Genomic DNA, 129,340 nt, shown 5'->3' on the forward strand with positions numbered 1-129,340 from the left:
AACAGTAGTTACAAAGGCTGTTTTAAACAACACTATTTTGATTTCTTTCTGTTTCTCTTCTCCGTGTATCTTCTGTAGCATCCACACATGACTGTTGAATCTCAAAAATTCTTTAGAAACCAATTCTTCCGATGCCAAATCTCCAGAGCCAGCTTTGACAGTCTTACACGGTCACTAAAATGTTGATGGGAAAAGGTAGGAAATAATTCAAGGACCCTAGAGGGGTAAGATAATATAGGATTTCATCATTTTTGTTTCTGATAAAAAGAGAGAGGTTGGGAATAAAAAAGAAGGAAAAAAAATCAAGGGTGGAGATTAGGAAAACAATAGTAAAGTAAGAAATAAGATTGCATCAAAGTGGTATCGCTGGACATGAAATCCAATAGGGAAGAATTATTCCTTGGCCTGAAAGAATAAAAAGCTGATGGAGGATGGAACAAATTGTACTGAAGGAAGAACTGGATTTCTTTCAAAACTGCACAGCAGCAAAAGAACAAAGACAAAGGAGTGGGCACTAAGAACTGAGCCAAGGCTCAGGATTAATGGGATGGTATCCTACACTGAGAGGAAAGCATGGAAATAAGAGAGAAAGGAGAAGGTGAAAGGATTGAAAAATTGCTCTGCAAAAAGAGAGGATGTAAAAGTTAACATGAGGATACTAAGGATGAGAGTAGTTCTCCACATCCCAAGCTGAAGATTCTGAAAAGTTTGAAAGAAAAACAATATATAACATAAAAGAACACAAAGCTTTGACACGTTGGACAGATGTACAGACATAGGGATTATCTGGAATAAGAGTAGGAGCTGCAGGAGAGATTTAAGTTTTCAGAATGTTTCTCAACATTAAATAAAACCTGTATATTTTGAAATAAGAATGTTAGTGACACAATAAGATCAACTCCCCCCATCACCAAAAATAAGGCAAGGTCTGTGAAATAAGAGTCCATGTTAAGAGAACTGCAGAACAGTTGAAAGTGGATTTTTTTAATTTTCTTACTTGATGTGTGAGTGTATGTGGCAGTTGAGAGATAAATGTCATAGAAGATGGGCATTGTCACTCAAGAAAGAGAAGGAAACAAGTTGTGGATATATGTAAAGCAATTATTACAAAAAAGATTGGAGAAGTATATAGAAGCTGGGGAGCTAGATGAATGTCTAGGAAAGTGAATGGTGATGATGGAGATAACTAAAAGTGGGGAATGAGCTGAGAGTGATATGCTCCAATCCATGAGGTAGAAGTAAAAGTGAGATTGAGTATAATATGAAGGAGTAAAGGAATGGAGAAAAGAAAGGTCAGAAGAAACAAAAGAAAGGTCAGAAGAAACAAAATGATGTTAGGATAAGAGGATGCTGGGAAAAGAGCAGAGATTTGTGTAATGAGAGAGTCAGAAGTAATTGGTTCTAGAATTTAGTCTTTGTCTTTGTACAGCACTAGTAGGAATACATCACTCCCGCACACTGCACAGTGCAGAATCCCCACAGATTGGGGGCAGAGTGAGTACATCGGCAGACACACATTTAGGATGATAAAGTCCTGATGGACTTTACAAATGGGCTGAGGTCAGAGATATTCTGAAATGCAGAAATTCACTCACAAACACTCTTTTAGAATTACCCTTGTTCACTGGGAATCCCCATTCAATGTACAAAATCATCTGAGAATTGCCAGGATGAATCACAGCAATGGTCCAACCTGCCCTAGCCAATACCAGACATGTTAGGTTCCAGACATCTGGGGTGTAAGATCACTAAAAAATATGTTGCTCTTTAAGTCATAGACCTCATTTGCACTTATTTCTGTATGTGTTCAAGCTGAAAGTCCCCTCTGTGTAAGCCATTTTCCTTCATTCTAACTCTAAGATTGAAGTAAAAGCAAATATATATCAAAGAAATAATGCATTTGTAATTGTTGCCTCTAGTCTGGTGGCAATCTTGTTTTAGTTTTTCTTTTTCTTTTTAGTGGCAAAAGCATAAAGGTCACAAAAATTAAAGTAAGCAAATGTCAAGAGATGAAAGGGCAAAAAAATTACAAGGAACTAGTATGACCACTGAACTGTATTCTTATGCATCAAACAGTAAGACATCTCCACCCTGGGACACAAGAAACAGGTGGAATTATCAGGAAACTTAGTGGCATGTAGGTATCCAGAGAAAATAACAATTGCCTTATAAGTATCATCTTTTCTATCCACCCGTGATTTATTGGTCTTGAAATACCAAAAAGCAATTCGTTATGAATGTAGATCCAAAGAAGGAAATATTACCAAACCAAAACTGAGTCGCAAATGTCCTTTAGGCAATGGTATTTGTTGTGTATGCATTTCAAAGGATCTAAAAAATTGTTTCACTGCCTTCACAAGTGCACCACAGCGATCTTCTGAATCCTACAGAAATTCAGGCTCTGCTTCTGTAAGCAGGGATAGCTCGCTGTACACCACATTAATTTCCCGAGTAATCCTGTTAGCTTTGTTGGAATTACTCTTTCGTTTGAAGTCAAGCAGTGTTATCAGCATTTCTATGATTAGCAAAAACAGTCTCCAAAACTCATAGAAGTACTTGTCAAAGAAAGAGGTCATTTAACAGGATTCTGCTAGGGAATGAAAGTGAGATGTAGGACTTAGACAACCTAACGTCACATTGAGGAGCGCTCCACAAACATAGAATGTTGGTGACATACCTGATATTCTACCTGGACATGCTCCTGGAATAAGATAATTTGAAGTATACTTGAGGAGTTAAAAATGAACTAATCAAAAATAGATAAATAAATAAAATTGTGAGAACCCACACAAGCAAATATTATTCTCACCATGCACAATGCTCCATAAAAAGTGATTAGATATACTCTTCTCTGACACATTAAACAGACTGGTTCCCACTTCCTCTGTGCACGGAACCATTCACACTTCTGTTCTGCCAAGAAATACTGAAGGTTTAGGTCCTTCATCATGTCTTACAATTTGACTGCATACAAAACTGCCCAGTGGGTAGTAAGACATATACTTTAAACAATGCTTTAGTTAAACCACTGTCAACACCCATGTGAACGCAACAGGGGGTAGATAGGGATTTACACATGAAACCTGAAGACTGCTTTAAGTAAAATACAAGTGTGACCTGACCATTTTATTATCCAAAAGACAATTTCTTAAATTAGACATTGCTCATGCCACAACACTGCAGTATGTATTTAGATCAGTACTGATTTGGAGGCCGTAAGTCAACATAATGAAATATGGTGGGCCTATGGCCCCAGCTAAAACAAAGGGAAGGCATCACTTTGGGAGAGTGGAAGACGTGTTTAGGAGCTTGCTTCTCCCTTGTGGTTGGTAAGAACCCTGAGTAATTTCATTTGATTAAACGAAGTTTCAGGATGAAAGGTGTAAAAGTGAGAGTTTTAGATTTTCCTTGTAATGTTCCCAAGAGATATATCAGACTCCACACCAATTACTTTAATAAGACTTTTGGCTTCAAATGACTGCAGGTCACTGCAAAAATCAGATTCATTTCTTGAGAATAAACAAGGAGAGGGGACATTTGTGTAAAACTCCACATGCCCGCAACTCAAAATAGCTCATCATTCTGAGACCTGTTTTTAAATTTTGAATAAAATATATTACCTGAGTGTCAAGCTTATGTGTGGGGTTTTTTTTTTTGTTTGTTTGTTTGTTTGTTTGTTTGTTTTGTTTTTTTGTTTTTTTTTTGTTTTTTTTTTGTTTTTGTTTTTGTTTTTTTTTTAAAAAAAAAGACAGATGCTATTGTCTACCTCAGACAGAGAAATCTGTTTCCAAATCACTCATCTATTTGTTGAGTCATTGGATAATAGTGAATAAGTTGCCAGCAAGAAAAAATTAGGTTACTCCAGACCTTCAATTAAATTTAACAGTATATTTTCACAGTGCATCTGAGTAAGTGCATACAAATTGCAAAGGTTCATATATGATATATATATTGCTTTCTTATTAGAAGTAGTTGGGATTTTCTGTCTTCATACATTGGATCCAGCTTCCAGTGAAGTAAATTCACACTAAAACAAGTGGGTGTCTCCCATATATACAACATTATCTACAACATATGTTAGACCAGCATTAACGAATTCAATAATTCTCTCCAGTGAAACCTTATTAATATTACATAATATTCAAATAAAATAAATAGTTCTTATTTCTATGGTATATGCTGTATGGATGGACTTTAGTATTTAAAAAAAAAAAAAAAAAAGACATTAGTTAAGAATCATAGAATCATTAAGAATCATCTTGGAAAAGACCTCTCATATCACTTGGTCCAATCATCCCCCTACCACCAATAATACGTACTAAACCACATCCCTAAGTACCACAAGATACCACAAGATATATTTGAATAAACTTCATTTAAGAATCCATTTAACTAGCAAGTTAACAATTATTTATTGTTAATACCATATTACATCCTGCAAGAACCTGTCTTCATACTCCAGCAGTGTAACATGTAGTTACATATTCCAGATGATATTACAGAATTTGCTTTTATTTATTTATACATTTTTATTTTTTTCTCAGCAACTCTGTTCCACCTGAAAACTCTGGAACACATATCCTGTTTTAAAAAATAATCAGTGGAAGCATGCTCATCACTCAGAAAGCTTTATCTCTGTATTTTTTTAATTAAATATTACACTTGTGTTTGACATTCAGCTGAGAAATTAATTTACCTAGTACTCCCAGGAAGAACTGACCTTAACAAATTTCCAGTAAAGTCATGATATAATTGACTGGAATGAAACATCTTTCATTTTCAATGAGCTCAGATACCAAATCCTCTCACTGCACCTAGCCCTGATTGGTCACCCCACTTCCCAGGGGTGAAATCCAAGTAAGGTAATTTTCTTTTTAATTAGTATTCTTCTTTTCCCTGTGCATGTCTCAGAAGATAGTCAGGATATAGTAGCCTTGCTTCATATTGCAAATGTCATGGTAACAACACTGTCGTGTTTCGAAAAATCTGACAAATCTAAGTGGCATTTCCTGTTTGAAAGAGAGGAGCAACAGAATTTTTTAGGAGCATGCAATGCTTGTGACATTCAAGTGAGGCAAATCCTTTCATGGCACAGCACATAGTGCCTGCATATTGGGTAACTCTAGTCTATACTTCAGAACATTAAAAAAAATATTCCCTTTAAAATAAAACAAATGTGTTCATGGGGACATTCAAATAAAATATCATTTGATTCATGAATTAATTCAGTTCTCCTACAAGATCCTCACTGTTGCCATAACAGAAACACCTGGACAACCAAATTTTTCTTTTTTTGGTCAAGAAACTTGGGGTGTTGCCGAAGCTGATGGCTCTAGAGCATTCTTCAGGTGCCATCTTCCTTTGTTCGAATCCTAAACTGAAAAGTTTTGTCTTACCTATTTACCAGGAGGCAGGAATGCAACATTAGAATAGGTTCTTAGATGCACATCTAAAAAAAAAAATATATATATATATATATAAAATTGCATTTCTGCAAGGGTGTGACTTGATTCCTTCCCTATAATCCCATTTACTCTGTGGCTTTGCTAGACTGGGGAGAGTAGACTAGCGAGGAGTAAATCCAGACTAACTTTAAACAGAGCTGATCATATGAATATGACATGTCTTTAAGAAGTCAAATACAGTCATCAAAGTTTGGAATGCTCCGTATAAATATCCACAGAAAGTTTTGATGTTTAGATCAAGATAAATTTCCTTGCATTGCACTTCATAAATAAGAAACTCACCGGTTAGCTATAGTCACTGCCTGCCAAGAGTTCTCTCTCGGCACCAGAAGATGCCCAGCCCCATATTTAAAGTCTTTGGCAAATACAGATCATTACAGGTACATTTAGTTTCAACCAATCATAAATAAAAGCACAAATTGATAAATGTTGTTTAATAGATTTAATGAACGGATTTCAGATGTTTTCTCCTGAGACTTTTTTTTAATTGTGAAATCTTACAGTTATATTCAGATCATGTCACAGTAAATTTGCATACCTGTCTGCAACATCATATGTTAAAAATAAAGCCAAATAAAAAATGAAATTGCAATTTTATAAAATAAAATAAATACACAACCTAAATCTTTTTAGGATAACTCCACAAAACTTTCTAAATGTGTTTATGTTATTAATATTGCTAATCAGTACTGGGTCTCAATCACTACAGCTGTAACACCTCCTGCTTGAGGCAGATACCAGGTTTAGTGCACTTCATTGTCCTTTTCCATTTAATCTTTGTCTTGTCCTGGGCCTATGAGTAGGATTCACCCAAAAAAAAAAAAAAAAAAAAAAAGTGTCTAGACTAAGTAGGCTTCAGATAAAAATATAGATAAGTGAGTAGACCTCAGCATCTGAGATAAAAGTATAGATTTTCTGTACAGTCATGGAGATAGATATGTTTTCTAGGGTACCCATCATCTCCATCTAAAGTAGAAATCTAAAATAGGCCAGATGAATTGTCTGAGTTGTCTCCAAAAATGTCTGTTACTTTCCACTGACCTTACAGAGAATCCAAGGTAATGAACACAGACACAGATGTGAAAGTCCATTTTACACAAGACGAATCCTCTGCCAAAGGTCCAAATCTGCTTGCATTCAAGCCCAAAGGGACTTCAGTATTATCCTCCTCCCCATAGAAAAACCCAAGCCCATTAAAGCAAATGCCCCGGCAACAAATGGGCACTAGCAAATGTGTTCACTTGGATGTGCAGCAAGTCTCAAGCAAGGACTGACCTTTCGCATTTATCCAAACTTCCTCAATTTTAGTTTTCTTATGTCATGTCCATACCTAGCACCTATTACCAGGATTTTCAAAAAAAAAAACAGTAGCCTATGCTGCATATTCATTATTAGAAGTAGTTTTCTGGAAATCTTGTAGATAACCACCCACAGCTGCCAGGCAAAAAGTTACTATAAAAATGACTATCAATCACATAAAGCAGTAAAATTACTTCAGCAGTACACATAAGATAAAACCATCTACCTGTAGTATGAAATACAGAAGATAAAGGTACGTGTATCTTGACATTGTGTTTTAGAACTCTTTTTTGAAAGTCTGTTTTTATCTAAGGTAAAGCATCAAAGTGCCCAGCTGACAAATGTTATGCATAAAATGTGATGCAATGTGATAAATGGTCTTCCTCTGAGAAAACGAGCATGCATCCTGATCCAGGAATTCAAATCTAAAACAAGAATGAGTGTGTAAGTTTATGAATAAGTGAAAGTACACAAAGCAAGGCATATGTAAACTTATCTTGTGTTATATGAATCATTCTTGACATACAACTATAACGGCAGCCTTCATTAGAAAGGGGAACAGCAAAAGCTTCTAAGAAATGAAGTAGGAATGCTTCCTAACGTTCAGTGGTTTGGCATTCTTTGCTAACAAGGTGAAGAAAGCATAAACAGAGCCCTCATTCATTTCGTGAGTCACTTTAAAAATTCAAAGTTTTGCATATGAAGCCATGGCACTTAGAAAAGACACAAACATGTCTGGTGGGCATGAAAATAGTACATTTCTTGTTTTTAGTTGTGGGCTCTGCTATATAAATGTTCGTCTTTCACAGGATGAAATTTCAGAGAAGCAGGTAATATTTGTACATGAAGGTTTTCATTTTCTGTCAAGGTGTAGATATTTCCTATAGAAAGGAAGTCCTCATTGGAGTTGTAGGGACTCTGGAAGTGCATATGTTTGTGTGTGTACATAACCATGCATATCTTCTTGAATCAGAAAGTAATTTACAAATCTACTGGTCCTCCATCTGACATTGTCTTTCCTGAAAATCATTAGTATATATGTTTAGTATCGTGGGAATTGCCTATACAGCACATAGTTGTCTGATGGCCTACTGCAAACACTGCATTGGGCTGGGAGGGAAAGGAGGAATGTATATCTACACATGTACACACTCGTAACAATCTCCTTCAAAACCTCCAACAACAAACTAAGTTACATCTTGATAGTGAAACGTCCTAGAGGAAATGGACTCCTATTTTCAACCAGCTTCCTCTTCCCAAGCTTCCTTCAGATTGATGTGTTTTACCAGTACCAGTTTGTCTCACCACCTGCAACTGTATCCCTTTTCATCTCATCAGTACTGCTATGGAAGCAAAATTTTTAGAAAGATGGGTGTTTTGGTGTATGCTGACAAAAAAGTGGAAAAATATGAATTGGTCTTTCAGCCTCCCAGATAAATTTAGTAGCTCAAGAATGCATAAGACATTAAAGTGTCATTCCAAAATGGCTGCTTCCATAGAGGAACTTTGCTATTATTATTTTCAGTTGTGGAACATTGACTGATTATTCATAGCCATTTGTCTCTTTGTGAGCATCTAATACACAGCAACATAGTCATTTGGTATTTTAAAGTAGTAGAATGGACTATTTCCTTCTTAAGTCTCACTTTGTGCTGAGCAGTCAACTACTATATGGCACTAAAGTGACAGGGAAATATTTTGGCTCATACTAAATCTTTCTTGCTCTACATTGACATCTCTTCTTATCACGGGACTGGAGAATACAGGGAAAGGAAGGACAAAAACAAGTTCAATTAAGTTGTGCTGTAGCCGCATTTCGCTGGGCAGATCATAGCACTGGTGTGTTGGGAAGTTAGGTGTTTTTCTTAACAAACTCAGACTCAGCAATCCTGCAATAGCATCAGACTTTCAGCTTTCACTTAGGGTAGCTTGCAAGCCCTCAGCACGGCACCCAAGCACACAAAAAACACGATCCTAAAATGCAGAACACATGAAGGAACAGGAAAACCTGCCTTGCCACTTCTAAATCAGTATTCTGATATTTTGCTTCTGACTCCAGCTCTTTGCACATGAAGACATTACCTCAAGCTGGTAAAGAATTCTGCACCATAGTGAGATTTTATGATGACCATAAACCTTATGGAAACATTTCTGTTTCACAAGACTTTCACCAAATAGCAAGCATCATTCTCCCTGGTTTCCTGCCACCTCATTTCTCTTCTGGGAGCTGCATGCACTGAGGCCTGTGGGACCAGAGCACATCTCTCCCACTAGGACTACCTGAGAACTAAACTGCCCCAGATTAAAATCAGGCTTTAAAGATGCCTGAGCACAAACTCTGGCAGCTCTGGAGAGCAGAAGAACCTTGGTCACTGAGTTTTCATGTTCCCTGCTACTCAGAGACATACAGGGCTTTTCTGGCTCCTGGGCTTTGAACTTGATCACAGGGAAGTGCCCTGAGGGACTTTCCAGCCACCCCTGTTTACATGAGACACTCTGGAAACCCAAATCTCTGCCCAGAGCCTGCTGGCTGCTGGGAGAAGGGACCATCCCCAGCTACCAACTGGAGGATTAGACCAGACTGCCAACTGCATTGCACAGGCTGCTCTGTGAATCTCACCTTCAGCTTTGCTCTGCAGAGGGATGATTATGTGTTAGACACACTTAGGCCCCTGATGAGTTAGCTTGAAAGCTCAATGGATCATTCACAGAATTGAGATCTGCATGGATACAGATATACTCTGCTGCACTGTCACACTACTAGCCAGCTTATTAGGTATAATGCTACTTCCCTGTTCATGTGTTTGCTGTTGAGGCAGGTTCTGTTTTGGGGTATTTTTCTTTGTCTTTCTCCAGTTCCAGAAATGTACAGGGAAGAGGTGGTCCAGATCCTACAGCTGACAGACACAAACATAATCTTATTATGTTATATCTACAGGACTGGTTAAATGTGATGGTGTACTCCTTACCTGAGCAAAACCACAGGGTATCTGGTCTTCTGTGCTACCGTGTCCTTCTTTAAAAATACTGCATTTTGTTTCAAATGCAGCTATAACTTTTTTCTTGGTGCAGGATCATACTGCTTACTGTTGAAAAAGACAGAAATTCCTTCTTCATTCCTCCTCCAACTGAGAAGAAATCAGTTGGGGCTGTGACTCAGAGTAAAACTGTTGGCCTCATTTAAGACCACAGCCTCTCCTTTGAAAGCTATGTTGGATGTGACTTGATAATGTGATTTTTAGGCACATAATTACTAGTTGGTTTCTCAAGGCAACCTGATGCTGGTAACACATGCTGCCACACCCTCAAGTCTTGCTTACTCTAACGCTCCTGTTGCCCTCTCCTGTCGCCACTTACAGAAAGTTGAGGGTAGGAACTAGGAGCCCTACATCTCCTCATGGCACTGAAGCATCCTTCCTTGCCTGCCTTCCTTGCAGCCATGAGGTCAGAAATCTGAAAAATGGTAGAATCCTTTTATTTTTCCCCTCTAAAAAGTGAAATGGGAGTATACTTGTAGTTACAAGGGTATTGGTTAGTGAGATCTCAACCTGATGAGTTTCTGCTCCCAGCAACACCTGTAAGAGTGACGTTCTTCAGCCTCAAGTCCTTTCTCAGCGATCTGAAACATCACTGAAACCATCCCTCTCCACTTCATTTGTCTTATTTATGTGTTGCTTTTGTTTTACATAACTATTCATACTTTTATTGAGTGGAGAGTACTTTTAATTAATAAGAATTTTTATTTACTGTTGTTCAGTATATGCATTATGCATTAAATTATTAGTTACTGCTACTATTGTTATTTCTGCTGTTGTTATTAATAAACCTTATTGACATTTAAAGAGAAAAATTGTATAGCCATGTTTACAATATGTTTAACAGGTTTATATTTATAAAATGATTTGTTTTCCATAGGAACCGACCCAAATAAGAGTATAGAAGACATCTAAATATATACTTTTTAATTCAATCTCTCTCTCTGTGACGTAAAGAGACTTGTTATCATACAGCCCAGCAATCTTTCTTTTTCTTTTTCTTTTTCTTTTTCTTTTTCTTTTTCTTTTTCTTTTTCTTTTTCTTTTTCTTTTTCTTTTTCTTTTTCTTTTTCTTTTTCTTTTTCTTTTTCTTTTCTTTTTCTTTTTCTTTTTCTTTTTCTTTTTCTTTTCCTTCTTCTTCTTCTTTTTTTTCTTTTTTTTTTTTTTTAATCCCATACTTCTGTAGTAACAACCAACGCTGTCATTAAGTGGATTCTGGGAAGGAAATATTCATCACTGAAAAAAGCACAAAATCCCATGTACTTTACAGAAACAAAGATCATTGATTGGACACTAACTTCTTCAGAAATTTCTGAACTTGTGTGCAGCTTGTAAAAATTCCCCACCCACATTACTCTCTTTGAAGTACAGTCTCAGAGATCTGCTCCTTCCATTTCTTGCCATAAAACTGTCAGCTGAGTGTTTCATGTTGTGATACAGCTCTCTATGTTACAGGAAATCGACCTAACTAGTTTTCCTGTGAGTACAAGTGAAGCAGATAAAATCCATTAACCCTTTTAATACATGACATATCGCAGCCTTAGAACAAAGAACAACAGTCTCAATGGGAAACAGCAATGGTTAGGGGAAGGTGTTTTTTTTTTTAGGAACCTCATTTATACTCATTGGGTGTTTGGTTTTGTTTTTGTTTCTTATTTATCCACAGAAAATACTTGTGGATGTTTTCATGAGTTGTCCTGCTTTACCATATTGCTGTTTGTAACATCTGCAAAATAAAAATTTTCATACTAAACATTAACATACTTTCTTAGCCTAGGGAATAAACATCTGTTTTTCTTCTTGATTTGACAGCCCAGTGTGTTCCTGAAACAGAGCTGTGCCATAAGTTCAGATTGAGCTCTAAATTTTCAACAGTTGGGAGATATTTCTGATTTAGTTCTTGCTGAAACCTCTTGCTAGATTGTTAGAGTGATATACAGACTGCAGCAAGTTAGGAGCATTGAATAAGGCTAGATAAATTCATAATTCTTGTCTAAATTTCCCTAGACATTCAGACAAAGAGAAAGCATGGAACTGTAATAAAGATGTCTTGCACTGCGGAATTCTTAATAATTCTTTCTGTCCTGCAGATGATGGTTTATCAAAACACCTACTCACTTCAAAGATCCTAATATTTTACATGAATAAAGTGTACTTTGCAGTCCAAAACTGAGAAAACAGCATAGAGGTCCACTGCTGAAACCAAAAGAGGTAAGCAGGAATCTGAGACTTGAGATCCCAAGCCTAAATGCATACAATTAACTCCATTTATCAGAAATTTTTGTCTACTATGACTTTTGTGTTCTTCACTAATAAATCTTGTAACTGTGCAATATTGTACAATGAGCAGAACTCCAAAGTCAGAACCACTGAATGATAACATGTAGGAAGGAATCCCGTGCTCTGTGCCTTATCTCACCGTGTCTGACTACACTGCAAAATGACTGAACAAAATCATTTAACAGGTACACAAAAGCAAATCAGAGAGAAACAGCATGAGAACTGCCTTCAAAAGAAAAATAGGTCATATGTTGGGGAAAGGATTTTTACTTTCAAGTGGCACTCACAAATAGCTGCAGATAGCATCTAATTTAGATAAAACATTGCCAACTCTTCTGTTGTGAGGGAACATCAGGTTAGGTTAGCCTTTCTTTTGCTTTGTACTCAGTCTTCTGTTTTCCTAAATTCTGAATTGCAGCTACTCTGCTACTTCCCCCATTCTTGCTGAGGATGTGCCCCCGTATATCTCTGGTATATTTTAATTTTTCAAGAAGTTCACATAGATAGTGGTTGTTGTCAAAGTCAACTGTCCCTTAGCCCAGTTTCACAGCTAAAACTATTTACCCTGGTAAAAGCAAAAATAAATAAATAAATAAATAAATAAATAAATAATAATAATAATAATAATAATAATAATAACAACACTCTCAGAAATACAATAATACTCCTGAAAAAAATAAATTCCACAAACTGCCAATTTTCTTGTTGATCAATAAACAATGCAAATATTCTTCTGATTCCTAAAAACACAATTCTGATTTCTTAGGAGGAAATAAGGATTGAAGAATTTGATATCTGATCTTTGCTTGTGAGCACTTATATATGCATTTTTCTGTGTAACTCATAAAAATCATACTTGCCCTAGTAATTCAGGGTGCTTATTATAAGGAATATAAAGTTCTCAAATGCTGTGTAAGCCAAGCCTACCTTTCTACATATACAGACAGAGCATATAACCTGCAGATAGAAGGAGGTTCCACAACATTGAAAGTAATCACAGAGTCTTCTTCACTGCTCTGATTTCTTTTCCCTTTCTCTTCACTGCTCTGATTTCTTTTCCCTTGCTCTGCGAAACTGCAAGTACAACAGTCAGGTTAGGATGGGAGAAAATGTTCTCTTCTAGTTTTAGATCTAGACTCTGACCAGCTTATCTCTGGCTCCCAACTAAGACACCTGCAGAATCTTTTGCTTCAAATTTGTGAAGATCACTTCTCCAAGACAGAGACACATGAGTCCCTTCAGCCCATGCCTACCAAGACTGAAGGGGAAAGAATTAAAAAAGAAAATTAAAAAAAATAATAAAAAAGTATAAATATAAAACTTTCCCTGCATTAAGTTACATACATCTTTCTGTAGTCCTAGTTTCAACACAGGCTAAGCACACTTCTGTGTTGATTAACCTCCTCAGTCATATTTTTAATGGCTATCCTTTGCTAATGTAATTAGGGACGTAGCTGAAGATGAAAGATCTTAGAAAGCAAAGAACTTCTGTAGTTAAACAGCACTCACCTGATAAGGAATAAACAAAATATGGATTTACCAAACTTCTGTCATAAACAAAAAGGATAGAGGAAGGGGTAAAGGGCCAGCTTTTATTTAAATGAAATGGCTTGGAAGGTTTACTATTTTCTACAAGTGGTAAAAAATGAGGGTGCAGGAAGATAAAGGAAATTACACACAGTCAGTAACTGACCACATACAACATCAAGGAGAGTTAAGGTTGGTATGATTCAGTAACAGGATCCAATGGCTTACTAAAAATAACACTTTAGCTACTAAATATTTACACATATTCATTTAACCTATTTCAATTTCATTTTAGTTTAATTAAAAAAAAAAAAAACTTGTAATTAAAATCTAAATAATAAACTTTAAAGATTTTATTAATGTTTCATTTTATCTAAACAAAATATTTTTGTAAATATTTATTTACAAACATTTATTTTGGTGCTGCAAATTAAAAATAAGAATTTGTGGTGTAGGAATCCGTATCAAAAATCAGCCAAAATCATTTGATAAGGCCAAATTCAATTTTTGTGAGCCTAAAAAAAATGTTTTTCCTAAAACATATTTTTAAGTTCTTTAGAAGCCATAAGGAAATACATGCCAATTCAATTTCTCTGAACTCTGATATGAAATTATCCTGTAGTAGTTCATTATTTAGCACATTCTCCACTCCCCCAGTTACACTTGTTTCCTACCAAACCCAGCAGAGATTCCTCTTCTCCCTGTCATATGTTGCCCCTCAGCTGGTGCCTCCTGAGAAAGGAGTGGTTTATTGGTGCCATGCTGGAAGGGAGCACTACCTGCCACCAGCCCATGCCCCAGTGTTTCTCACTAGCTGTCCCCCAGTGCGCAGACCCAGGGAGCTGCCTCTGGCCCATGCTCATGCCCCTAGCATGGTGCTGAGGGGACCACAGGGGCCACACAACAACACTGCTGGGTGGCACAGCAGGATGCCCTCATGTCACCTCGGCTACCCCACTCAGGAGGGCAGGGTGGCAGAATTGGATGTTGGTGACTGAAATACCCTCTAAGAGCCTTCTCTTCTCCACACTGAACAGCCCCAACCCTCTCAGCATTTCCTCTGACAGTCAGTCGAGGAGCTAACCAGCTGCTCTCCTCTTTTGCAGCATTTTTTCCTGGCATCATTACATCTTTACTCCTTCTTTTCCTTGTAAGATTCAGGCAGTGGATCCCTGTGCCATGTTCAGGGCTGTTCCCCATCAAGTCATGGCTCTGAGTGCCTGGCATATGGCCTGGCACTGCCTGTGGTACAGGGAGCTAGTCTGCTGGATGAAAGAGAAGATTCCCATAGAACCCACAGAACAGAGGACAGAACCCACCTGAGCAAATGAACAGCAGAAATCCAGCCAGCTCCAGAAATCCAGCACACACAAAAATCACAATATACATTTTATTGGAGTAAAATGTTGCATTCCCCCACGATGAGATTTGAGGATTACAGAAGTGTGCTGGATAGAGGAATATGAGTATCTAACTGCCTTGTCCTCTGGCTCTATGGTTTGTAGCAATATCCATATTCCCTCTCTTTTTCCATATTTGAAAGGAAACAACATATTTTTTTACAACCAATGAAATAATGGAAAGGGACTTCCAGTATGTAAAAATGACTTTCCAGTTTATACATATTTTATTGACTTTCTTTGTAGCATCAAAATGGACAAAGCATGGATGCTAAGGATAGTAAAAAATAAAGAACTGCTAGAAATTAAAGTTACTTAAAGTCTGGGAATATAAAGTTGTCAATTCTCTCCCAACAAAAAAAGGCTATAATAAGGAAAATATCCAAAAACTATGGGAGCTGTGACTGTAAGCTGAAAACAATGTTAGGAGAAATGCCATTAGGATACAAATCCAAACTATTCTTTGATGTGTGGATATAACTCAGAGCCCTTAGAAATTACACTCAGTAATTTGGTATTATTTATATATTTTTAATTATACGTGAGTTTAAAAATTCAGTCACACCTGGACTTATCCAGGATGCATTAAAATGTGTATTTTAGAAACATAGTCCATTCCAACACTTAATGTCAAAGGCAGTTCACAATAACATTCATTCTCTTTTTGATCTGGAGTCCTCCTTACTGTTTCCAGTTCTCATTGCTTTCCAGGAACAAGTCTTTTAATTTTCTGAAAGACAAAAGGAACCTGTTTTACCTAGGATGTAGCTTTTTAAGCAGCCTTCTCGATCACTGTTGTCTTCTTCTGGAGCCTCAAGCAAAGGTGTTCATGTTTGAAGCCAGACCTTCAGCTTTTTCACTGGTGCTTCCTCCAAGCTGCACTCCAAGATCTATGCAGCCTACTGCTCTGGTATGTCCTCCTGAATTTCTCACTGTCAGTTTTCACACAAGTGGGAGAGGACCATAAGCAGCTCAGCTATTTTTCCTGAGCCCCTCCAGCTCTGGAGGTACTGGCTGTATCTCTGGCTCCTCAGATATGGCCACAAGTCCCTCTGGAAAGTAAGTCACCCAGAACACCTTGCTTGTGTGCAACACAACAGAATCACCATTGCAGGGACAAGAGACATTGTAAAAAAAGGGAGGGCACTGCTTAGCAGTGTTTGAAGCTCTTTCTAGGACTTTATGACCTTTGAGTCAGAAAAGGCAGACCTGAGCAATCGTGTTCTGGTTCCTCTGTAGCTCACCAATACAATTTCAGTATCACAACTGAAAGACATAATGATAGACACTTGAAGATCAATTTGAGCAAGATTTTGGTGCTCACAACAAAAAACTGTTCTCATGTAAATGCAAATCAATTGCTATTACGACCCAGGACTGCATATGTTGCCGTTGTGAAGGGTTGGAGGAGAACAGAAACAGAGAGTTTGAAAAAGCTTCAAACATCCATCTTAGATGATGTTTTAGGCATTTCTATGTTAGTGTGACAAGAACTGATAAAGCCATAGAATAAATTTTGGTAATAGAAATGTTACATTTTAAAGAACTTTTGTTCAAAACTGTCTTGACAAATCAACGTCACAATTTTCATAAAAGTATTAAAAGTGTGATCACAAATCAAGTTTACAGTTGGCTTTTATTGAAAAGCCTAATTTAACCAATTTTGGAATTTTCAGCTCAGAAAAGTCATTTGATAAAATAAACAGTTTATTTCAAAGAGTAAAAGAAAATGAGCCTGGAAAATCTGAAGAAAACTGCAATTAATTAAAATTTGCTGCCTCTAGATTGTTATTTCCTTTTCCAGTAATCCAAATGTCAAATATCTGTAGTTATTCATGAAAAGGCTTTCTTTGAAGATAACATTTCTGTCATTAAACAGTCATAACTAAATCTGGTATTTCTACCTTTCTCATTGTCTGTTAATTTTCTAATAGAGACCAAATTGTCATCCGCTGCTGTCTCTGACAGATGTCATTAAGAGTTTTAATGATTTTCTCAGGTGAAATTAGGAGAGCTATGGGTCTGATCAGTGTCACACTAAGCTCAAACTCTCCTTGATTTCCATAAGTTTTGGACCAGAGCCTATTGCTTGTATGGACATATTGCCCTCTGTTGGTCAGGCATATCTCATAGAGCACCACAGTAGTCAGGAATCCTGACCATCTTTACCAGCATTGCTTATGTTCCTGAGTACTCTGGACAACAACAACTCCAGGTACTTAAAAATATGTGGTATACTTTAAAGACTGAATATTTCTAATGACTTTGAAGGTCCTCTTTGATGTTCTTGCAAGGAGTCTCACGGTGTGCCTACCAAGAGGCAATTGTCTCTCCCAGGAAACCATGCAATGTTTCTGCGCTGTACTTGAGCGCAGAACCATGGCAACAATTGCTGTAAGAAGCAAAAAAGAGTTGAGGGAATTAAGCTTATAGGAGCAGGAAGAGAGCAAGGGAGAGCCTTGGTGGGTCCTGGAGTATGGCAACGGCACCAGACTGCCTCACAGCACTTGTCAGTCTGGGCATTTGAAGCTGATTATTTGCCTGCCTTCAAACACAGATGTGCATACACAGCCCTAATTACACTACCCATGATTAGGAATCAATGCCTAATTGACAGCTTTCCTGATAAATTACGCATGCATATTGTTCTTAGTGGCTGTAGAATTGTATTTGCTCTTCAACCCACAATCATCTAATGACTGGTATTTTCAGGCACTTAATGCAATCCCTTACAAATCAGGTCATCTTGTGATTGGTAAAATAAACAAAATCTGGTTGCCTATGGATTTGTAATTGAGTTCCCATTTGGTCTCTGTAATATTTAATGACAATTGAAATCCAACTACCATCCTTTCCACAAATGGGAATTTGAATAAGGCCTTTCCTAATCTGCTCACTTATTTTCACAAAAGTTGTAGGAACTTCATATCCCTGAGATATCCCTCCATCAGAGTGGATTCAAATTGTTCCATGATTTCAAGTCATCAGAGAGGAGAACGACACACACAGACATTCACATGCCCAGTGTGATTGCATATGCCTCATCTCCTTAGGAATATAAGTTTCCAATTTATATGGAAATCAAGTAAAAATGCATGTTAAAGAGAATGAGGTGAAAATTAAAGATTTTTGTACTGTAGTATAATCAAGCTGGAGATAATCCCAGGGTCTAATCTTACTGATGTGTAGCCTCTCTCCTCTTCCTCATGAAAGCTGGCCCCAAAATCTGCCCTTACAGCAACAAGTAACAAGTAAGAGGAGACACAGAGGGGAGAGGACCACGAGTAGCTCAGTACTTTTTCTCTTTCCTGGGTAAGGGCCCAAGAGAAGTTCAGTCTCCTTCTAACCAACAGGCATAGAAACGAAACAGCAAAGGTGACTGCTGTACTCTCCCCACCCACAGCCCTCTTCTCCAGCAGCATGCATGGCTTATCTGGGGTAATGGCAACATCCCCAGGGCAAGGGACCTTGGAAATAAAAATAACTGAGGGTCCCAGAGAGGTTTGTGTTTCTCAGAGCTGCTTCCGTTGGGGTGTGTCAGAGAAACATCCCTGTTGCAACTACATACAGCATCTATCTTCTATGTACAACCACAGGAGCCAAAATCCATCAGGCTGTTAATGAGGCATGAGTGCCTGATGCAACCATGTGAGTACAGGATTTGCGGACAAGCACCCAAAACTTCTGTGGGCTCAACAGGGAAAATGAAGACATTTCTAATTATACACCTAAAACAAAGAGAAGACCAGTGTGTGTAAGATGGGATTTGTCTTTTTTTTTTTTTTTCCTTATTTTTCAATGGTTGGCACACAGAACTATTGTCTTTCAGCTGTCTTAATGAGTTCTGAAAAGAAAATATTTCTGGAAAAAAATCGCTGAACTTTCAAAAGGAAATGCAAAAGGAATTCTGTTATTTATAGCGAAAATGTAGCATTTTGAGAGCACACAACCCTCCATTACTGAGGAAAATCAGGAGGTAACAGCCACACCTTTCCTTGCAGGAAATTCACATAAACTGGATTTTTCTAGGAGTATGTTCAGAACCTGAAAATTGTATATATTTGTATCTTCTGTACATTTAGACCAACAAATCTTTCAAATCATCTGCAGGAGACTGTAAAGAATGTTAAAAATCACATATAATTTTAATAGCACTGTTTCACAATCCACAGTCTTCCATATGAACCCTAATTTGGTTAGAACTTGTCCCTATTTTTATAGGTTTGCAACTGTTCAGCTACAACTGTCAGGTGTCTTGGCACATTTGTTGAGGACAAGGAGAATTTAATCTGCCTCTGATTTTTTTATTCCTGTCTGGATCTGCCAGGGTTAATTATGATATGCAGACTCCATGCAGAATAGCTGTGGATGAAAAAGAAGCACAAGTAAGAGTAAGAAACAGCTCTCCACAGTGAGTTCCCTCTCCAGCTTAGGTCTCTGACGATACTGGCAGGAACTCTCGCTCGCACAACATACCCTTAACTTGCTTAAGTGTACCGTCCGTCACTACTAAACAATCATTTGCATTTATTATTATTACTCAATTCAAAGCTTGATGCCAAGCTGTCTGAGGGAAGGAAAGTACATGGTGTTTTTTTAAAAAATCCTCAGTTTGATTGGAGTTTTCTGTTTTCCTTGGGTTTTCTCTGTCTGTCTGTCTGTCTGTCTCTCTCTCTCTCTTTTTTTTTTTTTTTTTTTTAACTCTGTTCTAAGAAAAGGAAGGCAGGGGATTTACTAAAGGCAAGGCAAGTCGGTTAGTTATGAGTCACCTTCATGACTTATAAAGGGTCTCAAGTTGTTTGGAGCGGGCTTTCTTCACCTAACATGCTGCAGGGATATCAGGCAACAAGCCAGACCAGCAGACCTGTGGGGCAACTGTTGCTGCCTCAATTCCTTTTTTTTTTTTTTTTCAATTCTGTTTGCCTTATTTCTCTCTCTCTCTCTCTCTCTTCCCTCCCCCCCCTTCTTTCCCTCTCGCTCTCTCTAGAAGAAAAAAAAAAAGAAAGAAAAAAAAAAAAAAAAAAACAGCCCAAGCTCAGTGATCATGGTTAACATGTGAGATGGAACAAAGGAAGTCTGTGGCCTCCTTGCTGCATTGGTTTTGCTTGCATCTCTGTGTAAAGAAACTGCCTCATAGCAGGTAGGTTTTTCAGTTTGGTTCTTTGGCTTTTTTTTTGTTTGTTTTTGTGTGTGCTCTTTTTTTAAGTGAGAAGGTCATATGTTAGAGGAGATGGGAGTAGGCCAAGGGAAGGGGCCCAAGGACAGGGTTGAGAAGCCTGAAGAGTCAGACAGGCTAAACTTCAAACATTTAAACACAGAAATACAGAAATACTCAGACAGGCATCCTGACAGAAATATGCCTTCAGCCATCCTGAATCACACATGGACCACCAGTCTAAAGCGAATACAAACCTAGTCCCCTTGGTGTCCTTGCGTGCACTTCTGCGGGCAGTTACACCTCATGCAGCTCAGAGCACAGTGAGCATGAGAAAGGTGTCTGCGGACAGCTAGGAGGACATGGGGGGTGGATGCATGCTGCTTTTTAAATCCTGCACTCCTCCTTTATTTGCTTTGAGATGGATAGTTTAGAAGATCACACTATATGGAATATAATTTCTACAATGTTTTGGTTATCTGTTTGAAAGAGGTTTATGACTAAACTGCAGTTTTCCTCTTGCTTACAGCTTGCCATAGAGATTTTGGAGTGGGGAAAAGTAACTGTGCAGACTAGTTTGACTTGCTTAAATTTGGCCATGCAACTAATTTTGGACCAGTTCTTGTCCTTATTTCATAAATAAGCAACAGAGAAATGCCTTCTTTAAAGGCATTAGACCCATTAGACTCGTGTCATTAAGATATGGTTTGTTTTCATTCTTTTTTAAGTGAAAATGTTTTAAAAAACCCATATAGGAACTTACTTTCTTGAAATACATATCCATACTGACAAAACAGTGGCTCCCTGCTCAGCATAAATACCTGCCTGGTAAAAACTTTGAGGTTTAATTTTGTCATAAAAATTTGCTCTGAACTCAAATTTGGCAGCAAGTATCTAACATTAATCATTTATTTTATTACTTTTCAATATAGCAATCTTTAATTTATAGAACCAAGAAAATACCTGAAATGTATTCCAGAATTTTCCAGCTTCTTGGTCCACAATGTGAAATAGAGATAATGAGGATGTTTTAATTTAGAAGTAAATTTTCAGCAGAGAAAAGCCTCTTCTACCCACATAGACATCCTTGTAGCTTTTCTAGTACCTTAAGTAACAGACTTGAATTCTGTATTTTTCTGTTTAAAAAAAAAAAAAAATGTTTTACTTTCTGATAAATTGGATGCAAATAGTTGACTTAAAGTACTTCTGAAAATGCATGCAGAATACCTGTGGTGTATTGTTTATGTGAAATGCACATTTGTAGGTAATCAAAAGAATTACAGAATGTGCTAATTGCATTAATTGTCGACCCTGATTCTTTTTTAGTCAAATTAGATTTCTGCTATTCAAGGGTAAAAACATGTCTGGAACTGGAACGTTTCTTTTTGGTTGTATTCTATACAAAATGTTTTTTTTCATGACTGCAAAGGAAGACATTCAAGAGCCACTCCACCAAATACTACACCAAATTTTAGTTTTGCAAAATTAAAGGAAATGCGCACCTCCAGAAGGCAATTTGTCATACTCTAAGAAAGAGGTGAAGCACGCTAACTTCTGGCCAGTGCTCACTTCTCTCTCCATCTCTCTATCTCTTTGCTGAGTGTTAAGGACAATACATAGATAGCACAGGCCAAAGACCTTATTTTTATATAGTTCCAGTTAGGTGGTGTGAGTCTTCCCCATGTGTCCTACAAAGTTATTCACATAGTCTGCTCACTGGCACATCTCTTTCAAGACCTCGAAGCTCATTCAAGTTTCTTCTCCCAGAATCAGGCCTTTAGTTAATTTTGAGCAGGTAATCTGGCATTGTGCTTCTCTGCTATGTCTGGTTTTTACACAAGTGAATGCAGCTAACAAACCAGGGCTCACCAGGTCTGCTTTAAAGCCTATTGTGGTCAGTGTGGGTCTCTATTCTTTAACTTCAAAGATTTAGGCTCTAGGGTCTATCACAGTCTGGTTCCACCAACATAACTGTGAACAGATATCATTGCAGATAATGCCTTTGGTGAATTGTCTTTTCTCTCTAACACTTAAAATGTGCTTCAGAATGGAAGTGATTGCACAACTGCAATGATGAGGCTCCCCAAAAGGAAGACCTAAATTCCTTCTGCTGTTCAGAGATACCTTTTATTCTTTCTGAACTGGCTACCAAATACTGAAGAGTTTGAATTAGTTTCCTAACCTGCATGTGTTTTTTAATTGATAGTTCATATTGGAAAGTATTATAAAAGCTGGCATGTCCTCTTCCTACCAATCGACCAGAGACAAAAGGTTGAGTTTTACTACATCTTCATGCCAAAGGATCCCGTCTAGCTGACCAATGGATAATCACATAACTAGACTAACAAGCTGGATGCTTGTAGTCCACCAGTGTTCCAGTGTAAGAGTCCACTTAGACCCCTGAGGGTAAGAGTGATGTTCAAATGGACAGGTGTGGAAATGAGCACATGCAGAACTTAAATTAAGTAGTTTGAACTGTACTGGCATTACTCCTTCTGAAAGGAATCTGAATATAGGCTGAATATGTGGACGAACTGGTTATCCATGTCTACTTTACTGACCAAAGAAATGCCTACATTACCGAACAATGAGCTACCTGCACTTGAGTGGACTAAGTGCCTCAAAGATTTTTTTGAAAAATACATGAAATAAAAAGAAAGCTATGTATGTGATGTCCGTTCTCACATATTCTGGAAGATGTTGAGAAAGGCTATTTTATGAATTATTGCCTGTAAAAATTGTTAGTTTTCCCGGTAATGCCACAAATCTCTGTAAAGTCTTAATCAGATGCATTAATATTGTAACGGAAATAGAGATAAACATTGTCACATACTAAGGATACTGCAAAAATAGACAGGAAATTACATACATGTATGTGTATACAAAAGCAGAGAAATATTGTAAATTTTTACTATTTTAATGTTTGTTTTTCACTGTTTATAGTTCAAAATAAGTCATCGAACCATTGAGTTTATCCCAACTGCCCCACAGGCTTTTCAGAAAGCACTAGGAGATTTCCTGAAGCTGTCCTAGGAGAAGCTGACCTTTAGGAGGTGTTTGAAAGAGCAAAAAGGAACTGTGGAGAAACAGTGTTGTCTGAAGTAGGGTGGCCTAGAAAAAAAGGGTGAAGAGAAGTAAATGAAAGATAATAAGGAACATCTCTGGTGGAATAGATCACTTCTGTATGTTATCAGCAGAAGAGGTGGTGGTAAGAATTGAATGTCAATGGAGAACAACTGAGGCAGAGATGACTCTGGAGGAAAAATTAAGTGTTGCAGTTTATATGTCTTTAGTCAAATGTTGCTACTAATAAATCCTGAGGAACATCTCAGAGAAACAGGCAAAGTCAAAGGCTCTGGAATACAGAGACAACTCTGTGGCCACCCACAGAGGCGGAAGGAGAACCAAGAAAGGACAAGCACAAAAAGGCAAGGTGGAACATTTGCACATGTAGGTCAGGCAAGGGGTAGAATGTCAAGCCTAAGAGATCAATTTTACTATGGGCAGCTTCTGTGGAGTCAATAACAATGAAAAAAAATTTGAAGTTTGAAAATGAAATTAAAACACATTAATCTTTCTGAGGTCACTAGAGCAGATGAAGGAACAGAAGAGTAAATGAGTAGACAGGATCTGATGACCAAAGAGATCAGCTGATATGACAGGGAGAATAAACATGTTATGTCAATGCCAGTAACTGAAGGAAGAGTGAGTGCTGGAAAGAGGAAGAGAGAAATCACACCAGACTTTATGAGCTTTTTCTTTATTAATGTTGTGAGGATAGCAATGGGGGATTTTATTTCATTGTGTTGAAGCATGAGTAGATGATCATCATTTCCATTGATGGCAAGGCGACATTTTTAGAGCTGATTGAGAAGACAGGCAGCAATGCATGTATTTGTTCATGTAATGGAAATCTGACAGCTGTACAAAAGGCTGTTACAAAGGTTCAGCAAGAGGAAACACATGCCATTTCTCACCACTTCCGGATAAAGCAAGATTTTTTTTTTCTTTTAGCACATAGAAGCAGAACGGTTTGCAACTTTAGAGATGCAATGCAGCTCTTAAACCCAAAATTAAAATGCTAGGGTGCCAGTTTAGGCAAAACTATTCCATTATTTAAATCCAAGACCATGGGATTAGAAAAGCACCAAAGACGAAGGCTTGTCAGTGGCTGTTACAAACTGCTTACCCACTTCTGCCTAGAAGAGCTGATGCTCAGAAGTAAAGCTGCAGAAAGCTATTGCTCCCTGAAGCCTTTCGCTTCCCTTACTGCTCAACAGTAATGTTGGAAGTAGACAAGTACAAATAAATCAGTCCTTCAGCTTCTTTAGAGAAACAATTATCAGATCCATTGAAGCCATCCATTTCAAAAATATTCATTCTCCAAAACTGAATGCAGTAAAAAGCAGAAAGAAGAGGAAAGTGCTATCAACCACAAATAGCTGCTGCAAACCACAGATAAAATATCCTCTTTTTTAGCAAAACTTATAGGAGTTTCTAGCAAACACAAAAAAAAAAAAAAAAAAAAAAAACACATAAGAATTAGTTTTTAGTTTTTAGGAAGCATGTTGTAAAAATTAGTAATGTGTAATAGATTTAAGATCTGCAAATTTACGAATGCAGTAGTCTTGGGGCAACAGACTGAAGTCATGGAAACTTCTTGTAATGAAGCTCTTGTCCAACTCAGTGAAAACAAGATAGGGCTCCCACTAGAGGAACAGGTGTTTTGTGTCAAGCCTTTCCTAAAGATATATACCCACTGAGTGACAGTAAGTGAATAAGGAGTCAGGGACTTAGAGACATTAAAAGTGTATTAATTGAATCACAGAATAACTTAGGTTAGAAAGGATCTCTGAAGGTCATCACATTCCAATCCCTGCTTACAGCAGATTCAATCCATAATATCCACTCAGATAATACAATGACTTTTATTGACAGAATTAATCTGGTTGCTTGCTTTGAAAGGGGGGAGAGAGAGAGAGAGAGAAACTGAGAAAGAGAGAATGAGAGAGAAAGACCCACAATGGATACCCTATCTTGCATCCCCCATCCTCCTCCCTGACCTGCACCCCTGACCCCCCCACACACCATTTAGGAGTATTGATGTGCAGGTTTAGAAACTGTTCACTTCGTTGCCCACAAATGCAAATGTAATCCCACGGGTCTCAGTGTCTGACTTCAGTAGGAGTTTAGCCTGAACACTCAACAGAGCTCTGAATCATCATTTTAAATTTGAGGTTTGGAAATTTCTAAACCACTTTTTTATGCCTACCAAAATTTTATATTCATTTTGGAATTTCTGCTTGCTACTTACTTATCACAACCATATACTTGGTCGGTTTCATTTAGAGTGGCACAAAGTGAAAGGTAATTTCCCTAAAATCTCTAAATTAGATCACGGTCTTACTATGACATTTTAACTTCCTCTTAAAACATGTGTTAGTAAGAGTAGGGAAGTTATAAATGTACATAAGTTTCTTTAAATTTACATACAAAAAAAAAGATCTCCAAAATTGTGTCATATATAATGTCTCATTTCCCATACAGTTTTTCAAGTTAGTTGTTTCTTAAATTACTGTAAATATTTATTTTGAAAAAATTGTTACTGGGAGAACAAGCAGAAAGCAAACAAGATTCAACAAAGCCTGAACTCTGCCCAGGAGCTGATACTTTATTTTAGAAGGATGGAAAAAGGAAAATATATTTCAATCAAGACACATTTAGCAGAGAAGTAACTGGTCATTACTTAGGCCTTTTTACACGTGTTTGGAATGACTGTCTCAACTATTCCATCCTTAACACTGATGTAAGTAAAAATTGTAAAGAAAAAAAAATAATATAGTCAGGATTCTCTAATCTTTCTTCTGTTGAGTGCGTTTCTACTTCATTATTTGATTTCTTTGCAGATTTTTAAAATATTTTACAGTATTATTGATTCACAAAACTATGTTTTCCTTTTTGTTTTTAGGCTGAAAGAAGAAAAAAAAAGTTAAATTCTGGTCAAAGAAATCATCGCTCATTAATTTTATGGTTAAAGCATCAGAGATTGTTTAATATTAAAGAAGAGATTAGCAAACAATACATTTACTCAACAGAAACAATTATTAATCTCATTCTAGTCTACTGTAACAAGGATGTAGGAGGCTTGTATATGGATCCTAAATCAGTAACTAAATCTATCCAGCAGGTTTTCTCTCCATAGACTACTCACTTTTTCAGGAAACAAAGGAACTTTGGTTGCTTAATCACAGACATGGCATACTGATGAAACTATGATTAATTCTTAGCTCTCTGTCTTTTATCAAGTTAAACAGTCAGCTCTCCTGATAGGCACTTTGTCTATTTATGTAAAAATAAATTTCTGTTTGATCACGTTTATTTTGGGTTCTTAATATTTTGAGAAGCTTGGGTGGTATTGGAAGTCTTTATTAACTGCTACCAAAAGGGGCACAAAATTGGGAAAGACAATAGTCTATATTCCTTCTGTTCAATGCAAATAAAGCAGCACAAATATGTAGTTAACAGAAGGATGGAAATAAAAGTCCCTCAGAGAAGAATAGTGAATATATTCTACTTCTCTCTTAAAAGTAACTTCAAAACAATTGTAGAGTTGACTTTTTCTAGATATATAGTAGATGATTCTTTTATATTTAAAATTTTTGTATTTATTTTGTCTTTTTATCTTTTTACTCTGATGTCTGTTCTCTTTCTGACGTAATTTCTAGATGCATTTCGCTCTCTCTTTCTTTTTTTTTTTTTTTTTTTTTAGGTATTTCAAAGGGAAAAAACGGTGGTTTCAGTTCTTTAAGTCTCATACTCCAGTCTCTGGAGTTCTTCTGTAGGCTGTATGTTGTTAATGCTAATTGTGATAGGGGTTTTTACCTCTGACTGACTCCTACATGTTAGCATTAACACTGTATCATGCCTCTTACCAGAATTCACATGGAACAAAATGCTGCTGTGGGAGGAGAACAGAAATCATGAATCAGTCACCACTTCGCCAAGAAAACCTCCATTCTACTTGTAAAAAGACAAGTTGTTCTGCATACGGACATGCTTGCTAGACTGTTTGCTAGTTTTAAAGGCACAGGAAAAAATAGGAAAAAAAAGCAGCTTTGTGTATCAATAAATCCTTAGTAGGATGTAGAATGTGTAATATTCTGAGCTCAGCAACCTGATTTTTATTTTATTTTTCTGCTTTTCAGGTTTTCTGTTTTTAATTCCAACACAAATATTTCATTATTTCATTTTATTTAGGAAAGAAATTTGATGAATTAAACTTTTGGCATGCATAAGTGTGTATTTTACTAATTTCTATGGAATTTTATTCTATGCTAGAGAAAGACTAACTAAAAATGCTTTTGTGAGATTTGTCAGTTATTAATGGGTCATTAGGAGAAAATGAAAATATATTTACTCTGCCATTGCCAGTGCATTCCAAGCCTTTAGAAAAATCTCCAGAAATTCCTAAGTGATAGGAAACTATCATTGTATCTGTTTTGTGGAAGGTCAAAATAGGTAGATACTGGCTACTCACAGGCACACAAAAACTGCCAGAGCCAGTCTTTAAAATTTTCTATCTTATTTTCAGCAATTAAATCTGCTTAATGAGTAGTTGTGGGGGAGTGTAAGCAGGGAAAGAAAATCCCAAAGCACTCACTGTTAAGTAAGAAAAGAAATAAGGTTAATGTTTGTGCTGTATCAGTATGTATACACTTTTCTGTTCCCAGTGTTTTAACTGTGAACACCCAGCATGCAGTGTAATTACAGAGCAAATTGAGACCGCAAACACTTATGAATCAATGGCCTCACGTATAAAACGGTCTCACATATGAACAATCTCACTGAACACAGTTTTTCCACTCAGACAGGGCTGCTGCAGGGTGTAACTCTTTTCCAAATCAGGCTGTAAGGTCACTGGCTCCCCTGGGGATGTATGTAACTAGGGCCTGTGCCCACCCAACGCAGAAGCCAGCTCATCCCTTCCAAAGTCAGAGCCATAGCTCTGAGGGGGGATTCTCAATGCTGTGAAGCACAGTTCAGTTTGGGTTTTTCATTTTTGGTTCCTTGGTTTGTATTAAAAAAAAAAAAAAAAAAAAAAAAAAAAAAAAAAAGGCACATTCCAATTCCTTTTGCTGCAATATTAGTTCTGAAAGTGTGGAAGAAATGGTGGAGGAAGAGACGAGTCAATAGAAATTACCATTTTTTGAGTCCAGGGTGAAACAATGCAGCACATCTTGATTTTACCATCCATTTGAGGCAAGTATTGGTTCTCCTCATGAAGTCAAGGTGATCCCCGAGCTCCTAAGTGCATGCAGTCCCCAGGTCACAGATCACCACTGCTTTCCTTCTTGGTAGTACAGTTACCAGAGAACTGGTGGCAAAGCCAAAGCTGCCCTGGCATGGCTGCAGAGCCTGTGGAGAACCATGCCGTGGCAAAGAGGAAAACCTATTCTAATGCAAAGACTGCTGAAGATGGTATTGAGCTTATCTCCAGAAGTTAAATTCCCATCAGATGTACAGATTAAAGCGAACTGTTAATTGAGCCATTACATTTTTTTATGTGCTTGCATAAGGAAAATACTACTACTTGGATCTTTGTTGTATTAAAAGAAGCCTCATTTACTGTGCAGCACCCCAAACGTGCAGCCAGTAGGGGATTTTTTTCTCTTTTTCAGAGCCTTTAGTCAACATCAGAGCTGTGTACCTGGAGTACAGTGCCAACCTCAGTGCTCATGAGTGGCATGGTACTCAAACAATGACCAGATCTGACTTACTCATTTCAACCTACCTCTCCACTACCCAGCCTGGAACCCCCATTTCTGCCCTATATAGGGCAGAAAGCCCATATATATATATTGGCTGTACCCAAGCCCATGGAAAGCATATTTTCGAGGAGGAAAACACGTACTAGAAAAATCATATGAATGTTCTGCTGTTTTTTTCTCTTCAAAAAGTAAATGAAGAGTGATCTGTGAACGTAAGAAATAAATAGCAAATTTAAAGATGGTCAATATACCATTTATATATTTTTTCCTGCATAGCTGATTCCCCAGATAAACAGACACATTAAGTTGTAGATATTATATTAGCAGGTATTAAAAAAAAAAAAAAAAAAAAAAAAAAAAAAAGGCTTTATTTTTACTGTGAAAAAAATGTTAATGCTGTACATGACTGAGGTTATATCTTATGAAAGACCACAGCATGACAGCATTACCATTTTCAGATGTTTGGTGTTCTTTAAGAAATATACACTAGCAATTCTTCCCATCAACTGCCTCTATGATACTGAGTTCCTGTGTTTGGACTCCCTTAGGAAAAAAAAAAATAATAATATAGCTGCGCTAGCAAGTTCACTAACTTCAAGTATAAAAAAGTATTGTGATAAACTGAGTAAATTAGCTAAATTACCAAACAGCAGTTAAGAGATTACTGCTTCCCAGAGGTTATAATAGAAAAGAAAACTCATTCCACTTGCTCATAAAGGACTCAATGTCTACTGATGATTGAGCATTTTTATCACTCAAAAGTGTACAATCTCCCAGGGAAGAATTCCCCTTACTTAGTTTGAAAAAAAAAAAAAAAAAAAAAATCTCTCTTGACATTTAATTCCTTCTGTTATGAAGGAAGCCAGACTAATTGTCTTTTCTGTTTCCAAAATCCACAAAAACATGGATTAGAGTATTTATTTGGAAAAAAAAAAAAAATCATTTCTTATGTTTAGACAATGTGTACACTTCGGTTGAACTTACTCAGCTCAGCCTTCCAACCACCACCTCATACAATCAATACACTATTTAGCGTTAACTATGTTCCAAAGCTTCAGTTTTGGTTAAAACCATTAAATGAAAGGGAAGGCTCAAGAGTCCTAAACTCAGAGCAAATTTTCTGCATTTTGGAAAAGTTTAGGGTCGTCTTCTTTCTTTCTTTCAAACACGATGTAGAGGTGGCACAGAATGTGGAAAGCAATGGAGCTACTATGGAGATATACAACAATGAAGAAGGCTAGAGATCCCCTCCCCATCTTTCCCACGTAATCAGAACATGTCTAGTATCATCTTTTGCTCATGTATGTTGGCCTAAAATCTCCCTGTCCTCCCCTTTCTCCGTCATTTGTATTTTGCAATATGTTTTCTTCCTAGAACTCTCCTTACCTCTAGCTGGATCTGCATTTCTTTTGCACACAATAAAAATTTGCTCTTTAAACCTGAAAATTAATCTAATAAGAGGGAGAAATAGCTAAGGAGATGATTTTGTTCACTCTTGTAGTCTCTTTTGTCTACCTACCCTCCCCTAATCCCTGTAGTCTCTAGATTATAGCATTCAACATAGAAAAACAGCAGGATCTACTTTCTTGTCTCTTTTTGAACAGACCTACTATAACTTCTTTGGGTTATTTCCAATGTAGAAGATGGGCCCAGGCCACATGGCAAACAGATCTAGAATCTAGACCAAGACAGACCTCTGCCATACCCAAGTTCATTGTGGTACTTTTATACTACTCCACAGCTTTAAATTTGGTACATAGGTCATTTAATACTTCCAGGTGTGTGTCTGAGCAAAGATAAACAGCCAACCAAGTGGGTGCCACCCTGCAGTTCAACAAAAGATCAGAAATTTTTAGAGCAAAAAGGCAGATGAGGTATTATCATAGTCTAGCCATTTAACATTCCTCTTGGGTAGACAATTTTGGCATTTTATGTGCCTAAAAGTAACGATAAAATACAGGAGGCTCTGAGCTCAAGGACCATATGTCCCCATCACTCTATGGATGCCCTCATCGCTGAGCAGCGTCTACATTTGTTCTCGTGCTTAATCTAATTCTGGACTTTTTCATAATTGCTTCATACAGACTGGGTAGGGAGTACTCAGAGTAACTTATGGCCTATCCCAAAACAACCCCACAGATGTTTCCTCTTGTAACTATGGCTCTGAACCTCTCTCTGGCTAGATGTGAAATTGAGTCTACATCTACGTTGAAAAATGCTGTCAACCACTATGCTGGTGGTAAGAGAGAAGCAGACACTACCTTCTGTTACCTGGTTCTCTTTTAACTACTGTCTTCTACTTCTTTCCAAACACACCTTCCAGCTCAACCTCTCCCAGACGAGCACCTGCCTTCTGGATTCCACTACCTAAGCCAGAATGCAAGTTAGCACCAAGTTCTGGAGCAGCTCACCTTCCCACCTTCTTACAAACAAAACTCCTAAGATTGGGGGAAAAATAAAGGTATCCCTCAACAGCCTTAACAGTTCTCAGTAACATAGCTCCACACTTGCAAAGTCCCCTTTCCAAAGCTTCACCCACAGGGAGGCAGCACCTCACATCCCAGAGCTCTGAGGCCTGCCGACACCACAGCAGTGCTGCCAACTAAGCAGCCATCAAACAGAAAAAGCTAGAATAGAGAAATTCACTCCCTACACCTTTTAGCCTAGAAATTTACCTTCGTTTTTTTTTTGTTTGTTTGTTTTTGTTTTTTTTTAATACTACATAAATTGGGTTTTATTTCCCCCCCCCCCCCCCCCAATTTTAAGCTGGGTATATAACCAGCTTGAAATACAGAATAGGAGGCCTAGATCAGTTCCCACTTCACTGTGGGTTCATCAGAGACAGTAGGTACCTCAAAAAAAAAAAAAAAAAAAAAAAAAAAGCACACATTTTCTCACCAATGTCTGCTTTTTCAGTAGCACCAGAGCAACAGATCCAAAGCCAAAGTATACTGCAGGTTACATTTAAAAGAAACACGAGTATTCAGAACAGAGATCACTTCTAGTCTTAAGAAAATAAATAGAATGTGAGAGTGTATTCATAACGTAAACCTTGTATCCAGAATCCTTTTTTTTTTTTTTTTTTTTTTAAGTAAGTCCAACACTATTAAAGAATCATCTGCAATACTAATTGAGAGGAAAAAGAGTTCTTCAAATGATCTGCGAGGGTGTGGGTTATATTTCAAGGATGTGTTGCACTTAACATGAAACTATACTACAAGGCATAGCCTGTTACTATACTGACAGGCTTCATTGTAAGACAGCAAATTTGAATAGCTAGATCGTGTCACACACAGAAATGCCTAAGAGCAAACATATTTTAACACATAAGTAGACTTTGTGCAATTTCACCAGCTTTTATCATTTGTATTTCTTCTTCTGTGCTCTGACACATTTAGCATTTATTTCCTTATTAGTTACTGTAGATTCATTAAGCTAGGTAAGATTTCCTTACTTAAATGTTTTACTTCTCTTGCAAAACTGTAGTATCAATCGATTAGAAAGCAAGTGATGCAATTAATGGTAAAAGCAGTAAGTGGTATAAAATTCAGAGAAAATATTTGCATTTCACATAGTAATAGAATAGTTTCTGGTATGAGAGAAGCTCTGAGCTAGTAATGAAAATACAAAATGTCAGAAAGCATTATCCAGCAAAATCCCCTTGTGAAATTTAACTGAAGCCACTGTAGTTAAATATCAAGGAATGAAAATGCATAATAAATCTTACTACGGTGGGGATGTGCATAAGACTACATTCCTGGTATTGTTCTGGAAAAAGATCTTTAGAAGTGATACTCTTTAACTGCTCTTGTACAGCGGACAATTAATAAGCTCAAAGAACTTCTCAGTTTCTACATTCAGCTATTTTTGTACTCATAAAGCAATGGTAATTATGCACTAAGCTACTGAATGGAGTCTTTTGAATAGCAAATACAAAAGAATCTAATTTAAGTTGACAAAATTAAAATTGGGAAGTAACCGTTTTGTAACCCTTTATGGGCTTCTGGAAGTTTTTGTTTAAGACATTGCCTTATAATGCATTATCTAATACAGTAGGCAAAGAAGTCACTGGAATTTCATTGGGAAACTCCAGCAAGAAAAACAGCATGTAAAGAGATAGCCTAAAAATGTGGTCTTGAAATTGTTATCAACTTTAAAAAGGATGCCTAAAGCACACTAATCAGAAAGGACAATATCTGGACACATACTGTTCTTGAGAACTCATTTAGAAAATGAGTTAACACAAATGAGATTTTTAGAAAAAAAATCCATGCCTTTCTAACAGGGACAGAAAATTGAAATTAAAGTAGACTGAAATGTATGATACCAGCTTTGTACCTATTCACAATTCAGGTCCACAGAACTGAAATGAATTAATGAAGACAGTTTCACACGTAGCACAAATAAGCCATGTAAAAAAAAAAACAACATTTTATTATGTACATTTAGAGGTTAATTTAGATTGATAAAGTTTTTTCTTCTTCCATTCCACCTTTTTCCTCATGACTTTCTGCTGCTGCTTCCACAATTTTCTCTTCAGTGACCTGCAGAAAAATAACAAAATTGTTATTTTTATTAAACATGACTTAATTCTAGATCCTGGAAATCCTCCCCTCACACTGTCAGTGTAGCAAGAAAGACAACTGTTGTCTTCAGAAGTAAACAATCTGGACAAGAAGCATCTGCAAACTAATTTCATTTAAAAAAAAAAAAAAAAATCATGGACTAGACTCTGAGAACATCCTTGGCTAACACATTTCAGTAGGCATACTGTATTTTTTCTCTCTTTTGCTCCAAATCCAAATAAAATATTTGTTCTGAACATTCAAAACCATCTGCTATTTAATTCTCACAACAATTTCCTAGGTTTAATCATGCTTTGAAAGTCGGTCTCTGGTTATATGCAGCTTATGATATTTTATTGTTCCATTTATTGAAAAAATTTGCCTTTTTGCTTTTATTCGGTCAGTGAAAAACTTCTCTTGGATAAGCCCATTTCAACTTGGGAACACTGTTTGGCAGAAGAGTATTTGCAAGAAACTTTTATTTTCCATTCAGGTTTTTAATGGAGAAAAATAAACCAGTGCATTTATGCAGTTTACTGAGATAGTATTTCCTTTCGTCTCCAGTAGTTTCCACCTAGGTTCACCCAATGGTAGATTTTATCCCTGCATTTAGTTATTAAAATTATGTTTGCTTGTGTTCTCTCAAGCCTGTGACAGAAAACTTACTATTACCTAAAATCTAGGTAAGTATAAATACATTACTCCAATTTTAGTTTTCTTATTTCATGTTCATGATTAAAACAGGAAAAAGAATATTTTAAGTTCTACACACGTGGTATCAACATAAATTCTAGAGATTAATTTGAAAAATACTGATGTAGTTTAAAGTGATACTTTAAAACAGATTAGGGATTATTAAAAAGCAGACAGCTTCAGTCATAGATGATAAGCCTGACAGAATTTGCTCCCGTCATTTAGAATATTACAAAATATCGGTTGAACACTGCATGTTTTTTCTAAATGGTACAATACACTTCAGCAGTCAGACATCAAAAACAATACCAGATAATCTTCTACTACAAAGCAGTTAAATTTCATGTGCATCCAATTTTCTTCATCTGTTTCTTCACCTGTTCCATTCTTAAAGATATGTTACTGAGGATATTACCCATCTCTAATCATTCAAATGCTACTCTATCAGAGCACCTTTTTTTTTTTATATATATATATTTAAATCATATTTCACCACTGAGACTTACCAGCCACTTTGATCTTTCCAGCAGTTTGTGCCACACAGTGTGGTGAGCCTGTAATGAATGTCATTAAATGATATTACTAGAGGAAAAAAAAAATATCTTACTATAGATTAGATTCTGACAGGTTTATAGAAAAGATGTAACAAATACTAACGATCTCTATCCATACGTTACAGCTTATTACCTCAGTGTCCAGTTTGCCCAGTTTGGGAGGATTGAAGAGGGCTTGAAATTATGTTTACTTATGACATTCATCCACTGTGTAAAATCATTGAGGCGGTAACAGGCAAAAATAGTCATTAAAATCTTATGACTGGGAAAGATAAGGAAGGGTACACAGAGGAGGGCAAGAAAGACGATGCCCAACTTGTAAAGTTCCCCAATGGAGACAGTAACACACGTTCTAGACCATAGGCCAAGACAATACAAGTCAAAAGAAATGGGAAGGAAGACTCTTGCCTCCAGTTATATTTTTGCAGAGCCTTTCATTAAAATAGATTAGTGATGAGATTTGCTGTTGTTACAAAGTTTTATTTTGGTATCATGAAAGACTCCTGCATCATGATTGTCAGTTCAAAGTTCTATTCTTTCCTGAATGAATTAACATTGCCAGCAGCCTCGATTTCAGATGATCAGCATGCACTACGATAAACAATTCACTAAGGCAAGGGGAATGAAATAGCCATGCAGCAATTGTGCAACCAAAATCATGCTTTCGGTATTGAAAAAAAATAACGTTGGGGTGCTCTGACACAAGCTTTCAAGCTCTGATTCCATAGCCATTATAGTTCCAAGTCAATTGAACCCCAAATACCCGATGAGGTCATCATCACGGGCCATCACCTTCTGCTACTCATCCTCCTCTCATCTCTGTATTATTCCAATCAAAGCATAGAATAATGATCAGAAAATATGCCAAATGCCCTAACTTTAAAAGAAAAGAAAAATTACAGAAAATGCATTAGTTACCCTCAAATGGACTGGCAGGGACACACCCTGAAACCTCCTTATCAATTCAGATTGGTTAGTCTGAAGATTGTGAGCTGCTGTTATCTCATACTGGAAACAGAAACTTGTCCTTGGAATGTGAGGGCCTTCACTAACATCCACAAAGTCACCAAACCTGATGGAAGTCAAAAAAAGGAAAAAAGAAAAAAAAAGTTATGACAAATATAATCAAAGAGAATTACAATCCTATTTATTTTTGGTTAGCAAAATCCTATCTACAGAACAGTTCAAAAAGGATGAAAGAAAATCCACAAAAAATCCATAAAAGAAAATCCCAAAACAACCCTCAACACATCCCCAGTTCTGGATTTCCTGAAGTAAACATACAGGTTACATAATGTCCTAATATTAATTTATGAAATTTAAATCCCAAATCCAGAAAGATAATCCCTAGTTTCTCAAATTTTTGAAGCCACATTGACTTTAATAGTGGGTTAACTTTGCAATTCACTAGAATAAGGTTTGTCCCCAAGATCACACATTCTGAAGAACAGTTTGCTTACTACCTGCACAGGTTTTTCCCTTTCACATCCTGGAAAGTTGTAAATCGATTAAAAAAAGTGAGACAAGAGGAAGATGTACAGCAAATGAATACTCAGAACAAACATCTCCCAGCAATCAACAGGCAAGCCCATCTACCCTCTTCCTGAACAAGCTGGAGGGTAGGAGGAAGGAGAACAGACACAACACGGTTCTAAAATTTCAAGAACCATCATGGCAAAGGCATCTCTCCTTTAAAAAGATTTGGACTCCAAAATCAAACATGGTTTAGGCATCTAGAAAACTGAGTATCACCAGCCTAAGCGAGTCACAATGTATAAGATTGAGCTATAATAAAAGCTTCCTTCCTCCAGCCTAAGAACTTTACATCTTACACTGCATTCCAAAAATCAGCTCCATTCCTATCTCCAACACTTTGAACACAAACGATTTTATTTTTAAGTTAAAAGCCATCATAAATAACTTACTCTTTTTACTTGCAGATACTACTTGTAATACAACCAAACTTTTCAGCGAAATATTACAGAATGAGTTCAGTTTTGCTCACCTATGTAATGTTATAATTCCTTCCATGTTCTGAGAAGCCTTCTGTTCTATCATCTCCATTTTGTATCTGATCAAGACAAAAAAAAAAAAAAAAAAAAAAAAAGATTAAAATTTCTAACCTTTAACACCAAGTTCTTATAAGAATTCTTAACAGATTGATTCAGGGAACATTTTTTAAAGTTGTATTGGTATTTATGAGAGCTTTGAAAGAAATTAAACTCTTAATTTTATATGCCAGTGTGTGTTGATATGTTTCATAAAGCATGTATGTAAGACCTAAACTGGTCTTATGCAATGCGTGGTTCTCAACAACTGATCACCTGCAAGATGTCAAAAAGTAGTCTCTGCTCTTTCTACAAACTACACGTAAATCAGCTCAGTTCCTATCTGCTGTAAATGCTTTGCCAACCAACATTGTAAAGAGATGCTAGTTGGTATGTCACATAAACATTATTAAGCTAAAAACAGTATTTATTTTGGTCATAACTTTAGCTTCAAGCAAAATTTTATTTTGGTTCACAAAATGACAAATAATTTATCATTTTCCCCCACTTCTCTCCAACTACCAAAAAGCTGTGGACCAGGTCATTTTTCCAAAACATTGCTTAAGTGGTCTGTCAGCTAAAAAAAGTGTTTTGAACAGGCCTTTCTATAACGAAAGGCAGTGTATTTTACCCATTTTCCCTACGTAGAGCTCAAAAACTGCATTTCATCAAATCTGCATTTCAAGATACCAAGATATGAAAAAACTTGAATATGAAAGCCTTTCAGCAAAAGCTTAAGGTAACTAGCATGCAAAAAGTCTAATCACCAGAGCTCCAGTTTAAAAGTAATGAAATCTTGAAGCTCAATATTAAACTTAGAAGCCTACAATCTTTCCATTTCTCACAAAACTACCTCCAGTAAAGGTGTTGGCCTCTGGAGAGAACATTAAAAATGTAATCAGCTAGTGGAACAAAGACAACGGAGATGTGTTTGAGTGCAATCAGAGCAGTGGGAGATGTACCTTCTTACTTCACCTATCACATCTTATGCAGAGATTTAGATGAATTTATAATTGCCTTTCTAAAAGGAAGGCACATTCATACACTTACTTGTTATGCTGAAACATTTCACGTGCTACTTTTGCTTCAACCTGTAGTGTTTCGAACGGCAGGTCTTTATAAATTAGCTTACTAGCATCCTTTGTAAGAGAATTGAAGTTGTCCTAAAAAGTGGTTGAAACATAAAACTGTCACCACTATTCAGCTGTACTGAATAGACATAGGAAACACTAAAGATTAGTCAAAATGACATGGCCCATCTGGTATAAATCCTAAATATAAGAATACTACTATAGGATTGTAATTCTTACTATTTATCAGCAACATATTGCTAAGGAACAAATCAATAGGCATTCTCCCATCAGAAACAATATACATGAATCGGAGTTAAAAATCCTCTGTTTTCTTAGCATAACATATGCACATGCAGTCTTGACACTGATCAATATTCAGTTATATATAAAATATCCTGTTTCCCATAGTCATGATCCCAGTTATAAACAATATCCACTCTGGTGGAATCAAAAGAAAAAAACTATTGAATAACTACGAAATGCACTGCCTCATTCCAGAATCCAAAGCTTTGTACACGCAAATTTGTTGATAAATAATAAACTGTTACTAGGAAAAATTGCATTTACTGTGTCACTTATAAAGTAACTTAGTCTGAAATATTTTAACCAGAAGATTATATTGAAGAAAAAAACACCTGTATTGGACTAACACTGCTTTGTTAGCCACACACACCTCTGCTGATACTTCATCATGAGAACAAGAATAGGCACCATACAAGTGAAACATTTGTGATCACACCAGTTACCAAACTGTTAGGAGTTTGTACATGATTAGATTTTATAGAAGTTTGTAGATGATTAGATTTACCAGAGAGCATGAAATATAAGCAAGCTATTGAGAAGAGTTTCAGCTGAATGTGCTCACAGTTCTTTTACAACAATAAATTGATTGTGCTGTAAACTAACAGGTGAAAATACGTCCTTACTGTCAGAGGGTTTTACTCATACAGTCTATAAGCCTATGGTCACATCTACACTACCAGGCAAGAGTAGTTAAGTAGGAGTGGGTCTGTACAGTAACATGGATGGCACTTAGGTCCCAACAGCCATACCAACTGTTTTTGGAATTATATTTCAGATCAGAGCTACCTATAGACCTAAAACCTGTAAGTACCTGGAATACAGCTCTGGATTTTATTGCATCTGAAAAAATGTAGTTTGTGTGCTGAGAGCACTCTTCAGCGTGAGCCAGTATATGATAAATGAAGAGATTTAGTTTCTGAAGTGTATTCCTGATGTTTAAAAAAAAAAAAAAAAAAAGAACAAAAACCCCGCTACCCCACTAACCTCTCCCACTGCCAAAAAAAAAAAAAAAAAAAAAAAAGCAATGGACGAAAATGTAAGCTACAGAGCTTTTTGAGCATTAAGTTATTGTGCTTACTTTTGTTGGCTGCCAGTCATTCAGTCTATTGTCCAAAATTACATCATAACAGAAAGCTCCAGAGATCACTGAAATTCCAAAAAGAAAAATACTCTTATTTCTAATGAAGTACATATTTCACTGCCATATTATAGTCTTACAGATGTATGAAAATTAGTAAGAAAAACACAATCTTAAGAAATAGATAAAGAATAAATTTTCAGCTGTGATTATACAGTCAAACAGAAGACTAAATCTGTATCATTTTAATTTCACTGAATGAGAAATATTCATTTTAAATGTGCTTTAATTTAATTTTGATATAATACATACCCATTAAAGGAAACAAACAAAAAAAACTATATTGCTTCCCAAAAACACTGAAAAAGACAATAGACTTTGAAAATATTTCACAGTATTTTCACATCATATACTAAATTTGCACCATTCAACTGTAAAGAGAAATTTATTGCACAGATAAATCAGGCAATATTAGAGCTAAACTAAGATGTTCATCCATGACACGTACTTAACACGAATTTCTGTGGTAGTCCTTAAAGTGCTTTTTGTGTATATTCATCAAGCTATTGACATATTAATAATCAAGCTTATGAACCTAGTAAGCTCATGCTATTTCTACACATACACTCTAATGATGCAAATTAGTATATGCAAGATTATTCCAAATCCTGTCAGAATTGAAATATCCACTCTAAACCTACCAATCAAGACAAGTGCTGAAATGACTAAAAAGGGAATCGATCACAGGAAGGCTCCAAACAACAAACCACATTCTTATATATCGAATATATAATTGTGTGGTAGGCTCTCTTATTTATAAGAAAAAATATCTCAAGTTGGAAGGGTCCCACAAAAATCATCAAATCCATGTAGCCTCCTTCCTAGTGCGTTTGCTAATTTTAGTGAATCTTGGGTCACAGGTGTACAAACATCATTAACAACCGACTTCAATGATCTTGCAACTTGAGTTATTAAAAGTCACCATTTATACATCAAATGCTCATAGGGTTACGTAGTTATTTGGACAAATCCCACAGAAACACATCAAGTCTTCTAAATATATTACTCATGTAACTTCATAATCAAAAGGCTATGCCCTTAAGTTACTAACTTAATCTATGTAGTCCAAAGCGGTCTGAAATTCAGTTATTATATAGACCAATCTTCCACACAATGAAGAAGTTGTTTTCAGCCTGATGAATGTAAGCTAAAGAAATGCTGGTACATCACACTCTTCTTCTTATAATTACTCTTCCAGTGGAGCACCAAGAGGATATATTCCCTTGCACCTTCTTCCTTCTCCCCACCAATAATGTCAGGCCAAATAAGCTTCTGGACATTTTAAAAGTGTAATACAAAGCTAAAACTTTAGAAATTTGGAAATACTGCAAAGATTTAATCCTCAGTTTATCAACTGATATTAAAAAAGCAGTTTAGGAAGACAGGCTTCTGTCTTTTCTCCAGTCCATTCAATGGCCTTCAAAGCAATCACACAGCTTAGCAGCTATGTAGAGACCACTGAGTTGTCACAGTTTAAAGCCCATCATAACGTTCAAAGCCTTAACACAACCAAAACAAATTCTGGATTACTTCAACGCACCCATCACATCAAATACAAATAAAGGCTGCAACAACAGCATTTAATACATATAAAAACATTAAGTACCTTCAAAAAATGGAAAAAGAGACTGATTATTTTTTTTTGTAACATAATTACACACTCACTTAAGAAGCAGTGAAAGACAAGATGATCAACAGTAAAACGTTTATATCACCTGGCACTTCTGGAGCTTTAACCAGATTCACAGAGTACTCATCCTTGAATGCCTGCTTTAACACACATGCCATGATCATGGCACAGGAACGCCAGTAGGCCTATAAAGAGAATTACAAAACACAGGATTATTACTTAGAACCTAACAACCTATACCAAATGAACATCAGCTATCCAAAAAAAAACCACCAACATTTCATTGAATGAGGCACAAACCTAGATGTCTACCCTACCATTACTTTCTTTAGAATGTAGACTTCTACTTGGAGATGATTAAAACATCCATTGAGATAATCAAAATTGCACCTGAAAGGCAAGCCAGATGTTTCCCTTGGGATATTTAAATCTCAGATCATTGAATCATGCAAGAATATAGGTTGAAAAGAACGTCCACACATCACCTAGCCCACACTGTGGTCCAGCTAACAGTAACTGTGAGGTGCCAACCAACCGTTAAAAATATTGAAACTTTCACAACAAAGTTCAAGGAGGCAAATGGACATGGCACTAAAAGGGTCATACAGAATCAAGAAGCTGCAATCAGGGTCACCTGCAATGAGGTATGATGGAGGCTTACCTTGTTCACTTCCTCTGGATCTTCATCTTTGAATGTAAGGAACTGAATTTCACATGATTTGGTCAAGGGTCTATACATGTCCCAGACTTCACCATCCACAAGAGCTAGCACAGATTTCTTGCAATGCCATTCACTTAAGTCTGAAGAAAGTGAAAAACACGTTACACAGTTCTTAGTATTGCTCTTCAGAGTCAACAAATTATTCCCCTGCATTTGCAACAACAATCTGCAAGTGTTTTACCACTGTAAATGACTTAGAAGGATAAGCTGCAGATAGAGCCTAGAAAAATTAACCAGTTTATGCTGATGTATTTTGAATCAGTAAAATGTATTTTAGATCATGAAGTTCACAGTACAAATATACTATAAATACAAATACTCTGAATGGACATCCCTTGCCTTGGTCATTACAAGGTCTACAACACTAACATTTCAAATCTGGAAGGCAAATACTTCAACAGGCAGCCTTATTTACACCCTCAGTGGCACATTAGCTTAGGAGCCCGTTCACTTACGCATGGCACAGTTGTATGGAGTAGACAAGGCTTTGTTCATTATAAGCAAACTGCCAGGGTGAGATTTTCCAGTGTACTTTACTTCTATTTTCTCAATTCGTGGATAAAGAGATAGCTGTCTCTCCTTCTCTTTGGTAAAGAGCTCGTTGCGCATCTGAATAATTTCCTCCGATGTCAGCCGAGAAGCTGATGGTGTGGATACAAACCCTGGTAGAAGAAATTACGTAAAGTGAGCAATAAACAGTTTTTGAAACCTCTTTACAAGTCCGTTTCTGCAGAAAGGCGAGCATTCAGCAAAGTCACCAAACAAACAAAGCGATGCAACCCTCTCAAGCAGCAAAAACTTAATTTAGCGTTATAAGTGTAAAGGGGTCACCCGGCCGGGCACGGTCCCTGGAAGCGACGGCCGCGGGACAAGCCCGCAGCCGACACGACACGACACGACACGACACGACACGACACGACACGACACGACACGACACGACACGACACTCACGGCGTGCCTCCCGCCCGGCCCGCAGGCAGCGCGCGGCCCAGCGCGCCGCCATTTTGCGGTCGAGCCCCGCCGCCCCGGTGCCGCTTCCCCCCGGCTCCGCTGGAAACGGCGGCGGCGGCGGCTCGGTTCCGGCCGCCGCTCCGTCCTCGGCCGCCAGGCGGCACCGCGGGGCCGGGAGCGAGGACCAGGCAAAGTTAAAATTGGTGAAATAAGTCACGATTTGTTCCCGTGTCTTACAATTCTAATGGAGATGGTTGTCAGCCAGATCCCCCAGTGGCAAAGACAAAACGGCCACCAGGAATGCTAGCGTCAAAACAGCTACACTGACATGGTGCCATTAAAAAATAAATAAATAAAAAGCTGTAATTAAACTCAGCATCCAAAAAATTAAATGTGCTAATACCGGCCACGGACAGTAATGGGCAGGGAATTTTCCACTGTGACCGCAATGGGCTGCGGCCAGGTGAGCCCCAGGGCTGCTGGCTCCTGCTGCTGCGGCACCTGGCGCTGGCAGCCCTGCTCACCAAGGCTGTCATCCAGAAAACCAGGTGTGAGGGTGGCTGTTCCGGCCCTTCATCACGTTATTTGATAGAGACAGATTTTTGGCAAGTCAAACAATGTGCTTCCTCACTTTTTGAAACAAGTTAAATACAAGTTATTTTTTAGCGCAGCGGGCACATTGTAGTGTATATACACACAACCCACAGTTGTGTGTATATAACAGTTTACAAGTGAAAGGTCCTTAGAAAACACAAAGATGCTGTTAGTACTTACATCATTATCACTCAATTCTGCCAGTTCAATTATCTTTTTATTCTGTGGCTTGAGGATTCATAAGCAGTCACTGATTACATCACATAATCTTTTTTTTAATTGAAAAATGTTTTCAAGATACACTATAATAAGAATACAAAAAGAATATTTTAGTTTCTGAGGATGTCAATTCAAAATGTCTGGAGAATGAAAGAGAAATAAGCTCTATTCTGTCACTCTTGAATGTGCTGTTCACTTGACTCGAATGACTAGAGTCAAATTCCATTTGATACTGCACATTACTTTGACAGTCTCTCTAATTTAAATTCCTATCTCTAAATCTTTTTTATGAATATATGCAACTCTTATTAAGGTTCAGGAAAATGGTGGTGGCATATCTGTTCCCTGCTTCCACTTGCTTGGTGAAGCTCTGGAAGTACAAAGAGGATGAAAAGCCTCCTGGGCCTTGTAGCACGCTGCAGGCTTTGGGAGGAGCATGGCCACGACCCTCTGTGTTCTGGTAATCCCTGGCCACAGAGTGACAGTGCAAAGCTTTACCCCCCAGTGGAAATCAAAAGATATCTGAAGCTGCTGGACATTTCACTCGGGGCTCACCTGCCAAATCTACAGCCCCCGGACAAAAGCAGAAAAGAGGAACAACATTGGCATCAATCTGGGGTTAATTACAAAGTTCAGTCTTCAAGCTCATTTTTGATACATGATGCTACAGCTGGCTCACAACTGTAACATCATTTACTTCTGTGTGTTTACTTGAGGCTTCTGTGATAGAGAAAAAAAAAAAATCACAAACCCACCACAATGCTGGGGCCTGAGCCGAGGCCTGGTTGGGGATTATGCTCAGCTGCCCAGCATGGCCCTGCCAGCAGCCGGCAGGGGGCTTACAGGCCTGCTTTAATCCCCGAGCTATTGATCTGTCTGTCAGTGCCCCAAAACTAAGGCCTTCTGACTGAAAAGTACGCTGGGAGGGGTTTGGCTGAAGGCCAGAGGCTTTTAGCACGTCACAACACTAAGCATGTCTGTGGTATGGAGGAGGGACAGGTAATAGAAGCAGAGAAAAAGTGGTCCAAAATAATTGCAAGGCATGAGTCTTCATAAAGCTGTTTGACTTTCACGGAAACCAGAAATAGTATTTTATAATGTGCAGAAAATGGGAGATTGATCTATGAGGCAATCTCCCCGTCCGTGCTTTTACACCACCATGTGTGACCCATTGGCAATTTGTACCTGACAAACCATGGCTGCTGGTGGCCCTGTGGCTCCCAGCCCGGTCCTGGGCTTGCTGACAGATCACTGCAGGAGCAGCATGGCCCTAACAAAGCCTGTCCCTCCGTGTGCCCATCTCCCTCATTTCTTATCACTCACCCTCTGGGCACACCACTGCAGCAGAGTCTTACAATGTGCTGAACACAAGATCACTCAACAGATACACGTTACAGAATGAGTATTTCTCAGGGATTTGGGTTTTGTTTGTGTTATTTCAGTGACTTGGCTTAAAGTACAGCTTCATATACACATGCCTGTGCACAACAGAGGTGGTAGCAGTAATTCATGGCTGGAGGCAGCAATTTCTTTGTAAGACAGTGTGATGTATAACTACATGTTCTTGAAAAATGTTTTAAATACAATTCTGAATCTACCATCAGCAGCATCCTTGCTATCATGTTCCCCACTGTTGCTTAAACGGAATCACAAAACATCCGACAACGCCACCTACTTTGGTAGATATTTTTTAGAAGTGTACCTTTGATTGCTACTGAACTACTTGCTCAGTGACAGTAATCTTTCAAGTTCAGTTGAAAAAACAGAATGAATACTGTACTCTGCAAGTCAAAGATAAAACTATACAACAGATTGGGGGGATATTCAGGAAAAAAAAAAAAAAAAACTATTGAGAACAAGTAAGATGTATTACTGTTTTCTTCTTTTAGCCTCACATTTTCTCTTTCCTGATTCTAGCTTGGCTGCCACATTAGATATGCAACATTTTGACAGTCTCATAGAGATATTATGTTGTATCACAACGCTCACTTTGATCTCATTCATTATGAGATCATTATTAGGCAAGTAATTTACAGCATAGTCTGTCTCTAAACAGCCATCAGCGACAGCTTCATTGGAAAAAAAAGAAAAAAAAAAAGTATTTGTGCTTTTTTGTTTGTTTTGTGTTTTTTTTTTTCTTTTTTTTTTTTTTTTTTCTCAAAACTATACTTGCAATTTTCAGTTTCAAAGTGGAAAACAAGAAGATAATCTGCCAGCTAAATCAGTTTTTTTTTTTGTTTTTGTTTTTGTTTTTTTTCCAGACAGCAGTTAAAGCAATTAACATGAAGCAGCAAAACAAATTAACAAAATGCCACAGAAGTAGAAAGGAGACAAGGCCTACTGTATCTGGAGGATGGACAGCTGTTAGAGCAATACTCAGAACATTATAAAAAACTAGGTGTGGTGACACTGAAAATTGCACAAGAAAAAACTTCCTCCTTAAAGTGTACCATATCACATACACGGTTGCTAATAATTCTTCATACTAAGCGCAAAGCTTTCAAGCTGGATTCAGTGTAGTTCAGGCTGTTAGTCTGGGCACAACCTAAAATACATAGCACATTGATCAATGAGTTTCAGAAACAAAATTTGTTACATGGAGTGTGGAATAAGTGTTTTGGTGATTAAGTTCATTAATTAAGTGGAATCTGCTTTAGCAGTTTTACAAAATAGAATTCCATCAACTTGTCTCATTGTCGTGCCCCCAATCACACCAGAACAATCACTCTACAGCTGTTTGCTTCAGTCTTCAGCACTTAGGAGAACACACATGACAACAATTTGATGTACACGTAGATTCAACCCATATATATGCTATAGCATCTCTGACCACCTCAAACGTAATGTTTCTAACTATGGAATTATATTCAAATGGTTCTTCTTGATCAAAACTTAAATAATGTAAATTGCAATAACAATCATCCCTGCTACTGTCCATGTAAAGATATGGATATGCTTTTGCATAGGAGCACTTTTTTTTTGCATGTCTTTCCCTCTCGTCCTCAGTGGCTCCATCTCCTAAATCTTTCCCCTTAGTCCTTTCAGTTAACAGCAGTCTCAGTGGCCTACCATAGCTCAGCTTAGAGACACAAAGAAGTTTAAAGAAAATGGGCTTAGGAAAGCACAGGAAGAAAAGGGAAAGGCAGTGCAGACCTATAATCCTCTGTGCTTTCCCTGATGTTTCACTCCACAAACAAGAGATAACCTACTCACAGATACAGCAATACTACCATCACCAGATTAAAAATACGTAGTTGCTTGCATGAAACTATGCTTACAGTAGCTGGTGTACTTAAAGTCAAGAAGTAAACTTGAAATATGTCAGGTTTATGCCTGAATGGGATATAGTGGGGAAGCATGGATTTCCATTAAACTTTTGTTTTACTTTTGATGGCAGTACAAGGATGAATATTCATTAGTTCTTCCATGACTGTCTTCTAGTTTGGCATTTGTAAATGAGTGATTACACAGGAATTAAATCTTACTCTTCTGTTAATTAAACAGCCAGTTCTCGTAGCACAGTACTTTTCCCCCATTACAAGTTGTTCTTGTTTTTTTTTTAAAGATGAGGAATCATAATCATCTTCCTTTCTTACGTATCTGTAATGTGATTATTTGCATTGCAATGCCTTTAAGCCAAATTCAGCATTTCTAAGTTGTTGTATTCATTTTTTCATTATAACTCAAAGTTATTCTAGAAATCAGCACAGCAAAATAAATATAGGGTGGTTTTGTTCCTGCTGGAAAAAAAAAAAAAAAAAGACATTCTGAATGGAGAAATCACCAAAAGGAGTCATTTTTAATATAGATTAATTTCTCTGTATTTGATTTTATCATCATGCAACTATAAAATGTTAAACACTCTTAAGATGATGAGTTTTGACTTATGCTATTTCAGAGAGTTTTTGCAAATTAATTTTTGAAACCTTTTTTTTTTTTTTTTTCCCCACAGAGCTCTTTAACACAGTGGTGATACCCTAACAGAATAGTATTGTAATGAAGAACTTGTAATGTTAGATTATTGTCTGCAGTCAGTTGTACTATAGTTTCATTAAATGATGAAGGAATTCCATTGTAAGGTAAGAATGTGGATTACTCTAACAAGTCATCTAATGAAGTAGGTGTAAAGTTTTGGTTTATGAATAACTAAAATCATTAAGAAGCAGTTAACTTTGAAATCATATTAAACTTCCACACAATTCTTAAAGGCTTTTGTATGCAAAGAACTTGACTAGAATAGTTATTACAAAATAAGATAGCTATCTTTGACCTGCATTCTCTGTGCAGATGCTAATTATAGACTATTTTTATTATTCTAAAAAGGAGTCTGCATGGAAAGCTCTCCCAGAATAACTGTTAAATGGAATATTTTGAACAAATTGTTTCATGTTGGGCTCTCTGTGTTGCTTTAATGAAACTATTTTTACTGTTTTACTGCTTTTAACTTTAAAAGATTAAGCATATTGATAGCAGTCTTGTACTCTTCTAACAAAGTATTTACAGATTTTTTAAGAATACCATTTTCAGCAAATACAGAAAAAGTATATATATTAAGTGAATTATATGCATTGCAAGTGTGTTTTTTCCAGAGCATTCTGTAAATGCATTAAAAATATTCATATTTAATTGTTTGTATTTCCAGCAATTGTATAAAGCAAGCAGAGAAGCCATGATCCAGTTATTGCTGAAATAAAAGAGGGGAATGCAAAGAAACTGTGAAAACAATATGAAACTGTACTAGAATGCCAGAAAAAATGTCTTGTACATTAGACAATCTTGTACACTAGGTATTTCTTTTTCTTCCAAGAGAAACAAAATAGTGAAGGGAAAAAAAAAAAAGGGGGGGGGGAAAAAAAAGGAATTTTACTCTGACCTCATGCTTATATAAACCCAAAGCATTTAAGTGGATTTACTGTGGTATGAGTCATGCTAATGAAATCCAAATTAAATGCTATATATGAGTCCATGTATTTGGGCTATTACAATTATAACTGAATATTTACTGGGGTGGAAACACTACTGTAGCTAAACAGGATACCTTACCTCTTCATTCTCGTTATCAATTCATGGCCGTTATATTGGCTTCAGTAGCTATTCTATAAGCTACCCCTTAACTTAAATCCATACTGCTCTTTCTTAATATTCCCCACCTCTGTAACTTTTCCCCCATGCTCGTCCCATACAGCGGTGATACTTACTTTATATATATATATATGTATATATATATGGTCTTTTATTTTTCAGAAATATTACTCGTATTCTATATACATTTTTGCAAGTGATAAATTAGCCAAGAAGACTTAAAGAGTATCATGGCATCCTACTTGTTTGGTCTCCATTAAAATAGCTGCTAGATGCTTTATTTATAAATATTTTTTCCTCATTTTGCCAGTCTAAAAATACAGCCAGTGTTGCTGCTCTGATTATCAAATACTTGTGATACTTTTCCTGTTAGAGAGCCATATTACATCCACAGTAATATATTTGGAGATGTCATCAGAAACGACTCAGATGCACCACTGACTGTCACGATGAGGCACTTTCCCCGATTCATAAATTTAAAGGGCCATTGCAGCCCGTGTGTATTTGATGAATGATTTGCTAAGCTCATACCAACTCTCAATAAAGAAGGCTTTGCAGGTGACCGCGTGGTCCATCTTCTGTCGGTTTAGGGATGCACCCTACAGCAGGTGGCATTTTGTCCACTCACTGTGAGCCTGGCAAGCTCTACCTCGCCACCACAGTGCCAGCAGCATCCGCGCTGCAGTTTTGTTTCACAATTTCGCCCTGTTGGGGCTGCTTCCATCCAGCTCCTCTCCACACTGGGCGGGTTTCACTGGGGGAAGATACTGCAGGCAGAGGCTGGGAACCTCTCCTGCGAGAAGTATAAGCTTTTAGGAAGTTTGGCTTCGATTGCGAAAAGCTTATCGTTTATTCTGTGGCAAGAAACGTCCTTCAGCTCATGAAGAGCTCACACCTCTGTGTGTGTTTGTACGTGCGTGTGCTGGAGCCACCCGCTCCCACCTGCTGCCCCGCCCGTCCCAGCGGGCCCCGAGCCCCAGGCCGCCTCCGTTTTGGGACCGGGAGGGACCGGCCCGGAGCCGCCCCCCCCGGAGCCTGGCACCGCCTCGCCGGGGCGAGGGCCGAGCCCCCGCTGCGCTCTCGGCCGCCGGGCGCCGGCTGAGGGGCGGCGAGGCGAGGCGAGGCGAGGCCGGTCCGCTCCGCTCCGTGCCGCCCCCTCCGCCCCACGCCCCGCCGCAGCCGGCGTCGCCCCGCGGGCGGCGATCGTCCGCTGCCGCCCGGGGGTGCGGGGGGGAGCGGCCGCTGCCGGGAAGATGGCGAGCCGCAGCCTCCGCCTGCTGCTCCTCGGCTCCTTGGGGGTCCTCTGCTGTAAGTCGCCGCTCCCCCTCTCCTCCGGGGGCACGTACGCGCTCTGTCCTGTCCTGTCCTGTCTGTCTGTCCGTCCGTCGGTCCGTCCGCCTGCCCGCGCTGTTGTCCGCCTCCCCCGGGGCACGGAGCGGGGCAGCGGCCCCGGCCCCAGCCCCAGCCCCGTCCCGGTGCCGGCGGGCAGCAGGGGGCGCCCCGGGCAGGGCGAGGGGGGCGCCGAAGCCGCCGGGTCCGTCGGGGGGAGCTGCCAGGAGCCCCCCGCGTCTGCCAGCACTGGGGCTGCGCCCCCCTCCCGGCCCCTGGGGGACAGGGGGAGCGGTGCCTGCTGCCGGCACGGGCTGGTGCAGCTCCAAAACAGGCGTGCGTTTGCAGTGCGGTGGTGGTCCTGTTGCGTGACTCGTTAAAAACAGCGAGAGGAAGCGTTGAAGTTGGGGAGAGCTGCCCCGCTCAGAAAGCACGTGGGAGCGAGTGAAAAATCGCTGCCCCGAGGCGGTGGGTCGCTCATGCAGCGTTACCAGCGGCAGCCCTGCCTGCCCCGAGACGTGCTTGCAGGTCGCAGTGCACCCTGCGCCTCCTGGATGCTGGTGCCCCGCTGCCGCAGATGGGAAAGAGGCTGTAGGTGGAAATAATGCCCTGAAAAGCACGGCGTGGCACGGGCTTGGTGAGACCTGGGACCCGCACGGGATGGGCGCTCAGTCTGCTGTGGATGTGGGACCGTGCTGATGATGCTGGGCGATTTGGTGTTTAACTCCGCACCTAGCAGAAACCTGTGTGTGTCTGTGGAAAATCCTTTTGTTGCAGAGGAGGAACGAGTCTGTCCTAAGAGGACAGACTTTTAAATGACATACGCATTGCTAGTGCTTGGGGTTGGTGGCAGTTTTCTTTTCCTTTCTCTTCACTTGTACAAGACCTTACGGAAAACTTGGTTTATTTTGATGGGCAGCTAGTGTAGGCTTTCTCTTTCATATAATAAATTTATTTAAAAAATGAAAGTTTTTTGATCTTTTTTTTTCATTTCATGGTGTATATATGACTGGATAAGGCTGCTATGGGTTTTTTGGTGACTGGTTTCAGCGTGTTCAGGCTGCTCAGCTGTTGGATTTATTGTGTCCATTGATGGTGCTGGCTTTGACCACTGTGGAAATGTTACAGGGTGATTTGGAAGGAGTACAGTGGATCTGGCGCCTAAATTGTTGGCAGGCTCACTTTTTTTTTTTTTTTCATGCTTCTTTTCGCTATTCCCAAGAAAATGTCAGATGGGGAGAACTGAGTTCACCAGCAAGGTGCTGATAAGATGTTGCTACGTGAAGAAAGCAACTGTAGGTGGGTGTGCAAATGCTGATTGTTTGTGTGAGTTGGAGAAAATCCAGGCAGAAAAGGCAGCCGGGAGTCTGCTGCTCCTCCTGCGGCTGCAGTGTGTTCACATGAACAATAAGACTGAGTAATACCGGCATCCCAGTCAGATGTTGAGTAGTTTCTCATGTAGGGCAGGGGTTCTGCCCATTCCCCATTAAGGAGGAAAAGAAAGAAGCGGGTTGATACCTTAAGCGTGTGAGCATTGTATTGTGGAGCAGGTGTAGAGAGCTTGCTTGGTAATTTAGCTGTAGAAATTTAAGAGCCATGTAAGTTGATCATAGGAAATCAGCATAGCCAAGAACAATGCTGAGGTAGATGGGGTCTTTTTGGTGAGAACCTACTAGGAAATACCATTGACCTGTAGAAGTAGTGGTTTCTCTTGCGTTAAAGCTTATCCCCTTTAATTTAGGGGAAAGTTAGGGAGTTTGAGATCATCAGTCAGCCTTAGTCTGCGTGAGATCAATAAACTTATGTTATCTGTGAAAGTTTTCAAAGGTGCAACAGGGTAAGACTTGTGAGTTCTGTTGATGAGAGAGCTAGAAAACCTACAGAAATGCTTGCTGTTAATAGCCGTGGCTACCATTGAGGAGATGGTGTATACTGATAAACTAGCCCTTTTGTGAAGCTTCTAGGCCTGCCTTTTTCCTGCCTTACTGTAAGTGAGAAATTAAATTTAAGCTGGTGATGCTGAAAACAAATTCAGTACAATGTGTCTGTGCGAGGACAATGCAGAGGCAATAAACAGTCTTACATAAACATTTGATGGAGCTCACAGGGGTAGTTTGATTCTGCAATAAATAAAAAAAAAATAAAACCTCACCTTATTTTGGCTTTAAAGCAAACATTCTTTAGCGCTCAGGAATCTTTCAGCCAAATACAGAGGTTCTAGGTCAAAAAAGTCACGTCTCCACCCTCAGTCTCCTCCAAGAACTTACAAAGCATGAGTGTATTAGCTGTAGGAAATGACAGTAGGGCTGGAAGTCTTTAAAGTGTGCTTTCCATATTATACATGATAATATTGTCTCAATGTTGAGAACATTATCAGCCCCCTGTCTTCTATCGTACCTTCTGTGTTTGCTGGATTAACTTTTGTAGGGAGTTATAATTTCTGAATTAGAGTCCTTATTTGGGTGAGACAGGATTTCTTAAACTTGCTAGGCTGCATACTTCCCTAATATCTCTACAAAATAAGGCTATGAACCATGTTGCTTACTTTTTTATTGTTATTATTTGGAGAGGGAACAGGGGCAGCCCCAAAAGAGACATTCAAGGACGGTTCCTTCTCTTATTCTTTTAGTTAAGAAGTGACATTTCTTTGCAATAGAAAACAGCTTTGGCTGTTGGCCTACAAACCTGCACAGGCTCTCAGGCACCATAATATAGGGTGTCAGATGGCTTTAAATACCAAGAAGCAAATGAAAATTAACTATAGAAAGTGGCATTTGTTTCAAATGTTCAGCCTAACTTTTTTTTTTCCCACTTTGAACTGTGGTGACACTGCACAAGATACTAGAATGCTTCCAAAAAGGATAAAAAATGAGGACTTGGTTGGAAGACTAAGGCTCACTCTGCCATATCCTTAGTTCAGGTTACTGGCCCCAAAGCCTGCTATTGGACATGCAGAAGAAAAAATGAAGATGAATGCCTTCATTCATTGCATATGCGAAGCAGGAAATGCACCTTTACTATCATGTCAAGACAGTCACAATTCCCCCTATTTTCTTCTGTTTAAGGTGACTGTATGCAGGTGGTGGACTTGCTTTTGCTGTTGCTTAGCCTCCATGGTCCTGTTCTCTTGGCTTTAATGCTGCAACAATTCTTTATTCATGTCATAGGACATGTATTTCTGGTAATTGTGATTACCATAGGGCATCTGGCATCTATAATGAGACTTAAAATTACCAGTATTATTAGCAAATCTAATTGAGCCTGGATGAGGTCTTCTTGTTGGCTATTTAACTGAATTACACCAAGTATTATTATTATTATTATTTGTAATATTTCCTCTATGATATCTGAATTCCCCACTATAGAGTATTTTGGCAGCAGCATGCTGGCTGCCAGGTTCTGCTGCAGGAATTGGCTGATGACATAGCAAAAGAGGAAGAACTCACAAGTACTTGAACTTTGACTTCATCTTTTCTCTTTAGTTAACTGACTTAAAACTTGTAGGCTCATCTTTCATGATTTAGAACTACCAAGCTTGTCTGAGGTCACTGCCTAACCCCAAATGTTATTGGGGATACATGTGTGCAGACCTGTTTTTAAAGAAATACACTGAAATTGTTAGAGCTTTTTTACATACGGCTTCCTCAAAGGGTACCCCAAGTTCTCTTGTTTCTTTTCAGATGCCGGTGGTTGTGAAAGAGGCAACTATTTTTATATACGGGAGAATCTTCTTGTACAACTAATACAAAAGAAAATTCAGCTCTCATACCATTTCATAGGAGTGTAAAATAGTGATGCTTATTCACCGAAGACAGACATTGACATGTATGTAAATCTTCTGCAGTAACAGTAAGCAAGCTTCCCTTGTTAGATGGGGAGGTGTAGGTTTAGGCTGTCAGAGCATTTGGAGGGGCAGAAACAATTATTAGTTTAGTTGTGGAATCAGGATCTAAAAGTATGTTACAATCTACGTAGATTTCACCAACACTCTAAAATGTCATCTTTCCCTCAGAGCCTTTCTGAAGACAGTCTATTTGTAATCAGGTCCTTACAAGAGGCAATCCCATTTACTTCTCTCAGAGTAAGTAAAGTGTGGTGTCATACTTTCTCATAACAATACTAGAGGTCAGTCCAGTGTGAAAACTTAGGTAAAGGAAGATTATTAAGATGTATCCACACAGCAGTATAAATATTTCATTCATCAGAACAATTAAAGTGTGAGGTAGACATTCATATTTGTCATTGCAGGCTATTTGTGAGGACCATATGGAATGGCTAAATTAAGGTTCCCTTGAAGTTATGGAACAATATAAAACAAGGACACTTGCTTAAAATAGATAGTCTATCACATATATCCACAGGGACCCAATATTATTGCTGCTTTTTTTGTTTGGTTGGTTGAGATTTCTTCCTCCACCATGGTAACATTAAAGCACCATTGCATATTTGGGAAGATAGATGGGCTAAGTTCTTACTTTCCCATTTGGTGGCTAATATCCAATGGTGTGAATGCTTTAATGAAAACTGAGGGAAACATTATGTGGAAACTGAAAGACAATTGTTTTACTGGTAATTCTCTCTTACTGTTAGGTCACCTCTTCCTCTCAAGGAAAACTGATTTTGTAAGACTGTTTTTCTTAGTTTTACTTTCTGGCATGTCCTTTTCCATCCTGATTACTTCTCTAAGAACTATCCGTTTCAACAAAACACTTCAGCAGAAAAGCCCGCCACATCTTTCTTGAAGCGTTGGACATTACTGTGCTGTAATTCTACCACAGGAAGCTTAAAGCAAATATTATGGTGTCTTGTAATCAAGACAAATGATACGTTTCCTTCATCTAAATAGTAGTCTTTTGGAAATCCCAAAAATGAAAGTGGAGCAGTATTTGGATGATTGGCAGCACTTGTGCTCACCTGTATTTCCAAAGTCACTTTTTCTGGAAAGCTCAAATGACTTATGTCACCTTTATGCTCACAGCAGCATACAGTAGAGCACTTTAGTGCTTAGATATGATTTTTTAAAAACAGGCAGAAGGTAAGCTTGGCAGCTGAACATCTGGTCCCGTTCACTTGTCACTTTCTAACATACACTAGGAGGTGAAGGAGCTTTTGGAGAGGCAAGAAAGGAAAAATATCCACTTCTGAATAACAGCAAGCAATACAACAGCAGTAGTTGTTGAACTACTGATGAGTGTAGCCCCCTCTTGGTTAACAGGAATTTAAGGAGGCATCCAGTTTCTCTCAAAGGTTATTCACAGGGGAAAACACACTGGGGAAATCTGGTAATAAGCTATTTTTGAATTATTGCTTTCCACGAGTTCTAAACTCAGCAATTTTCAGTAAGAATCTCCAACTTGCATTGTAATAGCAACAACTTGATCCTGACTGTTTAAAAAAATAAGAAATGGTCAGACTTGAGTTGGAAAGAACAGTTCCTACAGGTATGAAGTTTCAAAAGATAGATATTTACTTAGCTTTTGTTAGGATTAACTTTGTAAGGGTTTAACATACGCTCAAGTCAGTCCAAACCACTGGATGAGGCTCAAGGCAAAACAAAACGTGGTCTGGATGGGAAGTGATGGATTATAGGGTTGCTTTGGCACCAGACAATGTTAACAACAGCAGCTACATTTGCTGTTTGCAAACTGCTAACGTAGTACTGGAGGTAGTGATGGAACATGCATTCTTGAGACATGGGTCTTGCTCAAATTAATATATAATTCAGAAACCAAAATGTTTATATGAGGCATACATGAGTGCCCAGTATGAATTGGGAGAAATTCTTGTGGACAGTATGGTAAGGGCTACTGTATGCTGACTGGAGTTGGGTTGGAGTTGGAGAGATGTTCGTGCTTGGCATACTTGTAAACATATGAGGAAATGATGCACAGAAGACGAGAGCTTGGATAATACTACGTGAGTTAGACAGCAACTTACCACTTGAGTGTATGGGCAGTACCTGTCACTGGTTCAGAACTGAAGCTTTCTAGTAGATGTAGTGACAAAAATAAGCCAAAACACATCATCTGCAATGGTATCTATAGTGTGTGTAGCTGTGTTCAGACTCATGTTATGGCTAGCTTTTGTGCTCAAGTACCCATTCTGTTTCTATAAAATGATGTAAAGAAGCAAACACTTGGGTTTTGCCATTTGAGTACTGGGCCATCTAGACTGATTTTTCTGACACTTCTCCCAGTCTTGAAGCTGGTAAACCACAAAGATGAGAGCTTAAATTTATGACTTCTTGTTTGTGGCTTGTTTCACATTCCCTTACTCCAGATTGACTGGGGTTTTGGGTAGCGTGACAAGGCACTGACACAACTTTGGTACTGCTCAAACTGTTGGTGGTGAACACTTCTGAAAATGTGACTCAAGCAGGCTGTCCTGCGTGTTTAATAACCATGGGCTGTATGTCTGTATTTGGGAAGGCTGCTTGCCCAGGTAGTAATGGAGGAGCCTTTCTGAGAGCACTCAGTGCCTGGGGGTGAGGTGCACAGGCCCCACCATGCCAAGGCCTGTGTGCGGCTGGGGTGCCCGGGGCCTCGCACGTGGCACTGCAGGGCTTTGCCAAGCCTGATAGCTGGTCTCACCAGGTTAAGCCCAGTGTCCACATGAAGTCCAATTAAAAGTTTATTAATAGCAGTGCTTAGACATCGGAAAAGTTTGTGCAGAAAAGGTCTGCATTCTATGAGTAGATTTAATAACTTTTCATTTAAATGCCTTTCTTTAAATATTTGTGTGTGAATGAATGAAATGTAAATGTTTTATTTTAAGTCAGTATTTGAGTTTTCTTTGCATCTTGCAGTGAATGCCCCTGCTGCCTTCTGCTGACCAACATAATGGTCCTCCCAGGTGTAATGTGATTTACTGATGCACAAGAGTGTTGTAATCATTTAAGAGGGTCCTGAAAGGAAATCAGTATTGAAGGAAACCAGTAATTCCATATTGAATACAGCAGTTGAAAATGTAAAAGTGGTGAGGGAGGGGTAGGTTGGGACAGATAGGTAATAGTAAGAGCTCTTAAGGTTTTTAAGAAACTGCTTTTGTAGCATTGGAGTGACTAGTAAAGCATACAAATTCAGGGACTCCAGATTTACTCATAATACCAAAGTTGGTGCCCAGGAGAGGAGGTAGAGAGCAGTATGCAGATGTGCACCATAGCGAAAGTGTGCTTAGACATCACAAAGCAATGTGTGTAAGGTAATGTTTTGCTTCTTGCAATACAGTCTGAGACCTTCACGTAATTCCATTTTAAGTCGATTTCTTTTTCTTTCCCTTTTCTATATAAGACCTACATCCTGGACATCACTTGATTCCTTGATTCAAACAGTACTAATTAAAACATTTCGGGAGACTTCTGTATCAAGTATGAGAAGTAAACGTAATTCTCTCTGTGTTGGGTTTAAGTGTTGTTGAAATGACGGGTACTTCCAGAAGATAATGTACTTATAGCACTTGTCTTTGGAGCCTTTCAGTAAATAATGTTCCAGGACGTAAGAGGCATCTGGGAAAGCTGATTATCAACAGGGAATCAGCAGCATATATTGAGACAGGACTAAAAATTGTTTTCAGCTCTGCATTTCCCTTGTTGCTGAATACTTTTTGTTTCAGTTGTGTTCCAGTTGTATCTCTAGCCAAGTCCTCTACTATCATCAGCCCACACAGTTGCTGTTTGCTTTCCAGCTGTGTTCAGATTTTTAGTCTCCTTTTTTGAGGAGGAGGAGGAAGGGAAGAGAAAGCACTGCTACAAAGGTTTTGTCCAGGTTTTGCAATATGCATTAGTTTTCTAACATAAATAGCTGCTGGGAGAACACACTGACTTTTGTGAGAGAATAATTAAGTGATGTCTGTTTATAAGCTTTTCAACAAAGTTTGTGCAAAGTTTTTAAAGCTATGTAAATAGAGAAAGAGGAGTTGGTATGGCCAATTCTTACATATACAGCTGAGAGACTTGCAGGTGCAGAATGTTTTTGAGTTAAAGCAAATTTAATGTCTGCTAGGGAACAACAAAGCAGTGCAGAAGGATTTTTTTAACCTTTTTAAGCTAGTCTTCAGACCCACAAAAAAAAATCCCAGAAAGCTTGTATTCTCTTAGGAAAATATCACAAAAATTTAAGGCAGATACTTTTTTTTTTTTTTTTTTTTTACTGGAAAAACAGTTGAATCTAATAGGTATGTAACAATCTACTAAAACCAAAAGATTGTTTTACACTATGTTGGAAAACTGGGAATGAGGTAGTATTTATGATTAGCCTAGTATTTGACAAACTCAGAACAAAACAGTTTTTAATTTCATCTAGTTATTGGGGGGGGGGAGGGGAGGGGCAGGCAAAATTGAATTTGGGTCTTATTGGCACCTTTAACAATTGATTCTACGTTAATGTATGATTTATTTTATTGTATTTTGCTCACAAAGCAAAAGGTCAACTTGGAAGCAGAGAGGGGTTCTGAAGCAATGCTGTATCTGTGGTTTCCAGCAGAGATTAGTTGTTGCAAGCATTTAAGGAAATACTGGGAGGGGGTAGGGAGGAATTTGCCCTTCTTTTGAAGCTGAATTATCTTCATGTTTCATGGAATACAAAGACAGTGAGATAACACCAATATATAATATCAACAATATCAGTAGAACTAACTGTAGTTTGTGGCCAATATGTACATACAGAAGTTGACTAAGTGTTAGTAACCCTGCTTACAGGCATGCTATTGAAAATATAGACAGGTTAGGAACTAAAACCCTTTCAGTTTTGGGATGGGGTAAAAAATCTGAAAATCAGAAGAAAATACATCATGATTTTGCTGTTAAGGTTCCAATCCTGCGGCTAGATGCTGCATTTGAATCCCTATAAATGTATGGAGTGCTGTCCATATGGCTGAAGACTTATAAACAGAAATGTAATATGAAATCTGATTATTTTTAATTGCTAATTGCAGTGATGGAAAAGTAGATAATCCATGACCTTTAGCTGCCTCTGTTTTGGGATGGGAAACATGCAGGGTGGACAGAGGGTTTCCAAAAATCTCATACAGCTGAATATGTCAAGGGGCTTGGCTATGTAATCAGACTGTTTAAGTGGAAGGTATATGTAGACTTGGCTACAAGGACTCACGTAGGTGTAAGCTCTGAAGTGGGTACTCTTTTTTCTATGAAAGAATAATTCATTTTGTCTTGTAAGAAACCTGGTCCTTAGCTGCTTTAAAACATAATGTGGCATTCACAGCATAGCAACACAAAGCATAAAAACTTACAGGCTTATTTTAACAGAGGTGCTTTGAGCAAAATGGTGGTGAGCAGGTGGTGATGAGTTCCCTTTCTAGGAGAGAAATAGAGGTAACTATCTATTATTCAACAAACCATCTTGTTCCCTTTCTTGGCTTCCTGATCATTCAGAGCTCTCTCTGCTGATGCTAGTTCCGTACTTTGTGGGCTCGATGCAAGATGTGCAGCCTTGCAACAACACTGGAAATAAATAGGTAAAAGGGACAGATCCTCATCTTACTAAAATATTGTTCTGTGACTTTAGACCTGAAATCTGAAGACCTCATTTTGTGTTTGGATTCAATGTGATTGCAGTGCTCATGTGTTTGGATTCAATGTGATTGCAGTGCTCATGTGCCTGCGCATTATGTGCCTGCCTGTATAATGCCAGCATATATCTTTATGCCAGCATAGTCCTTGGTCTGTTCCTCAGATACCTTTCTCAAAAAGAGAGGTCCTTGAACTGAAATCAGTTAACTGGAGTTGAGTACTCCAGAGTCTTTATTTAGTTTTATATTTTAGTCTATATTTAGTCTTATTTCTACTGGAAAGTTAAGTTTAGGAAAAATAGTGTCACATGAGTTTATAAAGTATCAATATCTCAGGAGGAGTTGGTTATAAAGATAATACAGGGCAGAAGTAGGCAAAGCAAATGGCAAAACAATTTAGAGTGGCTTATGTGCCTATCTAGAAGTCATGATTTCATGAAACGTGTTGATCTATTGCCTCTAGCAGGCATTTTAGAAATGTAATATGGGGTTTTGATAGTATATACGTTAAGTGAACTATAGAGCATTCCAGATACAGCTGTTGTAACCATCAGATTTTTAAGCACTTGTTGCACTTGAGAAGATGGGCCAGGGGTCCGAATCATTAATCAGGTATTTTTTATTTTAAAAATATCTAATGGCATAAATAATACAGAATTCCTATCTCTATGTGTTCCTGGTATTATCTTTGTCTTTGAATTATGACAAGATTGTCTGTTTGATTCTGGCAAGATTGTCTTCTATACAATTATTCGGTGCCCTGGAATTATTTATTTATTTATTTTTATTTTATATTACATAATTCCTGACATCTTTTTTTTCATTTCACTTCTGTGACAGTGAAAGAGCTGGTACTTTCTCAGTTTAAGTATTGGCTGACAAGATAATCCAAACATATTACGTGAAGCTTCAAACTAGTGAATTGTGCACGATAGCTTGCTTCCTAAGCTTGTGCTTCTCTGACGCAAAGCTACAGAATTGTTTGTTAGCTAACCTTACCCAAATACTCTCAAGGATGTGCCTCCTGACACATCTCTTCTGTTGAAAAGCTGGGATGATTACTGAGTTAACGTTTATGCTTGGTTTAAAAATAAATAAAGCACAGAGTTACTGTGTTTATTCCTGTTTCCTGTGTAACTTTCCAGTGTTCTTCTAGTGTTTTCTAATCTGAATATCCATGTGTTGTTTTGCTTGAATAGCTTTTAATGTGATGAAGACTTTAAGGTGTTTTTTTGTTTGTTTGTTTTTTACCCTCTTCATCCCCTTTAAGGAAAATTTGGCACCTATTATACTGTGACCTATTGTTCCTAGCTCTGGCTTCCGGAGGATTTCTTCTAATCACCCTTCTCCTTTCAGAGTGCAAAACATCTTCTGTTTGTTCTAGCTCCTCTTGATACGTAACAGCCTTAATTGAGTCAAAAGAGTGGCTTCAGTCCTGTTCAAATAAATATGCCAGAAGGTGCTCCTGTAAAATCAGATATTGAAGAACTAATCTGCCTATTAAAGGCCTGCAGAATTAAGGCTAAAGATGTGTATTTGTACTGTAAACCACAATGTTGGTTGAAAGTAATAGCCATCAAACATGACTGTTAGCTGCTTCTGGCAGGAAGAGACAATTGAGCGAACTTGGCAGCGTAAGGGATCATGTGTGAATGAAAACGGGATGAGCTAATTTGGCAAACTGTATGCAGATAATTAGGAAAGGTTCACCAGATTCTTTTGGCCAAGAGAGAAGAGGTCGTTGTGCTTGCAGCTCATGTTAGCAGAGTCTGGTTTGTAGTCTGAAGGGGAAAAAAGAAGAAAAAAAAAAGAAAAAAGAATACATAGCTCACTGCTGCTGATCAAGGCAAGATGCAGTCCTAATACTCATGGTTCAAATGAAATTCAGTCAAGTGGCACCCCACCCCCACCTACTGGAAATGTCTCAATCCCAAATTCACAAAGCATTACACAGCTTCTCACGGAGTATTTCCATTTTTCCATTTAAAGAGTATTCTACTGTTTTTGGTGAGACCGTTTTTTCTATTTTATTTATTTATTTATTTATTTTTAATGGGCACACTAGCTAGAATGAAGTCATCCCAGTCAGCAAAAATTGAATGGAAGGAAGCCTGTGCAAAGCCCTCTTTAAAAACTCACCCCAATGAGCTGTTCTTGCATCCATTCCCTATTAGCGTAGAAGTATATTCTGGGTGAATGCTTGCTTCAGAGACAAACTTTTTTAAGCCCCCAGATTTCAGATGGATCATCTCTTTCAGTGGGGGACATGTAACAATGCTGACTTGGTTTTGATTATTACTTTCCTGAAAATGAGACGTTTGGGTGTAGTTGGTCTAATGAGCTATCCCACCTGCTACTTGGGATCTCTGCAGTGTGCAGTTCTGGCTCATTATGTGTTCCTTTAGCGTTAAAAGCCAGAATTTAATCTGTACACATCCTCTGCAGTGCAGTTTGTAGAAATGCTTAGGTTAATCACAAAAGGGGTTGAGAAGACCTACTGGGAAAAAAAACTGTTATAAACTTGAGAAGAGACTGAGGTTGCACAGGAAATTTGGTTCCAGCGTATATGGATGAGACTATGTACACAAAGAGACATTCCCTCACTGAAACAATGTGGAGTCTACTTCCATGCGTGGAAATCCCAGAGGCCTGATGGCTTTCCTTGAATCTGGAAACAGGATCTTACCTTCAGGGAGTTAGATGACTCCTCTGGCTCTGAGCAAGCAGGAACTCCAGTTTTACGTGGTGTATACCGGAATCATAACTAACGCTGGCTGTCACAGTTGGAAAGCAAATTAAATTTGTTTTCAGGCTCTTTTAGGTTTGTGTGTATTTGCAGGTATATAAATGCCCAACTTGAAAGTGTTTATCCTTTTGAAATTGCCCAGCAGTTCCAGCAAAAGTCACTTGAGCCTGGTGCAGACCTCTGAAATCTAGCATGAAACTTATGAAACTTGTCGCGAAATGTGACCTGAATGGTTGTGGGTTATTTGTGTTGGTTTTCTGTTTATTTGTTTGTTTGTTTGTTTTTAATTGTTGTGTGGTGGTTTTTTTTTTGGAGGGGATTGTTTGTTTTTTCCACTTCTCCAGCTCTTCTGTATTTCAGGGCTGATTTTACGGTAGATGTAAATCAGTCTGCTACTATTGACTTCAGAGGACCATGCCAGTTTGCACCAGGGACCCAGCCTTGTTTTGTAAACTCGGTCATTGTGCTATGACTATTTCTTGAGGTATTTGCACAGGCCAGTGTTTGGCTGAAGCGTTTCTTCAACTCCACTGCTGCATGTTACATGAGGCGTGTGCGACAGCAGTGGCAAAGAGACATCTCCTTGCGTAGCCCCTTCTAATGGTCTTTTTTAACCCAATGGCACCAAACACAAGTTTTGAGCATCCGGATCCACCTCAAAGCAAGCATTGGGGCCCTGCCTGCGGCCTGCCTGTGCGCCCTGCCCGGTTGCTGTGGAAACCGCTGTGGAGCAGCACCAGTGAGCAGGAAAGCGGCCCTGTTATGGGGCCTGGCCTGGACAAAACCCCATACCCTGGTGTCACAGGCTCCATGGAGACAGGGAGAAGTGGGTTTGAGTCTTGTGAAAGTCAGAGCTATGAATGCTCAGTTAATAACATAAGCTTTCTGGATTGTCTGTCTGCTGGGATGCAGTCTGCACTGCATTGAACCTGTGCAAGCTGTGGAGGAGAAAAGGAGGCAAAAAAACAAACCAAACCAAAACAAAAAAACTTTGAAGGGAATGGAATTTTACATGTTGATTATAAATATTTATTTATTTTTTATAATTTCCTACACCATGTCACACAGTAATTTGTGTTGGGTCTGCTGAAAGCACTTAGGAGGCTGTTTAGTTTCTCTGGAATTCATTTACTTCGGTGTTCAGTTTCCTTGGAAAGGCTGACCTAAATAATCTCCCCCTTTTTTGTCCCATGCCGCTTGTTTGTTATTCCCTGCTTTTTCCTCTACAAGCACTTCCAGTTCAGTCTTGCCAGGCCTGACCGTCCTTGGGGCTGTGCTCAGAAACGATCACTAACATGATCTTAAATCTCGGGACCACTGCTGGTAAATTCAGATAATTCATTCCGAAAATCACAGTTTCTCTTTATTCTCGACCTTCTAGTTAAGTAAAAATATCTTGAAAGAAAAGGCATCATCGGCTGGTGTGCCAATTTCATATTGTACCGAGCAGTTCACATGAAGCTGAGCATTAAATCATCCCTAGGCTGACATCGTGAATGAAAACTTCTTTGATAGTCTGCTCCATAATTGAGGCATTACAACAAAAGAGCTCTTCCCCCTCCTGTGGGACTGAGAGCTCCTCAGATCATCCAATACCAGCTTTCAATACAGGTAGAAATCCCACTCCGATGTACTTTCTGACAACGCTGTTACTGCCCTGTGTAACTCACAGCTGGATGAACCCGAGGTTTTCTGTTCTGTTTCTCTTGTTATTTCCATCACAAAGGCAGAGTTTCACTGACACTGATATTAAAAAATACTTTCTCTAACAGATGAGTGTGAAGAATTGTTTTCGTTTTTATTTTTATGCTATATTAAATAAAACAGCCAATTTCTGTATTAAGTTCTAGACCTCTGGATGTACAATAAGTAAAGAAAAACTACTTGAAGTTGATCAGCTTGGCCATTTAAACTCTTTGTCACTTTAACCTAAGTTTTCTTCTGAAATAACCTAATATTCTGAAATGTTTTGAGAAACCAGCCTAAAGTACACTTTGCTTTGTTATGATATAGGTTTTGCAGGCAAGGTACCTTAAAACTTGACTGCTTTGTCTCGGGTATCTGTAGACAATTTTTTCTTCTGAATCTGACTGCCTTTGCTGTTAATTTGAGAGCTTTTAATGAAAAAGAGTGTAAAGAGTGTCTGATGACTTACCCAGCAAGACACGTAATGTGTCTGTGTGTTAGATTGCTAACTACCCTACCATCTGGATGCTGGCCTTGTTATCAGCTTCGAATGTATGGCTTTGCTCATGGGAGCAGACAGAGGGGAGAGTTACTCCATTACTCAGTGCATGGCTCTGAGCCTGGGCTGGAAGGGGGAAAATTGTCACAGGGTTTGGGGAAATTTTTTGTTGTTGTTTTGGAGGGATTGGGGGAAAGGTCAATTTTTGTGTGTCATATACTACTCAGCTATAGAGTTGGAATTTTAATTTTCTAATAGCTGCTCTTCCAGAAGAGAAGCCAAACCAAATAACTGGATTTAGCAGTTTTTTTGGTTTTAGTTCCAAACTCTCTTCCCATGCTCTGAAAAACTAGTCCATTTTTCCATGAAGAAGAAATTCATCAGGAATTAGAAGAGGGCTTGCAGAAAAGGGGGAGGTGTGGGAAGGAGGAAACGCTATCAGGTATTTATGTGCACAAATCAAAGTACCTTACAAGGCTTTTCATAAGATTATTGATCTAGTTATAGAAAAGCCACTTCCTGTGGCATAAAAGTTAGGCTGTTACTCTGCCTATAAATTTCTTTCCCTATCCCCTTATTCTCTGTCCCTTCCGAATATCTAAAAGCTTACTGCCTCTGTACCTCTGTCATCCCAAGAGTAAAGGCCAACATACGGCATTTCTAGTACTGTTTAAGGAGTGAAAATAACTAGTCATATGTTTTTCCTTCATCTTGAAACACTAGCAGAGCACAGATGCAACTAGAACAACTTCTTTGTAGTGCCAGGAAACCAGCACTGCATCATATTGAGGAGCAGTTTTCCTTATAACTGTAAGGTCTTAGAAACTTAATTAAATTAAAAGCAGTTTCTTCAAGCTAGTAGAAAAACTTCTCATTTGTCACTGATGTGTGGATAACACATGTACATGAAGTAGGATCTCTAGTATGTATTTTTTTGTGGTTAAAAACATCAACAAGGGCTATGTCCTAATCAGCCAATAAGAGTGTTTAAAATCATGCCACATATTTCATAATGTGTTAGATGCTCTCAGGAGCTGTATGTATTACCACCAGCTCCAGTGCCTGAATGACTAAAACTTGCCCTGGTTAAGTCCAGCAGTTTCTAAAACACTACAATAGTGCTGCTGACAGCTACGACACAAGCACAGGGGTGGCTGAGAAACCCCTTAAGTTCTTTTTATGTTTTAGACTCAGTTTGTCAACCCAAAAATGTGCCTTCTTCCCTGGATTACTATGCTTTACCCACTCAAAACACACCTAGTAAAAGATAAACTTGCAATCCACATCTGCATTTTAGTGGACTCTTTCTTACCACTCTACAGCCTCTGCGTAAATTGAGACTAATACCTTATTTGTTTTCTGTGGCTAAAGGTGTGCAGGGTGTTGTTTTTTTTGTGAAACATAAACTCTGCCCAAAGTAAATCCTGTTCTATCGTTATTAAGATTCGAGAATATTTGTAACTCAGGATAAATAAAGAATGGAGGTGGAGCTTTTTTCCCTTTTTTCCCATCATGTTTGGTAATTTCTTCTAGCCCTCGTCTGAAGTTTGAACACTTAATGCCCTATTTATATTTCCTAATGAGGCTACGTCACTCAGTTCAGGCTGCATTTTGGTGCATAAATCACTGATTTCAGAGATTAGTTAAGGACTCTGGTGCACACTCCGGAGACTCTTGCAGTCATGAAGGCTGTTAATACTCCAGAGCTCCCTCCAGCATGATTGCTGGAGGCTAGCATTCACCAAGAAGAATGGATGGAAGACAAAAGCAGCTTAAACACTCAACCGGCAACAGCAACATGGCTGGGTCAGACCTGTGGTGTGAGCCCTGAATGCCTGTTTTCCACCCACCTCCAGGTAACACTGTTCTAACCTGCCAGTGCTACCCTGAGCTGGGTGGCAGCCTTTTGGTTGTGGTGACCATATTTTGGACTCCTAAGAAGAATGGGAGTTAATCTCTTCTGAGGTGATACACAAATTCTGTCCAAAGTTAGGTAGTTTCTCCTCTCCTGTTCCTCATTTATGGACTATGCCATCTATGGGTACTTCTCATAGGGAAAAATTCGGCAACAGAAGAGCCAAGCCCCTTGGGGGTGTTTAAATGACAAGATCATGGCAAGACTCAAGGTATCGTTTGATTATGTAATGGTCAGCTTCCTGTTCTCTGGTGGGGAGTACGGTAAGAGAGCTGTCTGCATTATCGCTTTATTCTTGGGACATCGGACTTCCTATACTTGCAGTATCCTCTGAAATCCTTTGTTCAGCTTTGCCCTCGGCCACCTGCTACTTAGAACTTGGCAAAACAAACACCGAGAGACTGCGTTTTCTCTTGTACTTATAACTGTGTTTTGATTCTGTTCTCATGTAATTTCCTCCAGGCACCACTGTTTCCTTTGATTTGGTTTGACTAATGTGCTTTTCTTTGATTCCTCCAGCGTCAGTTTACGGCTGTGTGAGGGATTATCAAATGGAAAGCGTGCGCTTTGTGGGCCTACTTCTAAACAAATGAAGCTGCTCCCATGTAAGGGGGGGGGGGGGGGGGGGGGATAAGTCTGTGTATAAAAGCATTTGATGAACAAAAAGTTCGGTGGTACAGTAATCTGTCATCTTTTCTCTGTTGCTCTTTATATCGTGAATTAAAATGCAATGCTTAAGTCTTGGATTCTGAATAATTGGCAGACACTTCTGAAAGGGCATTTTAAGGAAGAGGTACTCTAGCTTTGAAGACCTCTTCTGTTTTTCTGCTTGATTGAGCTTTAATTGTCACCTCTCTCTGCACCAGCTTAATTTACAGTTCAGACTCTAGCACTGCTTGAAGAGGAGCATGTTTATGTGTGGTTTGTGTGTGATGAGTAGGGCTGTGTGCATACTGAGTATGATTTTAATTTTTTTCTGGCATATTTTGTACATACTGCATTGCATACTAGGGTCCCTGTACATTCATAATTCCCTTGATGCAAGAGGAATTATACAGACTTGATGCAACTGCAAGCTCACGATACAAACTGCGCAAAGTAATTTAATAATTTCCATGCAAATAAGTGCCATGATCCTGCCCCAGAAGTTATAAAATATTATTTCTTATTGTGCATTCTAACTCGTGAATACTTAAAGAACATTGGTGAGCTTCATGACCTCCATATTACGGAGGAAGAGAGAGAATTTTCAGGTTTATGGAACAGTGGATGCAATAAAGTGTTGAACTGCATGTGTTCAAGCTGTTTTGTGTCCAGAAAGAGATGGCTGATGTGCCAGTAATTTATAAATGGCTTTAATTCTTCCCCCAACATGTCCTAGACATCCTAAGTGTTAATCTGTTATCAGGGCCTCAGAACAAAATTGTCCCCCCCATCACGAGAACATGAAGGAAGATGTGTCAGTAGATAATGTGATCTGTTATCTATTGGTGTATAGGACGTTTTTTTTTTAATTGTTCTAGAAACGGTATAGTTTGGGTAAAAATAAAAAGATTATTTTCTTCCCATAAACCTAAATAAGGCTTAACAAACATAAAGGAAAATTATTTCAGCCCTTATTGTAGACCAAGCTTGCACAAAATCAGAGATGTGCTCTGTGCGTATGTGCAGGAGCAGCTGTTACTCTGGGAGGTGCTGGAGGAGAGGAGGGCTTCCCTCCTCTGGTGTCAGCGGGGTTCCCTCTGTGGTTTGTGTTCTTTTTTTTAGAAGTCCAACAAGAAAGTTTCCTTTCTGGATCGAGTGGAAAGAATTTGCACGCACTATTTGTAATGGAAATATTTTTTGCTATTTCAGTATTATAAGGGAACATAAATGGCATTGCTTGAACTGTCATCTTCACTTTATATTTACCTTCATGTTATACTTTCATATTACAGACTTCTGCCGTAACTATTTTGGGGTGACACAAAGATGACAATACAATTAAAGAGTATTGAGGACAGCACAGTTAACACATAAATTTGGATCCTTTGGTAATCTGCACATGTGAAAATTCACTTTTTGTTGCCAAGTATGAAGCTATATTCTTGTAGAAACGAGAAATGTTGGGGTTTCATTTGGAGGGAGGTGGTGAGATGTGTAGGAAGCAGCATCTCTGAGTAGAAGTACAGGTGTACTGGGTATGGGTGCTGAGGTGCTGGCAGTGGGGTGCTGTGGGGCTGCTGTGTGAGGTGACGCCAGGGCTGCCCCAGCTGGCCCCAACGGCCCCACCACAGGGCACCAAGATGGCGGCGCCTCGCCTCAGGGGCAGCCTGGGGAAGGGAGGGCAAACACCGCAGGGCAGGGGGCGGTGAGGGGAGTGGTGTAATTGGCAAGTGATGTCTGTCTTTGTCTCAACCCATGAACTTTTTCATATTTTTTTCATCCCTCTGTCCAGTTAAGAAGGTGGAGTGAGAGTGGATGGGTGGGTGTCCAGCAGCAAGCTAAGGTCAACCCACCACTACAGGATGCCATGAATGAGCAACTGCTGTAGTAGTGGGGACTCAAATAGCTATTCTAATCACTGCTCCATGACTCAGACACAATCATTGAAGATACTGATAGGCTGCAATCAGTACTTTTTAAATATATGGAGGGGGAGGGGGCAAAATGTAGAATTATGGAGAAAGGGGCCACAGGAACAGTTTAGATGGAGAATTCCATCTGCAGTGCCACACTTGAACAATGGGGGATGATCTCTAATTGAGAAGAAAACCATGAGATAACTCGTTGACTGTATGTTTGTGTGTAGAGAAAATTGCATACTCAGAGGTTTGAGAACCCCTAGCTGAAAGCCAAATGGACTCACACAAGTGAGAAATGAGGAACATACTTTAACAGAAGTAATGAAGGGATTGGATTAGATTAGTGAGGTGGGATTAGATTAAACGGAGTAAGGCTAAACTAGTTTCTGTCAGTCAGAGCACATTACACTCTTATTTTGAACAAGCCATATTTCTAAATGTTGATGTCAAAAGGGGCTCAGTTGTTCATACCTTCTGTAGCAATTGTTCGGTTGGCTGATGCAGACATAGGAAATGGGATGTAAGATGAGTGTTCATACTGTCTTCAAAACTAGTCTAAACCACTGGAATTTGAGATGCTTTTGAAAATAATGTAAACTTGTGTAAGGAACTGTATTTATCTATTAATAAGCAGTTTTAACCGCTTGGTAGGCTTGTTGGCTGCTAACCAGAAAAAATGATGGACTGTTCTGCCCTGTAGGAACACTTTTGAATCATGAGGGAATGCACACTGGTGTTCTTTCTTGAGGAGAGCAGCTCTCAAGAGAAGATGTATAATGAGATGCAGTGAGGGAGAGGGTAGCTTGGTGGGGATCAATGCGGGGCTAATGGTGATTTCATGCATTTTGTCTGGGTCTCTCTTGTATTGAGTATACTGAAATTCCAAGAATGTATGCTTTTGTTTTTGTTTGTTTATTTTTTTATTATTATTTTTTTTTAATCTGTTTCATATAAAACTATAGAAATGTTGACTCATATTTTCTTCTCAGTTCAACAAGAGTTTGAGGTAACTGCTAGTTACTGCTTGCATTTGTTATCCTGGAGAAGTAGTGTGTGGTATTCTTTTTTAAACAAGTCTGCCTTGTAATAGAAATACCATGGAAAATACACTCACAGATTAATAAAGTCTCCAGAATTAAAAACAGACTGAGATGTTGCCACAGTATAAAACAACACCTATTGTTTATGTAGTATTTCTCACATGTAAATATTATCATGCCATTGTAAAAGAGAAATATTACTATTTTCTTTTACAGGTGCCAGGACATAGAGAGAAAGATATGAATTGTTAAGGCCACCCACGTGGCCAGCCCTGTTCTAACTCTTAGTCCCCATGCCCTCTACCAGAGAATATCTAATCTGTTCTGTGTAAGGAAATCTCAAACACATTGATTGTAACTACTGAAGCACCTATGCAAGTACAAGTTTATTGCTGAATTGTCTTCTTTTTTTTTTCTGTCCCCTTGCAGGTCGTAAGGCGACTGGAATTTCTATTGAAACGGATAACAAAAATGTAAAAGCAGAGGAATTTAAAGGTACAGTATGCACATTGCTCTGATTAAAAATATATGGGATAAATACATGCAAACTATGTAGACAGCTGGGCAGTTAAGATTGTGTTCCTTTTACCTGTGGGGTATTGCTCCTACTCTCTATGTTGACTCTTATTGTAACATTAGTTTTGCCCCATTTTAGGTTACTTGTGGACTAGATGCTCTCCAGAGGTCCTTCTCCACCTATTCTGTGACTTGTTTCTCAGTCCTGATATCCCACTCTGTAACATCTGTCTGGTTTCCTTCCATGTAAAGTGCTGAGAAATGATAGAAAAGAGAGGCGTGAGGAGATAGAGGGAGAACAATTGTAAATCAGCTATTCTTGGTATCTGTAATTTAATGACTATTTTTAATTGCCAATGACTATAATCTCTGTTTTAAAATATATGTATATAACTTATTATCTGTAAACGCAATCACTTTAAATAATCACATACAGAAGTTAAGGAGGCAAGGAAGAAAACCTGATGTTTGGATAGGTGAGAAAGAGATGCTAGTAGTGTGTAGGTATATGAGGTTTGTAGGCTATGGGTTTCTTTGTTTTTATTGCATTTGTTTAGAATGCAGAGAGAAGGGAATTTGGGAATTAAAAGAACTGTTTGCTGAGGTTTAGGCTTTATTCATCTGTCTGAGATAATAATGAAATAGTGATCTCTGAAACTGTCAGCTGTGTTAAGTATTTTTGTCACCTTTGAGGAAGAAAAATTTAGAGCTCAGTACAGGACAGAGGAGAGAGGAGCTCTTGAGGTAATGTTAAAGCTTGATGGGCTTCATGCTCTCTTCGTCTTCTCTTTTTTTAAAAAAATGTGTGGCTTGTACTTTGTTCTTATTTCTATAACAGAGTGAGATCAATTTAACATAACTAAAAGCTATGCTCTTTTCTTTATGTGTAGCAGCACCAAGGGAACAGTAGCAGCTGATAGACTTAGCTATTCATCTAAATGCAGCTGATTTGAAATGCGTTTTTCTTTTTTCTTCCAACTCCTGGTACAGTTGAGGAGGGCTAATCAAATGATCGCCCTGGACCAGACATACATCCAAAAGTAAACATTGTCCAGACCTCTCCAAGATCCAAGATGGTTCTTCCCAGACTGGTAGACCGTGTGCTGATGCACAACTTCCTGTGGGTCCACCGTAATGAAAATCAAGTAGACCTGTTCTGGAAAATACTTCTCACTGATACCATTAGTATGAAGGAAAAAAATAATAATAAAAAAAAGGCAGAAGAAGGGAGCTATAACTAAAGGGGGATTTTATTATGATGTCTCCGTTCCGTGTTTATTCCTCATCTTTCTTTCTATACCTTTTGTGTGGATAAGATCAGTGGAAGGGCATTGATACTAGCATTTTCTGAAAGGAAGATAATGTGGCATGCAAAGCAGGAGCAGCTCAGCTCCTTCAGGACAGAGGTGACTTGTTAAGCTGAGAACACTTCAGCTGAGTTGTCTCTGTGTCAGCTAACACAGACTTGCTCATGGGCCCTGCCAGCTGTCACAAGGTCAGTAGCAAAAGCAAGCTGAGCTTGAATGATGGCTTTTCTTTGTTAGAAGGATACAAAAACAAAATGGAAAGGAAACTTTAGCAAATCTTAAGATTCAGGAAGCCTCCACCCATCCACGCAACCTGAAGTCAGGAACCTCAGGCTTCCTGAGTGCACAGCATGTTTTTCATAGCAGCCAGTGCATGTGTAACATGTTTCTGGCAAAGAATGCACTCCTGCCCCAATTCTTCTTTCAAGTCTGGACAGTTTTTCCCCATGAGGGATTCTCAAGGCTACCAGCCCGGCCCCTTTGAAACATTTTGTTTCTCCACAGAACAGACCTGGGAAATGAGACAAAAGGGTGAAGGGGTAGATCTGCTGGTACCTCTTAATCGCACTGCAGCCCTTTTTGCTGAGGTTGGAAAGGAGAGTGACAGTTAATGCCAACAGACTGTGTGTTTGATCAGTGGATGTTTGCTTCCTGAAAACTAGAGAGGCACTGCCAAAACTTTGAAGGCCTTTGATCCATGATGCTCTGCCCTATATTGGACGATGAACAGTTGAGATCAATGCTGTATTTGTTTCTTTTGCAAAAACTCCTGGGAGATGCTAAATTTCACTTTATTAATAGATTCAGAGCCATTCAGATGTGTGGCTGGAAACAGTATCAGAGGAAAGAATCCAGACAATTCTTAATAATACTTTGACTTAAGGTATTTGCTGGAGGAAAGAAAATATATTTTCCAGCATGCTGTTCCACTGACAGTGGAACTACTGAAATGCTGGGCTTTTCCTGATAATTCGCCCATACAGCTCACGTCTTCTCTCCCTCTTCAGTTCCCCCATAACTCTAGCACTGATCATAGGCCACAGTTACTATGATGCAAACTCCATGTTAGAGATGGCATGTGCTTATGCCCTGCTGTGAGGGAGAAAGAACAATTAACCTGTTTGGTCTGGTTTCTACCCAGCTATGGCAACCATAGTAAAAATCAGCAACTCTTGAAATCTCAGCCTCTGTGTACAATGGTGTCTTACTGCCTGGCTGCTGGAGCCCAGTCCAGCGTGCCTGGAGTCCTGGGCGTCTTTGTCCCAAACTAACAGACGCATTTGCTGCATTTCCTTCTGCAGGTTCAGTCAGCAGCAAGGCTCAGTGTGTATACCAGAGATGGATGTGCAGACTGCCACATACAAAGTGCTGCTTTCGGCAGCACCCACATGGAACACTACCTGGGCTCATGTAAAATATTAAATGTAGAAGACCAAGCATCGTTCCTCCACTTTGGAGTTTGGACTTCATTGGTGGGAGTGCTCATACAACAAACACTCTCAGGGTGCAGAAGCACATGCATGTTCTTGGATCCCCTGAGTCCTGGCATGGATAGCCCTGCTACCCCTGCCTGGACCATGGGCTTCCTACTTGCCAGTTCACCCAGCCTGAGGTTTGCTAGTGAGTTATGAGGCACACCAGGTTTGGGGCAAGATGCAAACACGGCACATACACCACACACCTCCACTTCCAGCAGCCAGTGCCATAGGCTCAGGGGTGCCTACACCCCCAGTGTGACCCCAGTTGCTGGCCCCAAGTTATATCAGTCCCCTCCCCTCCATCCCTTCCAGCCTGGCACTCCAGGCACACGTGCTTCAGGACTCGCCAACACACACTGCTGAGATCTGTGGTTTTCCTACTGCTGACACAGAGACTGCACTCGCTGGCACCATAGGCCCATCAGTTTAATTGGAGACTGATGGTCTTTGTCATGGTGCTCTGTCTGTCATACTTGTGTCTCTGGTTTTGTTTGTTGCTGCCCCCTTATTATCAATTTTGCATTGGAAAAGTCCTTGACTGGATAACCTTAATGAAGCAGACTCTCACCATCCACGTACCCTCAAAATAACCAAGGTGAAATTGTAACTAAATAATAGAATATTTAACCATCTTACTGGTGTGTTTTTCATATGCATTAAGTTACATATTTAACCAGATAAACTACTGATAATGAACTCGGAATGGTAATTCATAATATAGATGATAACTGGGTCAGTGTCCTTTTTTTAATAATGGTTTGCTCACTGACAAAAATATCGAAACATAAAATGAGGGTAGTAGTACAGAATCTCTGCTCATCCAACACGTGAATTTCGATCCAAAGGCCACCTAATTAATGCGGAAATTAGTAGTTTCTGTTTCCCTTGTGTAGTTGCATAAGTCTGGAGAAGGTCTGATGACATCGCTGTGAGGAGTAGATCTGGGCCTTGCTGACTGCTCAAGATACATGAAGGGGGAATGTTAATTTTATGGAACCTGATTGTGTACTAATACAATGCTGAAAGCTCTAACTTTCTCTTTTGCTTTTTGTTCCTTTGTTGTTTGTTCGTTTGTTTGTTTCCTCCTTAGAGGCTATTCTTAGTTGCAAGCACAAATTTTCAAAAGGGATGAGCCTAAGAATAGAATGGAAGAAAATCCAGTCTCAAGGAGTTTCATTTGTCTACTACAACGGTGATTTTACAGGTAAGACAATACAAGCTCAGACTGATGATTTAACATGCCCTTCTCTAGCATACATATCATCTGTTTCTTGGGGAATAATAATAGGAAAAGGACTGAAAGAGGATGCTCGTGACTCTTGTGCTGAACTGAACATCAGTCCTTCTGAGGAAAAGAATATTTCCTCAGGGGAAAACAAAGCTTTTCTTAATAAAATCTTCAGTGGTTAGCCACGTTTTGAATGAAGTTAAATAAAATAAAACTGGAGACAAGAAAAATGATCCTGCATGTTTATTGATTTTTTTAAATGAAATTACATTCATTCATAAACTCCTTTAAAACTGTTGAAAGCTCTGCACTCCTATCTTACAAAGAGGTTTCTGAAACCTCCTGTAGATCAGGGGGCTTACATATGAATAATGCAACATTTTTTATATACATTCAAAAATAAACTCAGCAGTACGTTTTAAATTATTCGTATCTACTTTTTGGAAGTAGAATTTCTGCTTACATGTTCTTTAAAAGACATAACACAGCTTTATGTATTAAAGAAAATATGGGTCCCTGATACACGACAAATAAAGAGAAGTAAATAAAGAGATGTTTATATTACTTGAGAAGTAAAATAAAGCAATTAAAGCAATAAAACTCTCACAGCAATGTTCTTGGTTTGTAGAGCTTGCAAGATGTGTAGATCTTGTTGATGAACTTGTTTTTTTCTGCATATATTTCATTTTAAAAGATGCTGGAACTCATGATTCTGTTTGTGCAAGTAAGTTTAGTTTCATAACAAGATGTAAAACGAAGAAAATCTCATTGTAGGAAGTCCGATGGCAATATCCTTTGCTAATTCCTTCAGTTTTTTTCTTGCCAGGTTAAAATGTCAAATACTTTGCTGTGGTCAGAATCATTTCTGTAAGAGAAATAAGTGATTGCCATCCCTCCAAGTGGAAAATTATTATTTTTTTTGTCACATGACTAAATCTATACATGCTTTCTTGAAATCTCCACAGATTACCAAAAACAAACAAACAAAGCGCATTTCATCTTCCAACTAAAAAATGTCATATAGGTTTTTGAACTGAGTTTCTTTTTTTTGGACTAAGTGGACAAGTTTATGGAAGGTTCTTAATGTCATGGGAGGGGGATTACATGCTGCTCCATGGTGATAGATAACTAACACTGAATAAATGAGCAATAGTGCACAAACTGTATGTGATTTCAGAGCAAGCCAGTGAGACAGATGTTTTCTATAAGCGATGATCAGAAACCACTGTTTGTTCTCTTTTAAAGGTGACCTTAAAGACCGAGCAGAGATGCTGAATACAGGAATCCGTATTAGGAATGTGACTAGAAAGGATTCTGGGACCTACCGCTGTGAAATCAGCGCAAAGAGTGAAGAGGGGCAACGCCTGGGAGAGGCTACCATTACTCTCACAGTATTGGGTAGAAAGAAACTTTTTCTACTTGGGCTTCTGTAAAGAAACTGAATGATGGCAAGAGGTGTTGTGTGCAGGGTTGTCCATATAGTGTGTGCCTGTTAGATTTTTTCGTCTTCCTTGTGTTGGGTTATAAACATATGTTCATGCATGGATTCATATTCTGTAACGTAGTTCAAAGAACATAATTAGTTTCTTTATTGATATAAATGTGTATTTTTGTTGTCAGAAGTTAGCAAGTATGCTGATTTATGTGATGGTGAAATGTCTGTTTCTACAAAAACTGAAGTCACTCAGTGGCTTAGAATCTAGATAAGCTGATCATGATGTTTGGCACTGGAAAGTCAGCATCTGTCAACACTTATCAAATATTCCAAAGCAGCAGTTCGTTCCAATGCTCCAGTCTCCTCCTGTTTTTGGAAGGAGAAACTACTGCAGTGTCTGCGTTATGCCAGCTAGCAGTCTGTGGACTTCATTTACAGGACGGAAGTTACTATTTTTTTATTATTGTTTGTGTGTTTTTTTTTCTTGCTTGTTTTTTCCCCCTTTGAGAAAAGGAGGGAAAACTGAATACCGAGCACATCCTTCTTACATTGTCCCTCCTATTTTTTCCCAGTTAATTAATGCTTGGTGGGTAGTTTTCTTTTTTTTTTTTTTTTTTTTTTTTCCTTGTAGGAGGAGGGAAAGTATTTGGTTTTGAGGTTTCTGTATTTTTTATTAGAAAAATAATTGATATTTAAAAATACTCTCAAATTTCTTCATAAAATATAGTAAGTTCATGAGCTTTTGCTTAACTCCAATAATGAGGTAACCACACTTTTTCCTCCCTTCTTCCACTCTCCCAACAGATTTCCTTTTTTAAATGTAGCTTCTTAATTTAAAGTTGAGATCTTGGAGCCTGAAGAGAGTGGTGGGTTTCTGTGTGTCTTGTGCACAAACCTTTTTGAAAGTTTATGGGTGTTTGGTGTGTCTTGTTTTGATTTCAGAGTTTTTGCTTTCTATTTTAAAGTCAACCAAGAAATTGTGAATACTTGTTAAAGTGCTTTTAATGTAACATTCATTCCTCGTCACCATTAGTTTTCTTCTGGATAGTTTCAAGGTACCAAAAGAAAATCAAGTTCCTTTTCTGTTGACATAATAAAAATTGGAAAAAAGACAGAATCACAGAATCACAGAATTTCTAGGTTGGAAGAGACCTCAAGATCATCGAGTCCAACCTCTAACCTAACGCTACCAGTCCCCACTAAACCATATCCCTAAGCTCTACATCTAAACGTCTTTTGAAGACTTCCAGGGCTGGTGACTCCACCACTTCCCTGGGCAGCCTGTTCCAATGTCTAATAACCCTTTCGGTAAAGAAGTTCTTCCTAACATCCAACCTAAAACTCCCCTGGCGCAACTTTAGCCCATTCCCCCTCGTCCTGTCACCAGGCACGTGGGAGAACAGGCCAACCCCCACCTCGCTACAGCCTCCCTTGAGGTACCTGTAGAGAGCGATAAGGTCGCCCCTGAGCCTCCTCTTCTCCAGGCTGAACAAGCCCAGCTCCCTCAGCCGCTCCTCGTAGGACTTGTTCTCCAGGCCCCTCACCAGCTTTGTCGCCCTTCTCTGCACCCGCTCAAGCACCTCCATGTCCTTCTTGTAGCGAGGGGCCCAAAACTGAACACAGTACTCGAGGTGCGGCCTCACCAGAGCTGAGTACAGGGGGATGATCACCTCCCTAGCCCTGCTGGTCACGCTGTTCCTGATACAAGCCAGGATGCCGTTGGCCTTCTTGGCCACCTGAGCACACTGCTGGCTCATATTCAGCCGACTATCCACCATCACTCCCAGGTCCTTCTCTGCCTGGCAGCTTTCCAACCACTCATCTCCCAGCCTGTAGCTCTGCTTGGGGTTATTGCGCCCCAGGTGTAGGACCCGGCACTTGGCCTTGTTGAACTTCATGCAGTTGGCCTCAGCCCATTGGTGCAGCTATGAAAGACCTTCATATTAATGACAGAGCTGAGTTGTCCTGCATCTGCGATGCAGAACCTGACAGAAATCTCTCTGAATACTCCAGCAAAACCTAAGGAAAGTATTTGAACTCTTTCCACACTGATGTTCACTGCTCAGAGAATTATGGAAGAAAATGCTAAACAAGTACTTTTCCAGGGAGGCGTGGGCATAATACTAGTTTTTTTGTTTGTTTGTTTGTTTGTTTTTCATCTTCTATTTGAGATTCACACCATGGCTGTGATGATGACCAGTCTTGTTAATTCTTCCTGACAAGTGCTTTTCAAAACACAGTAGACTTTTTTTTTAATACAGAAATCTTTTTACTCTTCTCCACTTCTGTTTTTAAATATTAATGAGGGGGAAAAAAATAATTGCTGGACTCCAGATTCACTGAGACATCCCTTCTCTGTCTGGAAGCAAGAGGTCCCACAGAGGCCTCTGCAGAGGAGTGGAACAAGCTACCGAGGGTTTGGATGAATATGTATAGATTGGAGACAGGATGACACAGCATGTGGTGGGGGAGGCTGAGAGCAAACCTCTGCCTTCCACTGCTTTTAGCAACTCAGGAATTTTACAGTGCTCTTCAGCAGCAGGACTCTGCCTTCCACCCTGTCGCCAGAGCCTCTGTTCATTGCGGTGGTAGTTGTTAAGCATGTGCACAAGTGGTCACCTCCTCTGCGACTCTCAAACTGTTGTGAGATAGGCAGTACTGGTAAGACTGTGTAACGAGTGCAATTTCATTTTCCAGTTCCTCCAACTACTCCGGTATGTGAGGTACCCAGCTCCGCAATGACGGGAACAGTGGTGGAACTGAGCTGTAAGGAGACTGAGGGGTCCCCTCCATCTGAGTACCAGTGGTACAAGAACGGGGTTCCCTTGCTGCAAAAGACAGGAACAGGCAGTGCAAGAGCAGCAAACGTAACTTACACCATGAATAAAAAGTCCGGCACTCTGGTAAGTGTCGCAACAGCTCTGTAATAACCATCTATGAAGACCAAATTTACAGTGTTGTACAGTGATGCTCCTTGGCTTAATCCAAAGCACAAGGTCTCTGTCAGGGATCAAAGTCACGCTGAAATGTGCTAACGTGTACAAGGTATAGTTTCTGCCTCAGACCAATGACAAGACAGAGAGATTGAGTGTAATAGGCAAGCTGGGTGAATTATAAGGTTGTAGTAGTGATAAATGAGCAGAATCTAGCAAATAAATGACAAATTTCACCTTGTCAGTTAGTCAGTGTGAGGTGAGAATGATCTCTTAGTATGTCAACAGAGTTATATTTGATAGCACCTTAAAATCTAAAATAGCAACTTCATGCACTTCAGTGGGAAGTGCAGAAGCACCAAGGGCAGTCCAGAGTCTCAGCAATCCAGTGGCATTTAAAGGTTCCAGTCTTGTACTTGTGTTGTCAAGGGGAATGAGTAGTGGCTTTAAGTAAGCTTACTGTGTTTTCTGTTATGTTCCCTCTGAGAACTAGCCATCTTTTTCTCATTCCATTCTACCCCTGCGCTGCATTATAGCTGATCCTTCTAAAAATAAAAATTATATACCACTTACCGTGCAATGTAAGCTGATATTTTTCTTTGGAAGGGTCATTCTGTGGACATCCTGCTCTTGTGCATGATCAAATTCAGAAACTGCAGTGTAACTAATCATTCCGAGGTGCTGTGGATCTTTCAGTACACTGTGGAAATTCAGTGGGCTACTCAAAATTACTAATCGCTTCTGAAAAATCTTAGTTTTAATGTATGGAATATATTAAAGGGAGAAGATGTAACAGGGCTAATTATGAAAATAAATACAGAGAAGCACAGGAACTGACATGAGGTCAGCATCCATTATTTGCTTTCTCACTTGAGTTTTTACATCAACAGTATTTCATAAGTAAAGCAGTTCAGCATTTCTCCATTGGAATCACAGAGAAAGTGGCATTTCTAGGGAAAAAAAGCTTGGAAAATATATTTTGTACTATGTTAAGTATTTATTAATATTTATTAATACTTACCATGTTAAGTATTTATTAGGTATTTATTTATTTTGTAGAATGAACACAATGTTTTGATTTCAGGGATTCTGAAATGGGAGCATGTCTAAGAAAATACACATTACTGGAAAGTGCTGATCACTGAAAAAGAATCTCCTTTTACATATTCTCTATCTAGTTAAAATATCCATTTAAAATACCCACTTGGACCAGTAACTGAAGTTAAGTATTAGGGAATGTGTCTAGAGAGCAGGATCAAAATGGACATGAAACTGAAATTCTCTCTTTCTTTCATATTTTTTGAAAAAAATATTAACTGTTGATATGTCAAATTTTTTATGCTGTAGGAAATCCATTTTTTTGTGTGTTTTTCCACATTCTCATAATGGTTTTGGACTCTGTCTTAACAGCTATTTAACACTGTTACAAAGAATGACACTGGAGAGTATTTCTGCGAAGCCTCCAATGGGATTGGATTACCTCAGAAATGCTCAGTGAGGCGAATGCAAGTCGGTATGTGTCAGAGCAAAGAGGGGCAGAAAGCAGTCTTGCAATTGGAATGATTTCATTGCATGATGCAGCTGAGAAGCTAAGACCAGACTGAATTACAGACTACTGTTTGATAATGGCATTTTAGGGGAGGAATAATATTCATACATTAGAGCACCTTATACATAGTTACGGTAGCTACCCAAAGCATTCTTTTTTAGCAGCACAAACATGTCTCACTGAATTTCATTAAAAAAAAAAAAAAAAAAAAAGCACCTAGTTGAGTACTTTAAAATTATTGCAGTATCCAGCATTAAGGTAGTGAAACACTGAATGTCACGGAGCAGCAGTATTCACATGAGGTCCTTAACAATTCAGAATGGTTTTGTGGATGTTGTACAGCATAATGTACCAGTCCACTCAGTGTCTTTTTGTTGTTTTGTTTTTGGGATGTTTTGTTTTGTGTGTGTTTTGTAGGGCTTTTGTTGTTACATGGTGTTTGTTTGTTTTAAATGAATAGCCTCCCTTTTGAGATGCATTTACATGAGATTGTCGTGTAAGGGATCAGAGCTTTAGCTGAAAAAAAGCTCATTTATACCTGCCAGAGGAACATGGAATGTACACTGACTTAAAAAAAAACAGTCCTGCTGCCTGTTTCTTTTCTACTTGCACAGTGTAGGTGAATTGTAATATTGGTTAACTAATACAGTTATTTAGCAAAGTTTGGAAGGCCAGAATCTATAATAATCCAAAATGTGTGAATGCTTTTGCAAAATATAAAATTAGCTCTTACAAATTTGCTATGAAAAAAAAAAAAGATGTTTAAAGTTTCTAAAAGGTCCTAACAAATACCGCACAGAAACTCTACTATTTCCTGTTAGTACTCCATAAAGAAGTTGTCTGGTGCTTTCTTAAACTTTTGTGGTTGATTATAAGAAAGTATTCTACAAGCTACCAAGACAGAATTCCTCTGCTGTGGAAATACTCACCCAAGTCCTGAATTGCTGTTAGCCAGTGCACAACAATTGATAAGTTTGGTGGAAAAATTTCCAACTATGTATTAATGTATGCTTAAAGTCAGGATCCATATAAGTAATTCGTCATATAACAAAAACAGATCAAATAACAACAAACAATTAAAATGATTCTGCTTGGGTTTTTGTTGGTTTGTTTGTTTGTTTGTTTTTTTATTGTTTTTTATTTGTTTGTTTGTTTGTTTTTGCTAAAATGGATGATTGCCTGAAGCATTTAGGGATTATATTGGGAAATTGGCATAGGCTGTCATCTTCAAAATAGAAATGGCTGCACTTTTGAGTAGCCCAGTGTAAAATTTAACTTTAAATATATGTGATAATATTTTTTTCCTTCAGTGTGTTTAATTTAAAAACCTCGCTGTTTAAAAATAATTTTAAAAAACATTAAATTTTAAATAATTCACCTGAAGAGTTCTTCAAGACTGACGCAACACTCACCAGCTGTTTCAGTTATTTTAGGCAAACTGTGTACGAAAACACTTGTTTAAATAGACTAAGGGAAAATATCTTGAAGTCTCTGAGAAATATGATTTGAATACTTACTGTTGGTAGATATAACAAGAAATTTGTATCCCTTGACCTCTGTTACTCTTCTCTTACTTTTGTGTCGGAGTAAGGATTTGAAGTGTATGAAGCACTCCTCTTACTGTGGCTGTGATACAGCAATGCTTTTAGACAGTTTATCCACATCTGCATGTTGGTAACTAATTTATAAACCTTGGGCCGAAGTACACCCATAAATACAAAAGGAACCTGCAGTAATTAGGGAAGAAGAAAAAAAAAGACTTTTGAAAACTTACAGCATTGGATTTCTGTTTTATAATTACAGATGACCTTAATGTAAGTGGCATCATCGCTGCTGTAGTATTCGTGGCACTGGTAATGGCATTATGTGGCCTTGGAGTATTTTATGCCCAAAAAAAGGGTTATTTTACAAGTAAGTACAGTAAAATCACTCCTCCTTTGTTTCAAAAAAATAGGGCTGTCATTCTACATGTCCTCCTTTTCGTGAAGACTGTAGCTCCGTGGTCCTAAGCTAAAGTGCTATTTAGCACAACAGCAACTTTACTGTGCAGTTTTATTCTGCCTACTTCTACCATAAAAGATACAGTAAGAATGAAGATGTTTGTACAGTTGCATAAGGCCACCAGACAGCAATCTAGGAAAAGCAACGAGCAGAACCCTGTTTTCCAGAGCCTTTTTGCTCTAGTTTCAAGAGGGCATGGAAAAGAAAGACACCATGAAAACAAGCTGTACAAGCTTACTTCAAAAGCAGTTTTTCGAGCTCTGATGAAGTAATTTACGGGCTCCCTCTTCTGGTTCATGGTGAAAGTGCACATGGAGACAACTTGCTTTTGAGGATTACTAGCAAAAGCCTGACATCAAGCAACCTCTCCATAGCATTTGTGTTAGTGCCTGTAGAGTTCAGCACAGCAAAAAGGGACCCCAAATGTCAGTGAGAAAGGCCACTGCCTGAAAGTAACAGGGTAACAGAGCTGATGTTAGAATCCACGCTCACTTAAAACGTCTACCTTTGAAAGCAACCTAATCTTTTTCTGTTCAAACTCAGTACATCAAAACGAGAAATTTCATTTAGTAACTGAAACTATGAGTTAATATTTCACACAAGTTTAAGGAAACTACTGTTATGCTAATTTTTCTTTTTTTTTCCCCTCCTGCAGAGGAAAGTTCTTCCCAGTAAGTATCTTAATGTTTTATACAAATCATATGCAAGTCACCATAAATTTCATTTACATTTCTGGTGACTTAGTAACTGTGATGCTTAAGGTCTTTCTGTTCTGATTCTCATACAGTGGCTTTTCTGAACACTGAAATAAACCTGATCTGGCACGCCAACTAGTTTCCTCATTAGAACCAATGAGCTGGTCAGAAAATCAATTATTATTACTGTGATAAATGTGCAGAGACAAGTCTTTTTTGTAGTTATGGTGTACACCCCTAACTCAGCTAGAGGCATAGTTTTTTTTTCTCATCTAAACCTCATAAAAGGTGCTCAGGGCCAAACTGAACCATATCCATAACTACAGATTACTTCAGGAGTTGTTTTGTAAAAATATGACTGGAATAGACATTGTAAGGTCTACTCCTTTGATACGGATTTATTTAATGCACTTGAATTGCCACTAGGTAATTCTTATTAGCAGGTCAGAATTCCTCAATCTATTTTAGTGCTCCCACATGAGACTAAAATCATGTTTTCTTGGAGGTTGGATGGCCTCCACATTTTTTATTTATTGATTTTCAAGTTTATCTTACTACTTTTAGGTAATGGCAGGTTATAGCAATATAGTAAGGAAAAATACTATTTTAAAATACTGTGATGTTTATAGTGGTCATGAATTAGACGAAGCATAACTGGAAGCCTTGAAGGGTCAGCCTAGGGAGAAGGTAATTTGCCAGTGGTTCATGAGATAATGACAGCTGTCTAAAAGCGTTTAGTGGATTTGTTACAGATTTTGTAACTTTATTTTCCTAAGAGAAGAAAAATAAACACTACTGGAAAACAGGACAAATGCATTCATATATAAAGTTGTCAAAGAGCTAAAACAAACACCAAAAAAGTCACTGTTTAATCTAATTTCCTTTCCTGTTCTATTAACAGAAAGAAGTCCAACTCTCAAGCTATGAGTGAAAAGGCAAGTATTTTGCATTTGGTAGTGTGTTTACATTTTCAGGTTCCATCAAAATTCCTTAGATCTGTGATGTTTTTGCATGCACCCAGAACCTTACATGCCACTAACACCTGGGGAAAGGGGAGTAAAAATAGATATTGTCCATTAACCATGCCATTTGTTGTGAGGAAGAGTTCCACTTTGATGTGCTTGTGCATATCAGTCAACCAAAGAAACTGCAAGTCAAACAAGCACCAAGGCAGCAGTGACAGAAATTTGGGCCTTAGTTCCTCTTAAGATTAATGTGGGTTAAAAAGGCTTGATTAAATATGGAAGCTAGAAGTGTAGGTTTTTTTTTCTTTTTTTTCCTGTTTCCTTAGTGACAGGTCTCAAAGGATTTAATTGCATATACATTGCTCCAGCTTTCCAAACTGGTGCAAAAAGAATGGAGCTCCAACTAGAAAATTTCATTATCTGTAGTTTAAGGCTACACTAGTAGGCTTAAAAGCTCTCTGAAAGCTACCCCAATCCTTTAATCAAAACAGAGCACGCTAAAGAATGATGCATGATACTTTCACCTTTTAATAGGGTATTATTCCTGTTCTGTGTAACTACATTTTGTAGACTTTCCTTTATAGAAAGATCATATACTAGTAACTGACAGCATTTCAGGTGTGCTTCTTTTCAGCCTGCATGCCTGACTTTCTTCTGAAATGCACATTAAATGTTAATATGATTAAAATACTTGAACTGTTACTTACGTATGACTTTCCTTCATTTAGGATTTCAAGCATACCAAGTCCTTTGTTATCTAGAAGATTTCAGCCTCTGTGAGGGACATCAAATGACTACTTGTTATACAAAAATATCAAAGGGATTTTTGACCTCTGCTCTGTAAATATTGCTTCCATGTACTACATTCAGAAAGTAGGAATTACTACTGTTTAGATCTAGTCAACCTAATTGTTTTTTTTAATAAAAAATAAAAACAAACAAAAACAGACCGTTTAAGTTAAAGATATAGCTAAGTTGAATATACAAGTCAATTTGTGTGATGGCTTCTCACTTTGTTGATGTACACATGCAGCAATAAAGGATTCACGCTTGGAATAGTCTATCCAAACAACATTGACAGATGACCTTGTTACCAGTGCTTCTCAAATCTCCAGATTGTCAAGGGCTTGAACTGTCCCCCACTTCTGATTCTGTTCTTACACGTACTTTGACAACGTACCAGGTTTGCCAGAGCCATCTAGAAGTAGTTGCTCAAACTTTAACTCACTAGCCTGGGAGACCAAAGCTGCTTTGTAATTGAGGCCCAAACATCATTTTATTGTCGAACATAAAATGCCTACAGCATCTCTTCAAGGAAGCATCTCTTTCTGTGGACTGCATATGTAACTTGCATTATGAGAAGAATCATACCAGTACAACTAAAGCTGTAGTATCTGGACCCTAATTATTGAAGTGTTACAAATAAATAGTTCTTCAGAACCTGAAACATTTGTGTCAGTAGTTTAGTTACTGAAGTTTAAATACCACCACTGCCTTTACACCACCTCATTTACAGGTTTCAGTCCCCTGTATAAGGGTAACCCTTCCTCACTTGCATTCATTGATGCAGTATAAAATGAGCACCTATCTTTTTGGCTGTGCAGGTCCTTCACCTCCCTTGGACTTTGCTACTGATTTAGGGTTCTCTCGTATTTTTTTTTTTCCTTGCAGAAGCTTGACGTATCACAAACTCAAGAGAAAAAAATAGTTTATTCCAGGTGCATCACCATTGGTATTATAATCTTCTCAGCACTAAACCATTATTTGCCAAAGGAGTTTAGCAGTAAGAAATGCTACTTACTGCCTCAATAACTGTAGGAGTTGATAATCAAAGCTAACCAGGATTCCTATGCACATAAGAACTTCACACTTCTGAAATCAAACTTAAACATCACATTTATTAAATTACAACCGATGCCATGTTCAGCAACTCCTTGGATGCAGCCTGCTGTCTTGAGTACCACCTGCAGAGATCACTTCGGAGTCTCCTCAAAGTTGGGCTCTGAAGGAGAAAGAAGAAGGGCAAATAAAGAGAAAAGCCATGTTAATTTCTTTTTATTCCAGCCCAAAATACCACCATTGATCTGCTATTCAAAGAAAACTAAACTTTCAGCTGGCAGGCCAAGACAAGCTCTTATGCATTGCAGTCTACACCTCCACTTGCTTGGAGAGGGATCTCCCTGTCATTGTCTCAACCCACAGGCTTTCTTTCTCGCCTGTCCTTCTGAGGAGAGGGAAGTTAGAGCAGAGTGTTGTGGTACTTACTTAGCTGCCCATCAGCTGTTAAACCACCAGCACAAAAGAACAAAAACTACACTAGAGGCAGGGCTTACCACCTCACAGCTGCATATAGTGTGGTTTAAGACAGACATGCCCCCTCATAACACTCTACTGCAACACCTTTTAGCAACACATGAGGTGGGGGAAAAATGCAGATGGGGAACTGAAGAAATCAACCAGAATGTTATAGGACAGCCTGACTCCACTACTTCCAACATTGCTCTGATACAAGAGGCAGCAACCAAGCTCTTCTGTCCTCTTGGTTCTCATCTCAGAGAGAATTAAGTGAACGGAGTGCACAAAGTCAACACTCAGAAAAAGATAACTTCCACATTATACAGAAACTAGGAGGAACAAATTCTTGATGCCAAAGGTACAAACTCAAAGAGCTAAGGGTTTTGACATAGAGGCTATTAATGCCTCTTCTCTTTGCTACAAGGAGTCTGAAAGGTGAGGCTCAGTTTATAGGAATCTTCGCTAAAGCAAGAAATAATCTAGCCAGTCTTGAGAACTCCTTGAACTTAGATGAAAGGACACAGAACAGTGATAAAGGAATGGGTAACATGGCGTCCCCCTCATGTATTTGATTTGTCCCTACTGCCACACAAATTGTTTCATTACAAAAAAAAAAAAATCCTGAACTTTCATATGTATTGTTTCATATATTACATAGAAATAAAGCTGAATATAAATAAACCACATCCCTAAAACTGGGAACAGAAAAAAAAGAAACACCATAGATCCTACTTGACAGATGCTGTTTTATTTGCACCAGTAAGAGTTTGACACCAAATTCTTCCTCAATCCAACTGAAATACCACCAAAAAAAAAATAAAAAAATTAAGGTGAGTTCCTGGTCTAAACCACAATTTCTGGTTAGTCTGATCAGAATTACAGGTCGCTGACTGTGGTGGGCTAGCTATGGCTGGCTGCCAGGTGCCCCCCAAGCTGCTCACTCTCTTCCTCCTTAACAGGGAGGAGAAAATAAGATGAAAAAGTTCATCGGTAAGTGAACTCAAGATCAAAAGAAGATTGTTTATCAGTTGCCCTCACATGCAAAACAAACTCAACTTGTGCAAGATTAATGGAGCAGGACAGTGAGTAATAAAAAACTAAAAACACCTTCCCTACAGACCCACTGTCTTCCAGGCTCAACTTCACTCCTTTGTTTCTGACTTGTCTGCATCCCCCTCCTTCACTGACCTTGGTGTTTGCAGGAATTTTTTATCTCACATATTTTCCTCACTCCTTTCACAGCTGCTGTGCAGCTTTTTTTTTTTTTTTTTTTTAACCCTTCCTTAAACCACAGAGGTGCCTCCAGTGCCACTGATGGGCTGAGCCTTGCCCTGCTGTGAGCCTGCTGCAACCTGCTGTGCCTGATGTGGGGACAGCCCCTGGTCTCCTCTCACAGAGGCCACCCCAGCAGCCCCCTGCTACCAAAACCTTGCCATGTAAACCCAACGCACTGCCCCCCACAAAATATTGGGGAATCCTAGCTGCCGGCTGCTTACATGAAAGATGTCTTATCCCCCTTCCCAACCTGACTGTAAGTAAGGCTGCTTGACAGCAATGGAGATTTTGAGGTGTTCTTAAAATAAGAGAAACAACAAAGAGTCTGTCATTAAAAAATAATAATAAAATAAAACGTTTGCCCTTACATCCTAAGGTTACAAAGTTTACGAACCACAGTTTGGATGATACAGACTGGTTTTCAAATTACAGTCTGCTGACCTCTTTGGGGAGAAATACGGGTGCCAGCAACAGGCCATCTGGGGCTATTTCTTTAGGGCCTGTGAAAGGTAATTAAGATAGCTCACTCTGCCTGCAAGTCTGGTCAAGCATCAGTGTAAGTTCACATCCTAACTGGAAAAAAAAGGGATATTCACTGAGGGTATCTTATGTGAGATTAATGGTCCAGATAAAAATTAAAAGGGAATTAACTATGTGAAGACCAGTTAGTGAGCGTTACTTTACTTGCAATCAGAAGTTCAGTAAGATTATTAACTCACCTTCAAATTTAAATTCTGGGAACTTGGTTAGATCTCCCTCACCATACATCCTCTGAAGTCTAGCAAGTGATTCGTTCATGTCTTTCTGGAACTCAGGGCCTACATCAACAGGCCCTCCAGCTTGCCTAAAAAAAAGAATGAGAAGTTCTGATTAGCAGTTCAGTTCTGAAATTTTATGTGGAAGTTCTACATTTTCATGGTGATTTATGAATTACCACTTTGACAATCAACTAAATCAAATAATTTAAAGCATTTCCAAAAATTGAGATGTGACACACCTTAGGGCCTACATATCTTACAGATAAAGAACATTCTCAGGGTAAAATGCAGGCTTTTTGCTACTATTAGTGAAAATCCAAGCTACAGAGGCAGCCTTTCAAGACACAAAACTACAACGAATATACAGACTTGCAGGGCTCTGGCATTTCACTTGTTCCAGATGTGACTTCTTGACAAAATTGTGATTTGTACCTCTACTATTTCTGAATTGTGATCTTAGTAAAGCTTAACTTCAGTTTTGCAAAAAGAACATGATTTGAATATTAAACAAGCAAAAAGAACAAGAGACAGGGCACCATGAATTCATACAGATTCAGAGAAGAATTTCTTGGGATACACATATAAAGTAGTTGAAATAGTAACTCTACAGATTACTCATGCTCCACAGTGTGCAAAAAAATATTGAGTGCCGTAACGCCCTAAGAAGTAAGACATCAGTTGTTTTTTTAAGGGTGAGAAAGAAGCGTACATTTCCTGTTAGCTTTCCAACTGCAAGCCTTCTCTCGCTCATGACAATATCAGTAAGTGTTGCAGGAAAGCAAGAATTGTCATTCGGAACAGTCTCAGAGCAGAGTTAAACACACTCAATTTCTTTTTGTGAGCAAACCAAAAACCTGTTTCAATATGGTCAGTGTACTAATACGACAACTTTCTCCTGAACTATAGGAAAGGACTTGAATCTTCTATTTTCAACACTGTCAGCACCACCTTCCAAATGTATTCTTATAGCAGGATATACCACCAACAGAGAAATAATATCACCAAGTATCAGAATACATTTGTACATATGCAGTTCTGATGCATAGATCAGTGGTTTCAGGTGTTCTTTCAAAATGTAAAAGCTAAACTCAAACCCTTGCTCTAAACCTAGCTTTAAACCTGGGAATACATCCTGCTGAAGCTGTCATTCTGTACCAAAAAAGTCTGCTGGCAAGAACTGCACCGGAGTGTTATATTCTACAAAGAAAACAAATCATCATGCCAACCTTCCAATTTTAAAGCTAAGTACATTATGTGAAATGCTTTCATCCAGATTTATGCGGGGTCTCATAGGTTGTTTAAAGAGAAACTCAACAAGAGACTGCTCTTTGCAGTTTCCCTGCATCATGCCTATCATAGTCTTTCATGCCATCAAAGGCCTGTTAATCAGTGGTTGGTTGCATAAGGAAGTGTGCAAGAGGTAGGAGTAGGTGAGAGGGGAGCAGCACAGCTGGAGTTGGGCTGGCTGATTCTTGTGGATCCCTCCCAGCTTGGGGTATCCTGATTCCATTACCAGAGGGAGGCAAATCTTGGGTATGAATTAAAGCGGATGCCTTTTGAATGAACTCAGTCTGGTCCCCGGTGATCTCAGCACCTACCAAGGCGTTGCCTGCTGGCAGAGGAGCACACCTGCAATGCACAGGGCCCAACTACAACGTTAACGCATGCCGTAATTTGTTAAAATCACCTTTTTCCCCCACTTCTGCCCCCTGCCTTCAGCCCCCAGCCCACTCACTTGCTCTTGGTGTTGTACTCCCGGATCTTGTCCAGGAACATCTTCTGCACCGGGTCGAGCTCCTTCGCCCTGTTGAAGGCCACGGCCGAGAGCCCCACGTTCCTCCGCAGCTGCACCGCGACGGCGGCGCGCAGCAGGGCCGGGACGCGCAGCAGCTGGCGCAGGACCATGGCGGCACCGCCAGTAGGGCTGAAAGCGAGGAAAAACGCGCAGTTACCTACACCCGCCGCTGATACAGACACGTAAACAGGACATTTAGCGCGTACGCGGGGTAATGAGCGCGGCAACTAGCCGTTAATTAGCCGTTATTTAGCCGTTAATCAACGCGCCCCCCCCCCCCAGCACAGGCACCCACCGCGGTCACCTTGCCTGGGCCACCCCCACCACTGCAGCGCGGGGGCTGCTGGGAGCGCGCGGCCCGGCCGGGCGGCGCGCGGGGAACGCCGGGAGTCGTAGTCCCCGCCGGGCCTCGGGGGGTGGCGGCGGCGGCGGCGGCGGCGCTCGTGCGGCGGTGCCTCGGCGCGCGCGCGCCCTCCCCGCGCTGCCCAATCGCGAGCGCGCGCCGCGGCCTCCGCAGGGCGGCGGGACCCGGCGGGGGGGGGGAGCCCGCGGCAGGAGGAGGAGGAGGAGGAGGAGGAGGAGGAGGCGGCGGCAACGCGCGGCCGGGCCGGGCCGGGCCCGGGGAGCGGCGGCGGGTAAGGGCGGCCTGCCCCGAGCCGCGGGGCCGCCCCGTGTTTTGTTTCCGTTTCTCCGCGGTGCCGCCGGCCTCATTTCCGTTTCGGGTTCAAACGGCGCCGGGAGGGGGTGGGGGGGGAGAGCACGGGGGGGGGGCGCGATGGGGCTCGGGGGCGGCCGCCGCGGCCGTGCGCGCAGCCAGGGAACCGGGACGGGACGGGACGGGACCGGGCCGGGCCGCGGGGCCGCAGGGGCAGAGCCGCCGCGAGCAGGTGCCCGGCCCTGCCGCGGGCGCTGCGGGCGCCCCCCGGCTGGTAGCGGGCAGGGTGGGGGCAGCCGGCAGAAGGCAGAGGGCTGCGGGTGCCGCCCGCCTCGCGTGTCCGCCCGGCGTGTGAGCGGCGCTGCTGCGGCTCTGAGCCTCCCGGCCAGCCCGGCTGCTGCAGCTCCCCCGGGCTGAACTCGAGAACTCGGCGCGGGTCCTCAGACTGGGCTCGGGGAGCTGAGCAGGGGCCGTCAGTGGGGCTTCTTGTGAGATGTCTGCGTTGTTCTAAACATGCTGCTTGGTAATGTTATCGGGAGTCGATTATTCACTCTTTAAGAGAGTGAATAATTTTCCCCACTACTCTTCTCCAGACTGTTCTATGACTTCACGTATTTTGGTAACGTTATTCTTCCTCTTTCCACCCTGCCATCTCCCTTTCTTGCATTTGTGCTCAATGGAGCCGTCTTTTTTCATCTTTCTCTACCTGCTGTCTGTGCTCACCTTTTCTACCTCCCTAGGGTAACCAGAAGTGAGGCTGTTGCATAGCCTGCAAGTTGCAACTGCGTAACGTAGAAAGGCAAACTGTCTTTGAAGCATGAGTGAGCTGCCGCTAGTCCAGCTGCCAATTGAGAGTGCAGTCCACAGGGACTCCAAAATGTATTACCTAATTCTATACTTTTCCAGTTACAGCATTCCTATAATATTTACTCAATGCACGTGACTTTGCGTTTACCAATATTGAATATTTTCTTTCATCGGTCATTCAAGACCTTGAGTTCTTTCAAGAGTTCTTCAGATTCCTAATAAATAAGTCATGAACATGTCAAATAGCAGAAATTATAGCCCAACCCTTCTTGCAGCCTAGCTAGTAAACTCCCTTCCTCACAAAAAATAACTTATTTCTGTTGTTTTGGACTTTTTTTTTTTTTTTTTTTCTAATTTGATTAACACATGAGGGGTTTTGTTGTTGTTGTTGTTGTTGTTGTTTTTTTATGTAGTACGAGTTAGCTTCCCTGGGAGATTTCAGTAAGGCACTTTGCTCAAACGTTAATTTCCAAAAATCTTAACAGTTGACCAGCTCACCTGTAGCATCAGTTCCTTCAGAGAGATTTGGTTAAGCTTGTCTACATTCTTCAGAAACGGTGTTTCATTCTTTCCCATTTAGTATGAGGATGATATACAAAGTTAGGTGATATGGAAAGTTCAGTGAACCCATCCCTTACAGCTCAGGGGTTTTCACAGAGCTAGATGTGAGAGTGGAACAGATTCTGTTTTTGGTGGTGAGATGTTAATGAGGTGCTGTTTACTTCCTGCCTAGCCCTCATAGCTTCTTACAGATTGACATCAGATACAACACTTGATTTCTTCTGGTAACAAAACTAATTTTACATAATAGTTTTTGAAGGGCACGATAAGATGTGCAGTTTGAATTCCTTTAAGCCTTCTCTGTAAAACTGCATGACTTGTTTACTGTTCGTTTTGAGAAGAATTTAAAATCTTGTATTAACGGGTTTGGGATAAATGAGTCCATCAGAAAGAATGATTCCAGGATTGAAACCTTGCTAGCCTCTTCTGTTATGAAGATAGTATGTAGCATAAAAATATGCATTAACTTTCAAAGAACTTTAAAAAGTTATTTGGCTTATTCCAGAAGCATTCAGTAAGTAGGGATGCTTCCAAGGAAACAAAGCTTTGTACTCAGTGTTTATGTCTGTTCAGAGTCCTGAATTCGTCCCATGGAACACTCGTATGAGAAACAGATATTGTCATCTATTTTGTGAAATCTGTATTAGTTTGTTTTGTTTTGTTTGTTTGTTTTTTTTCCAGTGAATTCTTATATTTAAAAAGCTGCCTAGGTATTTGGTTCAAAAATTTTGGATAGTATACAAAACATTGTCTAGTTTTGTTTGTCTGTGACTTACGAAAAAAATCTTTTCTGTTCATAGCTCTGTTTTCAAGACGTTTTAGCCATGACTAAGAGAGATGCAGAAGAGTTGATAGAAATAGAAATTGATGGAACTGAGAAACAGGAATGCACTGAAGAAAGGTAGGTACTGTCTTCACTTTGGGGGGATCATTAGGCTATGATTTATTTATTTGGTGTGTTTTACTGATTTCAGGTTTGTGGTTGCATGCGCTAAGTTCAGTTACTCAGATTTATTATTAGGTATCGTGTAATGCTTCAGAGATGGCCATGATTATGAAATAAGTGCAAGTGTTTCTAGCTCGGCTAAAGAAGTAACTTGAAACTGGCTGAAGTAACTGGATCATTGTCATCTCCACATTCCTGCACTTGATCACTTCCATAGATTTTCAGCTTTCTTGCTGGATACAAAGCTTGTCATTTTGCTTGTGCTCTCTTCAGCTTTTCTTATGCAATTAAGTGGTGGTTTCTTGAAGTGGAACTGTAGCCACTATTGGAAACCAGTATAGTGCTGCCATAGAATCGTACAGTGTTCTCAGTTGGAAGAGACTCACAAAGAATCATGGAGTCCAGCTCCTGGCTCCACATAGGACCACCCAAAAATCAGACCATGTGTCTGAGAGCCTTGTGCAAATGCTTCTTGAACTCTTGCAGGCTGGGTGCTGTGACCACTGCCCTAGGGAGCCTGTCCCAGTGCCTGACCACCTCTGGGTGCAGACCCTTTCCCTAACCCCCAGCCTGACCCTGCCCTGTCCCAGCTCCATGCCGTTCCCTCGGCTGCTGTCGCTGTCCCCAGAGAGCAGAGCTCAGTGCCTGCCCCTCCGCTCCCCTCATGAGCGAGCTGCAGGCTGCCATGAGGCCTCCCCTCAGCCTGCTCTGCTCGGGGCTGAGCAAACCAAGGGGCCTCAGCTGCTCCTCACACATCTTGCCTTCTAGACCCTTCACCATCTCCATAGCCCTCCTTTGGACACTCTCTGATGGTTTTATGTCCTTTTTGTACTGTGGGTCCCAAAACTGCACGGAGCAGAGCAGGACAATTCCTTCCCTCAACTGGCTAGCCATGCCGTGCCGTGCTTGACGCACCCAAGAGTACGGTTGACCCTCCTGGCTGCCAGGGCACGCTGCTGACTGCTATTCAGCGTGCCAGCAACCAGAACCCCCGGATCCCTTTCTGCAGGGCTGCACTCCAGCCTCTCATCCCACATTCTATCATAATCTTAATTGCCTAAATCCCAAAACATTTTATTTATCTCTTCCTAGGTTCTTAGTAGTTCTCTTTCTTTCCACTACTTTCATGTCTGTAGGAGTGTGTTTACATGTAGTAAAAAATTTTCAGTTTCTCCAGTCCATTGCTTTATTGTTATTCAGTGTCCCTTTTTTAAAGGAGCAGAAATTATATTCTGTATATTGTGACTGTATTGTTAACAGGGCCCTGTAAACTGTAGATACAAAAGTCACTTTTGCTGTAGTTACCTTAGCCTAGTTTTTTCTTCCAAGAGCTTCCCTCCTAATTTTCACAACTGTTTTTGAAAATACAGAGATGCAGTTAATGCATTTGGAAGAAATAACTGAGGCTGGTAGATGACCTGCTCTGTCAGAACCTTTTTTGGAGAACTGTTTCAAAAACATTCATTATTTTTTCCTTATTCTGAGCTCCTTGTGTATTTTTATTACATATGGCCTTACTGTGTCCATATACTTTCTGATTTCCTCTCTGTAAATTGATATTTTGGAATGCCTATGCCAATAGTGTCATCAATTTAATGCAAGATAGCCATGATACCTAGATAATGTTTCCTTCAAGGTTATATGTTGCTATATTTCTTTCTGGCGTCTCTTGTAGGTGTTAAGCTTATCCTTATGCTGACTAGTTAAAAGATGGGGATGGTTATTCTTTATGAGAGGGAATGCTTTCTTCCTTCTTTGTTCCCTACCTGTTAAGTTTCTGTATTTGTTTTTTAACATGGATCTTTTAAATTCAGTCTACACAAGGTACTAGAATTATTTTACCTACATGCAGGTTATATATATATATAATGTACATGTATATAACAATATATAATATATTAATCATAACTTCATGTCTTGGAAACACCATTCTGAAAATAATTTAGTATAGCTTTGGAACTGTGACATGATTTTTTATTTTTTTTTAATAAAAAAAGAAAAAGGGAAGAGTTATAGTTGTAAAATCAACGTGACCAAATTTGGCAATTTATGCTCTACCTATACTGTCTGTATTGTGCAAGCTTTATTAACATACAGATAATGATTTATTGTTTTCTTTTGGTACTTAAGCATCGTTGAGCAAACCTACACCACAGCAGAATTTGTGAGTCAAGCTATTGATATCAATGAACCAATTGGAAATCTTAAGAAGTTGCTGGAACCCAGGTTGCAATGTTCCTTGGACGCACATGAAATTTGCCTGCAAGATATCCAGGTAAATTGAAAGGTTATGGCAGATTTAAACTCTTACAAGATAAGCTTTTTACTTTTTCCCTGTCTTTCATTGTTCATCGAATTCACACTTGAACTCCATATTGCAACGTACAAAATTAATTTTATGTCAGCTTCCTTATCATCTAATCTTCCTTATCATTTAATATGTACGTGCAAGTTCAGTATGAATAACATCAAAAAGCTTAGGGGGATTATGTTTTATAAGGGGGGGATGAAACCCCCTTACCTAAAAGGGAAAAATCACTAAGTGAAAGATGAATGAGGGCAATGACAATAATTGTATAAGCAAAGACTTGAGGTATCCCACATCATTTGTGGCTGTCTGAAAGTCCAAGAGTCTAATCTAGCTTTGAATCTGAATGAAGTAGGAAGATTTTTATGGTAGTCAGGCGCATAGATAGCCCAATATTTGAAGAAATTCCCTGCCCGCCTATTTCTACAAGCATCACCATATATACAAGCATCACCATATATTAGACAGTATAACTGCCCAAGGTATAACTGAATAAGAGTTTGTTACAACATTAAGACTAATGCGTCTGTTTGCTTTTTTTCAAGCTGGACCCAGATCGAAGCCTTTTTGATCAAGGAGTAAAAACAGATGGAACAGTACAGCTCAGTGTGCAAGTGATATCTAGGCAAGGTAAGCAGTTACATTTGTCTGTTTTATGGACAAATTAATACTGCAGGAGTGCTTGTGAGCAAACCCAATCCTATACTCTTTCTAGTTGTAAATTGATGGTAATATAGCTTCAGAATGTCTTTTTCATTGTGTGCTGTGGTTATATGTAGAAGTAATTAAAATAGATGTCATGAACTGATGCCATGCAAAATGTCTTATGAAAATTTGTATCAATTTCAAAGCAAAATTTGTGGATCAAAAAGCCGTAGTTACCTAAAATATAAGTCTTTCATTAAAAGTGACTAGTTAGTCATATCAGACAAAGTGCCTAAGCAAGCAAAGGATTTTCATCTAGATAGGCAACGGTGTCATCTCTGTGAAGAGTACGAGCTTGTGTGTTTCGTGAATTATTAGATTATGAGAGTTTATAGTTTACTGAAAATGAGTATGAAAGGCTAGGACCACTATCAGCTGTCTTATTTGGATGGGAGCTTGGGGTAAACCATTAAGACAGAGGGGCATTTACCATGTTGGTAGGTATAAGTTGATGCATGTCTCTAGCTGTTTGTAGCAGCATTTGCACCAAGATTGCCCATTGTTGAATCCCTAGCAATTAGTAGCTTTACAGTTCTTTGTGTACTGTTGTCCTTTTCCCCTCCATGTGCCTGGATCGAAGTACTGCCACCACCTGCCGAGAACAGTGTCCATATTGGGCTCTGGGAAACAGCTATGGATGTTGCTGTATTTTCAAGTCATCAGTGGCAACAAGTTCCTATTGCAGTAGGGTATCTTTGATTATCTGTTCTTGAATTAATGCCAGCAAAGTACATTAGCAAAATTTGGGGTTCACTTTTGTTTTGTTGTTGCTTCAGTACAGATGAGACAGAAGAAAGCCTGTCTGTTTTAACTGTATTTAAACAGTATTGAGCAGGACTGAGGATTTGCATTTAATGCTGCATCAGGTGTCAAGTGCTAGATTGAATCCTCAGTTCCCCATAGGTAATAGTGATTCAAGTAGCTTTCTTGTTTCTTTGTTTTAGAAATAAATAGAAATATTCTTGAGTTATTGTATTAGAATAACTGCTCTTAATTCAAGTCCAGTAGCTTGTAGTATGCAGTGCTTAGCCCTCCAATTTCAGAAGGATGCAGGTGATACATATCTTCACTACTAGCTTCTATTTTTTTATTTTCTTCCTGTGTTTTCTTTTTTTTTTTTTTTTTTTTTTATTTTAACATAAACTCGAGGTGCATGACCATATAGCTAAAGGAGCTTTTTTTTTTTTTTTTTTTCCCTCATTAAAAGCAACATCTTAGTATTAAGTTCTTTTGTCTAACATCAGAACAGTCCTCAATGTTGTTTTTCAGGTCATGATACCTGTTATGTGAGCAACTTTTAAGAAATCTGCCTGTTGAATGTGGTTAAGTATAGCAGAAAATGACAAAACAAATGGCATGGATATAAGTAATGTAGAAGAGATGAACTTGTTACACTGACTGCAGTGTCCCTTTGAGCCAGAGGGGGGAAAAACTAATTATTGTGCAATTCCTCTATTTGTCTTCTATTCCACAAATGAGGTCTCACTGAAAGAGTTTTTTGGCTATTTATTTATTTTCCCCCAGCTTGTGTCATTTATAGAATTAAGCTAGCGATATTCACTGATGTTAATCCTTGCTCTGGAGTGGACTCCAGAAGAGACAAGCTGTTACAGCAGTTCATGTGTTCTATCAGATTTTGGTTAGACATCTGTAAATTCAAAGAAATAAACACCAACTGGAATCTAGTCTGTTGTAGCTCTTTTGCAGTATTTCATACAAAGATACCTTATAATAAGTTATGGCAGGTGAAACATTAGCATAAATGCAAAAAGGCTGCAGTGCACTTAATAGATTGGCATTGCCACTACTGCATAATGCGTAAGGTGTTTTTGTGTGTGTGTGTGTGTTTTTGTTTGTTTGTTTGTTTTACTTCTCCTGTTATATCCTTTTAAAACAAGGTGGAATGAAAGAATGGCCTTTTTAGTAACTACTTTCTCCTAGCTTAAAGAATGGAGATGTATGTGGTTTTCCTACAATTGTGGAAACAGCTATTTTTGAGCACAGCCCTGTTCTGTACTTCTGTCAAGTAAGCCTCTTGCAAGTCTATGGAGAGACAAGTAACTGCATTGCATCATATGTCAAAGAATATGAAAGAATCTTTAATTTTGAAGACCTCCATGGAGATTATTTTTGCCTTTTTTATGTAGACACAAGTAATACCAGATCAAGGATTTCTCCTGCTTGTCAGAGTGCAGATAATATCAGATTAACATTTTACCAACCTTAAACTGTAAAGGTTGATTGGTGTTTTCTCTTGAGATATGCTAAAATTGATTCTGACCTTTTATTTTGCTTATCCTTGCTCTCCCCCCCCTTTTTTTTATTTTTTTTTTTTTTTTTTTTGAGAGGAAAGAAGGAGAAAAGGAAAAAAAGGTGGTGAATTCCAGTGTTTGGTATGGTGTAGGATGAAATCTTTCTTGCCTGTTTTACCTCCTTAATCACCAGAGTAGAGGCAGCAAGGTAGAATGGGAGTAACTAACTCTTCACACTGGTTGCCCAGAGATGATCTGTGTGGGACATTTCCTAACATTGAAGGAGTTACTATGGCAGCAGGGAACAGCAATCTGTCAGACATTGTATTAAGCAATTGGAGAAGAGAGACCTGTATTTTGTATCTGGGCGGTGTTTTTTGCTTTGTTTCTTGTTTGTGAGGTATACAAACAGGTAGTTCAGTGAACCTGGCATTCAAATTGTTCGCATACCGCATACAAACATGAACAGGTCAAGGGAGTGTTTGTGAATGAAAGTATCTGTAGCAGTTCTTTTTGTTAAGCCCAATTCTTTTATGTATGTCGAAAGCACACCTGCAGGATTAACATTTTTCTGAACAGATGCTGCTCCTCAGACTTTCTGAATGCTTGACTTAAGAAGTTAGTGTCCAGCTGCTCTGGGAATTTCCCAGCAAGTGTATGCACATAGCTGTGCAGTGTTTACAGAGATTCGGGACTAAGCAGTGATAAGGATGGGAGGTCCTTTGTATTTAAGTACCTGAAGACTGAGTCCTGTTCTAAGTGCATCAAATCCTCATTTGACCACGTTTTCTAAACTGTTTTAGCAATAACTAGGCTTTTATTGTTTTTAGTATGAAAAGGAAGGATTCATAAGTGTAGTGTGAACTGTACTGATGTAGATTAAAGGTGCAGTCTGGTTAATGTCCTCTCTCTGGCTGTAGTTAATACCAGGCATTTAGAGAACAAAATCAGGTTACCTGCAGATCAGTCCTATCCTAGTTTGCGGTGACAGGACTTGTGGTGTAGGCAACATTTAAACATGTTTTGATAGCTAAACTCCTTGAATTCTTGTATTTTTTGGACCAGTGTATACTTCTGGGATGTGATATTCTATACCATTATGTCCCACAATTTGCATGCTGTCCATGGAAGACAAGACATAGAGACTGGACATTCATTTGGATTTCATGTTGCATTAGGTTATCTGGCATTCTGCTACTTCACAACACTTCTAAGCTGATTCCTCTACAGAGATATATCACTATCTCCATGTATGATTTGTGGATAAAGCAGTAGATTCACAGTTCTTTTGACATGTAGTTTGACAGACAGGGAGTTATTTTGTGGAGCAGTAGTGAACTGTTCCTCTCTAGAAGCTTTTTTTCTTCTCTTTTGAAGATCAAAAATAGAACCATAACCCTTAGTGTTTCCCTTATCTGTTTCTGTCTGACTTTCAAACAAGCCTGTGCTGAACATTAAGCTTAGATGGCCTACTTTAAACACTTACTGTGCCAGGTGAGGTTCTTGTTTGCTTTATGTTCATGTTTGCTTCTTCATCAAATCCATCACTTACTAGTTGTGTACATCTACTTTCACTTCCTTAATTTCATATTGCTGTGTGTTGTACCTGTTAATTTATTTTCTTTGCTTCACTGGGCCTTAGAACTTTTTGGTATGAATCTGTTGCATAAACATTAAAACAGTAGCTCTGATATTTGCAGTCTGGTAATCAAAAGCAGAAGTAGGCCTGCAAAAAATGATTTGAAATAATAAGTTATTTCTATATAGCTAAAAGTACATAACTAGTAAATATAATAAGGAGCTTCAAGTTTCTTGAGTGTCACTTCAGGGCAAACTGTTCAGCGTGTGGGTCTGTTTTAAATACACTTAAAATGAATTTCTTTAAAGGAGAAACAGTACTTTTCAGCAGAGATTATTACACTGTTTTAATTAGGTTTATAGAGGAACAATACCAGAAGTTTATCATACTTAAGGAGACTTTTCTTAAGCTATTTTAGTGCTTCAAAAAGATGCTGAATTAGCAGCACTATGAACAAAATCTATCTTGGCAAATAACAGGTAAAGGACAGCAAGGTTGTCAGCAGCACAGTTGTTTTTTTTTTCAGAATGTGACAATGATCAAATCACCAAGAGGAGGAGTACCTCATTCCTGTACTACAAAGGGTAGTATTTGTCTTGCATCCACAGTAAATTTCTGGTAAAGGAGAAAAATAAACCTTTTCTTGAATCAGAGTACCAAAAATTACCACGTTTTCTAATTGTAATTTTCTCAGTTGATTTTTAATCTAAAGTCATGCACTGGGAGAGGAAGTACACTTAATGTTCATGAGTAGAACGAAATGCTTCATTTTAACAGCAAAACTATGGTTTTACCCCAAGTGGAGTAGGGTTTAAGAAATAAAAGAGGGGGAGGAATATAACTGACATTGCATGTCTTCACAAGTTTGCATTAAACCTTGCAGGTGAATAAGATGTACATACGGTCTTTGTAGTTTTCCCTTTCTAACATTTGTATCAAGTTAAATTGTTGTTAAAGTCTATACTTATCAAAAATATTTAGTTTGTTCTCACTTACACTATGGGTAAGTACTCTATTTATTCTTCTTTACAAACTGAGTAGGTTGTGGTTTTAGATCTTAAGGCTGTGTCACATACAGAATCCATGTGTCACATTAAGCTTTACTATCAGTTAGGAGATACACAAAGCAGTACCTCATGGCACAAAAACACTGAGGTTATCGTAACAGTGTGATGTTCTGTGATTCCTCCTTGTCAACTGCCTAACTCTATAGTCAATGCCTTTAAGGTCAAAATAAAACAATAAAATAGAATTTTACAGATCCATGCACCCCTAGAAGTGGTGAAGGAATGTGCAGTCATGTTTGATGTAAATCTGCTAAAGTGCATTTGTTTTTTATCATTATATTGGAAATGATGCATCAGAAAAATGAAAAGAAATTAGTTTAACATATTACGATGGGCAGGATCTTCTACTTGGTCTGTTCTCCCACATGCCTGGTGACAGAATGAGGGGAAGTGGGCTAAAGTTGTGCCGGGGGAGGTTTAGGTTGGATATTAGGAAGAACTTCTTTACTGAAAGGGTTGTGAGGTATTGGAACGGGCTGCCCAGGGAAGTGGTGGAGTCACCATCGCTGGAGGTCTTTAAAAGATGTTTAGATGTAGAGCTTAGGGATATGGTTTAGTGGAGGACTGGTTAGTGTTAGGTCAGGGGTTGGACTAGGTGATCTTGGAGGTCTCTTCCAACCTAAATGATTCTGTGAAATTTGGTAAGGTACAAGTTGGACAAAATGCATTCTCAGGAGACTACAGAGGGGATGGCAATAGCATTGATGGGGATGGAAAGCATTAATGGCATTACTGAGTGAATTCTTTGTTGTGGAGTGCAGACATCTTTAAACTCCACAGTCAAACTTCTTAAGTGGCAGGACTAAAAGAAAACAAAAATGAATACCTGGTAAAACTAAAAATCAGAAGATTATTATTTTTTATTTTTTTTTAATTAACTTGCTGTTGAATGCACTGCTTCCTGCAGGGCACTTTGAGAGAAAACGTTAACACTTATGTAGATGGTGGGGAAGTACTGTAAAGGTTGAAAGTAATACCTGTTGGTGGGGGGAGGGAGGCAGATGCTTGGGGGTTTTTGTTTGTTTGGGGGTTTTGGTTGGTTGGTTTTGGCCCCATATGTTTCTTAAAGAACACAAACTTTTATGTATATGCCCACGTGCTCATCCATATGGAATAATGAAAAAAAAGATAAACTGTAACACCAGGGGAGAAAAGAGGAACAGCTTTATATTCGCTTTATATTCTGTATAATGGACTACATAGTTCCCATTTAGGAGACTTGCAGAAATACGGTGATCATTCTTTTCAATCATGCTTCTTTCCTAAGTATTCTAACACTTACTAATTTTGCAAAACTTTTAAACATTTTTTTGTTATGTTTGCATTGTTATCGTTTTGTTTGTTCTATCTACACCTAGGGATAGAGCCCAAGTTAAATATCCTTGAAATTGTGAAGCCTGTGGAAACTGTGGAGGTAGTGATTGATCCAGATGCTCATCATGCAGAAGCTGAAGCTCACCTTGTTGAGGAAGCTCAAGTGATAACCTTAGATGGAACCAAACACATCACAACCATTTCAGATGAGACCTCTGAACAGGTGACACGATGGGCTGCAGCTCTGGAAGGCTACAGAAAAGAGCAGGAGCGCCTCGGAATACCCTATGGTAATAATACCTGTTTGTGAAGTGGGCAAATGTTGGCTGGTTCTTCGGGTTGTTGGTGGTTTTATATTTGGGGGACTTTATAGTTGGTGCGGAGGGGTTGCACATATTTTTCATACATGATAATTAACTTTGGTTATATAATTAAAGAGTTCTGGTACCTCTGAGGAGACTTGTAATTGTATGGATAAGTGCAATACAAATATCTCTGCATAGGAGAAAGCTAAAGAGAACCATCATCAAAGCTTCAAGTACTTTGATTAAAATCATGCTTTTTGCTCCAGAACCTTCTTGTTGTTGCAGCTTTCAGAAAGCAGTTTTCTTCCTTTTCCTTAAAAATGTGTATGTTAGTGATAAAGCTCTTCACATGTCTGAAGTTGAAATATACTCTGTGATCAGACTTGCAGAACTAGAGTATGTTTGGAAAGCATACTCTTCTTTAGCGTGCTCTCCTGTATAATATAGGAAGAAAGTTACTTAAAACCATGTTGAATAAAATTGTTAGTAAGCTTTATTAAGTTCTGTTGCTTTAAGAAAAACTCTAAAATCCACAACTGTCTTCCATGCAAAATTTTCCAGGGAAATCCTACTAGTTTATTATGATAGAGATCTCTGTATTAAGAATAGGAATGTTTGCTATCACAGGAATGAGCTAAACTGTCATCATAGAATGAGTAAAATGTTAAGTACTGTTTGAGTTCATGTTGCAGGGACTTGGGTTGAAATAAGGCACCGTAAAATTTTCTATTATGTTATAGTCAGAGATTTCTGAGAATATTAAGGTTCTTATGGAGTCCCAAAAAAAGTCTTTTCTCAACATTTTTAATAAGTATCTACATTTAATCTTAATCTTAATTTATAAATAAGTATCTTAAAAAATGGAAAGAGAGGACAGATGGAAAGAGTTGTGAGGCTTGGTTCTGTGCAGTGTTCTGAAATTACTCATCTGAAATTCTCGAATCTTTGCAAAAGATTGGTATGCTGGTAGTAAAATTCAAGTACAAGCAGTAAATAATAATCATCACGAGGAAAGGTTCAGTATCTTCATCCTTACAGGTTTCTCTGTTTTTTGTTTGTTTGTTTTTTTGTTTGTTTGTTTTTTTCCGCAAATGGAAAACTAGCTTTTAGCAGGTCTTTAAACTTTTGTGGCTTTCCTGTTGTGTTATGTTTTGGTGGGCTTTACCAGAGACTACAGATTCACAGCTCTTAAAGTTATTTCTGCTAATGGAATCCAGAAGCTTGGTACCATAGCAGAGGTTCCTAGCAAGAATTAAAGTATTAATTTGTATGAGAAATAAAGCCAGAAAATGGAGCAGCAGAAAGCTTGTAAACACTGGAGCTAGTTTGGGAAAGTAATAATTCATGTTGCAATTATATTCCATCAAAGAGCAGATTAGATTTCTTGGTGAAAATTCACTCCCATGTCTTGTAAGACAAGACACTTTTGGTAGCTTTTTGGTAGCTTTTCCCGAAGGGTTACATTTAATAGTATTAGGTAGCGTAAAAAATTGCAAGTGATGCAATGTTACTGTCCTTTATCTTGGAGTCACAATTTCCATTGTGTTTAATAATGTTTATAGACATTTGTTTATAGACATAATGTCTATAGCTTTGCTTTATTTGCTTCTTAAAATGAAATCTTGTCAAGGTAAAATGTTTGGCGTATCATAATTTAAAAATACATAATTGTTCTGGTCTTTTATTTACCCTTTACTTGTGACAGTGGAAGTAAATACTTCCGCTTTACGTTCCCTTTCCACTTCTTACTCATTGATGTAGTTTCATGTATTGCATACAGTGCTAAGAGTTTTGAAGATGCTTATGTTTACCCATCCTTTCTCTGGCTTGTTCATACTAATGCTGAATGACACAACGGTTTCATAAGTGAAGGGGGTGGGTGGGAGGAGAGGAGAGTCAAAAGAGGGGGGCGGGGGGGAAGTGATAAAAATAGCAGTCACCACCAGCACAGTGATGTCCAGCCAGTCTCCACGCAAGGGCTACTTTGGAGAAACTGTACCTTAGGGTTTGTTTGTGGTTGTTTGTTTTTTTTTTTTTTTCCTGCTGAGAGCGATGTTGTGTTGTATGGAATATCTCATTGGCCCATCGGGGTCTGCTCTCCCAGCTGCATCCCCTCCCAAGCTCTTGCTCACCGCCATCTACTCACTGGGGTGGCCAAGTGGGAAAGACAAGGCCTTGATGCTGTGTAAGCACCGCTCAGCTAAAATGTCGGTGTGTTGTCAACACGATTCTGGTCACAAATCTAAAACACAGCATCATATGGACTGCTATGGAGAAAATTAACCCCATCCTAGCAAAACCCAGTCCAACTGTGATTTTAAGTAGTATAGGAACTGGAATAGTGCTGAATGAGTTTAGCAGAAGGACCATCCTGATTTGAGAGACTCCTACTCTTGAAACTGAAGACCCATGGAAAAAATAAAACATGTCATTTTGTGTTTTGAGGAATGTTGTGCAGTTCTGATGTAGCTTTTGCTTAAGAAAATCCCTTTTTTCATCCCTTCCATCTCGCCACCAAGCCACATCACTCCATCAGGTTTTTAAGGGTAGTCAACTTTCTGACCAGTCAGATTAGGTCATGATAACCATGTCTCTCCTTAATGTTACATATTTATCTTTATGGAAGTAATTGAAAACATACTATTGCAGTACTTCGACTGAATATAAGCACTGACTGGTGTAGAAGCATACTCTTTAAAAAAAAAAAAAAAAAAAAAAAAAGGAAGATAACAAGAAACACCAACATAAGGGTTGAAAAAGGTCTGCAGAGATGGTCACATGGAAAAAACAAGCTCTAGGTTACTCGTTTGAACCCTGTGGATCAATAGCCATGTGTATTTAATTCTTGTAAATTACAGTAAGGCCTGCTTCTGTACCCTCCCTGCTGAGGAACGGTGTGGTATGCAGTGAGATGTATTTCAGTTTCATTTCCTTCTCTTTCTCTCTCTCTTTTTTTTTTTTTTTTTTTTTTTCTCCCCCTACCCTAGACCCTGTGCAGTGGTCAACAGACCAGGTGCTCCACTGGGTGGTGTGGGTGATGAAGGAGTTCAGCATGTCAGACATTGACCTTAATGCACTCAGCATTCCTGGGCGTGAGCTCTGCAGCCTCACTCAAGAAGACTTCTTCCAGCGAGTCCCACGTGGAGAAATTCTCTGGAGTCATTTGGAACTTCTTCGGAAGTGTATGGGATGTCTTTCTGTAACCAACTTTACTTAATTCCTTTCGCATCTTCTCTTTTATTTTTGCTTAAAATTAAATCAGCTGTGAGCAGCTCTTTTTTCTCCACTTCATAATAGCAGTATAAATAAGGGCATCAACACAAGATAACAGGAGGTATTACTGAGAATGTCGGCTGTTACAAAGCATGTCTGCATACTAAACAATTTCCCCATTTTTCATCAAACTTCATAACTAGGAGGGAGGAAGTAGTGACTGATGAGTCCTTTTTTTTCTAAGTCCTTTTTTTCTTAGTTTATGCTTCTCCTGAATTGGACAGCTTTATAATTAAATCTTGATTGTGAGTTATTTAATGTACATCTCTGTCTCACATAGAATTGAAGAGTATTAAGCATAGGCAATGAAATCCTTAGACTGTGCACAGCCTGACTGATAAGTGATGTATTTGTATGTGCATTAATATGCTTTTAGATTTACCATGCTTAAATATAACTTGGCAGAATAAACTATTTCAATCTCAATTTACATTAAATATCTAATGGCTTTAGGGGATGAAGAATGAAAAAGATATTTTGAAATTCATCATGGACATACTTATTTCTAAAAATTGAATGACATTAAATGTTTATACGTACCTATAAGACCATGAGCTGTGCGCGTCTCTTGCAAACAAATACAAAGTGTTGGCTTTTCTTCCATCTGTGAAATATGAAAGTGTTTGATACGCAAGTGAAGATGAAGGTAAACTTGAAGTTTGTGGGTTGAATAAGAACTTAATTGTTCTTCTTTCTGATCTGCAGATGTGTTGGCTAGTCAAGAACACTCTGGAGAAATAGCAACCGTTACTATTGATCAGCGTAAGTATTTCTGCCAGCAGTTAGTTTATACAATTAACCATTTGCAAGTTTGGCACTATGCTTTGGTTCCACGCCATAATGGTACAACAGTCATAAAATCACTAGAGAGAGTAGTTCTCTTTAAAATACACCCCCCCCCCCCTTCTCCGCTCTTCAAACTTCAAAGCAAAATTCTTGGTTTCTCAGTATTTTGTTACTGGCTGAAAGATGTTGTATGACCTGAACTATGGAACGTTCTAACCCATTTTGGACAGTAGGTTTTCTGGTCTAGGCATACATACTTGAGGACTTCAGAGGTTTTGATATTTGAGGATATATATTGAATTACTGAATGGATAAATTAAAATTTATCAATTTTGATTTCAAAATAAAATGTTTCCAAAAAGAATTGAAAGTGTATGAAAGAGAAGACTTGTTTGGAAAGCAATACAAGGAAAGAATATTTGAAATTTTCTTCTAGCTGTAATAGTGTCATCAATTATTAAAATTGATCAGTTTCCAGAAGACTTAAGCAGCTTACATGTTAAATAGATGGACTGTGTATTCTGTCCTGGGTTTGAGTCTAGTTAAAATCCACCTAGGGTAGGGCATTTGAATCATCTTACACCATAGCAATAGCAGGTTATTTCATTGTTTGAATAGCAAATATGAAGGATTGCACAGTGACTGTAAAGAAGATTGCATTAAGGTAAAGGAACAGCATAAAATTGAAATTGAAGGCTTGAGATGTTTTTAACAGACATGTCTAGTACACATGATAGTAGACTAAAGTTAGTGTTATATCTACAACACAGCATCTTTACTACAACTCTAAAACCGGAGTTTTTACTGTAAGCGGTAAAAAAAATCTTTAAATTCTTGGCATTGTGATTTATACAGCATGTATATTTTTAACAATGGAAAAAAAATCTACCTCCTAATATTATAATGTAGATAATAAATAATACATGCCTATGCATCTGACGTTTCTTCATCAGCAATTTAATATTTATATTCTGCGATGTTTTCTGCTTTACAGCTGTGCAGATTATTCCAGCATCTGTACAGCCTGCAACCCCGACCACCATTAAAGTAATAAACAGCAGTGCAAAGGCAGCTAAAGTACAGAGAGCTCCAAGGATCTCTGGGGAAGATAGAAGTTCCCCTGGGAACAGAACAGGTATTGTCTACATTATTTTTAAATGCAAATGAGCTAAACATTCATTAATTTGAGTTACAGTTTTGTAGGATGCATCTTTGTCACTCTGGTTATAATGTTTGCAGAAAAATCCATATAGATACAAAAAAGGGACTGTTACCTACAAAACATATCTCAAGCACATGCAAACCTGGCAGGTTCGTTAGCTCTAACAGGCGCTGTTAGCATGGTCCCACAGCTTTTGAATCTTCCTGACACAGAGCAGATAGAGCTAGCCATAGTAAATAAAATGCCCACAATTTTTTCTCTTCCTGTAGCTAACAGTCTGTCCTCTCAAACCATTGCATAGCACTTACTCCAGCATTTGACTTTTCCACCTTCCATTTGCAGAAGGGGGAGAAAATAAACTGTATGTTGCAGAAACCTAGTCTAGCTACTGCTTGATCTGTTTGCCTACCCCTGTTCAGCCCCAACCTCCCTCCTCTGGGATGGCCTCAGAATTTAGCAAGCCTCAGATTTCTGTTCTGTTAAGTGAATACACCTTCTGGAAAATGGCAAGCTAAATCTGCAGTTTATTTGCAGAATTACTGTTATTCATATATACCCTTTGATCGTTAACAACTCATCTAATTATTTGTTTCTTGCTATCATTTGTGCTTTGATTATCCCTACTGCTGCAGATCTGTTAAATCCCTTCCTTTTCTTAGCTTTTTTTTTTTTTTTGCTTGTTTGAGAAAGTCTATTTGGAAGTCTATTTTGTTGTTCACGATTTTTAGGCCCAGAATTTATCATCTTATATCAGTGGGAAACACTCTGGGTTTCTTCTTTTAGGCATTAGGTCTGCTATCCATATCTCATTGAGAATTCAGAAATTTAACTGCATATACTTGAGTTAAAAAGAAATGCAATGATTGTACATGAAAGATGTTATATAGACTTAAGCTGTGGTTCGTGGGTATTTTTTGTTTTCCTAGCGCTAATATTTCACGTAGAAAGTTAGAGAATAAACAATCATTTGAAAAAAAAATATATCTATTTGTATTCATGCCTGAAGAGGAGTAAACAGTGTGCTAAATCTGTTCTATTTCAGGGATGGATGTGTGCCTAAATGACTATTTGTCATTTTGTTTTCATAATTTTTTTCCCTAAGTTATAGAAACAAGTATATGAGAAGTCTTGTTTTGCGTAATACTCAGTTTCTTTTTGCATAGGTTAATATCGGTATTGCAAGAAAGTATTGTGGTGTTTTTATTGTAGAGGAGAAGAAATTTTCCTTACATCATACATTTTGTGCTTATTTGCTTTAATATGTTGGTTGAAAATTTTTAGCCTTGATGGGAACATAAAAAGGACTACTTGAAATGGATCTTGTTGTTCCTCTATCAACAGGAAATAATGGCCAGATCCAGTTGTGGCAGTTTTTATTAGAACTTCTCACTGACAAGGATGCTCGGGACTGTATTTCTTGGGTTGGTGATGAAGGAGAGTTTAAATTGAACCAACCTGAACTGGTTGCACAAAAATGGGGTCAGCGCAAAAACAAACCCACAATGAACTATGAGAAGCTTAGTCGGGCTTTGAGGTAAGAAATTTAGAAACTGATCAGGTCTAAAATGTTCTGTTTCGTCTTGGCTACTTTTTTTTTTTTTTTCTCCAAGTATCATAATGCAAGTCTTGTGTGTTTTTTTTTTTTTCAGTAAGGGGATAAACAGATCCTTTGAAGACACTCCTTCCTATTAGGTCATACTTTTCTTTGTAGCAGCTAGTGCAATAAATTTTGGAACATTTGAAAACTTTATTTTTTCAAGATTATTGAACTCTGACATGACAGTCAATTTGTGCAGCTCAGAAATATATTTTTTAGATGCATCTTCACCATTTATGCTTTCACTAGCATGCCAAACTGCTCATTAATGGGGAAAGATGCATAAAGATGTGAATACTCTGAATTACTGATTTATATTTTGCAGTTTACTTGTTCATGTTCCTCTTGCTTGTGTAATATAAAGCAGATATTCCTCTGTAATGTTTTGTTTCATGCTGTCTTCATTCCATTGTGCTTTCTGTAGTTTGACATTGGTAAAAACGAATTTGTATTACTGAATCACTGTAGACAACATAGCTGGGGAACAGTGAAGAATGCAAATAGATGAATTTTATACTTTTTCCCAGTTAATTTGGTCTCTGGAAGCATTAGAAAATTCATCCAAGTTCTCTTAAATCGTTAAGATTGAGTTTCTTATTTCTTATTCAGATATGATCAGCTTTCAAGAAAGGTATTTGCAGCATTAGGCAATAAATATTTAAGCAGTTTTAAGAACTCTCTTTATATGAGTAAAGTTATATGTCGGTTGAAGTCAGATGCAAGATTTACTTTTAATCACTTCCACTTTTGGCTATGCTATCCTTCTAGAAGGAAGTAAACTCATCTATGGTTGTTTAGAAAACATCAAATTCTCTTTAAATATACCTCTGTAAGAAATGATGCTAATGCTGGGGGAGGTTGTAAGCTACTGACTATGCCATTCATGTTTTTATAAAGAATGACTGCTCCCTATCTCATTTACAAGAACAGGAGGCATGAAAAGAAATTGGCAGGCAGCAAATACATAGCCTAAACCTTTTTTTTTGTTTTTTGTCTTTTAACTCCTTTATGCGCATTGTTGTGGACGTCTAAATCATTGTATGAGTTTGAGGCAAGTGGACAAATTAATGAAAAAAATACTTTGAGGGGTATTAAATACAGAAAGGTGGAACTCCTGGAAGTTCTTGAGCCCCAGGTCTTTGAAAGCAAGGAAGAGCATTATTATATATCTACTCTACTTTCATGCATTTCCTTAGGCATCTGCTTTTGGTTCGTTTGAGTAATTATTCTGTTCTAGATAGATCTTAAGTCTGAACTCGTATGGCTGTCCTCGCAATCTTAATATTTATATTTTAAACTAGAGCATTACTTTTTTCGTAGGATCACAGAATCCCATGACTGGGAAGGGCCTCAGGAGGCTTGTGGTCCAGCCTGGCACAAGGCTGCTCAGGGCCTATTTCTGGGCAGATCTTGAATCTTCCACAAGCCTCCACAACCTCACTGGGCAATCTCTCCCACTACTTGCCTGTCTTCTGGGGGAAAAAGTCCTCATATCCAGTTGCAACTTCTACTGTTTCAGTTTATGCTGTTTTTTTTTTTTTTTTTTTTTTTTTTTTTTATTATTATTATTATTTTGTTTGTTTGTTTGTTTTTCCTTGTCCTTCTGCTGTGTGCCATTACGAGGATTGTGGCTTTTTCTTCTCAGTGACCTCTCCGTAGGTGTTGGGACTTGTCTAACTGGTAGGTCCCTTTGAAGCCCTCTCTGAGCTAAATAGCCCTGTTCCTTCAACCTTCTCGCAGTGGAAGTGCTCCAGCCCCAACTGTCACAAGGGCCCTTGGCAGAACTTGCTTCAGTTTGTCTGTTTTTCTTGTACTGGGGAACTCAAAACTGACCATGGTATTCTAGATACGCTCTCGTGAGCACCAACTGAAGAGTAGTGACTTCCCTTCACCTCTCAGCTGCACTTCTGTTTGTGCAGCCCAGGCCACTTTGGGCTGTCTCCACCCCCAGGACATGCTGCTGGTCTGTGCTCAGCTTGCAGTTAATGCAGGTGCTCAGGGCCTTTTCCCGATAGGTAGAGCCACTCCCCAGACAGTCCCCAGCCTGTATCATTGCAATACCATTCCCATATTTCCTGCTTGCTTTTCTGAATCTGTTCATTTATGCACTGAAGGTATATGTGAAAACTTTCTGGAACATCAGATCGTATAAACGATGCTAATGGTTTTGGGGTTTTGTCAACAAACTATGCAGAAGATCTCAAAGGCAGCTGAAGAACTCTGGGATAATGCTCTTATTGCTGGGATATTAAACAGATGTCTGCATACTAATTTGCATAAATCACTATTCGGGAAGTTTTGCGTTGATATTTCAGTCAGAATTACAAAAATGGCATTCCACAAAGTTTTGCCATTTTGGCAGCTGCGTCAATATTGACATGTTTTCTAACACTTGAATGTCTGAAGGGATATTTAATGCCTCTTACTACTACTGAGATAAACAGTGTTGTCAAGCCAAACTTTTATTAAAACAAAAGTGGTAATATGTTTTGTTTACTAATGTACTGAAATCATTATGTCAGTTTTGATTAGTACCAGAAATGATGTTGATATTATTAAATGTGCTAAATTTTCTGCCCAGCTGCAGGAAAATCAGGCAGTATCTTCCTGAAAAAAAGGAATAGCAGCTTTTTTTGTTACATACAAGTTGGTGAATGTTCTAAAATCAGCATCTGCCTAATTACCCAGTAGGGAAGTGAGACTTGAAGAGAAAGAATTCATCTCCTATATTACTCTGAAACAAAGTGCTCCTGCAACTCAAAAGATTCCAACAACTAAGGATTTCTAAACTTGCATGGGTATTTTAGCTCTATATTTGTGGTTTTGAATAGGCAAGTGCTGTAACCAGAAATGTATTCAACATAATACTAATATATGTGTGTGTGTATATCATATAGCTTCAATTCTAATTGGATTGTTTCTATCATGAGGTGTGGGAATCTTGCATGGTTTTGGTCCTTTTCATAAATGCTGAATTTGAAGTGTCAAAAAAAAAAATAGTTGCTTTCTTAGTAATTTACCTATTTTCCCCTAGAACTTGGAGACTAAAGTTAGTCTTTTTACTTGACTTGATTCTACTGGTAAATGAGAAATATCTTTACTGTACCAGCACGTCACTTAGAGGATTGAGTCAAGGCAGTCAAGAAATCTCTGCTGTCCTGTACAACATCTGGGTGATGGTTTTGAGGAAACTAAATTGTGTGCTGGGATTTTTAATTTTTTTTAAATTTATCACAAGTTTGTTAAGCTCATCAAGTCCAAGTTATTTCCTAACTACTTAGGTTTTCTTAATGAGAAATATGATGTGCATTGAATTAATCCCTGCAGTCAGACAAGAACATCAACAAAACTGTAAATGCTGGCTTCTTTATTTTAGTGATACTACCTAAATACTTATACTGTAATGTCTCTTGAATGCAATGGGGTCATATAGGGTTTATCTTTTCTGCATCTCTGCTCAGTGCGATAACTCTTCTGTGACATAAGGTAAAAAGTGTTCATAGTTTGAGAAATCATTTTTAGTTGTAAATAAAGGCAGAGGACATTGTTTAGCAAGTAGTAACTATTAAAAAAGTGTGCTTCTATAGTTCTGTCTTTTAAAAGTCATTCTCTTCCTTGTTTTTAGTAGCGTAAAAACCACAATACTAATTTTCAAGCTGTTTCCAACATAAACAGTTTGTCTCGGAAAAGCAGAGGTGAATAAAGAAGGCAAAGGACAATAACGAGGGAGGAGATAACATTTTCTTATTAAGGCAAAGCACTATATAAACTTTATTCCCTTGTCCCCATAAGCTGTTTTGACTTTCTCCAGCTTAAAAATGGCCTTGGTGCTTTCTACAGTTCATAATATAATTATTGTGGTTTGTTTTCACTTAACATATCAAGGTGCAGGGAAAACTTTCAACCTTCTTCCCTTTTCTTATGGGGGAAAAAAAGGAGACTAAATGTTATCTTGGTATATGAAATTACATGAGAATATTGATGTGCAAAGGATTCATGTTTTGGTGTCCAACTGTCGCTAAGTAAATGACTGTGTACGGAAGTTAGAGATGCTGAAAACTTGATTTTTTTTTTTTCTTTTTACAGATATTACTATGATGGAGACATGATCTGCAAAGTGCAAGGCAAGAGGTTTGTCTACAAATTTGTCTGCGACTTGAAAACTCTCATTGGATACAGCGCAGCAGAGTTGAATCGGTTGGTTACAGAATGTGAGCAAAAGAAACTGGCCAAGATGCAGCTTCACGGCATTGCTCAGCCAGTTACAGCAGTAGCACTAGCTACAGCATCCCTGCAAACAGAGAAAGATAATTGAGCACTAGGACCTAAAAGTGGGAGCCTGAGGCCTTTCCTATATAACCAGAGCAGTTGCTCTTAGTTTTATCAGAATTTGAAGCTTCTTCTGTTTCTTCACAGTACAATACAGTGCATGATTTTCTACAAAGAACCGGGACTGCCATAAATTTGGATCTTTTAACAGCATATATTTCAGTGTAAGTTAAGGGATCACTGCAGCTTCTGCAACTTTGAGTCAGGGCCTCTATGGTATACAATCTGAAATTGGTGAGAAAAGTTGAACTGGTCAGTGTTCTGTGCCCACAGCTCTACGAAATATTTTTTGCAGTGCTTTTAACAAAAATGAAGTACATAGAGTAAGCAGGCTGATCAGTTTGTCTGGGTTCAGTTCTTTCCAGTCTTTTGGTCTCTGCTGAACTACCAAATGGAATTTGATGCTTTCAAAGTTAAAACATGTTCATTATTTTCATTTAATCAAGCAGAGTTGAAAGACGTATTAAACATTACAAAGCATCAGGTTCTTAAAATGACTTCCGTGTTTATAAGCAAAGGAAACTAAGACTAGACCGAACTGAAGATCTGTGCTGAAGAAGGAGATCCAGGTTTAGATCTGGCTTAGGTGAAAAGCCAATTATGAGTATTCATTGTAATATGTAGATAATATGCGTGTATGAGGGCAAGTACTTACCTGTTTTGAAAGACATTGTTGATGCTAGACATTTAACAAAAAAAAAAAAAAAAAAAGACTCCCTCCCTTGCTCCCTCATCAGGTGATTTGAAAACTTGAAAAAATATCCCTTGCCCAAAGAGTAGTTTGCTTTGGTGGGGTTTCTTTAATGCTCTGTTCTGCAAGGTGCTCGTACCTGCATGGTAGTCAACCTTAGTAACTGAAGACCTAAGTTAATCACAGTCAGTAGTCCCTTCCTGTTTAGAAACAAAATGCAAATTGGAAATAGTTTTAAAGAGAACTGAAGTCTGATTTCCAAATTATTGTACAGTCTGACATATATAAAAATACAAAGATGTGTAACTTTTATTTAAAATTAATTTCTTTCTGAACTTCAGATGATGTTTTTGAAGCTTCATAAGCCAAATGCATGCTCCAGAGCTGGGTGCAATTTGAAGTCTGGATGATGAATAGAAATAGTTGGAATGTATTCTGAATCCTGAGACACTAGTATAGAGAGTAGTTCATGCAAATGTGCAGTAAAAAGTAGGCTGCAATGTTTGAGCTTCTATATTGATGCCTATTGGACTTCCTTTTGATGTCTGAAAATAGCGTGGTTTTGTTTTGTTTTTGCCCCTTCATGTTATTGAACAGTATAAATATTTATGGTACAAGGCATATTTTCCAACTTTTTCTAATTGATCCCCCCGCCCCTTCCGAACGCTTCACAGTTAATTAAAATGAAAGTGGTTAAGGGAAAACCTTTAATTCAGTGGGAGTAAGCTACCCTTAAACCTTAAATCAAAAGTGCTTGTACAGAGAGTTTCTAAACATAAAACTTCTTTATATTGAGTACGGGGCTGTTGCTCTTGATCTGAAAAGGAATGGTCATACTTGCAGTCAGAGGGCAGGAAATACTCTTTTTTTATGTTTATTTTAAAAATGCATTGAGGACAAACTTGTTTTGTTTTATAGGTGGATGTTCATCTGCAGATAGCTTTTGATACATTAGAAATCTTGCATGCATTTCTAGTCTGCTTTTTTCATTACCTCCACAGTTATAACATTTTCTTGACAGATTCTTTCAATAACTCTTAATATTGTTTTCTTTCTTGGGTGCCGAAAGCACTCCATCTGCTGAGCATGTTGACTTTTTTTTAAAACATTTTTTTTTAAACCCTGAGCAAAGTATGTGTCTGTCACAAGAGGTCAATCGTCAATCCATTTCTTACTGTTAAAATAGTCTAATTCCACCAGTTGGCAAGTGTTTGCGGTGACTAGCGCAAATAGATGTAGATTTGCTTACTACTAATAAGATGAAGCTGATAGTTCAGTGGCAGCAACAATGTATATAACACTGCTCCATTACTAAACAAAAATCCAAAACAAGTCACTAGTTATATTTAGCAGAGTTCACCAAAAGGCCTTTTAAAATACAGTACAAAAAGAAGAGCTTAAAATATTTTTACTAAATAGAGCTGGACTGCAGTAGGATAAACTAATAGCAAAGTTGAAATGTAATATCAATACTTTATCCCCCGAATGTTCTTATTACATGATAAGCCCTCTAGGGAGAAGTTCTGATATCACACTTTCTTTGTAAATATATCTGATTATTATTTTGAAGCTTTTCAGTGGGTATGATACAGTCCTTTGGGTTTTTTATTGTGGGATCATCTGCTTTTCCACCTTGTTCAAATTAGTAAAGAAGAAATCTTTTAAAGTTATAAAATCAGTCACATTTTCTGTAGTTGAGGGAGAAACCTGTGACTAACTTGATGTCTTCAATGAAATAAAAGATGTAGAATATATTGTCGAGAGTTGTTCTGTTGCTGCCAGAAGGAAAACACAGAAAGAATATTCTCATTTTTTTGTAAAACAGAAAGTTTTTTGCATACTTTTTACTCTTTAAATAAAGACACTTATACTCTGCTAAAATTATGTATTTCTTTTGTTTTGCATTTTTTTGGTAATTTTACATGAAACAATTATTTTCTATTTTTACTCTAAAATATTTGTGCAGAAAATGTCAATATAGTAAAATAAAAATGTTATATGGCTAATGCTTGTTTACCTCTTAATTTTTCAGAAAGCCATCTGTAATGTTTGTGCACAAACAGTTTAAGGATTAACACATGCATTTCATTCTCATTACTTTTAAGATCGCTAGCTAGTTACAGGAAGAAGGAAAATGACCATACTGTCTGAAGATGCTGTAACAGCTTTCTTTAACATCTTCATTGCAAACCTCAAACTGGTGCTTTTATAAAAATAATGATGGAAACTTAACAGTAGGACAAAATGGAACCAAGTAGAACACCAATGTTAAGTTTTTAAGGGTATCTAAATTGGAAAGATTAATGTTGAACTGTAAATTGAATACATCCCAGCAAGGAGTTTGTTTCATTCTTGCAGATAGTTTCACTTAACTTCATGTGGCCTGCTAACTCAGTAGTGAGTAGCATTCTTAAAAAGAAAAACAAATTCTGTTTGCACTCTTACTACATTATTTTTAAATTGTGTCTTGATAGAAATCTTCTCATACCTTTTAAGTCGTCCGTCTGGGCTGCCAAGTTCAGTGTGGAAATATTTAGTCATCTTTAAACCTAACAGATTTCATGTTTCTGTTTCTCTCAGCAGCAATAGCATGTAAACAGGTAAGTAATGCTGGAAAGTAATTCTGAGAATGTTTCAGTAATTTGTTGGCCCTTTAAAGTACACTTGCGAGTGTTCAGCATCCTATGAAATGAGGACCTTTTACTGGTGTTCGCAGTAATTAGTGTCTTAATGTCAGTCTGAGTTTGTTTTGGGATTTGCATTCTCTGAATAAAATTTGATTGGAACAGTATAGAGAATTACAAACTCATATCTCGCAATTATTGATCCTAAGCAAAATAAACTCATACAGGACTGTATTGCCTGATAATGAAAGAAGCATGATATATATTGTCCATTGACATGGGTTTATGGGAACATTTTTTGAAGGAAGCATTGCAGAAGATCCATTTGCACCAGTGTATGGAAAATATACCAACTAGACTTTTTTTTTCCTCCAGAAATGTATTAGTGATTGTGTTGTGGTAGTGTGCAACTTTTCTTTTGGAAAAGTAGTTCTTCATATAGATGATGCTAAACAATATTACTTCAGTAATTAGGGAGAAGAATGATTGACAAGTTTCTAGAGTTGTAATGTGGGACTTAATACAATAGATGTGTTATGACTCTGTTACATCTTGCATCTTTATTTTGGGATTAGAGTCCAAAGCACCTAACTAGGCACCAAACTGAAACCTTACCAGCTTGTAATTGTAGGATATTGATGTCTTGGCTATTAGTAATTTGAAACTAAGATTAAAAAATGCTGAGAAGGGAGAAAAACAAATGTTTAATGTCTGATTTTAATTAAAATAACTTGTGGAACTGATCTTCTGGAAACCTAAATTAAATGTTGCTAACGGGAGTGGTATTAGAAGAAAACCACTTAATGGGTTACAAATATATCATTCACCTCAAAGGACAGAGGGTTTGATTGTTGTGTTTGTGGTTCATGGCACACAACTCCCAAGCATTTTCTTTTTGGAGGTGGTGTCACCATAACTAGTTATGACAGGAAAGAAAGAATCCAAAGGTAATTAATTATTGATAATAATTGCAAGCAACTTATTTATGCTGTTACTGAATAAAAAGACAAGTAGTAAAAAAAGCAGATAACTATCAGAAACAGCTGAACTCCTTACATAAATAGTTGTTTAATGTAACCAGAAACAGCTGAAGTTACCTGAAATGCTTTTTTTTAAAAAAAAAAAAAAGTTTCTGAATTGTAGAACAACCATTGGGCAGTGGACGTTAATAAAAAAAAAAAAAAAAAAAATCAGTTTATTCTTCATATTTGCTTTCAGGTTGCCAGTGTTGAAACTGCTGATTAGGAACACTGCAGGAAAACTGCTTGGCTAGCTCAGCATAGTTCTGATGAGTGTGAAAACTTGTGGAAACTTTGCTTGTTTGCTTAATTGTAGTTGCTACTAATGATCTGAATGTGCTGGCAGTCTGTAGTATATATATAAAAAAAAAAAAAAAAAAAAGCTCTGGCCATAATAGATCTGGTATCTTCTTACCTTTGCAACTCACAATATAATCTCAACGGCAGAAATAAGAATTTACAAGCTTTACTTCTAGACTTAATGTATGCTGTGTATCAGAACTCACTAATCAAAGACGAGCAAAAAATAATTGTGTAAGTTCTAATTTAAGCAAGCATAGGTGATACTAAAACTGTTTCTTGGAAATGAGGAGGTTTGTTAATTATTTGTAATTCCTCCCTTATAAGGAAAGGTATTTTTGGATGAAAACATGTCAACTGTTTCCCTGTTCTTCCCATTAAGCTTATTTTTTTCAGTACTCTTAAAAAAAAAATAATAAACTTTTTTAGGGAGTGTGCTGGAACTGTTTCATAGGATGCGGGTATGCAAGAAGATTCAGCTTTAGAAGGCAATGAGAAGTGATTTTACATAAACATCAGTATATGTTTAAAAAAAAAAAAAAAAAAACACCACCACCATAAAACTTCTAAGAGCGAAGCTGCAAACAGTAAATGGAAAAATTAGTTGGAAAAAGAATGCAAGGGATGAGAATTAGACTAACTAGGAGGAAAGCCATCTGTAAGGTACAGTTTTAATAAATTTTAGGACTAAGATTACCTTCATTGGGATTTTTTTTAAATGTTTTATTCCAGAAACTCAATGCCATATTTTTCCTCAAATGAAGTATGCTCTCTGTCTCCTGAGGCATGCCAAAAAGTGTTGGGCTTCACAGAAAATGTCCTGTGCAGAAATCCATATACCCACAGTGGGACTTTGATTTTCCAATTAATATTAGTGAAAGGAGGTCAGAGACGGTTTGTGAGGGTGTGAAACGTGCTGTGTAACTTGAGTTTCTCCTGGCTGTCATCCACTGTAAACAGCTGAGGGAGGCAGAGCTGATGGAGCAGCATTTTGGCTAACAACTGTAAATTAATCAGATGACCTGAACTTTACCCAGCGTGGATCTAGGAACTGTAACAGGAGCTTGTACTTCTCCTCAGGAATAAATCACCATCCCTAAAGCGAACTCTTTAATAATGAAAAAAGAAGAATTCAGCTAGCGAAGACATTCAGTGTTTGTTTGTTTGTTTTGGTTGGCTGGGGTTTTTGTTTGATTTGTAGTGTTCTTTTTTAGGAAGAAAAGGTGTGTTTTATCTTCCCTGCTTTACCAACTTTCTTACCCACAGGCCAGGTACATCCAAAGGGATACAAACCAGTAAATGTTCCCAAGTTCTGTGAGGCTGAATAGCTGAGTGAGATTGTACTCTCAAATCAGTGAGCCCAGGTAGGAAAATAAAGCATAAGTGAGCCTTTATGCACCCAGCAGTATGCAGCTGCGCACCAGCCATTGCTGAGTTGTGCTCAGCTAGGGAAGCAGGAAGAACTCAAAGAGAGCTGGTTCATGGGTGTGCGTGTTGGGATAGAAAGGATTCAAATGCTTTGGAAAAGAGGCTTCAACAGGTTTTTTCATTGGTTTACTTCTTGCTCATGAAATGTCTTGTCAAAAGGAGGATAGTCTTCCAGGAGAGGCAGTAGCCAAATGGAGTATGGTGCAAGACCAACAGCTGATTTATGACACTGAACTGGCACTGAGCTGAAAACAGCAGCACTGAGCTTCTGAAAACAACTGTAAAAAGGTTGTAACACCAGGCAGGCAGCAATAGATGAGAGTTTCTCCCTGGGCCAGAAGGTGAGCTAGACCAGGCCGAGAGGTACAAGGAAGGCCATCAGCCTCTGTGTTTATTTTTAAAAGGAACATGATTAAAGAGAAAAAAGGAGGGGAAAAAAAAAAAAAAAAAAAAAAAAAAAAAAAAAAAAAAGGAAGGAAGAAGTTTAAGCTTTTTCCTTACAGGTGCAAATTACTCAAATTTTAAGTCTGAGGATGGACACGTTATTTGATAGGCTGAATATACATACAGGCAGAGCACTGATGTTGACTGAAGATGCACACAAGCAAGAGGAGAGGGAAACAGAAGCAAAAAAAATTCAAGGAAGCCCAGAAACTCTTGGTTCAGCTGAAGAAGTTCTGAGGAAAAGCAGTGAGAGGGCTGCTGATACTGGTTCTGTAAGCCAAAAGACTGCCTGTTGGTGCTGTATCTCAGAAAGTCTCTGTAAAATAAACCAGACAGCATTAGCATAGCTCTTGGCAATGTATCATTGCTATCTGCGAACTGAAGCAACTGAAATTGATTATACCCTTGGGCAAGAAAGAGTAAACATCTAAATGTAGTTTTTCTCTTTCATTTTTAACAGCATACACCTAGAAACATTTCACCTCTAATGATCTGGGCTTCAGTGAAGTGTTTTGGGAAAAAAAAAAAAAAAAAGTCTGATTAAACTTCAAGTGTTCTGAGTGGAATTATTTTCAACACCAGCTAACAGATATGGCCTGTGAGTTGTAAACCTGGGGAGCTGACAGGTTCCTAACAAAGTGTTGTATTAGAGCAATGAAGCATTTGGAATGATGCATTTAAAGCCTTCGCTTCTGCAGCCTCTAAATCCCAGTGAATCCTGTGTTTCATTTTTTAAACTGTATTTGGCCTTGCGTGTGTAGAACAACTCTTGCTAAAGAGAACAGTGCTGTAATGCTCTGCGCTTTTTCTGCAGTTTTCCATTGCTTCAGCTACTGCTCATAATTTTATTTTAACCAGCAGCAAAATTAAAGTTTAGCCAGATGCTGTTCGCTGCTGCGAAACTACAGAATTTCGACACAATCTAACTTTCATGAATAGTATGAAAATTACTGGAGCTGTTTACTTCCATCAGCACTTCATTCCTTCCCTTTCCTGATATGACCTTGAAAAACGTTTCATGAAATGGAAGAACTAAAGGTAAAATGACTCCTTTTTCCTGACAGTAATCCCAGGGAACGTGCTAGCTCAGCACCTGTCTTTTTACCAAAGGGTGTTGGTGCCAACAAAAATTCAAGAGTGATATTCTTCTGGGAATCTCAGCTCTTTCCCTTCTCCCAAAAGACTTACTCTGTGCAGACTCCGTTTCTGTGGGATATTTCTATAGTATCATAAATTAGCTTGTGTCTAGAAACTTTTGTTTCCTCTGACCTTTATAGTATTCAGCACTGCATGAAAAAGTGACTTCCCTTTGCAAGGCTTGCATTAGACACTGAAAATGCTTGTCACTTGCTGGGACTGCACAACTTCGCTCACTGAACAAAATCCTAGCCCAAAGTCCTTCTGTCAATGTTGGTATTTGTAACAGATTTTAGAGTAGCAAACATCACATATATTATTATATAAGAGTTCATACAGTTTCTCTTCCCAAAAGATCAGCTCAGCTGTACCTACGGAGATCTTTGGCTGAACAAACTTCCATAAAGATTACGGTCTCCTGCTGTAAGAGAACAAAAAAAAAATCTTTCAATGTTGATCTGAGTCTCCTAGGCTTGCTTTACCTATCTTCTTCTTTGAGGAGGATTTCTCCAACATTACCTATCACATATTCAGAAAGTATGCATGCTTCGTTTCTAAAGAAAATCTTGATATATTTCCCGCTCATCTATGTATGCCAGAATTGTCCAAGATAATTTATTTTACAGCAGTTGTTGATATCTTTCAGAAAGAAATATAATCCTGATCTATGCCAACATCATATGAAATCCATTATACTCTTGTGTGTTACATGAGTTGCCAGCCAGAAGCTGAAATTATTATAAACATATGTTGAATCACTTAGTATTGTGTTGCAACTGCCTTGCCTTTTAATGAGAAGCCTGTAGTCTTAATATAACATTAAAATACAATTACTACAGCTAGCATAGAAAGAAAAAAAATTTATCAAGCAGCCAGCCCTTCAATATGATAATTGCCACCTCCAAGCCCCATGAGAGCTGGTGCTGAAGCTTCATTCCTGTATGACTGAAGCAGAAAACCCCACTGTGCACAGCTCTGTCCTTCAAAGAGGCTGAGCTTTGCTGTTGCCCTCTAGTTTTCTCTTGCTAATGTCAAGTATAAAGAATTTACACTTTAAATTTATGAAGTACACCTTCATTTGATATTAATCTGGGTAACTCTTCTGAAGCAGGAGGTCAGTTGTTGCTTTCAGCTTATGAGAAGTTATAGTTTTCCCAGGATTTTTGGATGTCAGAAGAACTGGGATATCGTTCTGTGGAGCCATGGAGTAATTTGCTTTTATTTAGGAAGAAATTTCTTGGAGATGAAGTTCTGCTCCAGTACCAGCTTTTCCCAGCTGATGTCACTCTGACAATGAATTCAAACACACCAGACAGAAAAGCAGCACTCTTTATAAAACTTAATGATGCTCCTGAATGGAGAGGACACTCATCCTGGGGTTGTAAGGAGGAAATGTATTAACCTATATGGCAGAGCTGGAGGCTCTGCATGGGCACCAGCCATCAGCCCAGCCCCACAGCAATGGTGCAAGGCATCCCCAAGCTGATGGGGTCACGCACCACCTCTGGGGCTAACACTGGCAGGTGCCGCTGCCCCCACAGCAGCCAGGCCTCTGCCACACTGGGGCTGGGTGGAGGGCATCACCCAGCAGCCTGGTGTCCTGTGTCCTCCCTGCGAGAACGGGGAGCCCTGCATGAGGGAGAAGCCTCAGCCCTGTGGTGCAGCAAGGCTATCTCACCATAGCTGGTGTGCAGACAGCGCCTCCACCGCAGCTTGGCTGCTGGGGCCTTTGCTCTGCCCCGCTCTGGCTGTGTGCCCCAAGGGCCTGGGCTGCTCTGTGCTTGGGCTGCTGCAGGTCCAGGCCTCGGGGCCACTGGGCACAGCACCACGTTGGCCTCAGCTGAAAACGACACCAAGGACCAAGAGCTGTTTGTTTGCAGGCCGAGGCAGGCAGCAGGGCGGTGTGTGCCTGCTGCGGGGGGTTGGCAGCTCCGCAGGGGAAGTTTCTTGTGGTCCAAGTCTCAGTAGAGCCAGTGGGCATTCGTAGCCTAAATGTACTACTAAGGGTGCTGCCAGCCAAGAACCACATGAATAGTGCTGTCAAGGGTGTGGGGAAAATTAAATCCAGAAAAGAAGTAATGATGAATGTGCTCCAAGGCTTTGCACGTAACTTGGTCATATTTCACATGAGAACAAAGCCCAGAAAAAAAAAAAAAAATCTAATAAGATGACATTCAAATGCATAAAAAGTCAGGAAAGCAAGCAAAAAAAAAAAAAAAATTTATCAAATGAAAAGTAAGGAAGTCATTAAAAATGCTTCAGCTTAGCACATGAGGTAAGCATAACGTAACAGCAGGTTGCCAAGTATTGTCTTCTCAAACCATTATCAAAACTCTCTCTTACATTACCAAAATAGGACAATGTTAAATAGCAAAGCTCTCCATTAAAGAGAGCCTCAAGCCTCTCTCTCTCTCTTTTTTTTTTTTTTTTTTTTTTTTTTTTTTTTTTTTTTTTCCTTCCTGTGTGAAAGATGTTTGGGTTTGTTAATTCCTTACCTGGCTGCCTACATAGTTTCACGAGTTTCACGGAGGTGGGGACCACAATGACCAACACAATTTCATGGCCTCTAGTCTGAATTTGCAGGGAGTCTGACACAATTGCTCTGAAAAGTATGAACCACTCATTTTTATTATTATTATTTTTTTTAATGCTGTTTCACTGCTTTGTCACAAAGTCCAGTGGAGAGCTGCCCATTCGCTGTGCTGCACCTTAGCTCTTCTGAAGCTGGCTGGCTGCACATCCCTGAGCAGATGCCTGTCCCTCCTCCTCCTCACCATGACCTGTGGCTGGTGGCTGTGGGTACTGAGCTCCATCCTTCCTCACCAGGCACCAACACAGTGAATCAGCTGATAATGATTGTTTTCAGCCCAGGCCTCCTCCAACTATGTGAAAATTACTCCCTTCCTTTCTAAACAAGCATTTTGGTTTTCTGCTGTGACACACCCTGGAGATGGTTTTTAATGGTTTCTGAGCTTTGAGCTGAATTAGAGCGAGGGTGGTTATTTGAAGCAAGATTAAAATCCCAACACTTTTCTCTCCCCTAGGGGCTAAGTGTCAGACAGTAGCGTTCATACCAGCAAAAACACTGCAGAAAGGAGTGCTGTCCCTCTCCTCACATGTGATGCAGCAGTACATCAACAACACTCTCTTGATGATATTGATTTGTCCTCTGACATTTTCAGTAGTGTGCTTGAAGCACTCCAACTGAAGTAATGCAGGAAAAAGAAACTGTGAAGCTATAGGGTTTACGCACCCTGCGTGTTACAAAACTGCACTCCCTTCTGTTTACTGGAGAGGCACTCAGACTTGCCAGCGACGGAGCGGTACTTCTACAGCTTTCTCTCCGCTAACCTTGGAGTTGTTCTCTCCGTCTCTTGCTGTTAAAATCCTGGGTGTACCTGCCTGACAAGATGGATGGGCGGTATATTTTCTCTTAAGTGCATACACAAATTAGAAGAAAATTAATAGAAGATTGCAATATCAATAATTTGAATTAAAAAAATTAGCATGTCATCTTTAAAATTCCTACTCACTTGTGCTCAATTCCAGCTTGCTAATGAGCTGTTTCTGAAGATTTATGATCTTTTTACCTCTGGCTTCAAGGTGGTTTGTTGTTGTTGTTGTTGTTGTTTTGATTGTTTTGTTTTTGTTTTTAAATCATTTCCATTACACTAACATACAACCTGGTGTTTTAGTGCCACGTAATGGGAAGCCCTGAGCGCAGGAGGGAAATTGCTGCAGAGATTTAGAGCTGCAGAGAAAAGAGCTGCAGCTCCCTAAGCAGAAGAGATGCCCTGGCCCAACAGGTTAGCTGGTTTCACCTCTGCAGCCCCTCAGTCTCCAGCAGCTTTCACGTGGGAGGCAGAGAAGGAGCCATTGCTGACTCCCCGTTCCAGCTGTGTACAAGCAGCTGCCCATCCTGCACTACAGAAGTGAGCAGAAGCAGAGCACCTCTGCCCTGTTTCTCCCCATCACCAGCTCATGGACCAGCCAGATGATGGAGTTTCAAAAGGGCGATCCTTTGGGTTGCCATTGCTGTTGTTGCCCAGATGTTATGCTTGCCACATTAAATAAATATTGCTGTCCTGAATACAGCATGTAGGTTTCAGTCATAAGGTGACAAGATCAGACCTGGAATCCCAGCTGGAACCACTGCAATAAACTCATCTGGATTAAAAATGACAAGTTTTGATGTTTAGCAGCAGATATAGTAAAAAAAGTGTAAGTTTACATGCACAAAAATACATAATTATATATGTCAATGTGCAACTATGTGTGACTGATATTTACATGGAATGGATTGCTTATTTAACGTAACCCTCATGGTATATTTTGTTAGGGATATTTTTCAGCTGGATTAGTTCTGTGATCCTTTTAAGTATGTGTCCCTGTAACATGCTGTATGGACTCAGCCGAGAAGATAGCTCAGGGGGTAGAAACATAAAACAGAATGGAAAAGTGGCAGGCCCAGCTCAGCTTGGTTTGCCACCAGGCCCTGGGAGCAGAGCCTGAGACATGGCTTGGGACTGAAGCTGTGAGGCTCTTAGCTTTGATACCTAAAGCTCTCCGTTATTAGCTTACTGGAACTGCAATTTGTAAAGAGAAACAAAGGATCAGCCAACACCATTATGTGTCATTAACATGCACAATATATGACTGCCCACATCTCCCGATTGCCAGCAGCTGCTAAAATTAAACGCAGGCTCAAATACCTGGCCTGGCGATGTTGCTAGACAATTGGAGAGGAATCCTGCTTGCATCTAGTTTCATGAGAAGTGGTAGGCGGCTCGTCTCTGTGTGTTGGCACTGACTCCTGCTCATGTTGCCTTAGAGGATGGCACATATACAGCAATTGGAAGGAAAATACATCCTTCTCCCCTCAGATGATTTCTCTCTCCTATTCTGTTTATTTATTTATTTTATATAGTTTAATCCACAGCTAATTTTTGTTTTTATGAAATGTCATTCCAGTGATGCCAGAGCCTATAATTCAGTAGCCAGTGGCAGCCACTTCTGCTTTCAGAGTCAAAGCAGGAGGCTGGGTTAGTGGATGCCTAGAGAGAAGTTAAAATGGGATAGCTATTTGCAGAGATTGGTTCACTGAGGTGCCTTAGTAAGCAGTAATTTAGAGACACAGGAGTCTCACATTTTGTAACCATTACTGTTTAAGGAGAAAGAAGGTCTCTCCCTTCCTTCAACCACTGTATTAGTCTTTTATTCTGTTAAAACTATGACATTTTTCTATTTCAGAAGCTTCCTACTGGTGCCTGCAATCACGCTGAACCCCAAGACAGCATATTCTGTATTTGCAAGAATCCTCTCTCTCATGTAAAGCACGGCCACTGAAAACGAACAGATGACTGTGTGCATTACTTACACTATTGCTTTCTGTATGGCTCATGTCAGCAGTCTGCTCCAGGCTCTGATGTCAAGCAACACTGATAGACTGAGGCCATGCATGAAGGCAGCATGATGCGGAAAAATTGATACTCAGACAAGTTCTCACAGCATCTGTAGATTTGAGCTGCCTTTCTCAAGGTGAAACTCATTCCACTTCAACTCTCTGACTGTGTAGAGGCAGCCGATATGGCAGCAAAGCAGTGTGAAAAAACGGTCTCTTAGTCACAGGGAGTTAATAGAGCCTTGTGATAACTTTTGGTTTCAGGTGGTTTTTGTATGTGATGCCATGCAGGTAGAAATCACTGCCCTACACAGCCCTAAAATAGGAGTCAATATCCAATCAAGGTTATCTTGTTTTCCTAAAAGACTATTATTTCTGATAAGTTTGGTGCATAGAAAAAAGTCACAAAGCCCCCTGAAGCCTTTTTGAGCCTTCCCAGATTGTTGTCTACAATGCTAAAAAGGCAGAGCTAAATATTTTCTCTTAGCAACCTGCTGCCATGTGCCTGAGTAGGGGCTTCTCAACAAAATCTTTGCTTCTGACATCTCTTAAAGGACATTGGGATAGCCTGACCACTTCATCTTTTGTCCTGAGAGTACAAAGAACCTAAAGAGGTAATGAAATATTCTCCTACACACAAGCTGTCCATGTAATAATACCTCTTATGCTTCAATACCAGGTTTGAATTTTGTTTTGATTGTTGAAAAGAAAGATGTAAATGATTTAGATATAAAGATTTGCAACAGAGATTAATTGAGCATTGACTGAATAATGTTGAAAAGACTGTAGATCATGTGACAGAAAGATGATAAATATGGGTTGCCAGAGAGATTTGTCCTAAAAGCATTTATTCAGACGAAAATAAGAGAGCGCTGCAATGCTCTCAGGCAGCGGCCTGGAAATGTGTGGCTAGGCATCATTTCTTCAAGATGCAAACAGGGTGAGTTTTCAGCCAGTGCTGAGACAAAAGGATGATCACATAAGTGACCCTCAGCCCAAGGAGGTACCATGCCTCCAGGCTACGTGGATGCCTGCGGGCTGCTTCCGTGACTGGGAGCTCTGTGAGAGCCGTGTCCTGCCATGAGGAATTGTTCGCACGCATCTCCCGCTGCACGGGAAGGTACGTGGACATATGGAAGATGTCAGCGGTGCTTCTTCATATCTGTCTTTCATAACCAGCATCAGGGAAAGAAAATCAGTGGTTTTGTAAATAAAAGGATGCCATCAGGAATCTCTCATCCAAAGCAATTCATGGATGAGTTAGCTTGTGCTGGCTATTTCTTTTCCCTCTTTCACAGCCTCCCTCTGCCGTGAAATTTTGACAGCTACAGGGGTGACCCTGATAGGGCACAAATGAGCCTTGGCTTGAAATTTGAATTATCATTTAAACCTCTGCTGGCATTATGCACAGGATTTGACCAAACGTGCTGGCAAGCTGTTCCTGAAAATAGTGGTCTCCAGTGGGCGTTTGACTAACAAAGCCGCAATACAGCGTGCCATGATTGCTGGCTTCTGGTCAGAAGAGGTCTTCTCAAGATCAGAAACACCACAGCTGCACAGTGACAGGTCAGGGACTGCCACGCATTGCTAGAACTTAAAATGGGAATTAATGTTTGACGCTAATACAGCCACTTGTCTCCCTGCGTTCATGACCTCCAAAGTCACCCACAATCATTAAAATACAATGCAATTTTTTCTTAAGTGTGTATTTTAAATTCAAGTGGGTGTTAAGGGCTTCCTGTGAAACTGATGGATTCCACATTCATGCTTGTCTGTGGAAACATCTGAAGTGTAAAAGGGTCTGTTAAATAAACCTCATTATACGTCTGTCTGGTTGAATTTATTCAGGTCTTTGGAGAGCAAGATACAAATTATACCACAGTTTTCTGGGTTAGAGGATAAAAGGACATGACCAGAAAAAAAAAAAAAGAAGAAACTTTTCCATGTCAGCATCAATGCTGGATGAGCACTCTCTCAGATTTAGGTGTTCACTAACAGAAATTTTATTCTCTGAAGAAAATACATGGGTTAGGGTTTCTCTGTCTTTCCCTCTGGCATCTCTGTGACCAAACATTTTATTTTATTTTATTTTATTTTATTTTATTTTATTTTATTTTATTTTATTTTATTTTATTTTATTTTATTTTATTTTAATGTGGAAAATTAGAATGTTTTGCCTGAAAAACCCTCAGTCAGACTTCTCAATGGAGAAAAAGGAGGTCTCCCACTCAGGTGAGTCATTGCCAGAGCAGGGAAGCTATCTTTGCCCACCTCTCTCCTTCAACCCACTTGGCAGCAGCCAGGGTGTAAAGAACATTGCTGATGCAAAATATAGAGCCAGTTCAGCTCTCCCACAGCACAGGGAAAAATGAATTTTGCTGCCTGGAGGAAAACTGTGGTCCTTGCAGGAGCACCATTCAGCTAGTTTTAGGCTAGAGACACTCAACATTGCCTCCTGGGTACTTAGAAAATCCCTTGAGGGTGCATCTGTGGGGCTTGGGGCTCCTCAGCTGTGCCTAGGAGCCCTCTGGGGTGGACAGTGTCCTGGTGCTCATCCTATGGCCCTGCTCCCCACACAGCCTTGCCTGCTGGACTTGCTCTGGGGATTTTTCTAAG

At 38.9% G+C, this 129,340-nt stretch overlaps 4 protein-coding genes across 8 annotated transcripts; 2 read left to right on the forward strand and 2 right to left on the reverse strand.

Annotated features, from left to right (window-relative positions):
- Positions 1 to 33,337: 33,337 nt before the first annotated feature.
- On the reverse strand, positions 33,338 to 42,728 carry MRPL39 (mitochondrial ribosomal protein L39). 2 transcript variants are annotated; one of them, XR_014316751.1, is made up of 11 exons: positions 42,606 to 42,728; positions 42,110 to 42,316; positions 41,595 to 41,734; positions 41,019 to 41,118; positions 39,244 to 39,311; positions 37,840 to 37,952; positions 36,747 to 36,812; positions 35,660 to 35,813; positions 35,505 to 35,560; positions 34,694 to 34,741; positions 33,338 to 33,473 (listed from the first exon to the last, which is right to left on the reverse strand). XR_014316751.1 is itself a non-coding variant. In XM_082751680.1 (10 exons), the coding sequence occupies exons 1-10, from the start codon at positions 42,655 to 42,657 to the stop codon at positions 33,387 to 33,389; spliced, it is 1,035 nt and encodes a 344-aa protein (XP_082607806.1). In that variant the 5' UTR covers positions 42,658 to 42,728; the 3' UTR covers positions 33,338 to 33,386. The 2 variants fall into 2 exon arrangements, 1 of the variants encoding a protein (XP_082607806.1); XM_082751680.1 differs by lacking the exon at positions 35,505 to 35,560.
- Positions 42,729 to 49,541: 6,813 nt separating this feature from the next.
- Positions 49,542 to 85,477, forward strand: JAM2 (junctional adhesion molecule 2). Of its 2 annotated transcripts, none has more exons than XM_082783058.1 (10): positions 49,542 to 49,808; positions 70,234 to 70,299; positions 74,196 to 74,309; positions 75,579 to 75,731; positions 78,466 to 78,671; positions 80,112 to 80,214; positions 82,054 to 82,161; positions 82,907 to 82,922; positions 83,848 to 83,881; positions 84,640 to 85,476. In XM_082783058.1, the coding sequence occupies exons 1-10, from the start codon at positions 49,754 to 49,756 to the stop codon at positions 84,670 to 84,672; spliced, it is 888 nt and encodes a 295-aa protein (XP_082639184.1). In that variant the 5' UTR covers positions 49,542 to 49,753; the 3' UTR covers positions 84,673 to 85,476. The 2 variants fall into 2 exon arrangements, with proteins under 2 accessions (XP_082639184.1, XP_082639185.1); XM_082783059.1 differs by lacking the exon at positions 49,542 to 49,808 and adding an exon at positions 70,053 to 70,132 and having other exon boundaries at positions 84,640 to 85,477.
- Positions 85,478 to 85,789: 312 nt separating this feature from the next.
- On the reverse strand, positions 85,790 to 90,745 carry ATP5PF (ATP synthase peripheral stalk subunit F6; the record flags this gene model as incomplete). Its single annotated transcript, XM_082784849.1, has 4 exons — positions 85,790 to 85,913; positions 88,201 to 88,325; positions 89,975 to 90,163; positions 90,339 to 90,745. 4 exons carry the CDS (start codon positions 90,743 to 90,745, stop codon positions 85,885 to 85,887), a joined length of 750 nt encoding a protein of 249 aa, XP_082640975.1. The 3' UTR covers positions 85,790 to 85,884.
- Positions 90,542 to 116,377, forward strand: GABPA (GA binding protein transcription factor subunit alpha). 3 transcript variants are annotated; one of them, XM_082783026.1, is made up of 10 exons: positions 90,542 to 90,669; positions 92,858 to 92,958; positions 95,134 to 95,278; positions 95,857 to 95,941; positions 102,273 to 102,518; positions 105,521 to 105,715; positions 106,512 to 106,568; positions 107,587 to 107,727; positions 109,096 to 109,288; positions 113,438 to 116,377. In XM_082783026.1, the coding sequence occupies exons 2-10, from the start codon at positions 92,882 to 92,884 to the stop codon at positions 113,664 to 113,666; spliced, it is 1,368 nt and encodes a 455-aa protein (XP_082639152.1). In that variant the 5' UTR covers positions 90,542 to 90,669; positions 92,858 to 92,881; the 3' UTR covers positions 113,667 to 116,377. The 3 variants fall into 3 exon arrangements, with proteins under 3 accessions (XP_082639152.1, XP_082639153.1, XP_082639151.1); XM_082783027.1 differs by lacking the exon at positions 90,542 to 90,669 and adding an exon at positions 91,278 to 91,568; XM_082783025.1 differs by lacking the exon at positions 90,542 to 90,669 and adding an exon at positions 91,920 to 92,669 and having other exon boundaries at positions 92,856 to 92,958.
- The last annotated feature ends 12,963 nt before the right edge of the window (positions 116,378 to 129,340 follow it).

This window comes from Aythya marila (genome assembly GCF_965140915.1).
Source record: "Aythya marila genome assembly, chromosome: 1".
Taxonomy (NCBI): Eukaryota; Metazoa; Chordata; class Aves; order Anseriformes; family Anatidae; genus Aythya; species Aythya marila.

What these genes read in the sequence shown, in the direction of transcription:
- MRPL39 (XM_082751680.1), bottom strand. Translation starts at nt 42,657, where the DNA reads ATGGCGGCGCGCTGGGCCGCGCGCTGCCTGCGGGCCGGGCGGGAGGCA. An exon ending in TCCATACAACTGTGCCATGC is followed by an intron (nt 41,735 to 42,109) that starts GTAAGTGAACGG and finishes CACTTTCTTCAG; the next exon opens with ACTTAAGTGAATGGCATTGC. An exon ending in ATGACTGGCAGCCAACAAAA is followed by an intron (nt 37,953 to 39,243) that starts GTAAGCACAATA and finishes ACCACTTTTTAG; the next exon opens with GACAACTTCAATTCTCTTAC.
- JAM2 (XM_082783058.1), top strand. Translation starts at nt 49,754, where the DNA reads ATGGCGAGCCGCAGCCTCCGCCTGCTGCTCCTCGGCTCCTTGGGGGTC. An exon ending in CTCCTTGGGGGTCCTCTGCT is followed by an intron (nt 49,809 to 70,233) that starts GTAAGTCGCCGC and finishes GTCCCCTTGCAG; the next exon opens with GTCGTAAGGCGACTGGAATT. An exon ending in ATAAAAAGTCCGGCACTCTG is followed by an intron (nt 78,672 to 80,111) that starts GTAAGTGTCGCA and finishes CTGTCTTAACAG; the next exon opens with CTATTTAACACTGTTACAAA.
- GABPA (XM_082783025.1), top strand. Translation starts at nt 92,648, where the DNA reads ATGGAACACTCGTATGAGAAAC. An exon ending in GGAACACTCGTATGAGAAAC is followed by an intron (nt 92,670 to 92,855) that starts AGATATTGTCAT and finishes TTTTCTGTTCAT; the next exon opens with AGCTCTGTTTTCAAGACGTT. An exon ending in GCAAGTGATATCTAGGCAAG is followed by an intron (nt 95,942 to 102,272) that starts GTAAGCAGTTAC and finishes ATCTACACCTAG; the next exon opens with GGATAGAGCCCAAGTTAAAT.